Raw genomic sequence first — 144,179 nt, forward strand, 5'->3', positions numbered from 1 at the left:
GATGTTACACACGTGAAATTTTATTTTTGGAATCTGCTTTAAAAGTAAACAAACACGTACCTGTACTCTCGGAAAATCCAATGAAGGGGATTTGGAGTGTTAAAGGATAGAAAAAATTAATTGACTTAATTGTATGAGAATACATACATCTAATAAAAACTAAAGTTGTTACAGACGAGAAAATTGGTATTTTGATCTCCTTTAAAAACAAATAAAAGCGCGTTTTTGGGGGGAAACAATCTTGGGGGGGGGCGGGAGTGAAAAGGAGTTGAATTCCTTTCATGAGGACACATAAATCAAAAACTGAAGAGGTTAGAGTGGTGATAATTGGTATTTAGAAGATCCTTTACTATTAAAGGAACAAGTATTTTTTGCTTTAATATCAATTTGTGAGGGAGGGGGGGGGAGTGTGGAAGGAAGTTAAAAACATGAATTATTTTTAAGGGGATACTTATATCTCAAAACTGAAGGTAATAAACGTGAACAATGGTATTTGGAATCTCCTTTAAACATAAAGAAACACGCCTTCTTTTAATTTTTTGGAGGGTGGGGGTGAATAAACTTAACGGCGGTGGGGTGTAAAAGGAGGTGAGACCAATTGATTTTACTGTTCGTAATGTACTTATAAGGAGCCTCCGTTGCTCAGTCGGCAGCGCGCCGGCCTCTCACAGCTGGGTTCCGTGTTTCAAATCCCAGTCACTCCATGTGACATTCGTGCTGGACAAAATGGAGGCGGGACAGGTTTTTCTCCGGATACTCCGGCTTTCCCTGTCATCATTCATTCCAGCAACACTGTCCAATATTTCATTTCATTTGTCACTCATCGATCATTGCCCCAGAGGGGAGCTTCGGCAGCCGGCACAATTCCTATTGTCGCCGCTAGATGGGGCTTTATTCATTCCATCACTGATCCTGTCGAATGATAGGAAACAGGCTGTAGACTTGCGATGTACTTATTCTGATCATAAACCGATCATTTTTAATCGTTCCTGGGTTCTTTTTCAACAGCCATCTTTTCCTTCGGAGAACGTTCTTAGATTAGAGTAGATTCTCCTGGCATATAAATAAAAATTTAAACACATTTGAAATAAACGATAGGAATGAGATTGGCCGTCAAATTGTTCACCTCTATAATAAGGTCAATAATACACGGAGGTATGTCATTCGTATCGCCAGAAATTCCGCACACTTGCCTACGCGCAACAATGGTGCTGGTCACATTGTTAGCAATGACAATGGCAGCAGATGTTTTTTACCGCCAAGTAGCAGTCTTGCATATTGCTGTGGGGTCCAGAACATATATAATAATAATAATAATAATAATAATAATAATAATAATAATAATAATAATAATAATAATAATAATAATAATAATAATAATAATAATAATAATAATAATAATAATGACCGTCGTCAACATGTGCGGACCGTGCTGGAAACGGGTCCTGGACGGGTAATGACTACGATTGCAGTCCGGCTGCCGGTTTAGTACCGCCAAGGCACCTAAGAGGACACCACGCCGGATCTCCTCAAGGATTTGATCCACATTAAAAATGCTTATAGGAAAGCATGGCTAAGATTTAGGAACCCAACTGACCGGGTGGAATACCTGGACTTAGCTCGGGAAATACGAAATCGATTGCTGGAAAGAAAGATTGAAAAATGGGAGGAACGTTGCCGTAATCTCTCAGTAAACGAGTCAGATCACGAATATCGGCGGGTTGTATATAAAACGATAAGCATTCAATTATAAATTTCAGTATATTACCGTAGCGAAGCACGGGTATCTTGCTAGTATATATATATATATATATACAATAAATTAAACATCAAAAGGCAAGCGATAATTAATTAATACATAGTGAAATCAGATTGTAGAATTGAATCAATAATAGTAATAATAATAATAATAATAATAATAATAATAATAATAATTGTAATACAAATATAATAATAATACAGATGACTGCTTGTAACGGGGTATGAACCGTTACAATTCTTTCACTCGAGAGAAGTGGTTGGAGCCAATTTGGAGCTCAGATGGAACGGTTTTGATGTCCGTCATAAATTTTGTTTCTTCAAATGAAATTTGTAACCTCTTGGTGCTATTCGACAGGAGTAGGCTATGTGCCGGCACCGGGTTTCACCCTCTCCCTTCCTAGTATCATATATCACGTCATTCATTTCATCTCCTTAACTCCTCTGATGAGGCTGGCGTCAGGAAGAGCATCCGGTCATAAAAACCCGCCACGACAGATTGATCTCACCTCACCTCATACCCGACTCCGCAGAGAAACGAGACAAGGGTTTCACAAACAACAACAATATTATTATTAATATGATTATTATTATTATTATTATTATTATTATTATTATTATTATTATTATTATTATTATTATTATTATTACCGTCATCCCCTATTCAGACGTGCAGGACGCCCATGGGCATCGAATTGAAAGAACCACACCATACGAGTCTAACATGTCAACGGACACTCCTGGACTGGAAGTCATACCGTAAATAATTATTATTAGCAGTAATAGTAGTCATTCCTAGAACCAAGCAGATGTATCTTTAGCATGTTTGAAGGTTTCCTTAGTTCAGATGGGTAAAGGACTGACATAACAGAAAGGCTATTTGCGGATGATGTTATACTGGATAGCAGGGCCTCTCAGGATGCATGCGCCTGGTGCATGCACTATGCACGGTGCAAAAGACGACTTCGCTTGGTTGCCCAGAGTGCAGACCCCACTCCTCGATTTGGAACAATAGGGCTGTCTCTCTCTTTCCCCACGCCTGTCTCGCACGCTCCCCCTGTCTCCCTCTTCCTCACTTGCTCCGTAGCGCTCCAAATCAGAGCCGAGTAGCCCAAGACGAAGCGTTGGTCCAAGCCGAGCCGAGTGGAACCGATGCACAGTGCACGGAGCTCTTGCGCCTCGATTTTCACGCGTAAGAATTTGGGCGTTTGAGAGGCCTTGGTGTATAGAGTAGTAAATGAATTGGAGGTTTGTGAGCGACTGCAGGGGGACTGAAACAATGTTGTGAGATGGACAGCGGACGATGGTATGGTGGTAAATGGGATGAAATGTCAGATTGTAAATTTCACCAGGGAAAAGTCTCCTCAACTTTAATGACTGTGTTGATGGTATAATAGTACCGCATGGGGTACAACGTAAGTACCTAGGTGTTAATATAAGGAATGATCTTCATTGGGATAATCATATTAACGATGTTATTAAGAAAAGTTACATCCCTTCACGTGTTTATGCGAGTATTTAGGGATTGTACTAAGGGTGTAAAGGAGAGGGCGTGTAAGTCTCTGGTAAGACCCCAGTTAGAGTATGGTTCCAGTGTATGGGACCCTCACCAGGATTACTTGATTCGGAAACTGGAAAAGATCCAGACGAAAGCAGCACGATTTGTTCTGTATGAAAATGTTGCAAACTTTGGGCTGGGAAGACTTGGGAGTAAGGAGACGAGATGCTCGACTATGTGATATGTTTCGAGCTGTGAGTGAAGAGATGGCTTGGAATGACATAAGTAGACGAATAAGCTTAAGTGGAGCTTTTAAAATTAGGAATGATCATAATACGAAGATCAACTTGGAATTCAAGGGGACAATTTGGGTCAAATATTCATTTATAGGACAAGGAATTAGGCATTGGAATAAATTATCAAGGGAAATGCTCAATAAATTTCCAAGTTCTTCAAAAACCTTTAAGGAACAGTTAGGTGAACAATTAGTAGGGAATCTGCCACCTGGGAGACAGCTTTAAATGCAGATCATTGATCGTTGATTGATTGAACAAAGAACTCCACAAATACACTCTAATCCGCTATTATTCTGGGAGGCATAATGAAATTTAGCAGCGTTAGCTGTCCTCTCTAAGAATTAGAAAAAGAGGAGATGGTAAATTCTAGTTTACTGCAATAAACTCTCTTGCATGACTCTGGGTGCGTACTTTACAGCACGGCCATGTTGAATAACGAGCTATATGCAGCTCTACAAATGAATGTTGAAATATCACTCGTGTAATATCAGCGTGATATACGCTACGTAGTCTTGCACTCATTTACAAGGAGGAAACCTTTCGGATTATAATTCTCCAGCACCAAAATTCATATCCTCATTTATGGTGGAGGAAGTGGCCGAGGTAACACATAACTCAGAGTTGCGTGCTTGTTATCTACGTCTTAAACTGTTCTGTTTTGATATTTTAAGCGTGCGGGAAACACAATCCATAAAGCTGTGAATTATAAATTATCTTTAAATGTACCTGGAAGTTATAAAGGTGTCGAAAGTACCAAAATCAAAGTGTTCAGGAAGGTTGTTGTCAACTGATAACAGGAAAGCTTATGTCTGGCATAAAACGTAAACCATGGATTGTATTTGCTGCATACGGAGCCCGTAAAATATGAAGTCACCAATAGAGGGGTCGAAATACACAACTTTTGAACAGGAACGTAGAGTGTTTGGCGAAACCTTGCGCGAGGGCCTGCCTGTAAATTTCAATATGGGTGACATTCCGAATAATATCGTCGCTGGAAAGGTAAAAGGTTGTATTCCACAAAGCTCTTCCTATCAATTGTTCTCCTTAAGACTGGTCACGCCTCCCAGCCACGTATGGATATGCAGTCCATCAGAACAAATTTTGTTGTGTTTATTTTCCTATGCCCATGTGTAAAGGAAAATGAACCTTACAGTACCGTACTGTAGGAATGTACGTTTGCATTACGTCTTTACGCACTCCTAGTGTACAATGCATGTAAGGTTGATTTTCGTTTAATCGTCGACATAGGAAAACGAACACAACGGACATTGTTCTGATGGACTGCATATCCATATGTGGCTGGGAGGCGTGACCAGTCTTAAGGAGAATAATTGATAGGAAGAGCTTTGTGGAATACAACCTTTTACCTTTCCAGCGACGATATTCATTCATTCATTCATTCATTCATTTATTTATGTATGTATGTATTGATTGATTGATTGATTGATTGATTGATTGATTGATTGATTGATTGATTGATTGATTGATTGATTGATTGATTGATTGATTGATTGATTGATTGATTGATTGATTGATTGATTGATTGATTGATTGATTGATTGATTGATTGATTGATTGATTGATTGATTGATTGATTGATTGATTGATTGATTGATTGATTGATTGATTGATTGATTGATTGATTGATTGATTGATTGATTGATTGATTGATTGATTGATTGATTGATTACACATCGTTATGGCCTCATTTGACCACGTTTATTTAGGTTCCCAATCATGTGTACGTGTCCTTGCCCACATCTCCTTCATTCTCCTAACCGCAATTTTTCTGTCCTCTGACCTGGGAAGTCGTTTCGCTGGTTTGACTTCATCTTGAGGTAACCTCCATTCCTGGATTGTTTAACGTAGATTTAGGTTCCTCGACAACGGGTGCATGGAAAGAAAATGTTTAAGACCCATTTAGCGTTTGGGTAGAAGGCGTTTATCGCCGAGAGCATAACTTACGAGTACTTTAAAAGTCTCAATTGGCAGATATAAGAGGAGGCTACCTGCTGAAAAAAAAATATGAAACCTAGTTTTCATGAAATAGCGCTTCAAGTAAGGCAAAATGTGTGCTAAATATATGACGTCACACGCGTACTCTGTTATAAGATGGCGCTGTGTTGACTCGCGCTCTCAGTTTTAGATTAGCTGTTGTTGTGAATATATCGTGGTCAGATGTATATAATAACAACACCCAGAGAAATGAAACGGCATTTGATTTTCTCAAACATCACTTTAATTTGAATGTTGTGTTGAGCAACTATCCCAGCACATTGGGCAATTCATTTATTGATCTTACTTCTACTCGTAATATTACCCTAAATCATTTAAATTATATCTTATTTCTCATGGTAGAGAGGAAGAGGGTGGAAGCCTTTGAACAATGGTGCTATAGACAAATACTGAAAATTCCTTGGACAGATAGAGTTACTAATATTTTTCAGTGAGAAAACATTTTACTAAAAACTTTGCTTAGAGCATTGCAACCTACGCCTCAGAAACCTGGACTGTGTTGAAGAGGGACAAGGCAATAATAAGAGCTTTTAAAATGTGGTGTTGGCATCAAATCCTACGAATACCATGGACAAGTAAGGTAACAAATGATGAAGTTTTGAATACAGTATTTTATGGGTCTCCTTATGGTCTCTGCTAAATTTCATCGTCGATTTCGATATGACAGTATGGACAGTTTCCTTGTAAGTATTTGTATGCAAATTTAAGTTGTTGTTTTTATTTTCCTCAACAATATCGATTGTATATAACATACTTGTCCGCCAGGGTTGCCATAATCTCGAAATCTAAAACAGGACAAAACTTACGGTCAGCGTTATCGATCGAAGGAAATTGAAATATAAGGAATAAGGAGTCCTCATGCCCCTAAGCTAAGGGAAATATATATTTAATTAATCATCCAGAGTTGAGGAAGGACTGCTTCATTAAGAAAGCATTTATTACCAAAAATGAGAATATGCATTAAATTATTCAGTACACGAAGTTCCATTGTCATCATTTAAGCTTTTCTTATACCAATCGTATTTTTCAGAACCTTGAACAGATGAAAGGAACTTCATCTAGTTCTCAGTCAGTTTATGAAATTCGTTGCAACTTACATTTTTCATATTGTACTGTATTTGCAACATTGCATTAACTGATTTTACTGTTAACCTATTCCTTTCTTCTGTCCATTGAGAATTCATGACGGAGAAGACTCTCTCTCTCTCTCTCTCTCTCTCTTTCTCTACATTGACGTTATGACCTGCAACGGTGAAATAAAATTCCACAATTTTCAGCAACTCTGAATACTGCTCACTAGAAATACAATTATGAATGAAGAACACCCATTTCTTATGTGACATCAAATTCTCAAAACTTTCACCTTTGACCTCCCCCAAAACACACTTTAATTTCAGTACTTGGTCAAAGAGAAGGAACTCATTCAATTTACAGCTTGTGTTTTCATGCATCCACTTGAATGTCTTTTCAACATTTTCCCATGAAGGTACAGTCTTTAGCAAATGCCAGTCAAAATGTTTAATATCAGACAAGGGCTTACTCCATTTTATCAAGTAATCAATAATAGTTTGAAAGAAAAGAGAGACTTCCCCTAGAAATGTAGACTGCTGATATTGTGTAAGGTCAGACATTAATTCTTTAACTTTAGACGTAATGAAAACACACTGTTTTCTCTCTCCCAAAATTTGCAGTATATTTTCTACCTCAAATCTTACCTCATTCAGTGATATGTCTACCCTCTCAATACTGCTAACTGCCCTCTGGAAAGGATTCACAAAGCTCGATAGCTGCAGTCGCTTAAGTGCGGCCAGTATCCAGTATTCGGGAGATAGTAGGTTCGAACCCCACTGTCGGCAGCCCCGAAAATGGTTTTCCGTAGTTTCCCATTTTCACACCAGGCAAATGCTGGGGCTGTACCTTAATTAAGGTCACGGCCGCTTCCTTCCCACTCCTAGCCCTTCCCTCCCCCATCGTCGCCATAAGACCTATATGTGTCGGTGCGACATAAAGCAACTAACTAGGAAAGGATTCATTTGTGCATTCAAGAAGAGCAGATACATTTCACCAACAGAATCAGAAAAGAATTTCTTAATGGAAGGACACGTATCAAGTGAAAGAAAGTAAGACTTAAGTGCCTTAAACACGTGGATGAACCTGTCTATAGCAGGAAACATGGTGAGCAAGCTGATTCTTACATGTCTAAGTAGGTCCTCATGTGTCACATCAACAAATTCTGAAAATTCTTTTAGCGATGCTACACGAACAGTATATATGGAGAAATAATTATAAACCTTTATGATAATGCTCTCAATATCATGAGAGAGGACATCTGCACCAGTCTGAATTGCATTATGCAAAATATGAGCTGGACAACCTACTCCTAAAATTTCCCTATTCAGTTTATTCTGAAGTTTCTTGTACACATTGTTTTCTCTTCTTCTCGCAACACCCCCAAAGTTAGTATTTGTGTTATCTCCACCAAAAGCAGATACTTTATCACTAAGCCCATGTTCTAAAATGGCACTGTATACACACTCTGTTGTTGTACTAAAATTCTCACTGTCACATTCATTTAAATTTAACAATCTACTTTGGACACCTTCGTCATAATCGAAATACTGCACAAGAACAGGAAATATGTTCAAATATTTGTGGTCGCTAGCATCAGTGCTAATACCAACATAATTGGCCTTCGAAAGACTGTTTCTTGTTCTGTCTTCAATGAACGGTGATATCACCTTATCAACGATGGTTTCTGTTTTAGTTTTGGCGCTGGAAAAGTTGACTGCAACTTTCGAGTCACTAAAAACCTGAGATATAATTTTTGAAGTGCAAGAACTGGAGTTGTATGAATGATAGTGCTTGACACAGTGAAATGAAAATGTAGCTTCTGACTGTGTTTTGAAAAAGCTGGTGAGCTGTTTGGAAGATGATGAACCCACTGCCGTCTTATGCTTTTTCGATTGCACGCGGTCGTGAAAATCACGTCTACCTCCATTATTGATTGAAATGTAGGATTTGTGAAGAGGAAAAACGTATAATAGAATATTTTTTCTAGGAAAACACCTGCACAATTAACAATTTAAAAACGATTTCAATGGGTCTGTGTATAAACGTAATGTTACTCACCTGCAAATTTTGCAGAAAGCTTCATATTCAGTTCTTCCTCGTTTTATACTTGGAAACTGTTGAGTATATTCCTCCGTGAACTTAACCTTTCGTCTAGCCGACATTATTAAACCACCAGGCAAATAATAACAACTATTTAATACAATATAACACAACTAAATCGCAAGCACAACAAACCATGCGAACATTCAACAACCTAATCAAAGAAGATAATACTCTTCATTGCCAGAGATGACTGACCGCCCACTGTATCGACAACTCGCAATCTCGCAAATCAAAGAGGATGTATTGTATACCATCAGAGATGACTGACTCCCTGCCCACTGTTTCGATATCTCGAAAGCTGTTCTGTTCTCTTTGGATTTTATATAATGTGAAGGCAAAGAGACAACATATTGATGCTTCTTTGACAGCAATTTTTTTTAATTACCGCAAGTTGACTTCAAATCCAGCAAATATCGCGGACATTTGCCTTTTCGGCCTGGACGTTTTCATTTACCCTAAAATCGCGGACTGTCCGTGAAATCCGTAGCGTATGGTAACACTATTGTCCACCCCTGTGGTGTAGTGGTGTGATTAGCTGCCACTCCCGGAGGGCCGGGTTCCTTTCCGGGCTCTGCACAAAATTTGAAAAGTGGTACGAGGGCCGGAACGGGGTCTTCTCAGCCTCGAGAGATCAACTGAGTAGTGGGAAGTTCGATTTCCACCTCATACATCCTGGAAGTGCTTTTCCGTGGTTTCCCACTTCTGCTCCAGGCAAATGCCGGAACGGTACCTACCTTAAGGACACGGCCGATTCCTTCCCTCTTTCTTGTCTATCCCTTTTGATCTTCTATCTCCCTACAAGGTCCCTGTCCAGCATACCAGTTGCGGCCGCCTGGGCGAGGTACTGGTCCTCCTCCCTAGTTATATCCCTTCAAACCCAATGTCTCACTATCCAGGACACTACCCTTGAGGTGGTAGAGGTGGGACCCCTCACTAAGTCCGAGGGTAAAACCAACCCTGGAGGGTAAACGGATTAAGAAAGAAAGATATAACAAACTTATTGGCTGAATAAAATTCTATTCAATTCTATTTTAACTTTGCTTATATCGTCCGGAGACTGTTTATACTCCTAAACCTGAAATGCCCCAACTATTCTCCGCATGGCTTTACTTCTAAATTGACAGTTCGCAAACCACGTGACCAACGCCGTACCTACGGGGTCAGCGCTCTACTGCTGCGAGAAAAGCTTACGCAATACGACCGCGGCAAACAGTCCATGTAAAATGTAATACCGTGCACAGAAAAGCCAATTAATCACGGGTAAAAACGAATTCACAACAACTTAAAAGACGCTATATGCAGTTTCTAACAATTAAATGAGTTCCTAGCGTTTCGTCCCGCATTGGTGCAGGGTCCGCTTTTAAACATGTCATCCTCCACTTCCCGCAGTCAAAGGCGTCAGCTTCAGTGATGCCTACAAGACGCATGTCTTCCTTGATGCAGTCGAACCATCGCTTCTTGTGGGTGCCTCGGGATCGAGAACTTCCAGGATCAAATTGGAAGGCTGTATGTATCATTGGGACGGCAGGGCTTCGGACAACATCACCATTACGATGTAAGTCGTGCTTCTCGCGTCTTCTCTGGGATAGGTTCCACTCCCAATCGCCTTCGGACATCTTCATTTCTGCCATGGTCCACTCTTGTAAGACCCACTGACCAACGTAACATTTTCATCTCCGTATCATATATAACCTGCTCATGTTTCTTAGTTGTCGGCCAGCATTCCGACCCATAGAGTGCAACTGGTCGGACCATGGATTTGTAGACTTCTTTCAGGCGGGTGGGAATTTTATTGCCACATAGCACACCAGTGACCTGACACCACTTCACTAGTGCTCGGGCGTCTGGTAATGTGTTTCCGTCTGAGGTGATGAGTGATCTAAGGTATTTAAATTGGTTAGGTATGAGAGAGAATGAGAAATTAATCAATTACACAGCGATAACTGATGGCACAGGAAGGAGGCTATGAGCTATAAAGGGAACTTTCTGTGATATAGAGGCCATAAACAGAATTTGTATATACTGTAAGTGAACAATGTCTAGGAGGCACCAACTGAAAGATAAGGGGGCCGATGACCTTCGATGTTAGGCCCCTTAAAACAACAAGCATCATCAGCAACAAGCATGAAAGATAAGATGTCGTCAAAATCCCGGACTTGGTGATTATTGTTTTAAGAAGAAGTACAGCTGGCCAACCATCCTCTCTTATTAGTTCTCAGGGGGAGAAAGAATGAAGTTATCGGGGCAGGAAAGAGCAGTGCGCGAAAATAAAAGAAACCACTCTTCCCTTTGCGAAAATCAAATGATCATAAATATGTCTCCCGGTCATGGCCATCCATCAACGGCTTCTAATTTCAGATGGCAACGAGCGTACATAGCCTACACGGTTGCTAGGTAACACTGTCAGACCAGCCATCCATATTTGTACCTTACATCAGTGGTTTTCAAAGTGTGGTACTCGTACGTCGGGTCATCTCAAGGGGTACGCAAATTTATCGTAGCTCTAACTGTTTTCAGATAGGAGTTCAGAAAAGACTTGAGCTTGCTCATTTTCAATAAAATCTTGTTTTGATTTAGTGATTTTGTCTACCACTACACAGAGTTCCTTTTCCTAACTATTAATTCTAAAACATGTGTCAGTTTGTACCTTCCATTGACCAGGTATGTAAAAAATCTTGCTCATGAAGCATTACCCTTTTTTTCAATTTTTTGTTTCGGAACCCACTCATTCACATCATTTCTTCAGTGGCAGTGTATATGTATAGTACGAGAGTAATTTCACTCACGAAAAAACCACGTTTCTCTATCTGTCTTGTGAAGGCTTGCCGCGTTGTCTGAGAAGGGAGCAGAAGATTCCAATGTTCGAATAATTGGGCCATCATTGGGCAATCAAAATTCCAGGAACAGTTCCCTGGCCACTGCTGACCGCTCAGTTTTGGACTTCTTCTGTGAACTTTACTCCGAAGTTACGAGGTTTCCTTTGCCCAGCGACGATATATATACTAAACATTATCGTTATTAATGGGGTACAGGATGGTGTAGCGGTTCACCTGCTTGCCTGTCATTACGGCGACCGTGGTTTGATTCGTGGTGGCAAGAAACGCATGCGATCTGAAATCACCGGCCACAACTCTTTGATGTCTCAGTGCGGGCAGAGACCCTCATCAAGCCGGATAACCTGCGGTAGATGATGATGATGATGATTATTATTATTATTATTACCGGGCGAGTTGGCCATTCGGTTAGGGGCGCGCGGCTGTGAGCTTGCATCCGGGAGATAATAGGTTCGAATCCCACTGTCGGCAGCCCTGAAGATGGCTTTCCGTGGTTTCCCATTTTCACATCAGGCAAATGCTGGGGTTGTACCTTAATTAAGGCCACGGCCGCTCCCGTCCAACTTCTCGGCCTTTCCTATCTTATCGTTCCCATAAGACCTATAATGTCGGTGCGACGTAAAGCAACTAGCAAGAAAATTATTATTACTATTATTATTATTATTATTATTATTATTATTATTATTATTATTATTATTATTATTATTATTATTATTATTATTATTATTATTTGGCATCCAGTAACAATCACTTGTTATTTCTGGTATAATCGCAGTATACTAGTATTTCGGGGGTACGCGAACCAGAAAGATTGAATACCACTGCCTTACATCACTGCCTTCCGTCACATATTTTGTCACGTCATGTTACACAAATTTTCGGGAAAGCCCCAGCCATAATACATATTTATGTGGAAAGACTCGCCTAGCCTTAAACACCTTATTACTGTTAGGGTCGGAAAGGAACAAGAGTTGACCAACGGAGGTCAGATAGGAAAGATGAAAGGGGGGAGACTGGCAGAAGTAAGCGGAAGCAATGCCAGATTCAGCTAGGTTAACCTACACTCACTAGTTTTTTGTTTTGTTTTTAAAAATTTGTTTTACGTCGCTCCGACACAGATATATCTTATGGAGACGATGGGCTAGGAAAGGCCTAGTAGGGGGAAAGAAGCCGCCGTGGCCTTAATTGAGGTACAACCTCAGCATTTGCCTGGTGTGAAAATGGCGAACTACGGAAAAGCCATCTTCAGGGCTGCCGACAGTGGGCCTCGAACCCACTATCTCTCGGATGCAAGTTCATAGATGCGCGCCCCTAACCGCACGCCCGGTGCTCCCTGGTCTGACGTTTAGTGACCTACTATTGCAGATCTATTCCATCATCCCCAACAACCGGCCAAGATCAAACCTGCGATCTTGTACTCGGAAGTCAACATGCTAAGCATTCGATAACCAGTTTCAAGAGAAACATTCCAAGTGGAAAAAAATGTAACCATAAAAATTACATCTTACTTTGTTGTCCCCATATTCTGTACAAATTCCAGTAGGTATGTGTCTGAATTTTTTGCTGTGGAAAGTCTCTCGCATGCTTCCTTTGGAACATCTTGAAGTCAACCGCTTCACGGAACCGAAGTTCTCAAATGTCGACTCCATTGAACATGGAGCGTCTTTGTTGGCTTCCGTTCGTTTACGGAGAATTGACTGATCATAACTGACAGGATATACTCAGATTCTCAGATTCTGGTTGCATACGAGAGTCTGGATAATGTAATAAAACACTCCGAGACGAGAGAGATTCAAGACAAAATACACTCGCCAGATAAAATCATAATACAATAAGAAATATATCTCAAGAGATTTCAAGTTCTTCGGCTATCAGAGGAGAGCGGAGAATGATATCGGATGGCAGCATGAGATGGAAACGGTAGTAAAATGAGTCTTATAAGAAATGGTATTCGGGCTATGGTAGTATGGAGTGCAGTAGGATACAAGTAATGAAATAAGAAAGAAGAAAATTCGCAAAGGGTAGTTCAGAATATTACTGAGATGTTATAAATATCAATAACATTCTTGAGCAAACTTTGAATCATTTAGTTGATTAGTTAGTCCCTGTTTACAGACATTTTTAATTTTTACTTTGCTACAATCTCCTTCACGTCGCACCGATACAGATAGGTCTTATGGCGACGATGGGATAGGAAAGGGCTTAGTGTGGGAAGGAATTGGTCGCGGCCTTATTTAATGTACAGCCCCAGCATTTGCCTGGTGTGAAAATGGGGAAACGATGGACAACCATCTACAGGGCTGCCGATAGCGGGGTTTGAACCCACTATTTCCCGAACGCAAGCTGATGGCTACAAGACCCAAACCACACAGTCACTTGCTCGGTTTGACAGGTTTCAGTGCCCAAAATGTTTTCATATCATCAGTTACTTAAATAGGTTTGTTAATAAATCAATCAATTAAACAATCATTTGGCCAGTTTGTTAAATGATTATAGAGTATGAGAGTATTTTCGACATAATCCTCAAACACTTTATCATTTTGTACTAGGAGCAATAGCGTTCTTGGATCCGGTCACATTAAAAAACATTGTTACTTACTAATAAAACACTTGCAAGTTAACAGCTACAATAAAAAGCTATATTGATTTTTTCCAGAGCTGGAGTCTGATAGCTCAACCAGCGCCTCCTAGAGAACAAGGCCTGGCAATACGATTCGTGACGTCACGCGACTGGGCTCAGCCGTGACCACCACGGCTCAACGCGAGTGGATAGTAGATGAAGCTAATTCCTTACGAAAATTGAAAAATACGCTGGTTAAAGTGCATTCTACGAATATTATTTCTCGTAGACGCGCTTATCGGAAGCGAAATGAGTAATATACCGTAATAATTAGAAAGAACAATTAAAAATGCAAAGAAGATTTTTTTAAGAGTCTTAATACTGAACAACTTTAATAATATGTCTATGTGACACTTTCTTACGTATATTTAAGAGTCAAAAATAATCAATTCCTTTTACAAAACTCGCCATAAGACTTCTCTGTTCGGTGCGACGCAAAAAAAAGCAAGCTTTTACAAAACTGAACTTGCTGATGAAAGATAAAAAACAACATGTAAGTACAGAAAAAGCTATTAAATAAAAATAATAACGTATAAACTACCTTACTTACAGTATATTAGTAGCAGTCCAGGAACATACAAGCTGTAATGCTCAGTGTTGTCGGTCATGAAAACAGGTAAACATTTTTTTTACAATAGAAGCCTCACACAAATTAAGGGGGTGAAGAGCTCACACAATTTGGCTGTTATGCAAAGAGAATGATTACAGTACATGCCAACAATAGTTTGTTCATCAAATCATCAAAATTATATTCGCATTCCCTAGTGTAAATAAATGTACTTATATGATTTTGGACCCTGATTCAAATAACCAGAACAGGGAAAAAATTGAAATTCTTAAATTTGAAAAGTAGCATGCCAATTCTTATAACATTTGAACTGACCTTCACCCAACCATTTTCTGAAATTGTTTTCAATTTAACTTCACCAGGTTGCTTAAAATTGAAATGGACATGAGGTGAACATGATATAAGAAAATATAAAAGGATATCTCTATGAACATTAATTACTAAAATCCTAAGAAACCATATTAAGAACTTGCATCCCTGCCATTACATTAATAAAAAAGTAGCAGAACACACACTGAACTACTCATTTCATGCTTTATGAACCAGCTGCATTATATAGATATGACACACATGAGATCAATTAAGTAATTAATCCCCAATTTTTCACAGATGCATGTTAGATTCATTACATAACAAAAGCTGGAAGGAGTACTTTCTCCAAGAGGAAATTCATAACCACAGTGTGAATAGGCTATAATGCTGGAAGAGGAAATTCATAATTGAATTCACAATTACTCAAACAGGAATGTTTACTACTGAAGGAACTTACAGTGATTAGCCCTGAATTCATAGTTTACACATTCCCTTTGAATTGAATTCATAGAGGTTCATCAACTCAGTGATTAATAATAGTAATGTACTAAAAAAAAAATGAGAAAGCCTCAGCTTACCACAGACAAAAGGAAAGGATGGTTAATGATTTTGTAGGATATGTGCCACCAAGGTAATGAACCGTATTTGTTAAATGACAAAATACCTGTTTAACATAAAAGGTGCCCTCTCAAATGTAACATCACTCCCTGAAAACATAACACCTGGCAATAAATATGATAAAATAAAAGTGCTCTTGTATTATTACTGTGTTATCTTCTAAAGAAACTACTATGGAAAATAGAGCTACTAAATGTGTTCCTTTTCAGTGCAGTTCCAGTCTAGTTTTACAGATATTGAACTTAATTTATCTTTAAATTCCTGGAAGTTCTTGAAAGAAACAGTACTGACATGAGCTTCATAGGTCTCTAAACTTTGAGCAAGAGCCTTGGCCAAACTTTCGTTGTCTACTCGACAACGCCTATCGTCTGGAGCTTCTCGGTGGGCAGATGTGGTATCAGACAAGTACTCTGGGCAGTTTGGAAACTGAGAAGGAACAGCTCCTAAAACGTTTAGACCAAGTTAGAATGCATTCGCCTAGATATAAATGCGCTCGTCTATTAATTCACGGCACCACTTACTTCACAGGACCATGTCATGTTTTAGATATATATGGTTAATTTTAATATAAAATGAATAGCACACAAGGAGACAGAGAAAATCATTGAACTTATAATAATTATACAGTACCTAACATAATTGCAATAAACACAATAACATTGCTGTCTAGCCTGAACTAAAAATATTAACCCACACTAAGTGGTATTTTCCCTCATGCGATATAATAAACAGAACTGCCTCACTTTCAGTTAAGGGTCCAGCACAGAAGGAATACTTGAAAGCCAATGCCTTACATGCCTTCATAATTTAGGCCCTATAAGTTTTCCCAGAATATCACTATACCCACAACAGTAGTCCTATGAAGTAATGTGAATACTTAGCACATCCCAAACTAAATGTAATAACTGGTCAATTCAATACAGCAAATGCTTAAATCAGTAAGATATAAATCACCCTAAAAATCTACTATTTCATTCATAAATAGCAAAGATATAAGAGACCTATCCACAAACCTTTTACAAGCCTTGGATGAGATAAAGGTGCAGTCAATAATTTCCCATTTCTCTCATCATACATGCTGGTCGTCCTTTCAACCTCATGAGTTTTGAAATGAAACTCGCACACCTACAACAGAAGGCACCATTTCAAGGACCATTCCTCAACTTAAGTGATTGAATGATTGAAATCATATAAAATACACTAATAACTCAGACTAACCTTTGCATTTTTGGAAGGAACGAAATCATCTCGGCGAATAGCTCCTAACCACTTAGCTCTCTCCGAGTCGTCAGTTGGAAACGAGAAAACACTCACTTTAGGGCCAGTGCGATAATTGCCCTTACAATTTGGAACACTGCATTTCTGAGGCATCGTTATTCATAATTTGAAAAACAGTGATCGCAATTCACAACACACCATTAAAAATAAACTCAATTCTAACCTCACGTGGTGGCCATGCCGGCACTTTAAACACAATTTATCAATATCAACAATTTATAAGTACTATCACCTTTAACTGAACTTACACTAATAGGAATATTAAGCGAGTGTTAACACACAAGACTCGATTAACATTAATATAATCGATGAAAAACACACATAATAGGGAAACGCGTCCTCATTCACCAAGCAGCAACAAGCTAACTGAGTTACTGGCATGGGCCTCCTTCAACATACGTCATCAGTTACTCTCATTCGTATTGCCAGGCCTTGTTCTCTAGGAGGCGCTGGCTGAACTATAGTTGAGTGGCAAAGCGCTGAACTACAGAAAATAAACAAATATCTCCAAACAATGCTGCCAAGAGTACGCAGTGCCACGTCCCTCTCACGGACTCCTTGTTTTGAAAGTCATGATTTATTCTCTAAATATTCATATACTTATACACTACTTACACTAAAAGTACAGATAAAAATACGCACCATCCTATCCTATCTCAAACTAACCTAGCCTAAAGTATTTACACTAAATCAACGAGTGAAAACACACACGATCCTACCCTATCTCAAACTAACCTAGCCTAAAGTATTCACACTAAATCCACGGGTGAAAACACACACGATCCTCTCATATCTCAAACTAACCTAGCTTAAAGTATTCGCACTAAATCCACAGATGAAAACACACACGATCCTCTCATATCTCAAACTAACCTAGCTTAAAGTATTCACACTAAATCCACAGATGAAAACACACACGATCCTCTCATATCTCAAACTAACCTAGCCTAAAGTACTCACAATAAATCCACGGGTGAAAACACACACGATCCTCTCCAATCTCAAGCTAACCTAACCTAACGTAATCACACTAAATCAACGAGTGAAAACACACACGATCCTAACCTATCTTAAACTAACCTAACCTAAAGTACTCACAATAAATCCGCAGGTGAAAACACACACGTTCTCATCCTATCTCAAACTAGCCTAAAGTATTTACACTAAATCCACAGATGAAAACACACACGATCCTCTCTTATCTCAAACTAACCTAGCCTAAAGAATTCACACTAAATCCACAGATGAAAACACACACGATCCTCTCATATCTCAAACTAACCTAGCTTAAAGTATTCACACTAAATCCACAGATGAAAACACACACGATCCTCTCATATCTCAAACTAACCTAGCCTAAAGTATTTACACTCAATTCACAGGTGAAAACACACACGATCCTCTCATATCTCAAACTAACCTAGCCTAAAGTATTTACACTAAATTCACAGGTGAAAACGCACACGATCCTCTCATATCTCAAACTAACCTAGCCTAAAGTATTTACACTAAATCCACAGATGAAAACACACACGATCCTCTCATATCTCAAAATAACCTAGCCTGAAGTATTTACACTAAATTCACAGGTGAAAACACACACGATCCTCTCATATCTCAAACTAACCTAGCCTAAAGTATTTACACTAAATTCACAGGTGAAAACACACACGATCCTCTCATATCTCAAACTAACCTAGCCTAAAGTATTTACACTAAATCCACAGATGAGAACACACACGATCCTCTCATATCTCAAACTAACCTAGCCTAAAGTATTTACACTAAATTCACAGGTGAAAACACACACGTTCCTCTCATCTCTCAAACTAACCTAGCCTAAAGTATTTACACTAAATCCACAGATGAAAACACACATGATCCTCTCATATATCAAACTAACCTAGCCTAAAGTATTTACACTAAATCCACAGATGAAAACACACACGATTCTCTCATATCTCAAACTAACCTAGCCTAAAGTATTTACACTAAATTCACAGGTGAAAACACACACGATCCTCTCGTATCTCAAACTAACCTAGCCTAAAGTATTTACACTAAATCCACAGATGAAAACACACACGATCCTCTCATATCTCAAACTAACCTAGCCTAAAGTATTTACACTAAATTCACAGGTGAAAACACACACGTTCCTCTCATCTCTCAAACTAACCTAGCCTACAGTATTTACACTAAATCCACAGGTGAAAATACACACGATCCTCTCATATCTCAAATTAACCTAGCCTAAAGTATTTACACTAAATCCACAGATAATTTCGTGTGGCTATTTCTAGCCGAGTGCAGCCCTTGTAAGGCAGACCCTCAGATGAGGGTGGGCGGCATCTGCCATGTGTAGGTAACTGCGTGTTGTTGTGGTGGAGGATAGTGTTATGTGTGGTGTGTGAGTTGCAGGGATGTTGGGGGCAGCACAAACACCCAGCCCCCGGGCCTTTGGAATTAGGCCTAACCAATGAAGGTTAAAATCCGCGACCCGGCCGGGAATCGAACCCGGGACCTTCTGAACCGAAGGCCAATGCGCTGACCATTCAGCCAACGAGTCGGACAATCCACAGATGAAAACACACACGATCCTCTCATATCTCAAACTAACCTAGCCTAAAGTATTCACACTAAATCAACGGGTGAAAACACACACGATCCTCTCGTATCTCAAACTAACCTAGCCTAAAGTATTCACATTAAATCAACGGGTGAAAACACACACGATCTTCTCATATCTCAAACTAACCTAGCCTAAAGTATTCACACTAAATCAACGGGTGAAAACACACACGTCCCCATCCTATCTCAAACTAGCCTAAAGTATTCACACTAAATCCACAGTTGAAAACACACACGATCCTATCCTAACCTAAAAGTAAACTTCAACTAATGACTCTGAACCAACTAATAATGAACTAATTGGGAATATTAAAAGGAATAACGGGGAATGAAATAAAAACACTTTGACAATACAAATACTGTACGCACACACAATAATAATGTAACACAAAACGGGTAAAAAGCAGAATTAGCGGGGAAAGGACCCCCTGTGACAATGACAAATAAACACTCTGTTTAGCGCCATGAACATGTCGACGTTGTCTACGTTACCATGACAACAACACGCCATTTCTCGCAACACCAGCGCCAACGTCAAACACTCTTTAAGGAATATTAACCTGAAAATTTTGCCGACTCAACTGGGGCAGTTTAGCTCGAAATATTCGAGTTCATTGTTGCATTTATGGAAGGTTTTTGTAGATTAAGATATCGCTCTCGCCAGACGTGCTGGTGAGTCTTTATTTAGCCTCCGAGTGTGACTCAAAGGTTCTTTTCAGCCGTCCAGTGGAGGATCGTGTAAGAAAACTGATGTGAGCTGCACTTTCTTTAAAATCAACCGAAGCGAAAGACAAGTAAACATACAGAATAAAATATAACTAGAATATAGTACCATAAATAATGTACCGTTAACATAATACTCACTAACCTAGAGTAGGTCTAACCTACAGTTTTATTTTCATTTTTCACCGGAGTTCTAACAGAAAATGGCCTCATTGTCTGGCTTTCCACTAAGTTATTTTTATCGCGTTGTAACAGGCACGGACGCACCACGGAACACTTCACTAAAGTATTAAAGGATATAAACAGAATTTAAACATAAATATTTCTAAATTTCTAAACATTTTTATCCATTTGTGATTTTAAAATGTAGTGGTGGTGGTGGTGGTGGTGGTGGTAGTGGTAGTTGGTGATTATTGTTTTAAGAGAAAGTAAAACTGGGCGACTATCCTCTATGTAACACTAATCAGAGAGGAATAATGATCCGAGCCGGGCTGAGTGGTTCAGTACTCACGACTACAAACTAGTAGCTAAATCAACATTTTAATGAGTCCGGAGAGAAGGTACCTGCGATTATCGCAGGAGGGGTCAGCTCCGTGGTAACTGGCGCTGCCCTTCAACCCCTGTTTGACCACCCAGGTTTTGAATGGTATTTCCCATGTATTTTTAACAGGAATTATCACCCTACCACAGACCAAATTCTTCAAGTACAGCACTAATCTTTACTCAGTTAGTCTGATTGGTGTCATCCAGCACAACATGGAATTCACGACTTCGCAAAAGCGGAAGCCATATTTGGTGTATAGGTTTTATAAGCAGCGAGAAAACAAATCGGGCGAAACAGTATCGGTTTGTTTTCGACAGAAGGTAAGCGGATTAATGTATTTAGTACTGATTAGCAGTGTACTGGCGGGAGTCCCTCTGTCCCCACCTAAATGCTCGCCCGGCCACCTCGCCGCGTGCCCTTCATACTTCAAGGCTGAATAAATGTTCAATAAACCATTTTTAATTATTGGTTTCACGTCGCACTAACTAACTTTACTCTTTTCGAAGGTTATGGAATGATTTTAAGTGTCTGTGAATCTATGGGCACGAGCAGTTTCAAATACTACCGGACAGAACCGGGATCGAGCCTACCTTTGACTCAGAGCTCTACCGTCTGAGCCACACAGCCTGCTGATTTTTGTCTTGCTCAGAAGTTTTCCTAACTACTGTATTTGTCATAACCCAGTGATGCCATCTGTTGTGAAAAGGGCTTACACCTAAAGGTTATGTCTCAAAATTCTCGGGTCTCAAAACTCACGAGCTAAAATTCGTAGAAAATAGCGGACTGAGCCAGGGTCGAACCGGCCAAGTTGGGGTCAGAAGGCCAGCGCCTTAATTCAGACGGTTAGTCCGCTGCGGCTACCACTCCTCTGCTCGAATGATCAGTCGGAGTGCAGAACTGTTGGACCACGAACCATCCGTGGCCACTTCAGGGCCGAGACCCACTTTGCATCTACCGACCATCAAGAAGCCCTTCTTAACCGTGGCAATGTACCGTAATCTATATAATTTGAACGTGTAACACAATATTGTGAAAAAACACCCGCAAAAATAACGCCTATGTGCTACACATCAAGAGAAAGGTCTCCATCTCAAGATTGCTAGAAAAATAGTATTTATTTCATTAAAACCTTTATTTGTGCAAAGTGGACATTTATTCGATTAATACGATGCTTAGGTCGTTGCAGTTAAATGTACTCGCCGATAGATGGCTCTATAAAGTTGTTTCCGCTTATCTTTCTATGCCAGCCCAGTAGAGGGCTCTGTGAAAGTTCTCTATGGAGATTTTTCTATGTTAGTCCGATAGATAGCTCTGTAAAATCAAGTTATCGCCAGATTGCAAGTTGTTGTTCCAAGCTGGTTCTAATAAGCGATGTACTGTAAGACAAAATTATAAAATTAGAAGTCATTACAGTTGCTTCCAAGAATCAGGTAATTTATCTACCTAGGATTGATTTAGTGTCTACTGACAGTAAGTAACCTGCCTTTCAAATTTAAAAGGAAACAGTTTCTTTTTGTCTTGCTTTCTCAATGACCAGGGTCAAAGTGTTGAAAAAATAGGTATTTACTTCAGCCATGATCAGTTATGGCCGAGAGGATTTGTCGTGCTGACCACACGACACCTCATAATCTGCAGGCCTTCGGGCTGAGCAGCGGTCGCTTGGTAGGCCAAGGCCCTTCAAGGGCTGTAGTGCGATGGAGTTTGGTTTGGTTTTATGGTCAGTTATATGTGGCATTTAGTAGCTTCAGCTGCGAGAGGTGTCAAAACTAAAATTATAACTACACCATATCAGTGTCAGGATCCCGAAACTGAAGGGTATTTCACAAACAACGTAGTTTACAATGAAATACTAAAATCAGTCAATGACTAGGACAGTCAAATGTAATCATTTACAGTGAAATGTAGCCTACTTTATTGAAGTGATTAAAACATAAATGTTATTCAATTTTAGTTTTTGTTCGCAGCTATTGCTGCAACAGGAAACTAGTACAGTTATATACAGTAGTCAGCTTCTTTATCCGGCAATACAGACTTCTGAGAATGGTACGGTACCTTCAACAAAAGGGGAGCTTAGCGAAACTATATTACAGAACACGTTTAAATTAATTAACAGTAATAAACCATGCTTGCATAGTTTATGCTGCTCATTCTAGATTCATCCACCTAATGACCAGAACAAACTTTATAATGCTCCCTATACTTGGAGACCAGCAAAGTATGCAAATACGGATATTTAAATGTACATATTCTAAGAAACAGTATGGGGTTCCTCCGCTGGTTTGTCATTCCACATTCAAATTGCACATTAAAATTCGGGAACAAGACAACTAGCGCACGGGAGTTTATAAGTAACTTAGTAATTACATCTTGGATGGACGGAATTCTACCAGTCAAACTACACAACGTTAGACGTGTACTGTAAGAAGAAATCACTATTTTCCGTGAGTTAAACCAAGTTTCCGACTGTAAAGTTACAGTAGTGTTTGAAAGTACACACTGCTTCGGTTTCGTAAGTGGTTATGTTTTCTGTCCATCTCTATTTATTTATTTTTCAACTAGCAGTTGCCCGCGGTTTCGCTCCCGTGGATTTTGACATTTGACAAAAAGTAATCGTCCCTCGGTACTGCGCTAAGACATTATCTTAAAATCACTCAAGTATAAAACCTCACCGAAAAATAGAATTTCATTTACCCCAGAAAGTCTTTGTAAACCACGTTTTACGTTTGTAACATCTTCAGTTATTGAGTTAATATTATCCCCATAAAAGGAATTCAGTATTTGCACTTCCTTTCACCCTACCCCCCCCCCCTCTCGTAGGTGAATTTTCCTAAAACACAAAGTACGTGTTTCCTTATTTTAAAGGAGCTTCCAAATATTATCACATCTGTAACATACTCACCTTTTGAGATATATGTATCCTCATGAATATAATTCAGATATTATCCCCCTCAAGTCAATTTTCCCACGAAAAAGGGTGTCCTTTTCTTTTTAAAGGAGATTCACAATACCAGTTTTCACGTCTTTAACACCTTTAGTTTTTTAGACATAAGTATCCTCATAAAAAGAATTCAACTAATGTTCTTTCATTCCCCGTAAGTGGATTTCCCGTAAACTAAAGAATACTTGTTTCTTTATTTTTAAAGGACATCCTAAATACCAATTTTCACGTTTGTAACATGTTAAGTTTTTAGATAAGACTATACTGTATATATGCTCATTTTTAAATTTCACCCCAACCCCCTTTTCAGTGCTTTCTACGCCTCCCTTAATAGTTTTTCCCCGAAAACAAAATAATACATGTTTGTGTATTTTTAAAAAGATCAAACACACCATTTCACGTCTGTAACACGTTAAGCTTTTGTGATATACTTTAGGCATGTTCATTTTAAAAATTCACCCCATTTCGCAGTTTCCCTTAAGTGGAATTTTCGAAAACACATTATCTATGATTTTTTACTTTTTCAGGAGACTCCAAACACCAGTGTTCACGTCTGTAACATGTTACGTTTCTGAGATGTACTGTAGATACCCCTGTTCACTCCCATTAATTGGATTGTCCAAAAAAATCGCCTTTCTGTATTTCTAAAGGAGATTCCAAATACCATGTCTGTAAAATATTCAGTTTTGAGATTAAAGTATCCTCATAAAAGGTATTCAACCCCTTTTTCACCTCCCCCCCCCCCCCAATGGTATTTCTTTATTTATAAAAGATTCCAAATACCCATTTTTAGCTCTGTAAACTTCAAAGTTTCTGCGATATAGATATACTCATTTAAAAGATTCACCCAATTTTCACCCCCTTAACGAGGAAATATCCAAAAATTCTCCCTAAGTGAGCACCTACACTCTAATACAAATGTATCCCCAAAATTTTGTTTCTTTAAGTCCAGTAGTTTTGGCTCAGCGATGATGAATCAGTCGGTTAGTCAGTCAATACATGTTATTTTATATATATATATAGAGAGAGAGAGAGAGATTTGCCTTACGTCGCACCGACATAGGTAAGACTTATGACGACGATGAGATAGGAAAGGGCTAGGAATGGGAAGGAAACGGCCGTGGTCTTAATTAAGTTACAGCCCCAGCACTTGCCTGGTGTGAAAATGGAAAATCAAGGGAAACCATCTTCAGGGCTGTGCAGTTAGGAACGCGCGGCTGTGAGCTTGCATTCGGTAGATAGTGGGTTCGAACTCCACTGTCGGCAGCCCTGAAGATGGTTTTTCGTGGTTTCCCATTTTCACACCAGGCAAATGCTGGGATTTGACATTAATCAAGGCTACGGTCGCTTCCTTCCTTTCTTTCTTCCTTCCTTCCTTCCTTCCTTCCTTCCTTCCTTCCTCCCTCCCTTCCTTCCTTCCTTCCCTCCTTCCTCCTCCTAGCCCTTTCCTGTCCCATCTTCTCCATAAGACCTGTTTGTGTCGGTGCGAAGTAAAGCAATCGTAAAAAAAATCGAAAGTATTAGTAATTATTATTAGTGATGTTATAGTCCGATACATTTAATACTGCAGCATTTTCCCTTGGAAAAGTAAAGACTTTGTGACAATGATACAATGGTATTCCATCTTATGGACAACTAAGCAGCTTTCGCCCGAGGTACAATGAAATGAAATAGCGTATAGTTTGTGGTTTTTTTTTTACGTCGCACCGACACAGATATGTCTTATGGCGACGATGGGATAGGAAAGGCCTAGGAATTGGAAGGAAGCGGCCGTGGCCTTAATTAAGGTACAGCCCCGGCATTTGCCTGGTGTGAAAATGGGAAACCACGGAAAACCATCTTCAGGACTGCCGACAGTGGGGCTCGAACCCACTATCTCCCGATTACTGGATACTGGCCGTACTTAAGCGACTGCAGCTATCGAGCTCGGTATAGTTTTTAGTGCCGGGAGTGTCCGAGGACATGTTCGACAGGCCAGGTGCAGCTCTTTAGACTTTTTTTCCCCGTAGGCGACTTGTGCGTCGTGATGAGGATGGAAGACACACACACCCAGCCCCCGCGCCTTCGGAATTAACCAATGATGATTAAAATTCCAGACCCTGCCGGGAATCGAATTCGGGATCCCTGTGACCAAAGGCCAGCACGCTAACTATTTAGCCATAGGGCCGGACTAAGGTACAACAACAGTAGTGTATGCCTTCCGTATAGGTGTGAAGCAGATCTTCCGAGATGACGCGCTATAGGAGACCTGTGTGTTTGTAAGGATGGGGCCCGACGTAACATGAATTCTAATGTTGAAGACGGCAAAAAATACCCAGTTCTCGAGCCGGCCGGTCCCTCTTTGGATCCCTAACCATTTAGCTATGAAGCCGGACTCTTCCGAGGTCAACACTTCCACTCCAGTCAGCCCACTGCCGTGCTATCAATGCAAGTAAACCTGAATAACAGATTTGACTAATCAGCGGTCAGTATAATCAAAGAAACCTTTCACAGCTTTTTTTTCCAAATATCAGGCCATACCTTTGAATTCAATAATAATAATAATAATAATAATAATAATAATAATGGCTTTACGTCTCACTAACAATTTGACGGTTTTCGGAGACGCCGAGGTGCCGGAATTTTGTCCCGCACGAGTTATTTTACATGCCAGAAAATCTACCGACACGAAACTGGCGTATTTGAGCACCGGTCTGAGCCAGGATCGAACCTGCCAAATTGAGGGCAGAAGGCCAGCGCCTCAATCGTCGGAACCAATCAGGCCGGTTTTTGAATTCATCTTGTGAGAAAACCAAAAGTCTACCAATTGTTACACCAACCTTGCACTCGACTCATTTTTGAAGTATCTGGACATATATTTTTTTCAGGCACACTTAACGCATAAAACACGCCTATTCGTGTAAAGGTGTGTCATACTTTTTCCGCCTTTCATATCTTCTCTTTCTTTAGGCGATTCCTTCACTTTTCGTAGAAATGAACCTCTTCTTTTTTTGCGAGTGGCTTTACGTCTCACCGTCTTATGGCGACGATGGGATAGGAAAGGGCTAGGAGTGGGAAGGAAGCGGCTGTGGCCTTAATTCAGGTACAGCCCCAGCATTTGCCTGATGTGAAAATGGCAAACCACGGAAAACCATTTTCAGGGCTGCCGACAGTGGGATTCGAACCCACTATCTCCCGGATGCAACCTCACAGTCGCGCGCCCCTAACCGCACCACCAACTCGCCCGGTAATGAACCTCTTAACATTTCGCTGTGATTTCTATTAAAAGAGGGACTGGTAATTATGTTATATTGCACATTGACTGTCAGCAATGACTAGGTTCCGAACCGCAGGTCTAGTCGATTTACACAGTCGATCTCCAGACCATTGATCTTGTTCTTGAAATTTTGCTACAACTTCGCTCATTACACGCACTAAGAACATCCGGAGAAGGAGAATGTCAGGTAAGGAAGACGCCTAACTTGCAGTTCGTGGACCGAAACGTCGTCGTTCCGCCTCGGCGGAACTCAAGCAACGTCTTCGACTTATGGCTCCCATAAATCACAATCTGGAGACGGCGGAACGAAGAGTCGATATGCCACGACAAGCTTCACTTGCGCTCCTCGCGTGTTAACCTTTCTTCAAATGTTACTTGCCTCCAAACATCACACGGATTTTTGTAAGGTTGTAATATATCAACTCCGAAATGTTAACATGCAGTACTTTCCCCCTCTTCTGTCTGATGCAAGGAGAGAGAACATTCAGCGCATCATAGGCCAAGCTATACCACATAACTCAGCCATCGGTAGACTACGCGTAAGTGGTCACGGCTGGTCCGTGGTCCAACAGCTCTGCACTCTGACCGGCCAACCGAGCAGAGGAGGGGTGACCACGGCTCTACCGTGGCTCTACGCCTCTGTATTCGGGAGACGGGACAGAGATGGACTTCACGGCTGGCCCCAACCGTCGGCTATTCTGAGAATGGTTTTTCGTGGTTTTCCATTCTCCTGCACTAAGGCAAATGCCTTCTAGTATAGGGCACGGCCGCCAACCCCCTCACCTTCTCCGACTATCTCCCTTACCGCAACATATCCTCCGGCCTGAGAGACAGCGTCGCTGTCTAGGAGGCCCGCCTCCCCCTTCAGGGGAGGAATGAAAACATTTTAGTAGTAGCAGTAGATATAGTGGGTACTGGGAGTTGGGAATTTAGGCGTTAATAGGTTAGAAAGCAAACTTACTGAATAAAGTAAACAGTATACTCTAGCCTGCACTACGATTATGCTAAGATATTTGTATAAACGTTAGGGGCACTGCCTATCAGAACCCCTAGAATTTATGTTGCTCTCGCTACATTTTGGATGATCGGGCTGGACGACACTCCCTATTAAACAAGCCAATTAATTAATGAATGGCATGTGACCTCCGAAGAGGTCTGATGAAGGTCTTTCGAATTAACGCCGTTTAGGCGACCTGCGCATCTGTGTGGATAGGACCCTACCTATGATGAATTCTAATACTGAAGATGGCACACACGCCCAGCCCCCGATCCATCGGAATTAAAATCCCCGACCCGGCCGGAAATCGAACCCGGGACTCGCTAGACCAAAAGCCAGCACGCTAACATTTAGCCATGGAGCCGGACGCTAACCAAATTAGTTTGATTTCTAACCTATTTCTGCCTAAACATGCGAGGTTTGATCACAGCCGTGGGACGTCCGAACCACAGGGACCTGACTTCTTTCTGCTACCGGTTTTAACGTTGCACATACACATTGAAGGACTTCGGCGATGGAAAGACGCGACAAGGGCTAGGATGGAATAGGTAGCGGTCGTGACCTCGATTAAGTTACAGCTCCAGCATTTGCATGGTATGAAAATAGTAAACCACTGAAAACTATCTTCAAGGCTGCCGACGGTGGGATTCAAACCCACTATCTCCCGAATGCAAGCTCAAAGCTATGCGACCCTAATCATACGGCAAACCCATTCGGTATAGGAATAAGAGTTTTCATTTCAAAAAATCCCACTTAAGCCAGGATTCGAACTGTAGTCGCCTTGGTGTGAACCCAGTGACGATGTCACTCGGCTATCACATCACCGTAATTTGTTATATTCGAATATTTTTTGTGTACAACTTTTTTCGTCATCCCAATGGTTAGATAAATGGGGGAAAAAGTTTGCAATTGCGGCCATTTGGTTTTTCATGCACAGCGCACAATCGCACCATTTTCGAAATTGCGAACATCGAAATTATGTTTCTCCAATGTCAAATAAAGTGACTGAGACAATTATCACACTTGCATCATCAAACATCCCACGGATGTTCATTTGACAGGGGACTATATTTTCATAGCCAAGTCGTCGTGGCTCAAGATGGCGGTATAACCGCTTCACGTCAACTTATTCTTAAGATAGTCAATCAATCAATCAATCAATCTATCTATCTATCTATCTATCTATCTATCTACCTATCTATCTATCTACCTCTAATTTACTGATCTGCAGTTATGGCAGTCGCCCAGGTGGCAGATTCCCTATGTGTGGTTTTTCTAGCCTTTTCTTAAATTATTTCAAAGAAATTGGAAATTTATTGAACTTCTCCCTTGATAAGTTATTCCAGTCCCTAACTCCCCTTTCTATAAACGAATAATTGCCCCAATTTGTCCCCTTGAATTCCAACTTTATCTTCATATTGTGGTCTTTCGTACTTTTTAAGAAACCACTCAAACTTATTCGCCAAATAATGTCATTCCACGCCATGTCTCCACTGACAGTTCGGAACATACCACTTAGTCGAGCAGCACGTCTCCTTTCTCCCAAGTCTTCCCAGCCCAAACTGTGCAACATTTTTGTAACGCCACTCATTTGTAGGAAATCACCCATAACAAATCGAGCTGCTTTTCTTTGGATTTTTTCCAGTTCTTAAATCAAGAAATCCCGGTGAGGGTCCCATACACTGGAACCATACCTAGTTTGGGTCTTACCAGAGACTTATATGCCCTCTCTTTTACATCCTTACTACAACTCCTAAATACCCTCATAGCCATGTGCAGAGATCTACACCCCTCGGAAATACACTTTTACTTGACGCTATGTCAAGCTCTTGTCTCTTATTGACACTGTTATAAGGAGGTGGGAGGCGAATTAGAAAAGATGGTTGAAGTACTGTACCGCATGCTGAGTGTGGGAAATGTGTAGAAAGTCTTTGACGGGAAGAAATGCGGAGAGAGAAGAGTGGTAATGCCCATTTAAGATTCCGCGAAGGAAACTTAGACCAGCCGCCTGTCGCCTGACGTGCAGCGGTGACACATTTATTGCCCTTAATAACCTGATGGGTAGACAGATTTCTGAGCTTGAGATTTCTATTCCTTACAATTGCAGCAAAGAAGGACACTGCTCTGTCTAACTGGTTAATACTGGAGGGAAAGGCTGTTGTCCAAACCGAAGAGCAGTAATTCAAGAGAGTTTGAATGATCGTGAGGAAAAAGTAGGATCAGGAAGGTCTCTGAAACGATAGAGAATGCCTAGTAATTTAATGGCCTTGGTTCTGTATGTTTGCATGTGTTTCTTTAATTGTAATTTTGAGTCGAATATTACACCTAAGTCACACTGTTGCGTAACTATGGTAATGGGCTTGTCGAGTAGGTTTATTTATTTGTTTATTTCCTATGGCATATAAATGGCACAATAGTTTACAAGGGATGAGCATTGTAGTTCTGAAGGTACGGTATACTATTTTACAAGAGCATACTTGCTCCACTCACTTACATTCTAGGAGAAACAGCTCCAAAATTTACTAAAGTCCAGCCTCTCAGAGGCACAAGCTTCTTACAAAATTACGCCGTGCCTGTACTAAATGGCCTTAATGCAAAAATAAATGGTTTCAGACGATCGGCCATGAACAAAAGGCTAGGAGGCGAAACTCTTGCACTTCTTTTAGAAAAATACTTAAAATCCTAAATGGGCTTATGGCCAGAAGTTGCAGAGACTAAACCAATACAACAGAGGGGTGACTAGATGCTTTCTAATATCAGTTTAGTACTCACTATCTTCTATAACATTGCCTAAATAGGCTGTTTTCCTGGCTTTTATAATGTTTGCCACCACTCGCACTGCTCTAGCTCTCCTTTAACTCTTTAACTTATTATTGGTTACAAAATATCACCAACGTCTCCTGAGTATTCTTCTGTTTAACCACGTTTCAAAAGACTCTAATCTGTTCATGGAGGAAGCTTTAACAGTCCACGTCTCTGCTCACTCTATATGAACACTGCCGAGAATTTTGGATCCAGGCTTTTGGCACACTACCGGCTGAAAATAAATTGTAAACCACCACCTCTCATACCCGGTTGTCGGATATTTGCGGTCGCGGACATTTGCAGTCACAGGAGATTTGCGGTCACTGTAGCGGGGAGGTGGGCCTCATTAGATTAATCTCGGGGCATCCCCGCTAACCTGTCTGAGCTCCTGCTCGCTAGTTTTAGATCATCATTCTGGATAAAGTGCGATGGGAATCAGCATTTTAAGACATGTAATTTACTGTCGACCAAATTATTTACTATATGTACGCGAGTTTGGAGGTTGTTCATTAAACAACCAATGGGCCTACAGAAAATCCAATGGCGTCATCATTTTCCTCCCTTCATGTTTAGTTTCATTTTACGTTACGTTTTCAATTTGTAATTATATTAATACTTTTATAGCAGGTGGAACGCAAAAAGTACTCGGTTTTAAACGTGTTTCAACCATGTGTCAATTTTAAAACATTGTTATTCAAAACTACAAGGTGAAGCCTTCTCTGATTTCGGGAGATTTGTTACGGTAAAGGAGATGCTCGGAGAAGGTGAGGGGATTGGCGGCCGTGACCTATAACTGTCCCGGCATTCGCCTTAGTGCAGGAGAATGGAAAACCACGGAAAACAATTCCTAAGTCAGCCGACGGTTGGGGCCAGCCGTGAAGTCCAGCGTTGTCTCGTCTCCCGAATACAGAGGCGTAGAGCCACAGCCACTCCTCTTCTGTTCGGTAAGCCGGTCAGAGTGCAGAGCTGTTGGACCACGGACCAGCCTAGGCCACTTGTGGGCCGAGACCCACTCTTCATCCACCAACCCTTATTCAAAAACTCGTCATCTGATCTAATCCAACTTTGAACACAATATACATTGGAGTGTTTTACACTTTGTTTATAAATTGCAGAATTTTATGTTTCCAAAAACATGACATGACTTGTTCTTCTCCTTCAGACATCCCCAGATGACGATTACTTGTTGACTTTCCCTATACTTGTTGTACATACAACCATTGTAATGTGCACAATGATGGCTGAAGGTATCAGTCTCTAAATAATGTGCGCGAGAGAAAACTGTTGTTTACGAATTGAGTGAGCAGGAGCCCATGCAGGTTAGCGGGGATACCCCGAGATTAAGCTAGTGAGGCCCACCTCCTGCAGCATTGGCCGCAAATCTCCTGTGACTGCTGAGGAATGTATATGAGTGGCCACAAGTATATATCAATGACAGCAAATGTCCGTGATTTTGTGGTGACCGCAAATGTCCGGATACCTCCTTCCCAGCCAGCCAACATTATGACGGTGACTTTTTTTTTTAACTACCGGGACGGTCTCTTCAGCCATGTGCTAGTCCACATGCTGTGTTCCTATGAGCCTAAGCCGCTCTTGATAGGTGTCCAGCGACATCTGAACCTCACTGTCTGGAGAAGACAGAAATGTTGTTTATATGCTGGCAGTAATGAGCTTATTGCGTACGCGAAAACGAAGCGGCTTTCGAAGAGGTGAAACGCAATCTACAAGCAATGCGAATAGCGTAAAATGGCCCGTAGGCTGTGTTGTTTGATGGCGACTTATCTTTCATCGCTAATCCTGGTTTAATTAACTCAGTTTTAATGGGCAGTACACAGTGTTACATTCATCGTCTGTCAATGTGCGAGATGTAACACACTTCTGGAGTTTAATTGCGTTCCAGATACATTTGTTAGCACTCTTGGGGTATCCGACTTGATATATTACAGTCCTATCTGATTCTTTGCGCCTCTCTCCCTCGCTAACTGGCGTCTGAACGTGAAGATAATTAGAAAGCCCAATTTTGCAAATACATGAACAATGTAATGACATCAGAAAATCCTTTAATATTACTTTCACCTTGGACTATTCACTGACATACTATATCCCGGTCACCATCTACTAAATAATAATAATAATAATAATAATAATAATAATAATAATAATAATAATAATAATAATAATAATAATAATAATAATAATAATAATAATAATAGAATATGACCTCCATTAAGGCAAGATGGAAAGGACACGTGGAGATAGGCAGAAAAGACTATTTTGTGTGCGAAACCTCTGGCCGTGGTTCACATCCGCATTACGGCAACTCTACTACGGGAAGCAGGAAACAGTACCATCATAATAAGAAGAAGAATTTTTGAAGCAACCCACCGTACTGAAGTTTTGGCGCGCCCTTCTTTATGTGTAGAGCAGAGGTACTCACGCAGGATTTTCCGTCCCGCGGGCACACACCGTAAGTGGGCGAGCGAGCATACGGACAAGCGATCAGTGTGTGCGCTTCAGCGACAGCAACGTTGTGGTTACGTCACAGGCTGTGAAGGTCAATGGACAGTTAATGTTCATTTTAGTATTAATGGAATGTTGTTTTGTAGGGAGGGGGGTTTCAATAGATAGAAATGCAGGTATTTTCAGTACAACTTATGTTGTATGACGTTACGTATTTCTGTTATATTTACGTATATTTACCGGATACAATAAATAGTTTAAAGGTACCTCAAAATATTTTTCTATTTTACTCAATGAATTGCAATTTTCGCTATTATATTTTCAGAATGGTAAACCTTAGCAACATTCCATATATAATAAGTAGTAAAGCGGATAAGCTGTGTCTTTTCTGTTGCTTCAGTTTAAATGATCTCATAAACTCATCATCAATACAATCGTGTTTGCCAGGAATAGCATTGTATGTTGGGTATTCAGCCCTAAGGCTGGTTGGATCCTCAATAGCTGTCATAGATGACCTAGGCATCACTGAAGAGGCGTACTAGGGAAATGAGGAGTGAGGTAGTTTATTTGAAGACATGCCGCATATCTATTTGTAATTGGATTTACTGTGTTGTTCTTGGATAGTAAATTACTGCGTCTTCACCAGTGATGAAACTCACTCGCTGTTTAGAGGCTAGCTATTATCAACGGACGTCTGATGATAAGCTTTAAGTACCGTACTATTTTCAGAAACTCAGTGAACAGGGAAGGTTACATAGTATTACAACAATATGTAAAATCAAGCATTAAACGTATTGAAGTATTTAAATATATTACGTTTTCCTGAATGAATAACAGGAATTTTACTTTTCTTAGTGAAAATTCTGTCATTCCTACCCAAAAATTTGTAAATCATAGCTTGCATGCAACCCCGTATATTTGTACAATGTAAAAGGAAGCTTGCAACGTGTCAGTTTTCTTTTAATGTGAAAATATAGAAAAATAAAACCATGTCTTAATATCGAGCGCAATATAAATCAAACAGGAATATTTTAAACGGTTAGTTTTCTTGTAATTACAGTGTCCTTTTTTAACTGTACTCCATTCAGCATTTTGTTGGATGGTGAGAGGAGAGCTTCGTAGTCACAATCGAACGTCACTGATCCTGTCCCGTGCCAAGTGTTTTCACTCTCTCACTTGAGTGTGCCGTACGCTTGGTGTGTAAACTGCCCGTATTTCAGGGTGAGCGGACCCCTTGCGGGTGGGGGACGCACATGTAGAATACACCCGCAGTATCCCCTGCCTGTCCTAAGAGGCGACTAAAAGAGGCGACCTGGGCGCGGACATGGCTTGTGGTTTGGTATATTGTGTTGGACCTCCTGTGGATGGGAGGGGCTGCATACATTCACAGGTAATCCCTGCCTGTCGTAGAAGACGACTAAAAGGGTCATGTGGCCATGGCCCCTTTTTATTTTTTACAGCTTGTTAGGGTTAGTTGTAGACCACTTCATATTTTGTGGTGTGCGTGCTGCTCGGACATGAGCCTCTTACGTGCGAGGTTACGCCCAAAAGCCCGCATTTGACCACCCAGGAATCTTGCGGGTGGGAGTGCCATGTACCCTGGCAGTAGTATCCGCTTGACAACACAGGTCCTCGCACAGCCGAATGCCAGAAGGACATATTATTATTATTTATTTATTCTTTTTTCGCTATATTTAGATCTCTGTACACAATATGGGGTACATGCTATTGTGGGTGACTGGGGGAAGGGAGTCCTAGTACTCATTGCTTCAGCCATCCCGTATTAGGCATCATCCAACATCGGACCCCGGGCAGTACCGGGTATGACCAGGTGGGTATTGCCTTCGCTGCTTGGTTCGGCTACAAATACCCCTAATCGTAGTGGGTGGCATTCGGGGAGGATGATTTCGGGTATGGCTTCGAAACGAAGTCGCCCATCCCAAGGTGGTTCCCTACCGAAGTCTTTAACTTTTTCTTCCTTGAGAGGTTTCAACTCCCTGGGAACATGCGCAGCGTGAAGGAATGGGATCCAGTTTCCCTATATTTCCGGTCACTACCAGAACAGATCGGCACGATTTGAAACTGGTAAAGTCGATCCATTTTAGTAGACACATTGAAGGCGTCTACGGCGAACTTAAGGATCTCAAGAAAATTCGCAACGGTAGTTTGCTTTTGAAGACTCGTACAGCACTGCAAGCCGATCAGTTGCTTAAGTGCGACCACTTTGGCGAAATCCCCGTCAAAGAGGAGGAGCACAAATCCTTGAATCTGCTTCGCGGAGTCATATTTCACCGCGACCTTACTTTGAACACTGACAACGAGTTGATGGAAGACATGAAGAACCGTGGCGTGACACACGTCCGGCGCATTACGCGCAAGGTCAACGGTGAAGACGTAGCAACTGGTGCCTTCATTGTCTCGTTCAAGTTGTCAATGTTACCAGAGAAACAACTTATCGTTGCGATGTGAGGCCGTACATCCCGCCTCCTATGCAATGTTATCAATGCCAGCGATTCGGACATATGGCATCTCGTTGTTCGAATCCGTCTGTATGTGGTACATGTGGACGAGTAGCTCACGGCGCGGAGGAGTGCACAAATCCGTAGAAATGCACTGACTGCTCTGGTTTTCATCCTCCTCGGGATCGGAACTGTCCGACTTATCTGAGTGAGAGGAAGATCCAGGAGATCAAGACCATGGATGGTCTTTTCTACCAGGAAGCGCGCCGTAAGTTTAATTCCACGAATACACCTGCCCGTACACTCGACTATAGCTTGATATCTCAGAGTCGCACAAGTTCGTCTTTCACGACATCGTTACCCGTGACGATCGCTGCGCCCAAGGCGACTGTTGCTCCTAAGAGCCCCCCAAAAGCGTCTAAGTTCTGGGCATCATCCCCGCCGTCTGCCGACGATAGGATGAACGTCGCACTGTCATCTACATCTACGGATGAAGATGTTGATAATGTTTAGGCTTACGAGCACCTTGTCGCTCATAACCTAACACTCCTTTTATAGTCCACACTATGGCACTGTTACAATGGAATTGTAACGGTTATGACAAGCATCTTGCTGAGCTACGTCAGCTCATGAGTGAGTACGCTGAGAGTATAGTCTGTATTCAAGAGACAAACTTCAGACCAGGTCATCATACTGTCTTGATAAATTTCAGACTATACTCGACAGAACGATATTATGCCCACCGGGCGTCTGGTGGCGTGGGTATTTTTATACGTTCTGATACCTATAGCGAAGAGGTTCCTCTAAGGACCCCACTGGAAACAATTGCGGTGCGGGTACCGCTACCTGTCATATCAACAGTGTGTAACGTTTATTTTCCACCAGGCTCTTAACATAAATGATGTCACTGATCTTATACATCAGCTTCCAAATCCCTTCATCTTGCTGGGCGATTTTAACGCCCATAACCACATATGGGGCTCTGAGATACCTTGCCCCCGGGAAGAGAGCTGGAAAGATTAATAACAGAGCTAGATTTATGTATTTTGAACATAGGGAGAACCAGTTCACTTCAGTGTACGTTACGGCACATTTTCTCGCATAGGCGTAAGTCTATGCGGCCGAACGTTGGTTCCACTTTTCGGTGGAATACACACAATGATCTCTGTGACAGTGACCATTTTCCCATCATCCTCACTTTGTTGAAACAAAAATCCGTCGCGGCTCCCCCTCGATGGATTCTTAAACATGCTGGTTGGCCAAAGTACACATCACTAGCTGTCTTTAACGACGATATCAGGCGGACCGTCGGTGAGGAAATAACTTACATTACAGAAGTTATCCTTGCTGCTGCTGAGGAGTCCATCCCATCCTTCTCAGAGACTCCTCGCCGAAAACTCGTTCCTTGGTGGAACGAAGAAATAGCAACAGCTATCAAAGAACGCCGTCGCGCTCATAAACGTTATCGTAGACAGCCTACTGTGGCCAACTTGGTAACATTTAAACAACTCCGCACTAAGGCGCGAGTTCTTATTCGCCAAAGTAAGAAAGCTTCGTGGGAGAGATATGTGTCGTCTATGACGTCACAAACTCCATCATCTCAAGTATGGACTAAACTTCGACGTATTTCGGGTATCCAAGGAACATCTTCTGTACCGGGAATTTCCACTGCAGGCAGTATCGTCACGGACCACTCTCTATTGCTAACCATCTAGGTAGCCATTTCGCGGATGTGTCTAGCTCCGGGAATTACCATCGTGATTTCCTCGCTCTGAAGCGGGAGGCAGAACGTCATCACCTCAGTTTTGCCACTCAAGCTTCAGAGGACTATAACGTGCCTTTTACGGAGTGGGAACTCTGCAGTTCCTTAGCGCTTTGCAAGGACACGTCTCCTGGATCAGACAATATCTATAACCAGATGTTGAAACAACTTAGTGAGGGCAGTCTTCTATATCCCCTTCGTGTGTTCAACCGAATCTGGATGGAGGGTGATTTTCCTTCTCAGTGGCAAGAGGGCATAGTCATTCCTGTCCTCAAGCCTGACAAAGATCCTAAGAATACAGGAAGTTACAGACCTATTTGTCTTACAAACTGCCTGTGTAAGCTATTTGGGAAGATGGTAAATCGCCGACTTGTGTGGTGTCTGGAGAAACAAGGACTCTTGTCCGAGTACCAGTGTGGTTTCCGAGCCGCTCGCTCGACCACTGACCACTTGGTACGCCTGGAGAGCTCTATCCAGGATGCGTTTCTCCGCAAACAACATTTGGTAGCTATTTTCTTTGACTTAGAGAAGGCCTACGACAGCACATGGCGATATGGTATCCTTTCAGTCCTGCATCAATGGAGATTCCGAGGTAACTTGCCGGTATTTACTGCGAATTTTTTGTCCCTCCGTCTATTTCGTGTCCGAGTAGGGAGGACATATTCGCAATACCACGTTCATGTACCATAAAACATGCAATTTGTATTATCATGTTGAGACGATTCCGGGAAAGAAAGGTTAGTCCGACGGCCTCTCTGTGGGTCACCCGCTGCTAAATCGCAGCAATTCATTTGACATGTACGGGGAGATATATCTTAAAATAAGGTTTCGCTTTTCAAGAGACCTGTTTCTTGAGACTGAAAAATGGACAGTCCGGTAATTGTCAACTTGAATACAATTCTTGGCAACCGATATATTTTATTATATACATGGGGTAATTTCCATGGAATTATAGGTCACTGCGACTACATACACATCACAGTTACGCGTCCCGATCGTTAGAGGGCTGTTGCATACATCAACCGGAAGGGATTCACTTATATTTACCGCCACATAAACACACATAATAGTGGAAACTAAAAATTAGGTTGTATGTGGTTTTATATAGAATCATATAAGTTTTCGGCAACTATCAGATAGGAGAAGGCAAGTGGTGGTGATGGTGGTGATTATTATTTAAAGAGGAGGACTGGGGAAGAAGAGCCGTGACCATAATAACAGCCCTACTTGCCTCGTGTAAAAATAGGGAAACTACGGAAAACAATCTTCAGGGCTGCCGATGATGCGTTTCGAACCTACAATCTCCAGAATGCAAGCTACATCTATATGGCCCGTACAACACACTTGGTTACATACTACTATTGCTTCATCATCCCTTCGTCGAAGCTACCGTATTTATGAGCAGATTACACTCACTGTAACAACGCTATAATCAAAGCTACACTTCCCCGTACGGTGGCGAGTCGCATTAGTGTCGATAATATTATGAGATTTAATTTCCACCGAAAGCGATACTCTTATCTGTGAGGAAGTCATGCTCAGCCATATTTGAGTAATGTGTAGGAAGACAAACAAGTGACTGGCGCTCGGCGCGGGCACCAACGAATTTCATTGGTTGCGACAAGCAAAGAGTTGCATGAAAGATACTTCTATCTCCATTTTCAAACCAATACTGAAACTTCAAATGATGTCTAGTTAAACATCGACTGAACATTGTTTATGCAATTGAAGATCCTGCTCGATTTAGACGTTGTTTAGGTAGACGTTGTCTAAGGCTTAAAACTAGTCATCGTTTCTACAATCGGCCCAAAATATCTGGTACCATAGGAAGATAAATTAGATATTGGAATAATTGATTTCCAACTTCTTTGCAATGATTTAAGAAAAACTAGGTAAACGAGTGATAGGGAAACTGGCACCTGGTGACAGCCCAAAATGCATATCAGTGGCCTTTCCCTTTCTTCTGCCGATACCTTCATTTTTCCAAGTGTTGAATCTGTTCCGCTTTCTTCCATCTGATTAGCGTTAATAGAGGATGGTTACCTACTTGTACTTCCCCTTTAAAGTAGTAATCGCCATTACCACCACCACCACCACCACCACCAACTTTGGAGCGTGAGTTGGCGATCGAGGTTTCTCTAGCTGAGTCTGGCATTATTTCCAGTTACTGACGGGCATATTAGTCTACAGTATATGGTCTCGCACGATGGTTAGCCAGCTCGAGTCCCGTTGATCAAGAAAAGTGTTCACCATCAGAATGTTTTTCGGCAGGGTACGAGGGGTGGTGATGTACAATTTTTAATGATTGCATTGCGTGCCAAAATTCTGGATTCAATTCAAAACCCCTCCACGGTGTTCATATGGAGTGAGGGCAAAATGAAGCTGTTGACAGCGATTCGTTCGTCGGATGGCGACGTGTAGCATTGAACAGACACCTTGGTGCTATTTGACAGGAGTAGGCTATGTGCCGGCACCAGTTTTCTCTCTCTCTCTCTCTCTCTCTCTCCCTTCCTTCTATCATATATCACGTCATTCATTTCATCTCATTGATTCCTCTGATGAGGTTAACGTCAGGAAGGGCATCCGGTCGTAAAACGCACTACGAAGATACATCTCATTTCATACCCAACCTCGTTCAGAAATATGACAAGGACTGGACATGCACACTTGTGTCAGACTCATCGCTTTCAACTCTCCTATCCGACCTCTCTTGGTCAACTCTTGTTTTTTCCGGCCCGACGATATTAGGTTTTTGATGCCTAGGGAGTCTTATGTTCATGCCTTTCGTGGCCCTTGCCTTTATTTTGGCGATACTTTATCGTTTCGAAATGTCGAAACTCTTCCATTTTCCCCTGATTAGTATTAATTGAGGATGGTTGCCCAGTTGTACTTTCTCTTAAAACAATAATCACCACCACCACCAGCAGCACTACTAGGCGTTTCCTAGACAATCGTCGTCAAAAACCTATCTGCGTTAGTGTAATGTCAATCAGGTAGGGAAAACCTAAAACAGGTTAATACGAGTATAGTTAAGATAATTCTCCTTTATATGTTCACTGTATATTTTCCTTCCTTTGCCACTTGGGCAAGAAAATAAATACATTCTTCTTCTCTCGCCTTTTCTCATTTACCTTGAATCGGCACTTCATACGCATTTGGTCAGTTTTGTACCGAATTTCCTCCCTAGCGGCAACCCTGCGTGGATATGTGTATTTACAGCTTCTTGTTTCTGAGGTAGGTGCTGCTTCTTTTCTGATACTTATTAAACATCGCACTAACACATCGAAGATTTTCGGCGACGGACAGATGGGAAAGAGCTAGGATTGGAAAGGTAGCGGCCGTGGCCTTAATTAAAGTACAGTCCCAGCATTTGCCGGGTGTGAAAATAGGAAACAGAGGAAAACCGTATTCAGGGCTGCCGACGGTTGAGATACGAACCCACTATCTCCCGAATGCAAGCTCACAATTTCGCGGCCCCAACCGCATGGACAACTCACTCGATAGGTAGGTAGTAACGTACAGTGTTACGTATATGCAATTCCTGAGCTATAGGAATTAATCAGACACGACTAAAATAGCTGACCCCTCCCGAAATAGAACCCGGGACCCTCTGAACCGATAGCCATTACGCTCACCATTCATGATCCGAACTATATGGAGTCCAAATCACGGGTATTATCTTATTCATTTCGAAAATTTCACACGTATTGTCAGGAATTCGTCTCTGGTAGCGTTGATGCCGACGAGTTATCCAAGACCATGAATAATTATCACGGCATTATAAACCTACGATGCCATCAGAATTCAATGTCCCTGCAATTATTATCAGGGAGTCGTAAACCAAATCGTCTCACCAAATACTGTACTTCAAACCACGATACTCGTAGAATTCTGTTTTGCTCTTGATGAGCATTTCAGAGAGCACATATCAACAAATCATCAGAAACATGTCATTAACATCAAATGACCCGATTACGAAAAAGGACGAAAAATAAAGCCACTGGCTCAATCCATACAAAACGAGCGAGGTAAAGGAACGGAAGACCTTATTTCCAAACGGATATTCGAATTCATGATCCTGCAGTGTAGAGCATCAAGCCGTACTGTCTGTAAACCTAGAGTATCCAATAGCTTTCGGAATATGTAATCATCCGTAAAATATTGCCTTCAATGATATGCATGATAGTTAACTTCCCAATTGATTCCCGACATCAATACAGGATTTACGACGCCCCATCACAAGTTACGAGGAGTCCTGATTTGGCAGTGACACATTTGGATGTGTTATTTAATACCAGACAGAAAGAGACAGAGCGATGGGTGTGGCGACTATTTTAATTCTCCGGAAATGAGTTCCATCTATCTGCAAGTGTTCGTATGATTAATTGTTCCATGTTACACGGTATGAAGGCTTCGTGTTGCTCTGCAGTTAGCTAACTACCCTCGCTGACAAATATATTTCTTCCAGTCAAGTGTGAACTGATGTTCTGTTTTTCAAGACTTACATAATTCAGTAAAAGTAGAGCTTATATTGTATGATAAGCTGTATACATCGAAGATCTTAATAAGATATATTTTGTTTCGTTAAGGATAGAAGGCTTAAATAATTATTAATAATGTTATTGGTTTCTGTCCGCCTCCGTGGTGAAGTGGTTTGTGTGATTAACTGCCACCCCTGGAGGCCGGGTTCGATTCCCAGCTCTGCCACGAAATTTGCAAAGTGGTACGAGGGCTGGAACGGGGTCCATTCAGCCTCGGGAGGTTAACTGAGTAGAGGGGTGTTCGATTGCCTCCTCAGCCATCCTCGAAGTGGTATTCTGTGGTTTCCTACTTCTCCTCCAGGCAAATGTCGGGATGATACCTAACTTAAGGCCACGGCCGCTTCCTTCCCTCTTCCTTGTCTATCCCTTCCAATCTTCCCATCCCCCACAAGGCCCCTGTTCAGCATATCAGGTGAGGCCGCCTGGATGAGATACTCGTCCTCCTCCCCAGTTGTATTCCCCCGACCCAAAATCTCACGCTCCAGCACACTGTCCTTAACGCGGTAAATGTGGGATCGCTCGCTGAGTCCGAGGGAAAATCCAACCCTGGAGGGTAAATAGATAAAGCAAGAAAGAAAGTTATTAGTTTCTACATCCCGCTAACTACTTATACGACCGAGCGAGTTGGCCTTGCGTCTAGGGGCGCACAGCTGTGAGTTTGCATTCGGGAGATAGTGTGTTCGAACCTCATTGTCGGCAGCCCTGAAGATGGTTTTCCGTGTTTTCCTATTTTCACACCAGGCAAATGCTGGGATTGTATCTTAATTATGGCCACGGCGCTTCCTTCCCACTCCTAGTCCTTTCCTATCCCACCATCTCCATAAGACATGTGTGTGCTGGTGAGACGTAAAGCTAATTGTAAAAAAAATACTTGTATGGCTTTCGGAGACGCCGAGCTGCCAGAATTTAATCCCGCAGGAGTTCTTTCACGTGCCAGTAAATCTACCAATTGGAAGCTAACGTATTTGAGCACCGTGAAATACACCGGTCTGAGCCAGAATCGAACTTGCTAAGCTGGGGTCAGAAGGCCAGCGCCTAAACCGGCTGAGCGACTCATCCCGGCATATAATAATTATTATACAGGGTGTTTCCAAATTATACCGACAAACCTCGGGATCGGAAAACCTTCTTTCAAACACTTTTTGTTAAGCAACCCATCGGCAGCGGCGCTTCGTTTCAGTACAAAAAGAGTTTATGTCATTACTAGACCTCGGAATTTTAAGCAATAATCGGTCAGAATGCAAACTAATTTGGTTAGTAGGAACTATCTTCCAGCCCGCTCATCCATAATTTAGCGAGAGTAACATAAATTCTAGGGGTTCTGACAGGCCGAACCCCTAGTGTTTATGCAAACCTCACAGCATACTCTTAGCGCAGGATGGGGTATACCTGCCAATCGCTTCAGTAAGTTTCGGGTTCTAGTCATTACATTGAGCATATAGCAAGGGAGTTAATTTTTATACCGTTTTTCTTACAAGCTGCTTAATGTCGCGCCAACACAGATAGGTCTTATTGCGGCGATTGGACAGCAAAGGGCTAGGAGTGGGAAGGAGGCGGCCATGGCCTTATTTGAGGTACAGCCCCAGCATTTGTCTGGTGTGAAAATGGGAAAACACGGAAAACCATCTTCAGGGCTGCGGACAGTGGGGTTCGAGCCCACTATCTCCGGAATACGGGATACTGACTGCACTTCAACGACTGCAGCTGTCGAGCTCGGTAGAAGTGAGTAAAATAATAGTTATGTGAAAATTGAATACGTTTTACTGTTCTGTTAGCAAGAAAGAATTACACTGTACAGAAGGAGAGGAGTAGAAGTTAACAAAATAGTTGGAAGAAAGGGTCTACCCAGCGAGTGGCTACCCGGCTTGGGTTACCCAGTTGTTGTTGTCGGTGGTGGTGGTGATTATTGTTTTAAGAGGAAGTAGAACTAGGTAACCATCCTCTGTTAACACTAATCAGGGAGAAAATTGGAAGATATCCAACACTTCGATAAATGAAGGTATCGGCCAGAGAAAGACAAGGGCCACGATGGGTGTGAAAATGAAAGACTCCCTAGGCCTCGAATGTTCTAATACTGTCGGGATCAGAAAGCGTTGAACAAGGGAGGTCGGATAACATAGACGAAAGCGGAAGCAATGCCAGGACTCAGCTAAGGGCCCCGTTGTCACCAACCCACGCTCCTTAGTTCATAGACCCTGGACAAGGGATACCGTGGGCATTATTCTACCGCCCCCATCCACAGTGGGACAATTGTTTAGGGACCACCAAAGGATTGGAGTCCTAGCTGCCTGAGCATAAGTAGGGCACGATTTAGAATGTGTCCATAATCTGCAATCCTGTGTCATAGCAATTATTATCCAGATTCTCAGGACCTCTTACTAGCTCACTCAGCTGTCATCTATAGTTAACGAACTAGGATATGACAATATAACCCACACCACGAATTGCAATAATATCAAATAACTACAATTTCAGTTCTAGTCACAATATTTACTAACCCATGAGTTAATTTAACTTCATTTGCAGGGAATCAAATATCTTTCGCTTCTATTAGCATATATAAATAAAATAGCCGTTAATATTAATGAGCAACAGCTTCCCTTTGTGCATAGTTGAAAATCATGAAATATATATAACCCTTATAATGGGCCCATTCTGTTCTAATTAACCCATTTAATTAATAGGTAATTATATCTCGTGAATTCCAAAATTGAATTCCAAATTTCAATATGTAACTTCATACATCAATGTTATACAACGAGATCAACTTATCCCATATTTTTCTAATTCAGGTTTTATATTACGATATTGACTGCTGGGAAACATTGAATCAGAGGAGTAGAATTTACATTTATAGATATTACTGATATCATGAAACTGATTTAGGCTCTCTTTTATCACTCTGTTGGATCAAATTTTGCGAAGAATACCACACGTCACAAATATACTCATGGAAACTAAAAGGCTATTAATTTGTTTCAGACTCAGAGAGAGAAAGAGAGAGAGAGCAAAATGTGATTGTCACATTTTAAAGGGAATGTCAACAAAATGATCATATTCTCAACTTAATCACAAGAGACAGAAGTAGTTCAACATATCAGAGAAAGATTCGACCAAGAAAATGGAACAGCCACGAAAGGCATGAAAATGAAATAATCTCTTTGGTAGGTAAAACGAATAATGGTGACGCCGGAAGAGAACCGAAAAGGACTACGAGAGGTCGGACAGGAAAAGATTCAAGACAGGAGCCTGGCATAAGTAAGTGGAAGTAATGTCAGGCAGGTAATTTGTCCCGTTTCTCTGCGGGTCGGGTATGAGGTGAGATGAATCTGTCGTGGCGTGTTTTTATGACCGGATGCCCTTCCTGACGTCAACCTCATCAGAGGAGTTAATGAGATAAAATGAATGACGTGATATATGATAGTAGAAAGGGAGAGGGTGAAACCCGGTGCCGGCACTTCGCTTACTCCTGTCGAATAGCACCGAGGGGTCTGCTCAAGGCTTAACGTCGCCATCCGACGGACGAATCACCATCAATATCGTCACATGTCCTCACTCCATATGAGCACTGCGGAGAGATTTGGAATTTAATCAGACTCCCCCGCCCTTCCGGTCAACATTCTGATGGTGAATTTTTCCGACCAACGGGACTCGAACCGACTAACCACGATGCCATACCGTTTAGACTTCGCCTTAACGATGATGATTATTGTTTTCAGAGGAAGTACATACAGTCAACCGCCCCTTCTTCTCCTTCTTCTTCTTCTTCTCGTTGTTTTCTTCTTCTTAGCCCATTTCTTTCTCTGAGTATTGGGTTTTGGGGGGATTTGATCCATTTTTACGGCCGGATACCCTTTTTGGCACAAACTGATTTATTTATTTATTAATACATTCATAACAGGGTATATCCCCAATTACAATGGATGGTACAAAATACATTCAATATTCCTTATGTGGAGGGATGTATCCCTTAATGTGTGTTCCTGTGGTGCGTGGTACTGCGGTGTGATGTATGTAAATGAAGAGAAGTCCTCGATTTAGAAGAATTAAATGCAGTTAAAATCCCTTGCCCGCCTGGGGATCGAAACCTGGACCCGGTCGCAACCATCTATATATTAAAAAGTTTCCTAAGAACAGCTTTAAGGTCGATTCACACATCTCCGGCATGTGACGGCGCTCTCCGTGTCCGTATCCGTCCGTTCCGACATTAATATTTTACGTCTGTACTCACACTTCAGTTCCGTGCAGTTCCGTGCAGTTATATGTCGGCAATCAAGTGTTCCATGATGGGTTATTTTTAAGTGATGATGAACTGTTAATGATAGCTATAATCTTGGATGAAGAGGAGAAAGAGAGGAAGAATCAGTGGGTTCATCCTATATGGAAACGCAGGGTTAAGGAAGGAGAGTTTTCTACTGTATATAAGTGCTTGAAGGATGACGAAGTAAAAATTTCACGGATACACTACATTTGCTTTCAATTACTTAAAAAATTAAATAATAATTACTTAAAAAATTAAATAAAATGAAATTGAAATTGAAAATTACTTTGTAGGTTGAGGGCAGAAAGTGCCTTGCCGCGCCAAAGTCGGTGCCTGTGTACAGACAGACTGATTTTCTTAATCTTAAAAGTAAAATATGTTAGTTACCTACCTTCGGCTTACATTTTCTCGCCAATTGCGTCCCATACACGCTTCTTCAAACCACTATCCATATATTTCGAATCAGCTATATTACATAGAAAAGAGTGTGCCTTCACTAATGCAATCAGCAGTTCGTCCTTCATTTTGGGAGGTAAAGAACAGTTCAAACGTACACAGATAACCTCAGTACTCGAAGAAAGCAGAGAAGCAGGAAGGCGGGAAGAGAGAAATCACGTCCGTGAAAACAAGAAAATATCGTTGGCGAGAGAATACGTATTGCCGGCACGGATCACGGAGAAGCACTGAAGGTCACGGCGAATGACGTCAACGGAAGTGTTGGAACTCATCCCTTCGTTTTCATGGCGACGATATTTTATTTTCACGGAAGATGCCGTCACGTCACGGAAAGCGCCGTCACGTCCCGGAGATGTGTGAATCGACCTTCATCCAGTCTGTCCGGCCGTTCTACTGGACCGATTTGCTTTTTTTTTCTCCGGAATTACCTGCCGGTGAATCATGAGACATTGATATGTTTCTTAAGTTCAGTCAACATCTGCAACACCTGCATACACCCCAGCGGCAGTGGGTAGGGTCTGACACACCCCACTCTGATGAGTCTAGTGTCAGACCTAAGACGAAACGCTGGTTAATAGAGCAAACGCCTGAAAGACCTTACATCTGATATGTTTTTGACATTTTGACATGCTCTATTGGTGAAAAATATCTAATTCCCTCCGTGGGAATTTAGAATTTTCCATTTGGAGTTGCTAGGCGGGCAATAATTCCATTGTGGAGATTTATCTCCCGTATGTCCGACTCGTTGGCCGAATGGTCAGCGTACTGGCCTTCGGTTCAGAGGGTCCCGGGTTCGATTCCGGGCCTGGTCGGGGATTTTTAACCTTGATTGGTTAATTCCAATGGCCCGCGGGCTGGGTGTTTGTGCTGTCCCCAACATCCCTGCAACTCATACACCACACATAACACTATACTCCACCACAATAACACGCAGTTACCTACACATGGCAGATGTCGGCCACCCTCATCGCAGGGTCTGCCTTACAAGGGCTGCACTCGGCTAGAAATAGCCACACGAATTATTATTATTGTACCGGGTGGTACACCTCCACGCCGCTTATTTAAATGCGCGCCAGTTAAAACTCCTCTGCTGGAGGAAGTCTGAACTTTATTGACGGTATTAATTTTCTACCTTCTCAGAAGATGTCACTACCTGTAAATTTTGGAGTTTTAGAACTGTGTCACTTTTGATGTGTTTTTGTTTCGCTTGAAGTAAGAAGTGTGAACTTTCTCTTCTAGAGGACATTACTGAAGATCTACAATAGTGCAACCTAGTGCGGAGTCAAAGAACTATTTTTTTGGAGAAAATTTAATTTCAAGAGTTTGTTCTTTGTTAAATTTCTTTCTGTCATTGTTTAAGTTGGCAATATTTACCCCTTTCTTCCCCTTGTTATGAATGTATCCAATCCCGAATTTCTTCTATTAATTTCTGACCAATCTGGTGTATCTTCCCCCAACTTGAATCTGTTGCGGGGTCCTACCCAATAAAGAGTTTGTGGGAGGGTGTTTTCTTTCCCCTAACGCCTAGAACCTTCCGCGAGAGGATATAAACTGCTGATTTTCGGGTCTCCGGGCCACTTCTGTTCCATCTTTCAGTGTGTTAAGTACATAGCAGGGGGCGGGAAGCGCCTCTTTCTTCTCCAGCCGTTCAACACAAGGTAATGGCCGATTAATAACTTCTTTCTTTGCTAGCTCAGCAGTTTAACTTTCGGGGCGGGTTCTAAGCGTTCAACCATGTAACCTTTTCCTAAAATGTAACTTCTCGTTTCATCTATTCTCTTGTAAAACGACATATCGGGATAGAGAGTGCTTAACCCTCTCGAGCTCCCACTCACATCGTCCTGAGGTGAACTTATTTTTCTCAACCAATTCTTCCGTAATGTAATGTAAATTGCTATTAAGTCACCTCTGTAGTATGGGATTAGCCCTTGTATTAACGGCCTAGTGCCAAGTAGGTCTTAAGCAAAGTGTATTAGGAGTGCAAGTTCGCCTCCTCTCAAATTGTATTTTAGAGGTCATGTATTAATCTTCTTGTTATTTAACAGACCTCAGTAGGTTGGGTATTTTGCCCCTGTGTATATGTCCTTTGAGGACGGCTTAAAGGTGGAGTTCGGAGTGGCCTATGATAGGCTTGTACTTTAGGGGGAAGTTGCCCTTTTTGCAAATTGTGTTTCTGCCTCAAGGAGGCTTTTGGATGTAATTGGAAGCAGATGTTTCTGGCATGTTTGGGGGTTTTCGGCCCCTTTGTTGTATGGTGTTCATTGTAAGGTTGGGCTCATTGCTCAAGAATTATGTTTCTGACTTTTGAAGCCCCAAATGGGGTACCTATGTAAATGTATTTGTCAATCGTGTTTCGGCTACTAAGTACCTGTTCTATTTGTTGTTACCTAATTTTGAAAAGAAAATATAACCTTGTTAAATTTTAAAATTAATTTCACTTTAGTAGCTTGAGACCCGTTCACCACCCCGCACCTTCTTTCATGCATAACTACCACCAAAACACGGTAACAATTATCATCTCCCGTATGCAGTTATCCGACTGTGCCTCTTATAAGGGCTTCTGGTAAGTTCACCTGCATACACCCCAGCGTCAGTGGGTAAGGTCTGACACATCCCACTCTGATGAGTCTAGTGTCAGACCTAAGACGAAACGCTGGTTAATAGAGCAAACGCCTGAAAAACCTTACATCTGATATGTTTTTAACTCCATATATGTGATTTTCATCCTTAATAATGTGATTTCATGCAAACATGTTTAATTAGTACACGGATGCCAGTGACTATACACTTCGTCTGATCATTGAAGAATAATATTCTCTGCACCGGGCGAGTTGGCCGTGCGGTTAGGGCCACGCAGCTGTGAGCTCGCATTCGGGAGATAGTGGGTTCGAACCCCACTGTCGGTAGCCCTGAAAATGGTTTTCCGTGGTTTCCCATTTTCACACCAGGCAAATGATGGGTCTGTACCGTAATTAAGGACACGTTCGCTTCCTTCCCATCCCTAGGCCTTTCCTGTCCCATCATCGCCATAAGACCTATCTGTGTCGGTGTGACGTAAAGCAAATAGCAAATATATATATTCTCTTCTAGATACTCTTTGATTCTCCGACCTTCCTCAGCTTCTAAATATACTCTACAGATGGCAGAACGTTCCTAATAACTTACATTCTGTTAAGAGAAAAAGGTCGACGTACGCACAGACGGGAAGGTATCAAGTCGACTAGCTTTCTGTATGACCATTAATAAAGCGCAAGGACAAAGTCTCGAAAAAGTGGCTGTCTACTTACCCGAACAAGTATTCAGCTACGGCTAACTGCATGTTGCACTATCTCGGGCAATGTCGTTTGAAAATACACCCGAATGATCGAAGCACAGTGTCGTGACTTTTCGTTCCAATATCCCATATGCAATGGCGAGATTCGAATCGCGGACGCCTTGGATAGAGGCTAGTGACTAACCCACATGGTTGCTCTCTTCTTAATTCTGGTCAGAAGAGAAGAACATTCGAAGAATGATGTTATCGGAAAAAGAGAGGGCAGGCCACGAAGGGAATGAAAATGGAAGACTGGCTAGGATCTAGAAACCTAGTACCATCGGGATGGAAGAAAACAGAAGTTAACTAAGGGAGATCCAAAGAAAAAGAAAATGGAAGAGGCTACACTTAGGAGTAAGTCGAAACCATGCCAGACTCAATTGGACTTGATGGATGGCATGCTCGTATATACTGTAAGTTGTGCGTAACCCGGTTAATGAAGAAACAAGAATACAGTACAGTGCCGTAAGGCATAAGCCCGACAGATTTTTACGAGTTCATGACTGAATAAAGATATCTTTAATTCCTCGGCTGAGTCAATGACTCAATATATTTAGGCCATTTATTCACCTTCCTCCGAGAGACGTATGTAGTCCATGACATTTGATAGTACACATGACTTTTTTCGCGCTAATAAGGACTGCATTATTTCAGCTGGGTTTAGATCCTTGCCCACTGCTTCTTCATTCTTCTCTCCTCCGTCCACGTCTTTCCTGTCTTCAAATTTGGCCTTTCTTGAAAGCCCTGGTGGTCTTTTAGTTCCATCCTGAGATTGTTGCGTTCTTGTATATGTTCATAAGTGATCCCCATCTCTTGCAGGTCCCTTTTCACCTCCTTTAACCAAGTTGGCTGGGTCTTCTTATCTTTAAAATAGGTAAAGTTACAGCTTGATGATCGCGTTAGTTTCATTCTTAGCAAGTGGCCGTAAAATGCAATTCTCCTTCTCCGGATGACATCAGAGATCTTTTGGACTTGAGTGTACTGCTCATGGTTATGCCGACGTCTATATTCATACTTGTCTTTAATTGTGACATAAAAATTCCTCAAATTTTTCTTTCTTTAATATTCATTTTTTCTATCTGGCCTTTCTTGTTCATATCAAAGCATTCCGCAGCATACAAAGCCGCTGGTCTTATGACAGTGCAATAATGTCTGAGTTTTGCGTTCAAGGATATAGATATTTTGTTGTAGACGGCTTTGGTCAGTTGATAAGCCATTTCCATTTTATTCGTACGCGACGCGAAAGCTTCTTTTTCAGTGATGTTTGGTTCTATCCATTCACAAAGATATTTAAAATCTGTCCGTTTGATTTCCCCCTGGTTTACGTTTAGCTTTGAATTGCGTTTTCTTTAAAGAGATGTGGAGAAATGTTCCTTCCACCTGTGCCTTGAAGTGGTTTATTATTATTATTATTATTATTATTATTATTATTATTATTATTATTATTATTATTATTATTATTATTATTATTATTATTATTATTATTATTATTATTATTATTATTTTATGGATATAACAATCCTAAGATCATTACTATTTACAAGGGGGAGGGGGACTGTATGGTAACTGATGAGTCATTAAAGATTTCCTCCACCTCCCCACTCAGCGGGCTGGTACCCTTTAATGTTGGAGAATTCTAAACTTCCCTGGTAAATGAAGAATGATGTTACTCTGATGCTGTGAGAATGAGTAATGAAGGACCAGGTCGGAATCCTGACGAACTTGGAAGCTATAATGACGCCTTCCCTTGAGACAAACTTTTATAAAGTCGTGAGTCAACTTTACATCTTCCCATCTGTAATTAAAACATTCCAGTAATCTCATTAATCCTACGTAATGCGCTCTCTACCTCACATTCACATTATATATTGGTTTGGAAAGGCCGCCCATGATTTATCATCGTTTCTGTCGTCATAGCATCATCATCGTCAGAATCAGCAGCATTAGTATCAACAACAACATATGAAAATATATAATATAGTTTGCCCCATAAGCGTGGCATCTACGTTGCTAGTATTGCCGCCGGCAACATACTGTAAAATTAGGAATACTTCTTATTAAATGTACTTCGCATTTTCTATCACAATCTAAAGCCACCAGTAACATACGTCAGAAAAGATATGATTGCCGTCTAGCGCCCAAGAATTGAACTAATACGTAGTACATACACAACACTCTTCAATGTTTTCGATTAGCGCCACATGTTGCTTGCAACGTTTTAACGACAAACTCGCCCAGGCTGGGTGTCAGTGTCCTGCAGTGCCATGGTGAGGGTTTGTCGCATTTGGTGTCTTGCAATATTTTTGCTGGGTAGATACAAAGGCAAATGGTGTTTTCTTCCTTACCCTACACTCCACAAGAAAGGCGTCTAAATTGACTGGCGAAGTATTCTCCTACGATTGTTATAGAAACCTTTTACACTGTTCCTTAGGATAATTTAAATTTATTGAGAATAATATTATTTCGTATGGGAGATCGACTCCTGGCAACTTTACCATTTTTAATTTTGTGAATAATACACAAGAAGGATTTATCTCACAAATCAGACTATTTGCAGATGACTTAGTTGTATATAGAAAAGTGAACTCTTTAGGTAAGTGTAAGAGTATTGCGGGTGGATCGGTATATAATACTCGTCTAGACTCAGAAAAATGCGACGAAAATTAGTTAGTTTTGGGAACAAGACTGGAAGGGGTATACACATGGCATATACAGCAGAAAGTGCGTGAGAGAACATCGGAAAGAGATTGAAGACTGGAAGGGTAGACTTGATCGTGAGTGTAAACTAAGGTTAAGCCAATGGCAGAACAACTGGGGAAAATATTCATTTGTGAGAGGAGGGGGGTAAGAGAATAGAACAGCTTACAAGAGGACATTTTGAAACCTCCCCCAAAAGATGTTCATTCTTTCAAATATAGAATGAGAACGTGTCAGGATAAAATAAGAACTCAGCAAGAGACAATATTATGAGTAGTATTGTATGCGTAAATTCGTCCTCCATTCGGCTACTGAGTAACATTACACTACCATTCTTAAGAACAATCTAATCGCTGTTTAATGTCCGGAAGGAAACAGAAAACAATCCTCAGCTCCTTATTCATACAGCCAAATCAATTGCTCTCTCGAAAGGGAGATTAAGGCAAACTTCTTGGTGAACTGCAATTTCACTATATCAAATGCCTGTAAACAATAATGGCAACAGAAATTCCTGCTATCCCATCAGAGTGAGGACTGATCACAGCAGATATTGTGCGAGATACAGGAACGGAAGGAATCACCGCAGTGTGATGGCGAAGAAAGAAAGCAGGCGGTGGACCATATTGCTTTTGATTGCTTTCTCCGTGCATCTGAACCACGTAAGAGATGAAGATTCGCTTTCACACATTGATTTATAACTGTGACAGCGAACTTGAAACAAATGTAGCTTTAAGTTTATACATGTGTGTATAAGTAAGTATTCAAGTCAGTATATACCGAAACCGTACAGTGTCCTGTGCAGTTCATTGACAGCATCTGCATCTTTCCATCCCATTAAAATCACTTCAGAAATCGCGTTATTTGTAGGATGCTGGGCAAAAGGAACATCCCGGGACTCGATCAGAATGTGGTCAGAACCGGACCCACGAATGATAGCTCGGCAAGGAATGGGAAGGTGTGGCTGAAGCCAAGCCCGCGAGAAAAGCGCTCTCAAGTGTAAGACAGAGTAGGAGATAAGATGCGACGGCACGAACAGTCTCATACACCCAGAGGTGTGGCCTATTTTACAGGGTTTCACACTAACAGAAGGAACTTCCTGTCTTTCCTGCATGTTTCACTTGTGCCAACGTCGAATTTTGGCGCGCAAAATTATTTGATATTCTGATCCAGGCATAGGAGAAATATGTGAGACACATTAATGAATAGAGCAGAATTTTCTGTGTATCCCAGATTGAAAATATGGAATACTTTATTCACGGGGTGAATTGAGGTCACCAGATATCCAGCTGTAATGTATTGCTCCTCCTCTGCGAACCATGTGACCTTGCCGCGGTGGGGAGGCTTGCGTGTCCCAATGATGCAGATAGCCGAGCCGCAGGTGCAACCATATCGGATGGGTATCTGTTGAGAGACCAGACTAACGAATGGTTCATCGAAAGGGGGGTAGCAGCCTTTCGGTAGTTGCAAAGGCGGCAGTTTAGATGATTGACTGATACAGCCTTGTAATAATACTCAACATGGCTTAACTGTGTTGATACTGCTACACGGCTGAAAGAATCGGGAAACTACAGCCGTAATTACCTCCCGAGGACATGCAGATCTCTCTGTATGAATGATGTACTGATGATGGCTTCCTCCCGGGTAAAATATTCCGGAGGTAAACTAGTCCCCCATTCGGATCTCCGGGTGGGGACTACACGAGAGGGGGCGATCATCAGGAAGATGGATACGGACATTCTGCGAGTCGGAGCGTTGAATGTTAGAAGTTTGAATCGTTGTGGTAGGTTAGAGAATCTGAAAAGGGAGATGGATAGGCTAAAGTTAGATGTAGTTGGTATAAGTGAAGTACGTCGGCAGGAAGAACAGGATTTTTGGTCAGGCGACTACCGAATTATCAACACAAAATCAAACAGAGTAAATGCAGGAGTTGGTTTAATAATTAATAAGAAAATAGGGCAGCGGGTAAGCTACTACGACCAGCATAGTGAAAGAATTATTGTCGTCAAGATAGACACCAAACCAATGCCCACCACAATAGTGCAGGTTTATATGCCCACTAGTTCAGCGGATGATGATGAAGAAATCGAAAGAATATATGAGGAGATAGAAGATTTAATACAATATGTAAAAGGTGACGAGAATCTAATTGTGATAGGAGACTGGAATGCAGTGGTAGGCCAAGGAAGAGAAGGTAGTACAGTAGAAGAATTTGGATTGGGACAAAGGAACGAAAGAGGAAGTCGGCTGGTTGAATTCTGCACTGATCATAATTTAGTCCTTGGCAATACTTGGTTCAAACACCACAAACGACGGCTGTATACGTGGACGAGACCTGGAGACACTGGAAGGTATCAAATAGACTTCATTATGATAAGGCAGAGATTCAGAAACCAGGTGTTGGATTGCAAAACTTTCCCAGGAGCAGACGTGGACTCTGACCACAACTTGTTGGTCATGAAATGCCATCTGAAGTTGAAGAAATTGAAGAAAGTAAAGAATGCAAAAAGATGGGATCTAGACAAGTTGAAAGAAAAGAGTGTGAGGGATTGTTTCAAGGAACATGTTGCACAAGGACTAAATGAAAAGGCTGAAGGAAACAATATAGAGGAAGAGTGGAGAGTCATGAAAAATGAAGTCAGTAGGGCTGCTGAAGAAATGTTAGGAAAGAAGTAAAGATCAACTAAAAATCAGTGGATAACTCAGGAGATATTAGACCTGATTGATGAACGACGAAAATACAAGAATGCTAGAAATGAAGAGGGCAGAAAAGAATACAGGCGATTAAAGAATCAAGTGGATAGAAAGTGCAAGGTAGCTAAGGAAGAATGGCTGAAGCTCAGTACAAGGATGTCGAAGGCTGTATGGTCTTGGGAAAGGTAGATGCTGCATACAGGAAAATCAAGGAAACCTTTGGAGAAAGGAAATCTAGGTGTATGAATATTAAGAGCTCAGATGGAAAGCCACTTCTAGCGAAAGAAGACAAAGCAGAAAGATGGCAGGAGCATATCCAACAGTTGTATCAAGGTAAAGATGTAGACAATTTGGTTCTGGAACATGAAGAGGCTGTTGATGCTGATGAAATGGGAGACCCAATTTTGAGGTCATAGTTTGACAGAGCTGTGAGTGACCTCAATAGGAACAAAGCACCTGGAATTGATGACATTCCCTCTGAATTACTGACTGCCTTAGGACAAACCAGCATGGCAAAGTTATTTCATTTAGTGTGCAAGATGTATGAGACAGGAGAAGTCTCATCCGATTTTCGGCAGAATTTTGTTATACCTATTCCCAAGAAAGCCGGTGCTGACAGGTGTGAAAACTACCGCACCATTAGTTTAGTATCTCATGCCTGCAAAATTTTAACACGTATTATTTACAGAAGAATGGAAAAACAAGTTGAAGCTGAGTTGGGAGAAGATCAATTTGGGTTCAGAAGAAATGTAGGAACACGTGAAGCAATCCTGACTTTACGTCTGATCTTAGAGGATCGAATCAAGAAGGACAAGCCCACGTACATGGCATTCGTAGATCTAGAAAAGGCATTCGATAATGTTGATTGGACCAAGCTATTTATGATTCTGAAGATGATAGGGATCAGATACCGAGAACGAAGAATTATCTACAATCTGTATAAAAATCAGTCTGCAGTGATAAGAATCGTGGGCTTTGAAAAAGAAGCAGCAATCCAGAAAGGAGTGAGGCAAGGCTTCAGTTTGTCCCCTCTCCTTTCCAATGTTTACATAGAACAGGCAGTAAAGGACATCAAAGAGAAATTTGGAAAGGGAATCACAGTCCAAGGAGAGTAAATCAAAACTTTGAGATTTGCCGATGATATTGTTATTTTATCTGAGACTGCAGAAGATCTCGAGAAATTGCTGAATGGTATGGACGAAGTCTTGGGTAAGGAGTACAAGATGAAAATAAATAAGTCCAAAACAAAAGTAATGGAGTGCAGTCGAACGAAGGCAGGTGATGCAGGAAATATTAGATTAGAAAATGAAGTCTTAAAGGAAGTAGATGAATATTGTTACTTGGGTAGTAAAATAACTAACGATGGCAGAAGTAAGGAGGACATAAAATGCAGACTAGCACAAGCAAGGAAGAGCTTTCTTAAGAAAAGAAATTTGCTCGCTTCAAACATTGATATCGGAATTAGAAAGATGTTTTTGAAGACTTTCGTGTGGAGCGTGGCATTGTATGTAAGTGAAACATGGACGATAACTAGTTCAGAAAGAAAGAGAATAGAAGCTTTTGAAATGTGGTGTTACAGAAGAATGCTGAAGGTGAGATGGATAGATCGAATCACAAATGAAGAGATACTGAATCGAATTCTGAGAGGAGATCGATTTGGCTAAATTTGACGAGAAGAAGAGATAGAATGATAGGACACATCTTAAGACACCCAGGACTTGTTCAGTTGGTTTTTGAAGGAAGTGTAGGTGGTAAGAACGGTAGGGGTAGACTAAGGTATGAATATGACAAGCAGATTAGAATAGATGTAGGATGCAATAGTTACGTAGAAATTAAAAGGTTAGCACAGGATAGGGTGGCATGGAGGGCTGCATCGAACCAGTTTATGGACTGATGACTCAAACAACAATAACATGTATTGCTAACACTTGCGGATATAGCGCGTCTCCCAAGCTGAGAATTGTGCCCAAAGTTAGCTCCTCCGTCGAAGGAATGCAAGTACGCTAATTAATGGTGGGAGCTTGATTGCTTAAGAATTGCCGATCGGATTGCGATCACATTGGCTCGAGTGAAAGAGGGAATCGAGGTCTACAATACGCACCCTTTAAATATCTTGAACTTCAATTATTAACGGAACCAGTTTCCTTAATTCAGCGTGAAGGAGTTTCCCACCCAAAAGACCAGCGAGTTGACAATATAAGAACTGTCCTGGCCCTCGCTGAGCAGAGTCTACTGATCACTTACAAAGACGAAGTTATTGTGCACGTCGCGACCGTAAACTTTATAACTACCGGGCGAGTTGGCCGTGCGGTTAGAGGCGCGAGGCTGTGAGCTTGCATCCGGGAGATGGTTACCCATTTTCACATCAGGCAAATGCTGTGGCTGTACCTTAATTAAGGCCACGGCCGATTCCTTCCAACTCCTAGGCCTTTCCTATCCCATCGTCGCCATAAGACCTATCTGTGTCGGTGCGACGTAAAGCAAATAGCAAAAAATCTTAATAACCCGGAACGCATTTTGTGAATTGCGTGTTGGGAACTTGAACAATAGCCTATCGAACCTAGTCAAGTATCTCAGTTTTGCGCGTAATTAAGTAGGCCGCTAGAAAAATTTGAAATAAATAGCGGGAGTTGGCTAGAACAATGCCGGCATAAATTAGTACCCGCTGTCAGTAAATTAGTGGTAGCCGATTCGGAGCAGTAACATTCGGCGGTAAAATAGCGTCGACATGGACAATCCGCTATTCGGAGTAAATCTTTCTCAAGCCTTATGAATCACTCTACTCATGCCGCCCTTGATTCGAGTGACCTGTCTCCAGAAGGGAAACTCCTGTGTAAATTCTGTATGTGTGTGTCGTTGTAGACAAAGGGAACGTGTGACGAGTGCTGGAGCTGATACCAAGATTTGTAGCAGTCGAAAGAGCCAATTAGGATGATGGACTGTCGCAGACCAGGTTCGAAGTCTGATACTCCCGTCTACAGCGGCGAGAGGATGGACGAATAGAACTCTACCATGCGTTTCCCGTGGAAGGAAAAATGACCACCAAACAGATGAGTTGATGTAATTTTATTTCTTAGCACGATAAAGTATAACCGGGATGACATAATATAGGATTTTCTTTCTTTAATACATAAATTCCGTAAATAATGCATGTCCTAATATGGAATTTGAGTTTTCCTTTGTCATGTTAACGTAAAATTCAGAGAGCTAAACTTTCCGGACGAACCATATCTTTCTTTCTGATAAGTCCTTCGTGAGGGGTAGTTTTATTGTTAGTAATTAGGAATGTGCTAGCGAGTATGGAAAATAAGAATAGAATAGCATTTTTGAGTTCCTATTAAACGGGTTGGAATCAGTAGTGAGCGATGAATGAGGGACACCATGTCCAAGAAGTTGTTATTAATGTTTAATATGGTTGTCGTAGAAAATAGCCGGGGAGATCACGGATCATTTAGGCAATGCATGCCTAGCTGATACATACTATTAAGACATGAACATCAAGCGTGAAGAGTTCTGACTGGGAGAGGTATACAATATTGTTTTATTTAGGTAGATAATGTTAAGGAAAGTATGCAATTTTTTCCTTGATTGTCGATTTTTGCCAGAATTTGTCTGGAGTGTTCTTTTTATTGTGCGAAACCAGTGCTGTGGTACCGGGTTCTTAAAAGAGTGGTCTGAATTTTTACGGTGAGCGAAGAGAATTATGAAGAGTTGAGAAAGGAACAATGATAGCACTATGCTCAAGGAACAAGGATACGCGATATAAGAAGTAATGAGAACGCCGGAAATAGTCTACGATGAGGTGTGAAATGAGGAATTCGAATGTTATAATGCCCCAAGGTAATCGACGTGAAGGCTGGGAGAATAGAGAGTAATTGAATAATATTTCTTGGGATATCTGCGATGATATGAATTAAATAGAATAAAAAATTAATTTGGGCGATGATAAGTGTATCCTAGGAGGAAAAATATCCGCTGTAATTATGAAGGATTGTGGCCCATTGCAGCCAGTGAATAAGAGCGACCGTCGGACTGACCGAGTCGCGCACAACAGAAGAGAAACCTTTCCTTTCGTTTATGTGCAGAGCGACGAGCTGTGTATTGAAGTTAAAAGCCATGAACCCTTGGATTTCACACTGTGTTTCCTTTCAATAGTTCAGTTTAAGAACACTTGTGTTAAATGATAATATCATGATGATTTAGATGATAATTAATACATATATATCCCCCGCTCCCACGTACAGGAGTACAAGGAAACGGATAGCTAGGGATTTTCAGATATGTACCTCTCAGTCAGAAGGTGCCCGGTTTGAACCCAGATTATAGCCATAATGAGCCGGCATGCGCGAGCTAACATCAAGCTCGTTGGGGACACAAAAAAGTGATATCCATGTTTTTCTTACACAATGGCCCCATTTGTACATAAATTGTACATATTATTTTATTCAGGGTATTGTTTTATTTCTTTGAGTTCAAACTGAACCTATGTTCACCATTGCGTGTCTTGGTGTCAGGTGCTTCGCAGAGTCCGGAGAGTTTTGCTCATTGTTGTGTGTTTCTTTAATGTAAATATGTGATGACTATGTAGCGTAGGGAAGGGTTAATTACCTACTAAGAATAGAGTGTATTATGTAGGGGGCATCTTCTCAAATTATATGGTGGTGGTTGACCGAAAGAAAGTAAATTAAGGACAAAAAGATAGATGATGTTTAATTGCCAGACTTCGATTACACTTCATTATCAAATGAAGCCTGTGCTGAGTGAGATCATTGAACGCCCTTCAGGCGAGTCAATTTAATCTGCGTACATTTTTTCTTTCCTCCGTGTGCGGAAATTGTATTGTGATAGTGTTTATTTCTTATGTCACAATTCAGGAATAAATTGATATTCGTGACCCCATTACATGATTCTTGTCATTTCTTGCAGTGCTAAGCAGTATCCAGTAAATAGTTGAACCACATTAGATAAGACCCCATCTTGAGTATTATTTGTTTCGAATTTTACCACCCCCCAAGTGCTCGAGTTGCCGAGGCTAGCACAGAGAGGACGGTTCGAAGCCCGTATTGGCTATTCAAGCCACTCTTCGATATAGTCTCATCCTTGGTTGTTCGTCAGGTTACGCTCACGCATTATTATGCTTGGTCTCCTAGTTCAAGCCCAGGAAGGGTGTAATACTAAACAAATTAACTGGTGTGCTCATGTAACCACGGTACAGACTATAAATATGTTGGCTATCGCCATTGTATCAATAATCTTGTGTAAATGCTATGCTCACATAACAATGTGACCTGGTCTAGAACTAAGCTATAACGCGATTTTTCATATAAATATTTACCTAAATATTATATTTTTATCTATGTCTTTAAATAAAACTTAGTCATGTGACAAAATCCTCATATATTTGTGCGAAGTTTTATGAAATTCCGTCCAGTGGTTTAAATGCGACGCCGTTTCGGAATGCAGACAGACATCGACATTCTTATATATGCCTCCTTATCCTTATGCCTCATATTGGACCCCATAACACACATAAGTAAACTTGGAGCAGGCATTGGTGGTGAATGAGGAGAAGACAGCCATCTACTGCCCATGTGTACCACATTTAAATGAGAGCTATAACACAATTAGATACATATGGGAAGTAAGAGGACTTCTCTTTGGAGCCAGGGGAACTTCGTTTAAGGACACGAGTTCCGATCTCAAGAAGCTGGACCTCACATTGACAGATATACGACAACATAAATTAAATAATTTGAAGGATTCATTGGCAATATTAAAGCGTCATTTATATCCTTGCCATTAGATAACAATGACACTTTATGTTAAATTTATATTCTGCATTGCTGTCCGGATCCTTGTGGTCAAAATAAATAAAATATTAAATCCCTATTCCGTCGATTTCTCTCAGCGATATCGAGAAAATGAAACCGTTTCAACAGCTGAAATTAGCCCAAGACATAGGTTGTTATTTCTCCCTTACAAGAAAAATACAATCAAACTCCCTCAACCAAGAATGTTGTACATTCCAAGAAAATTAGGTTTCTTTTAGTGAAGTGATTGTGCCGTATTTGCCATGTTGACACGCACATATTTACCCATTGGCATGAGGTAGAGCTATGTCCATCCGCAGCTGATTTTTTAAGGGAAGTACATGGCCTTTTTTTCGTGCTTGTGGAACTCTAATCAAGTAGCCAAACAGAGATGGCGACACATACTGCAATGCATTCGCTCGCTGAAGCCAAGTTTTGTGGCCGTCAACATATCAGCAAAACCATCAACGCCAGTCAACGGGAACAGAGTAAGGTATACCTCATCACCTATGTGCTGCCAGAGTTGAAGCACATGGGCGCGCAGGGCCGCCATATTGCCATATTACTTTCTATTGTTGATCAATGTATAGCGGCCATCTTACCTAGTAGCCCTTACGGCAGTTCCCAAAGTTAGTCCCATAAGAGCAATGCATGCGCATTAGTCCCTGTGCCAGATTTCTTTTTCTTCATTTAGCAATTCAGAAAAGGTTAGACAATATAAATAAAATAGAAGAGCTTTGCAAAAAGTAAGTAGAAGTAATGTCAGACTCGGCTATAGACCTCTTTGTGCCAACCAGTGCTGTGGTCTTACAAAGCAGAGTGGTGTTCCAAGTCCGTAGTATATAGATTCGAAGTCCGGACGGATCAGAGATTTTATTCGTATTAACTATAACAGCATTCGATGTGATAATAATCAACTAACTCCCTTCCTCCCAAGGCTTTTATTACTAGCAGCTGTGTTTAAGATATGCTCACATCACAAGACCACGTAGCGTCTCCGTCTGTCCGTCTGCGTCAGCGGATTCCTGAAACCGCGTGGCCGTCAGTACCGCGTATCACGACGACCTTGCGAAGCAAGCGAGTATCCTCTTCACATGTTCTGATCTCTTAATAGGCTACTAACTGTATTAGTAATTCAGGCGGGCCAGCACCTCCTCACCATGGAACACTATACTCAAAAGAAGTGCCTAGTTACCGAGCACATTGTCTGTACGACAGGGTGGGCAGCACCTACTGTGTATGGGAACTGCGTGTTAATGCAGTAAAAGATAGTTCTCGAGTCAGAAGAATTAAAATCTACAATTCAACCGAACCCTCGTTTCTCTATTCCGAGAAAATTAAACAAATAAAATAATGCCTGACTCAGTTAGAGGCCCGGTAATCGCCAACCCAAGTCCCAAGAGGAAATCCCCCGAATTTCCCCCTCTAGTCACCTCTTACGGCAGTATTATACCACTCCCGGATACAGAGAAAAACAAGCCACAGTTATTACATCACTCCACCACGAGATGAGCTGGGGAAGTGCAGCCGGTTAGGAGGAGGCTGCCGAACAATCCAGTCTACCCTACTAACGTGCCCTTGACCATGCTGTACGTTGATGACGCCATGTTTGCTGCCACTTCAAGAGATGAACTGAAAAGGCAACTCTAGCCTTGGAATGACCACCTCAGTCATTTTGGACTCCTTCTCAACATCCAGAAAATTAAATATTGGAGTCTGTTACAACTCCTGGAACTTTTCACATCAATGGACAACACTTAGGAAAGGTAGGCAGTTTCCAATAACTTGTTTTTTTCGGCCATCTGCCTTGTTGCTCTGTATGGCAGCGAGTATTGGGGAACAACGAGAGATGCCGACAGTCGTCTCCATGCCACGGATATGTGAATGCTCCGATGGATACTGAGTGGCTCTATTTGTGACCATGAAGCCAACACCATTTGGAAGCCATATGGTATGTTATCTGCTACAGAAAATCTTGATAAAAGGCCGGCTTTGCTCGTTTGGACAAGCCCTGAGGAGAGAAACCTCCACAGTTTCCAAATCCACTTACCACCTGGAAATCGAAAATCATTCACGAAATGAGTGGCCAAAGTGGAACTGAAAGACGCCATTAAAAAGGATTTTCAGATCGCTGTACTGCATCCTGAAGATCATTTGATAGGACGAAGCAGCGTTTAAAGATCCGGAGAGCGAAGCCTGCACCTGAGGGAACAGGCTAGGATGATGATGATGATGATGATGATGATGATGATGATGATGATGATGATGATGATGATGATGATGATGAATTGCTATAGCCAGATAAGGGAAGGGGAAGAAGCGTTATAATATTCCATTACCGACATTAACCACTGTTGTTACATCGACAAGATTCCGTGCGCTCGACCAAACACAGGTGCAGGGCCAACACGTACATTACGTATGACTATTATTAATTTAAGGAGACAAACATCGAGTTTAGCTACCCCTAAAATTACTTATGAATTACGCGTGTATTCCGCAAGTATTTTAGTACATGTTATATTATTACACCCATGTGTACAGTATGTATTACAGAGTTCACATTCACGACAACTAATACCTGTACATACTGTAGTAAAATGAAGAACTGTGCATTTACTTTTCTAAAAATATGGATTAGTTCTTCTTGTGATTATAATCTACGAAAATCAGGAAAGAGCCCACAACATTCACTTCGACCCAATTTTACTACATGTAACCAAATTATGCTGTATATTTGTGGCTGAGGCAAACTACGTTTAACTAACAACAAGCTACGCTTCCTAATTATCTACTTTTCAGCATTTTTAAATCTTCACTAAAAACTGAGTAAGTGTACGAAAGAAAATATTCACTATTATGTAGACTAACAGTTAATTTCTGACGGAAATAATTACATTTTAATTAAAATATATATGAAGAGTATATTAATGAAACTCAGTACAAGATATCAATTAAAGTGTATTATTATTATTTATTATTATTTACATAGATTACGCCCACATTGGAGCACTTAAATCAAATCCAAATACATTTACGTTAACAAAGAATTAACTGAAGATTTAGCTTGCATCATCTTCTTCCTTTCCCAAAACCTCTTCATTCTGGCTGACCTGGCTGCCCTTTCTTCATCAGATATGGCATATTGTTTGTGTTGTACAGTTTTTAATGACAATCTTATTTGTTTGTTCTTGAGAATCCTTTTTTCTTCTCTATTTTCAATTTGCTTCATTGTAATATTCAGCTCTTCTAAATCATTCTGAACTTCTTTAAACCAATTATTTTTTGTTTTACATTTCCAAAAGTAATTAAATAGTTGCTTTATTATCCTATTATCATTTAATCTAGAAAGATGACAGAAAAAGGCAATTCTTCTTTTTCTCATCGTATCTATTATAGATTCACTGTCCCTATAAACCACTGCATTAGGCAATAATCTCCATTGTCCATCCACCTAATGTTTTTTATTAATGTTTGTTCTGAGTATCCTGCTGTCAATCTTTTGCAGTGTATCAGTTGTTGCTTTGGTGTTCAATTTAAATAGTGTTTCACAAGCATAAGTCGCTTCAGGTTTAATGACGGAACAGTAATGTTGAAGTTTAGCATTTATTGAAAGAGATTTTTTCTTGTACGTTGGCCATGTAATTCGTTGTGCTTTTTTTTTTTAACTAAAATGTTCTGCTTTCTATTGATGATTTTTCATTGGTGTTCCAAGTTATAATTTCACCAAGATATTTAAACTTATTCACAATTTTAATTTGTTTGGTATTGGCTAAGGTAATGGTTGGTGCTGTAAAAGGAAAGGTTGGCATTATTTGTGTTTTTTCATATGAAATTTGCAATCCAACTTTTCTTGCTATGTTATCAAGTTCTTCTATTTGCAATTTAGCTTCTTCCATATCATTAGCAAATATTATTATTATTATTATTATTATTATTATTATTATTATTATTATTATTATTATTATTATTATTATATTTTTAGTTTTTACAATTTTCTTTGCGTCGCACCGACACAGATAGGTCTTATGGCGACGATGGAATAGGAAAGGCCTGGGATTGGTAAAGAAGCGACCGTGGCCTTAATTAAGGTACGGCCCCATAATTTTTCTTGTGTAAATGGGAAACCACGGAAAACCATTTTCAGGGGTGCCGACAGTGCGATTTCAATACACTATCTCGCGAATGCAAGCTGATAGCTGCCTGACTGACACCGCGCGGTCACTTGCTCGGTCCATTTTCATTATAGCCCGTTATGCTTCTCAGTGCTCAGTCCGCAAGCCTCTGTGAATTTACTAAACGCCTCCAAAATCCTATATTTGTAAGTAGTTCTGTGGCGTCGTTTAGTTCCATACCTACCTCTTATCTTTAAATCATTAGAAACTGAGTCTAGCCATCATCGTCTTGGTCTCTCTCTACTTCTCTTACCCTCCAAAACAGAGTCCATTATTCTCCTAGGTAAACTATCCTCCTCCATTCACCTCACGTGGCCCCATCGCCGAAACCGGATTATGCGTACAGCTTCATCCATTGAGTTCATTCCTAACTTAGCCTATAATTCAGCGTTCCAAGTAGCCTCCCGCCATTGTTCCCACCAGTTTTACCGGCGATCATTCTCGATACCTTCGTCTTTGTTACTTCTAACTTATGAATATGATATCCTGAATCCACCTACATTTCACTCCCGTAAAGTATAGTTGATCTGAAAACACACTAGAGAGAATACAGTTTCGCCCGGAAGCTGACATCTTTCTTATAGGATACTCTTGAAAGCAACTGCGAGCTCACCTGTTAGCTTTCCTTCACCACCTTGATTCAGTCTCACTCCTGAGAGAATGCGCATGCTAAATACTTGAAATTATCTACCTGACCCAGTTTTGTATTCCCTACCTGGCAATCAATTTTCTAAGGTTTCTTACCGAATGGCATCACTTTAGTCTTGGAAACGCTAATTTTCACATCATACTCACTGCACCTAATTTCAAGTTCCAACACTCTGACGCTGAGGCAACATCGTCGGCATAGCCAAATTGCTTACTACATTTCCGCTTAACTGAACTCCTCCCAGCCATTTTATCCCTATCAGTAGAGGGTCCGTGTAAACTATAAAAATCAAAAGTAAAAGATTATAGCCTCGTTAACATCTGTAAATATCTCGAATCAGGAACTCATTCTACCATCACTTCCGTCCGCAGCCCAATTGCGAATTGTGAATTGATTGTTTTTAAGAATCTACCCTTAATCCCATAATCCCTCAGAACGACTAACATCTTTTCCCTTGGTACTCTAGAACTATGAAACATAAGTGTATATTCCTATCATAGCATTTTTCTATTACCTGCGCATACTGAAAATCTAATCCTGACAGCCTCTATGCGCTCTGAAACACACTGGTTTTAATTCAACTTATTCTCACCCTCCTTTCCAAACTGCCACTGAATACCTTGCCTAGTATACTGATCATTGATAGTTGTTGCAATCCTTCCTGTTTCCTCTCTTACAGACAGGTGCAATAACTGGTTTCTTCCAGTGAGAAGGTATCTTTTCCTTTTTTTTTTGCTAGGCTTTACGTCGCACCGACACACATAGGTCTTATGGCGACGATGGGATAGGAAAGGCCTAGGAGTTGGAAGGAAGCGGCCGTGGCCTTAATTAAGGTACAGCCCCAGCATTTGCCTGGTGTGAAAATGGGAAACCACGGAAAACCATCTTCAGGGCTGCCGATAGTGGGATTCGAACCTACTATCTCCAGGATGCAAGCTCACAGCCGCGCGCCTCTACGCGCACGGCCAACTCGCCCGGTAAGAAGGTATCTTTCCAACATTCCATAATACTCGAGGAATCAAATTCATCCTTGTCTCCTCACTATATATCACATTTCAGGTCTAACTCCATCTATTCCTGCTGCTGCACGACATTGGAGTTTATTTACCATCCCTTCCACATCCTCAAGCATAATTTCACTAACATAATTCTCCTCCTACGCATGCGTTGGGTTGTACACGACATCAAAAAGAAAAATTCCCTTGTTGCTTCTACTATAGCATCGCTATGTGTCACACATTCTCTTTCTATATCCTGAACCTGCTGAATGTCGATTGTCTGGAAATTTCGCTAATCATATCCGCGTACTTCTGTATTTCTTCGTCGTGGGGATTTTCTACCCTTAATCTTCTGCAGATAGATTTCACTTTGTGCTAGACCAAGAAATACTTAGTTAAATACAAATCAAATTTGTATCATCCAAAAATTCACGCACATTCGTAAAAGACCTCCCGAATACAATGTATGTTATAATATAGTCTATTATGGACCTGGTGCCCCTAGCGTCTCATGTGTAACGGTGAGTAGGCTGTCTCTTTCTCGTTATCTCCCCTTACCCGAATATCATTAACTCCTAGCATATCCAGACGTAACCACTTTACTGATTCAGCCAGTTCTATTTTCTTTCTCTCTTTCTTTCTTTCTTTCTTTCTTTCTTTCTTTCTGTCTTTCTTTCACAAGCCCCATTATTGATATCTCCCATCGATTCCATTTTGTTCGCCAAGTTATATCTAAGGAGTCTCTCACCTGTCAAATATGGAAGAGGGACGTCATTACTCCAATATTAAAATATTATGAGCTCGGTGAAGCAGGGTGCTACCCAACTTACAGGCATTGACTTATTATTATTATTATTATTATTATTATTATTATTATTATTATTATTATTATTATTATTATTATTATTATTATTATTATTATTATTATTATTATTATTATTATTATTATTATTATTATTATTATTATTATTGTTACGGAGATTTCCGTGGTAGGTAGAGGTGAAAGAAGGTGCGGGTGTGAATAGGTCTCCAACTACGGAATTAAAGTTAATGTAAAATTTAACAAGGTTATATTTTCTTTCCAAAATTCAGAAATAACAAGAATGGCAGGTACGGAGTAGCAAGGCAACAAAGTACAATTACAGTATTTACAGGATTTGGGCTTCGAGCCCTGAAAACACAATTCTTGAGCAACTAGCCCAACTTTACGATATACAAATTTCAACAACGGGGCAGAAGACCCCAATCAAACCCTGGAGCACTTGCTCCAAATTACACAGTAAAGCCTCCTCGAGGCATACAACACTCAGTTTTCAAAAAAAAAAACTACTCGCTCTCAACTTTAAGCCTCTCCCAGGCCACACCAAACTTACACCTTCAAGCTGTCCTCAACGGACATAAACCCAGGGGTAAAATACCCAATCAACTGAGGCCTATTAAGTGAGAAAAGGTTAATTATATGGCCTCTAAAATACCAACTTGAAAGGAGGCTCTCCGCACTCCTAATACACTTTATTTAAAACCTACTTGGCACTAGGCCGTTAATGCAAGGGCTAATCCCATACTACAGAGGTGACTTCAGAAAAGAACAATTTACATTATATTAACGAAGAATAGGTTGAGAAAAATAAGTTCACCTCAAAACAATATGATTGGGAGCTCGAGAGGGTTAAGCACTCTCTATCCCGATATGCAGTTTAAAAGATGAAATAGATACAAGTTTCTTTACATTTTAAGGAAGGTTACATAATGGAAAAAGCTTCGGACCCGCCCCGAGAGTTAAACTGCTGAGCTAGCAAAGAAAGAAGTTATTAATTGGCCATTACCTTGTTGTTGACCGCTGCCGAAGAAAGAGGCGCTTCCCGCCCCCTGCTATGTACTTTACACACTGAAAGATGGAACAGAAGTGGCCCAGAGACCCTAAAATCAGCAGTTTATATACCCTCGCGGAAGGTTCTAGGCGTTAGGGGAATGAGAACACCCGCCCACAATCACTTTATTGGAGAATAAAGAGAAACCCCTACACAAGATGAAGAAGAAACACATTATTGGTGGAAAATTAATTTCAGAAATTCGGGATTGGCTAGATTTAAAACAAGGGGAAAGAAAGGGGTAATATTGCCAACTTAACCAATGACTGAAAGAAATTTAACAAAGAACAAACTTTTGAAATAAAATTTTCTCCAAAGAACAGTTCTTTTTCTTCGCACTAGGGTGCACTATTGTAGTTCTTCAGTAGTGTCCTCTAGAAGAGAAAGTTCACACTTCTTACTTCAAGCAAAACAAAAACACATCAAAAATGACACAGTTCTAAAACTCCAAAATTTACAGGTAGTGACATCTTCTGAGAAAGTAGAAAATTAATACCGTCAATAAAGTTCAGACTTCCTCCAGCAGAGGAGTTTCAACTGGCGCACATTCTAAATTAGCGGCGTGGAGGTGTACCGCCCGGTACAGACCTCCCCCCCCCCCCAAAAGTTCCTCCAGGGGTGACACATGAAATTTGTTTGAAAACTAGGTCCAAGTTTTGATGTAGATGTGGAGATTAATTGCAGAAGTATATTTAAGATTTTCTTAATATGGTTTGATTCAGTTTCAAAATTTTTGTTGTTGCAGGTGAAGTAAAGTCTTTATGCTTGTAGAAGTTGAATTCAGAAGATAAACTTTAGTTTTTAAAGTTGGAAAAAAAATGTCCAAGTCCACCAGGTATTGCAGAAAAATCCAAGAGGAGGTAGTAATGTCGAACTGGAATGTCCATGTAGTTGATGTAGACTAAGTTGAATGGCCAGATCGGCCGTTGCCGCTTGCGTCCAGGAGAGGCCGCTCGGACCCCTCAAGTACCCTGAGATACCGCTCGCCCGCACCATGAGGGGGGCAGTGGTGTTGAAACACGCCGCGCCCGCGGTGAAGATATACAGGCTGCGGGCAAGTAGCAGGTCGTGCGCCGCACATCAGCCTTGGCCGGGAGGAGAGCTCCGGCTCGCCGTGCACATGTCATCCTCGCTGGGGTCGAGGGGGCCCATCCTCAAACCCAGTCGCGGCACAGCGCCGCGCGGCTGCGGGGGCACTGAAACATTAAAGCTAGGCGGCAGAATATTGTTGGACCATCATCTTTTTGAGGGCACAGAATTTGTGGAGAGGTTGAGGGGCCAGCGGCGTGCAGATATCCATGGCATTTAATATAAGCAAGCCACAGTGTGTATAGCAGGAGACGGGAGCGTGGTAATGGCCGTGGTAAGGACAGAATGGCAGTTTAACCGTGCGGGAGGGGTTTACAAAAACTTACATATGAAACAAAGTATTATAGAAGGGGCAGAATGCCTTAAAAGTGAAAACTCAAAAAAATATAACCTTCATATTCCTTTCAAATTATATGAAGCAAGTTAACACAAAATTTACACTGGTTTCACCTGTGACAGGTGAACCCTAAATATCCTCTCGGTGGCTGGATTACTTAATAACAACGTAACCGGCGTAAGGAAATCAAGAATGACACACGGCCCCTGGAATCTGGGGGCAAGCTTGCCCGCGGGAACGAAGTTCTTGACCATTACTTGGTCACCTACCTTCAAAGGGGTGGGTCTCCGTCCACGATCATACCTTTCCCTAACCTTTTCATGAGAGACTTTAAGATTGGCTTTAGCCTTCTTCCAAAGATCTTTGATGTTGTCCGGATCTATTGTCTCGGGTAGAATGTCACTCAGAGACCAGAGGTTAGAGAGCGGCGTGTTGGGAACAAACTTGAACATCAAAGAGGCTGGAGTAAACTTATGTGATTCATGAACCGCCGAATTCAAAGCAAAAGCTAACCAATGCAAGGACGTGTCCCACCTGGAATGATCTTCATGATGATAGGCAATAAGCACGGACCTGAGAATACGGTTAACCCGTTCAGCCAGCGATGGTTGAGGGTAATAAGCAGAAGTAGTTACATGAGAGATAGACAAGTCAACACAGAATTTACGAAAAAGGTTTGATGTGAACGCCTTAGCATTATCAGACACAACATATTGGCACGGACCAAAAGAAGCAAAAATAGAATTTAGGCAAGTAATGGTGGACTGAGCGGTAGCCAGCTTAGTCGGAAATAACCAGGAAAATCTTGTAAAACCATCTACGCACACAAAGATGAACTTGTTAGCATTTCCCTTTGACTGGGGCAAGGGTCCTACATAATCAATATACAGGCGTTCCATGGGGCGCGACGCTTGATGCGAAGACAGAAGGCCTACCTTGGTGGACATAGTGGGTTTACTAAGCAAACAGGATTTGCAAGCCTTCACTAGTTCACGGATTTCACCGTCCATACCCTTCCAGATGAACCTTTCACGAATATTTTCACGAGTTTTAAAGATTCCAAGATGCCCCCCTAATGGGGTCTCATGATAGTACTTGAAGATCATAGGTACAAGAACAGCTGGAACGACAACTTTCATCATCTTATCATGCCTCGAAGGGCAACATAAAACACCATTCCTCAGAACATAAGGGACAACGTGTTCCCCAGAAGAAAGGGTTTCCATTATCGGAGCCAGCGTCGGATCTTCACGTTGGTATTTCTCGATATCCCTAAAAAGCACGGGGGCATATGTTAAGATGGCATTAACATCAGATAACATGGACTCGGGAGGAGATGAACTATCGACCGGTTCATGGTTCTCAATGTCGTTGGAAAACATACGGCTGAGTCCATCAGCGACAACATTTTCGGTACCTCGGATATGCCTGACATCGAATTGGAAGGCAGAAATACGGATAGCCCAACGGGCTATACGACCAGTACGACGCGGCCTACCTAAGACCCAGCTTAAGGCTTGATTATCTGTCTCCAGGTCGAATTTGACATGTTCCAGATAGAGACGGAACTTCTCTAAGGCGAATAAGACTGCCAAACCTTCGAGCTCATATATGGAGTATTTTGCTTCTTGAGCCGACAGAGTCCTAGATGCATAGGCGATGGGTCACCTCCCTAGTTCAGTCTCTTGAAGAAGGACTGCAGCTTCTGCTGACGACGACGCGTCCGTTTGGACGATGAATTTCTTTGAGAAATCAGGCATAGCAAGGACAGGGGTTACAGAGAGCTAATTTCAGATCTTCAAAAGCGGCTTGTTGAGAAGGACCCCACTCGAATTTGATGCCTTTCCTACGAAGAAGGTTCAAGGGCGCCGCTCTATTAGCGAAGTTAGGAATAAACTTCCTGAAGAAATTCACCATACCAATGAACCTGGCGATACCTTTAATGTCCTTGGGAGGTTTAAAATCACGGATGGCCTGTGTTCTAGAATGATCGACTGCTACACCATCAGGTGACACAATATGCCCTAGGAATGACATAGAGGGCTTAGCAAAGGCGACCTTGGACAACTTGACAGTTAACCCAGCCTTACGAAGGCGATCGAGAACTTCTCGCAGATGATCTAGATGTTCTTCAAAAGTTTCCGAAAATACGACGACATCATCCAAGTAGTGATATAAGTACTCAAATTTGATGTCGGAGAAGACCCTATCTAGTAGCCTAGTGAGTACAGCTGCTCCCGTGGGGAGCCCGAAAGGCACGCGGTTGTATTCATACAAATTCCAATCCGTGGCAAACGCAGTAAGGTGTTTAGACTCTTCGGCAAGGGGAATTTGATTATAGGCCTGATTCAAGTCCAAGATAGTAAAGAACTTGGCCTTACGAAACCATGAAAAACAAGAATGAAGGTCAGGAAGGGGCACAGATTGCAACACCACCTTCCGATTGAGAGCCCTATAATCAATGACAGGCCTGAAGCCTCCCTGGGTTTTCGGGACTAGAAAGATAGGTGACGAATACGCCGACTTAGAGGGCCTAATAATACCGTCCTTCAACATCTGATCGATGATTTCTTTCAGAGCCTTCATTTTAGGTGGAGATAGCCTATAAGGTGGAAAACGGACAGGAATTGAATCCGTGACCTCAATTTTGTATTCAATAAGGTCAGTAACACCAAGAGTATCAGAGAACACCTCTGGAAATGACTGACATAATTTACGAATACTATCAGCCTGCTCCTCAGGTAGATGTCTAAGGTCTAACAACATCTCATCCTGGGTAGGCGAAATAGATGAGCATGATACAGAATTACACTTTAACAAGGGAATTTTACAATTGAACGCAAATTTGAATATGCACGACTTACTCTGAAGATCGAGCACAAGACCAGTGTGAGAAATAAAGTCCGCTCCCAGTATGATGGGGCAAGACAAATGCTTAGCCACAAACAGTTTGGTTTTCCATGTAAATTTAAAAATACGAATTTTGACCTGTACGGAACCTAGAATTTCTAATGGAGATGAATTAGCCGAAACATATTGAACAGGAGATGAGACATAGTCAGGTAGTTTACAAACAGATTTCAATTTAGAATACCATTCAGCCGAAATAATCGAACAAACACTGCCTGAATCTAAGAGAGCTGTTACAGGTTCATTATTTAACTCAATCTTAAGAAAAGGAACCGGTGCGGGGGTATCCGCCGCAATCCTAAGACACTCCTTGGGGTATTCAAGGGATGGATTTGAAGATTGAAATTTCCCTGATTTTTCGCTCTGTTTACCCGGGGCTGAGTCTCGGGAAGATGGATTAATCGACTCAGCCGAAGGCACTAGTCACTTTATATTGTCGTTGGAAGTTGCACCAGAAGTTGAGCAGGAGGGGGTGCTATTCGAATTGGGACAATTCTTGGCGATATGTGAGAAGGCCCCACATTTAAAACAGCCTTGTGATGAACCAGCTCCATTCCTTGTCACACTAGATTTGAGCAATGGGCACTTGTTCCGAAGGTGGTCGGGCGACCCGCAAGCATAGCATTTACGGGGTGTGACTGGTCGGCGAGGTGGAGGCCGATTATTACTAAAAGAAGGCGGGGGTTCTTTCGCGACACGCAATGAATCGGCGTATCTAACTCCTTCCGCTGAGACGGCCAATGCTTCAAGTTCAGAGAAGGTTTGTGGGCACGCCGCGAAACACAAATATGATCTGTAAGATGGTGAAATCCCTTCCACAATGGCTTCTACAATCTGATCCTCAGGGAAGTGAAGAGCAAACACCCTAGTATAAAACTTAATGTCCTGTATGAAATCAGCCAAGTTTTCATCCAAGCGTTGTACACGGTAATAGTACTTCTGAATCAGAGATGACCTCGCGCGAGCAGGAATAAAATTTGCAAGCAAATGTGCATGAAAATCTTCAATAGATGACTGTTCGGCTATGGCTCTTACTATTTTGTCTGAGAGAATACCAGTTGCATAAGGATAAATTATTTGCAAAATTTGACACGGAGAAAGAGAAAAAACAAGGGCATGATCCTGAAATTCAACTAAAAATCTTAAAAATGAAATTACTTCACTGGTGGTATTAACTGAAAACTTAGAGATACCCCTGAGCAACATTGCCAATGGATGGGGCAAACTACTGAACCCAGGTGACATATTCGGTAAAGGTTTAAGTGGCAAAGAAGTTAATTCAGAACGTACATTAGTCAATGAGTTACGACGTTCAGACTCGTTGTCTAATGGGGCAGAGATTGTTTGAGCAGCAACGGTTATCCTATTGACTTCTCCCTTAGGAGGCTCTTCCTCGCTCCCAGCATTCATCGTGGCGGGTTGATCAGTTTTGGGAGGAACTTCCCCAGTTAACAATTGAGTGACCTTGCTAGATAATTCAGAAATATTTTCAAGCAGCGTACTAGCTTCCTTCTTCTGAACGTCATTCAACTTTAGAGACAACAGATCGTTAACTCTATTTGAAAAATGAAACAGCCTAGCTTGCACACGCTTAATTTGATTAGGAGAAGGATCATTTTCATCAAAAAAAACTAACTACAGAAGCTAGCCCCGTAATATTCTCGACGATCGTGGAAAGAGAGTCGTCAATTTCTTTCTCTCCCAAAGTGGGGATGGAAATGGGCAAATCAAGGGACTCTCTAAGCTTGTTTGTGTCTACTGCAACCGTGCCTCCAGATTGCACATTTCTAATAGTTAATTCATAGATTAACTCCTCCTTGCGCAAATGCCCAAGATGGAGAACGTCGCGAGGGCCGGGCATGATGACAGAACAATTTTGAAACAGGAAAAATCAAAATTTCCAGCAACTGAGAAAATCGTTAGAGTTCGGAACAAAACGAGGTTTAGCCGTCAAAAGGGGCTAAATTGAGACCCATTCAACCACGATCTGCTACCACTTGTTACGGAGATTTCCGTGGTAGGTAGAGGTGAAAGAAGGTGCGGGTGTGAATAGGTCTCCAACTACGGAATTAAAGTTAATGTAAAATTTAACAAGGTTATATTTTCTTTCCAAAATTCAGAAATAACAAGAATGGCAGGTACGGAGTAGCAAGGCAACAAAGTACAATTACAGTATTTACAGGATTTGGGCTTCGAGCCCTGAAAACACAATTCTTGAGCAACTAGCCCAACTTTACGATATACAAATTTCAACAACGGGGCAGAAGACCCCAATCAAACCCTGGAGCACTTGCTCCAAATTACACAGTAAAGCCTCCTCGAGGCATACAACACTCAGTTTTCAAAAAAAAAAAAACTACTCGCTCTCAACTTTAAGCCTCTCCCAGGCCACACCAAACTTACACCTTCAAGCTGTCCTCAACGGACATAAACCCAGGGGTAAAATACCCAATCTACTGAGGCCTATTAAGTGAGAAAAGGTTAATTATATGGCCTCTAAAATACCAACTTGAAAGGAGGCTCTCCGCACTCCTAATACACTTTATTTAAAACCTACTTGGCACTAGGCCGTTAATGCAAGGGCTAATCCCATACTACAGAGGTGACTTCAGAAAAGAACAATTTACATTATATTAACGAAGAATAGGTTGAGAAAAATAAGTTCACCTCAAAACAATATGATTGGGAGCTCGAGAGGGTTAAGCACTCTCTATCCCGATATGCAGTTTAAAAGATGAAATAGATACAAGTTTCTTTACATTTTAAGGAAGGTTACATAATGGAAAAAGCTTCGGACCCGCCCCGAGAGTTAAACTGCTGAGCTAGCAAAGAAAGAAGTTATTAATTGGCCATTACCTTGTTGTTGACCGCTGCCGAAGAAAGAGGCGCTTCCCGCCCCCTGCTATGTACTTTACACACTGAAAGATGGAACAGAAGTGGCCCAGAGACCCTAAAATCAGCAGTTTATATACCCTCGCGGAAGGTTCTAGGCGTTAGGGGAATGAGAACACCCGCCCACAATCACTTTATTGGAGAATAAAGAGAAACCCCTACACAAGATGAAGAAGAAACACATTATTGGTGGAAAATTAATTTCAGAAATTCGGGATTGGCTAGATTTAAAACAAGGGGAAAGAAAGGGGTAATATTGCCAACTTAACCAATGACTGAAAGAAATTTAACAAAGAACAAACTTTTGAAATAAAATTTTCTCCAAAGAACAGTTCTTTTTCTTCGCACTAGGGTGCACTATTGTAGTTCTTCAGTAGTGTCCTCTAGAAGAGAAAGTTCACACTTCTTACTTCAAGCAAAACAAAAACACATCAAAAATGACACAGTTCTAAAACTCCAAAATTTACAGGTAGTGACATCTTCTGAGAAAGTAGAAAATTAATACCGTCAATAAAGTTCAGACTTCCTCCAGCAGAGGAGTTTCAACTGGCGCACATTCTATTTAGCGGCGTGGAGGTGTACCGCCCGGTACAATTATTATTATTATTATTATTATTATTATTATTATTATTATTATTATTATTATTATTATTATTATTATTATTATTATTATTATTTGACACACACTAGTACACGAAGCTGACGATAAGCTGTTGATTCATCAGCAGCAGCATGTTAGTATCGTACATGTGTTTTTTCTCTCTTATCTTCCATAAAAATAAGTCTTTCCTCAGAAAATCGGAATCCGATTAGGGTTATTCTGGGGAATTCAATGGCAGAGACACTGCAGGAAGGGCGAGCAGGTTAATGCTGTCTAATGGGAGAGTTAATCAGCTTGCTGTCAGCCTGCGCTCACTTGTTGCTTAACAGTATCTATCACCTGGACCCTGCCATATCACCTCGTTTGAAGGAGATAGGCCTCCTTCGATAAACTCTTACAACGTTAAATAGTAATTAAATCCACAGGATGGTATGCAATTAGGGTCACTTTAACATCAATCCAGAAATTAATGAAACTTGCGTTTCAGCTTTAATTAATTAATTTCCAAAACGCACTGGATTAATATTTTGGAGCCGAATTACTGTACTACCATAACTGAATAAAGTTGAGTCTCCTTCTTTAGCCATTTTCTTCCAAACCCTGATGGCAGTCACCAACAGGAACGCCAACTCTAAGGGGCCCAGGTCACTTCGGCCCTCCTGAAAAATATTTGAGTTCCATGCACACAATACAAAAGTAGGCAATTAAGTAGATTAAAAGCATGCTTCGAGAGTTACTGATGTTCCTTCTACTCGTACGAATGATCCACATACACTGACAAGCCAAACATAATGGAATAGGCCCTTCTCTAGCTCGACGAAGTATAGAAACTCGTCGTAGCATCGATTCCACAAGTTGAAGAAACACCTGTGAAGAGATTCTGACCCATCCGTTCGGATATATATCCACAGGCTCCTGCTATTTGTAGGGGCAGGGTCTTGGATGAGAATGTATCTCACCACCATGTTCCATTAATGAACGACAGGGTTATCAGGAGAGCGAGGTGGCTACAGCAGTCGTTAAAACTCTCCAGAACGCTCCTCGAACACATTCTGGAGAACTTGATCCCGATGGCATGGTTCATTATCTCATCGTTGTAGGGGTACGTGAAGTCCATGACGGGAGGCAAGTGTTCACCAATCACTTCAACGTAGCAGTCACCGGTTAATAGCAGATCCAGCTCATGCCACATGAACGCACCCCACACCATAATGAAGCTACCACCAGCCTGCACAGTGCCTTGTTGAAAACTGGGGTCCATTACTTCATGGAAACTGCGCCATATCCAAACTCTACAATCAGCTAGAAACAACCGGAACTGAGACTCATCCAACTTCTACATGTCAGCTGTCCTCCAGAGTCTAATTAACAACATCACACACCCGAGTTAGACGCTGTGTCCGGTGTCTTGGAGTTAACAATGGCATTCTTCTTCTGCCCCCATAATCCACTGACGTTAAAGAACGCTGCACTGGTCTATTCGATATTCGTCTGCTACCTCCTGCATTGAATGTGAATGTGATTTGAGCCAGTGTGAATTGTCTGTTTCCATACACATTTCTAGGCAGACGCCGCTAATCGCGATCATTAATCATCCGTGGTCGGCGACTGCTCTGTTCACTAGGGGGTGGTAATGCCTTCCATGAGATATTCCCGATACGCATGTGACACCGTCGATCGAGGTATGTTTAATGTCCACACAACTTCGGCAATGGAATGTCCCATTCATCTGGCCCCCACTATCATGCCCCGTTCGAAAGACGATAATTCAAGTCGCCTTGGCACGATCAGCACAGATGGTGTTTACACTCACCCTCAAGATGTCAGATCACATCTGATACAGGTCTGGACACCACTAAGACTTGCTTACAATGGCATTACTAACGATGAAACTCACATACATTAGAAGATTAAAGAAAGTACTAGTCGCTTAGCAACCCGCTAGCATCCGGGAGACAGTGGGTTCGAACCCCACTGTTGGCAGCTCTGAAGATGGTTTTCCGTGGTTTCCCATTTACACATCAGATAAATACTGGGGCTGTACCTTAATTAAAGCCACGGCCGCTTCCTTCCCATTCCTAGGTCTTTCCTGTGCCATCGTCACCATAAGACATATCTGTGTCGGTGCGACGTAAAGCAACTAGCAAAAAAAAAAAAAAATGCAACCTGCTAAGTGCAGAATGTATTGCGGGTTAGGTTAAGTCTTCGCCTGAAATTATTGGAGTGATCATTCAATGATTTCATTTTATGATTACTCAAAGTTGGCTGAACTTAGAGCCCTATCAATGTCTCCGTATTCATCGGCAGATAAATCCGGAGAGAGTAAAACAAAAATGAAGTAAATCGGTCCAGTAGAACGGACAGACGGATTTGCCAAAGCGGTTTTTAAGTAAATTATTTTAATGTATAGACATAATTATATAAACATTATTTTCAATTTCTGTTTTTCAGCCAGATACTGGCTACGTAATCTATTCAATTTTTTCATTTCCAAAACTGTGCATCCTTCTAGTAGAGTTTTTATCGCCTTCGCTATGTGTAATACACTTGCTGTCTTAAATGTCTGCTTTCATATTCCTGGTGCCTTGTGTTGTACAACATTCAGTACTCGGAAACAAGCAACATTCCTACTGAACTTACCATCCGCCATATTGGATTTAACAAGTCAAATCTTGTACAAAGGATAACACGATGCGCATACCTTTTATCAAATAAATTTTATAAAAGGAAATTTTATAAAATTTCCTCCCTTACACTATCATATATTTTATAAAATATATTTTACAAAAGATCTTTGACAAATTTCTTTTGTAAGCTATCTTGCCATCCGGAACGTTAATCGAGAGGAATGTAACTATTTGAACATGAATCCTATAGCTAATGATTTTATTACTAGAATAGACTGAACAGGTTAGCTCAGTCCGTTGCGGTACAGTTAGTTATGGCTGCTAGTTCTATATTCGTGGGTTCGAATTCCCCCTCGGCCGTAGTTTCCCATTTCATCTCCAGGCAGATGCCGGGATGAAAACCTTCTCAAGGCTGCGGCCGCATTTTTCCCTTTCTTAGCCCGTACAATAACATCAACACATTCAGATAACACCTCACGCAGGTGCACATGTAGTTCACCCCCATGGGGTGAACCGGGAAAAGCAGTTACATAACTGGTGAGCCGAATCTGACCTCGAACACTCCCTGCACGAAAAGCCATGCGCTAGAAAAAAGAAATTGTAAAGCAGAGGATGGGTACAGTATGTCAACTTTCGCTGTAAAAATGTGAACTGAATTTTATTTACGAGCAAAAGTACTTAATTGGAGAGCTCCCCTGAATAAGGGTGTAACCAACAAATTTTTGAAAAGTGAGATTTCAGTGGAAATAGTGTGTATCATCACGCCTCTGTGCTGTGGTGTCACCTTATGTCTTACATTTGAACTTCAAGCTGGTTTACAGCCAGCAGAACTTTGTTGTCAGTGGTGTGAGGATGGAACATCGCTCAAGATGATGGACAGTGCTTGTGTTGGTTCATCACCAGGTGTGATAGATGATTGAAATAAAGGCCATACACGAAATCAAATCTATATTTTCTTGACATCATTATTGATGTACTTTTTTATTATTACACTAATATTGCTTGCTATCATTTGTGTTCCAAGTGCATGTACAGGATTTACCTTCTGTTATATACAAAAGTAACACATACTTGCAGATCATGCTGCTTGCCAGTGGTGTATCGATACATCGCCAACATTACAAAGTCGAACCTTCTCGTGCTCCACCTCCACAGTCAATCAGATGTGAAAGATGCCTCCTCTATAACAATCACACAACGGCCCAGTGCAAAACAAATCATCCAATCTGTGGTCATTGCACTCAGCATCATGTCACTACCAAGCGCCCCAACACTCTACACCCCGCCCGCTGTAACACTTGCGGGGGCAGCAATCCAGTCTTTTCTCGCCGCTGTCGAGGACGTCCGACACCTCCCTCAAATCACCCAGAATTCATAGCCCCGATTCGCACTATCAATCAATCAATCAATACTGATCTGCATTTAAGGCAGTCGCCCAGGTGGCAGATTCCCTATCTGTTGCTTTCCTAGCCTTTTCCGAAATGATTTCAAAGAAATTTGAAATTTATTGAACGTCTCCCTTGGTAAGTTATTCCAATCACTAACTCCCCTTCCTATAAATGAATATTTGCCCCAGTTTGTCCTCTTGAATTCCAACTTTATCTTCATATTGTGATCTTTCCTACTTTTATAAACGCCATTCAAACCTATTCGTCTACTAATGTCATTCCACGCCAACTCTCCGCTGACAGCTCGGAACATACCACTTAGTCGAGCAGCTCTCCTTCTTTCTCTCAATTCTTCCCAACCCAAACATTGCAACATTTTTGTAACGCTACTCTGTTGTCGGAAATCACTCAGAAAAAATCGAGCTGCTTTTCTTTGGATTTTTTCCAGTTCTTGAATCAGGTAATCCTGGTGAGGGTCCCATACACTGGAACCATACTCTAGTTGGGGTCTTACCAGAGACTTATATGCACTCTCCTTTACATCCTTACAACAACCCCTAAACACCCTCATAACCTTGTGCAGAGATCTGTACCCTTTATTTACAATCCCATTTATGTGATTACCCCAGTGAAGATCTTTCCTTATATTAACACCTAGATACTTACAATGATCCCCAAAAGGAACTTTCACCCCATCAACGCAGTAATTAAAACTGAGAGGACTTTTCCTATTTGTAAAACTCACAACCTGACTTTTAGCCCCGCTTATCAACATACCATTGCCTCCTGTCCATCTCACAATATTTTCGAGGTCACGTTGCAGTTGCTCACAATCTTGTAACTTATTTATCACTCTATAGAGAATAACATCATCCGCAAAAAGCCTTACCTCCGATTCCACTCCTTTACTCATATCATTTATATATATAAGAAAACATAAAGGTCCGATAACACTGCCCTGAGGAACTCACCTCTCAACTATTACAGGGTCAGACAAAGCTTCACCTACTCTAACTCTCTGAGATCTATTTTCTAGAAATATAGCAACCCATTCAGTCACTCTTTTGTCTAGTCCAATTGCACTCATTTTTGCCAGTAGTCTCCCATGATCCACCCTATCAATTGCTTTAGACATGTCAGTCGCGATACAGTCCTTTTGACCTCCAGAATCCAAGATATCTGCTATATCTTGCTGGAATCCTACAAGTTGAGCTTCAGTGGAATAACCTTTCCTAAAACCGAATTGCCTTCTATCGAACCAGTTATTAATTTCACAAACATGTCTAATATAATCAGAAAGAATGCCTTCCCAAAGCTTACATACAATGCATGTCAAACTTACTGGCCTGTAATTTTCAGCTTTATGTCTATCACCCTTTCCTTTATACACAGGGGCTACTATAGCAACTCTCCATTCATCTGGTATAGCTCCTTCGGCCAAACAATAATCAAATAAGTACTTCAGATATGGTACTATATCCCAACCCATTGTCTTTAGTATATCCCCAGAAATCTGATCAATTCCAGCCGCTTTTCTAGTTTTCAACTTTTGTATCTTATTGTAAATGTCATTGTTATCATACGTAAATTTTATTACTTCTTTGGCCTTAGTCTCTTCCTCTATCTCGACATTATCCTTGTAATCAACAATCTTTACATACTGCTGACTGAATACTTCTGCCTTTTGAAGATCCTCACATACACACTCCCCTTGTTCATTAATTATTCCTGGAATGTCCTTCTTGGAACCTGTTTCTGCCTTAAAATACCTATACATACCCTACAATTTTTCACTAAAATTTGTATGACTGCCAATTATGCTTGCCATCATGTTATCCTTAGCTGCCTTCTTTGCTAGATTCAATTTTCTAGTAAGTTCCTTCAATTTCTCCTTACTTCTACAGCCATTTCTAACTCTATTTCTTTCCAGTCTGCACCTCCTTCTTAGTCTCTTTATTTCTCTATTATAATAAGGTGGGTCTTTACCATTCCTTACCACCCTTAAAGGTACAAACCTGTTTTCGCATTCCTCAACTATTTCTTTAAACCCATCCCAGAGTCTGTTTACATTTTTATTTACCGTTTTCCACCGATCATAGTTACTTTTTAGAAACTGCCTCATACCTGCTTTATCAGCCATATGGTACTGCCTAACAGTCCTACTTTTAAGACCTTCCTTTCTATCACATTTATTTTTAACTACCACAAAAACGATTGACTCACCAACCACGCCCACCCGTTCACTTTTCCCCCACCCTACAATTGAAGATCTTGTCAGATTTATTACAATCTCTTTGCTCAATATCCATCCATACAATAGGCACCTGGTTCTCACACACCTTCAGGCTGCAGCTAATCAGACCCTCAATCTCCATTTTCTCACTACCCACTCAGGCTTAAATACTCATTTTAACTTCACACCGTTAGAAACTCTCGTATAAATTCCCTCAACCTCCTCTCAGCATCAAGAAATGGACAATAGCATCACATCTTCATGACGCATTGTAAAGCACAAGATCCAGAATTACTTCAGAACGGCATGCTATTAGAACCACCGAATTCTTGTATTTCAAACGTCCTTATTCTTAGATGTATTTATAGCACAATGTTTTGTATAGCATCAGGCGTAGGATGAAAAAGGGAAAAAAGAAAAAAATAATTACAAAAATTAAAAAACACCCCTTATACTCTTTAAAATTATCTAATAATGAAAATATTGTTTATGTTTATAAATTCTTCTCTGTAACTTTTGGAAATGCACATTCAATAAAGCTCAGTAAAGAGGCCAAACCCCCTACCATCTCCTCTATTTCTCACATCCTCCTACCCACCTCCCTCATCCATCAAAACTCCCCAACCCGCCCGCAACTCTTGGCCAGAGCAAGGGCGTCACCCTCTAGGTGGTCCGCTCCAGCCCTTCAGGGTGGGGAATGAAAACGAGTAAAGTAAGCAGATCATGTCCCATTATATTACTTCCAATTCATACATAATTTTTAAAACCTTAAGTTATAACAATAAAACATTGTTTTTAATAGACGAACTCATTTGTACACTCATTTGTACACTCATTTGTAGGGGTAGCGTGCCTGCCTCTTACCCGGACGACCAGGGTTCGATTCCAGGAGAGGTCAGGGATTTTTACCTGGATCTAAGGGCTGGTTCGAGGTACACTCAGCCTACGTGATTAGAATTGAGGAGCTACCTGACGGTGAGATAGCGACCTCGGTCTATAAAGCCAAGAACAACGGCCGAGAGGATTCGTCGAGGTGACCTCACGACAGTTCATAATCTGCAGGCCCTCGGGTTGAGCAGTGGTCGCTTGGTAGGCCAAGGCCCTTCCAAGGGCTGTAGTACAATGGGGTTAGCGTCTGGTTGGTTAGTGTATATGAAATAAACCCCAAACATATTTTCCTATCTCCTGAAAAAATACTGATTTGTTGGCTACATCCTTATTCCGGGGAGGTGTTCAATCATACCAACATAATCCCGCGGTGTTGCAATGTCTATTAAATTGGTGCGTTTACATGCAGGATTCAAATCTAACTGAACACACTTTCAGTATTGAAAACGCCATCTAAACGGACTATCAAGGTAGATACGGTAAAATCAAGGTTCGTATCGTACTCAGTTCGGATAAAGTTCCACGTAAACGTGGATCGTACCGAGATCGTATTGAAAACGACTGTGCAAACACTCCATGTTTGTTTTGTCAATGATTTCCATAATCGAATCTGTGCTATTCATTTACGTTCATAATCGATAGCCGATTGTACATTTACAGGTAACAGAAAGAATCACGTAAAAGTGACAAATCGTCAGCCACAGAAGTACTTTTAATACATCCACAATTAACTTTCTAGGATAATTTACTTCTCTACGCTATTTAAAAAGGTATGTAGGCTTATGAAAATAGAAACGTAATCGATCACATCACAATACGTTACATCGATCAAGAAATGTAGGTAATATCGATATTGTATCGTTTATTTACGTCGAACAACAGAGGCGTTATCTGACGGTTAGGTGGTGGTCTCGATCTAGAAAGCCAAGAACAACGGTCGAGAGGATTCGTCGCTCTGGCCACGCATCACCTCCTTATCTGCAGCGATCACTTGGAAGGCCATAGGCCCTTCTGAGCCGATAGTGCTGGGTATTGTTCCTATTATTATTATTATTATTAGAGCCCGTATATTTTAACAGTGATAGATTAGATTGCAAAGTTACTGAAGTGAGTAACAAGTATTCTCTATCAAAAAATTAACTTCCCAGAAGGAACCATAATTTAATTTAAGAGATTTCAAGGCCTGAAGACCTTAATGTTTTTAAGGGCAATAGGTCTACGGAAAGGTTAAAATTATCAAAATCATCATATTTTATGCTTTTACATTTTACGAATCCCTGAAGTATGCCCTTTAAAATGAAATATATAATACATGATAGTTTAACTATTAGAAATTGTCATAAATTTAATTTAAGCATGCGCTAGCAATGAGAAAATTGCCAGCAATGCCAGTGAAAATGAGATAAATTACATTGCCGTAACTTGTGCAAATATATACAAGCGGAAGAAGAAAAAATTCCCTATGTCCTTTCCAACCACACACATCTTCCTCTAGCCTGTATGAAGGAAATGCAGCTCATTTTTAGAGATTTGTCCAGTCCCCGACTGTTGGACAGGTGTCTTCATAGCAAAAGTCAAAAACCCAATGAATAGGTAAACGATATTATATGGTCTCGCATTCCCAAAGGCAAATTTTGGACATAAAAACATTACGATTTGGATTCCTGAATGCAGTGTCCAATTTTAATAAAGGTCGAATTACCAAATGTCATGTATTGCACGGGTTAGGACTGAAAGTAGGAAGGAATTTTGTCAATGCCATGAAGGAGTTGGACCGAGAGAGAATACGACAAGCTGAAAGAATGGCTCAGAAAGTGCAAAGAAAGTGCTAGGGAATCCAGAAACAAGGCTAGACGAAAGCTGGAAGACTTGCATGAATCACATGAAGATCCAGATTCTCGTTCGTGTGGGACAGGGATGCACTGAGATACGAACACATGTGAGAAAATATTTCATTGCAGTTTCCTCAATTTCTTACTTTTTTAATGTACATTCCTTTTTTGTATGTGACTATTTACCAGAGAACTGTGTAAATTTCACCATCAAACTTTCTTATACTGATTCACGTGTTGACGGAGGGATTTCTTTATTTAAGCAGTACTCTTTCATATTTGGCTGCTTATCTTAAGAAAAAGTAATTAAAATTTGGCACTTTAAAAAACTATTTTCTGATTCACCCGAAGCCTAATCGAATAACGGCAGTGTTAATGTGTTAAGTTGGCTATGAAGAATATGTGGCAGAAATTACACTTATCATATATTTATTAGATCCTGAGGAAAAGGAACATGAACTTAACAAATTTAACATTAGCGAGATAGGCGGTTCCGTATTCCCTTCAGTATTCTTTAGTCTGCACAATGGTTATGCTATGAGCTTTGCATAAACATAAGGAGTTCGTCCCTCAGAACGCCTACAGTTCATGTTACCCTCTCTGTATTACAGAATAACAGGGTAGTCGACACCTCCTACCAACCAAATTAGTTTAATATTCTAACCTATTACTGCATAAAAATGCTAGGTATTATTATTATTATTATTATTATTATTATTATTATTATTATTATTATTATTATTATTATTATTATTATTATTATTATTATTATTATTATTGTACCGGGCGGTACACCTCTACGTCGCTAATTCAAACTTTGCGCCAGTTGAAACTCCCCTTCTGGAGGAAGTCTGAACTTTATCTACTGTGTTAATTTTCAAGTTTCTCAGAAGATGTCACTACTTGGAAATTTTGAAGTTTCTGAACTGGGCCGTTTTCGACGTATTTTTGTTTTGCCTGTAGTAAGAAGTGTGAACATTCTCTTCTAGAGGACACTACTGAAGAACTACAATGGTGCGCCCTAGTGCGAAGTGAAAGAACTGTTTTTTGGAGAAATTTTTATTTCAAAAGTTTGTTCCTTGTTAAATTTATTTCTGTTATTGTTTAAGTTTGCTGTATAACCCTTTCTTTCCCCTTGTTTTGAATTTAGCCAATCCCGAATTTCTTTAATTAATTTATGACCAATCAGGTGTATCTTCCTGAACAGGGATATGCTGCTTAACCCTAGCCAATAAAGTGCTTGTGGGAGGGTGTTCTCATTTCTGAAACGCCTCGAACTTTCCGCGAGAGTATATAAACTGCTGATTTTCGGGTCTCTGCGCCACTTCAGTAACATCTTTCAGTGTGTAAAATACGTAGCAGGGGGCGGGAAGCGCCTCTTTCTTCGGGCAGCAGTTCATCCATAAGGTAATGGCCTTTTAATAACTTCATTTCTTGCTAGCTCAGCAGTTTAACTCTCGGGGCGGGTCCGAAGCCTTTTCCATGTAACTTCCTTTTAAAAATGTAAAGACACTCGGTGTCAATTCTTTCTGTTTTAACTACATATTGGGATAGAGAGTGCTTAACCCTCTCGAGCTCTCACTCATATTGCATTGAGGTGAACTTATTTTTCACAACAGTTTCTTCCTTAACGTACTGTAAATTGTTTCCTTTTATAAGTCACCTCTTTAGTATGGGATTAGCCCTTGCAAGAACGGCCTAGTGCCAAGTAGGTTTTAAACAAAATGTTTTAGGAGGGCAGCTTCGCCTCCTCTCAATTTGATATTGTCGAGGCCATGTAATATTTCTGTTTCTTCACTTAATAGGCCTCTGTAGGTTGGGTATTTTTTTTTTACCCCTGTGTCTGTGTCCGTAGAGGACAGCTTGAAAGTAGAATTTAGTATGGCCTTGGATAGGCTTAAATTTTGAGAGCGGGTTGTTCTGTATTGAAAATTGAGTTGTTATATGCCTCGAGGAGGCTTTACCGTGTAAAGAGGAGTAAATGCTCCTGGGCATGATTGGGGTCTACTGCCCCTTGGTTGAATCTTGTATACCATAAGGTTGAGCTTATTGCTCAAGAATTATGTGTCTGGCTCTCGGAGCCCAAATCCTGTAATCTTTGTAATTGTACATTTTCAAGTTGTGTTTCGGCTACTGAGTACCTGTTCTATTTGTTATTTCTTGATCTTTCAAAGAAAATATAACCTTGTTAAATTTTACCTTAACTTTAATTTCGTATTTTGAGACCCGTTCACTCCCGCACCTTCTTTCACCTCTGCTGTTCCACAGATACCTCGGAACAATTATTATTATTATTATTATTATTATTATTATTATTATTATTATTATTATTATTATTATTATTATTATTGCTCAGAAAAAGAAAACAACAGTTGTATTGAGAGAGCTGGGCATGTCTTCTAAGCAACTCAAACTTATAATTTAGAACTAGAGTATTACGATATTTTGCGTTCTCCTTCAGTAATGCTGTCGAAGCATAGACGTTACCGAAGAGTATCATACACGAACAAATACAACATGTCTCCAACGAATCCTTGAAATAAACGAAATGAGGTCGTATAAGCAATAAAGAAGTGAGAAATAAAATACATTTTGAATATAATGAGAAATATTAACTACCGAGCGAGTTGGCCGTGCGGTTAGGGTCGCATAGCTGTGAGATTGCGTTCAGAAAATAGTGGATACGAACCCCACGGTTGGTTTCTCATTTTCACAATAGGAAAATTCTTCCCTATCCCATCGTCGCCATAAGACCTACAGTCGAACTTCGATATCTCGAACCTCCATTACTCGAATTTTTAGTATCTCGAAGTAACTTAAATTTCTCGGCCGATTGTTCTATTCTTCTATTTCTCTATTACTTGAAATTCGGTTACACGAATTTCTCGATTTCTCGAAGCAAACATTACTCTGTAACTCGAATTTTGTGCAACATTAACCGTGCAATACAGCATTTGTGGTTTGTGAAGAAGAGTTAACAAGTAAAGAAAGGGTCACAGTGATGCCGGGAGTTAATACGACGAGAAACGAAAAACTAAACCTGCCAGTGGTCGGAAAATCGGCGAAGCCTCGCTGTTTCTCGGGTGTGAATTAATTAACCGGTCACGTACGAAAGCAACCCCCCGAAGTCACGGAGGACAAGCTCCATTTACGAATCTCGGCTGCGTGGTATTGACGAAAAGTTTCAACGTGAAGGGAGGAATTCCTAACAGTAACAAACAGAAGAGACTAACGGATTTTTTCCAAAGGTGTTAACGGAGGTATGTTTCTTATTTCACCACTGTACGTACTGTATCCTGTCTTCTACAAAGTCGCTATAATAAGGGTTATAATTAAAGTGATGCCGTAAAATAGCGTTTATTTGTATATTTTAAGTACTTTTTGCTAAGGGCTTTACGTCGCACCGACACAGGTAGGTCTTATGGCGACGATGGGATAGGAAAGGCCTAGGAGTTGGAAGGAAGCGGCCGTGGCCTTAATTAAGGTACAGCCCCAGCATTTGCCTGGTGTGAAAATGGGAAACCACGGAAAACAATCTTCAGGGCTGCCGATAGTGGGATTCGAACCTACTATCTCCCGGATGCAAGCTAACAGCCGCGCGCCTCTACGCGCACGGCCAACTCGCCCGGTTTTTTTAAGTACTGTTGAAAGTAATGTATTCAGTATAAGCCCGTAGATACATACGATTAAATTATGTGCTATACATGCTCAAAAACGGTATTCTCTATATTTCGAAATTTTGATAACTGGAAATGAAATTTAGCTCCCCAGGTGATTCGAGATATCGAGGTTGCACTGTACAGTATCTGTGTCGGTGCGACGTAAAGCAGATTGTAGAAAAACATACATCACAATGAAAACTCCCTAACCCGGTCTTCACATGAGGAACGACGTATGGTGGCACCCCCGTCATGTTTCTGGGGTAACGCAAAGAGCGATTCACTTTCATAAAATCTTACTCGCAATGTGTACGCTACTCGACCTAGAGTTCTGTGCACAGCGCAGAATTTCGTAGCGAAGCACAGGTACATCAGCTAGTACAACTGATAAAAATCATTATACGGGGTGGTCGGAAACAACGTGAACTTTAGAGAGTTGGTCAGGTGTGTGTTAGGTCATCAGCCCAGAGGCTGATTGGATCCTAAAATAGCACCACCAAAGGTTATGCGGTTATAAGGAAACCCCCAAAACCAATGGCAGCACCAAAATGAGGCGTACTAGGCAAGATGAGGAGTGAGGTAGTTTGCCATTGCTTTCCTCAATGAGAAAGTACTATTGCAGCACGACTGGCCCTGTGAGCAGCACCTTTTATAACACTCAGATGCACTAGTCGTGCTCCGAATGTCATTACTCAGCACTACCCATACCCCAGCAGCTTCCATATTGTCACAGCCATGGATGTTGACTGGACTTCGGCGGAAGCTACACTTTACTCTGGCTTGTGCCGAGAGATGGATGCAAAAGTACTGCATCCATCAAGAAATGACAGCAGGCAACAGTTGGTCATACTGATAAATAATTCGGGAAAGATAATTAGATATTTCACGCCCTTGTCATTTTATCAACTGCTGAAGTTAGCGGACGAATTCAAATGGGCTTTGAGAGGCGATGTTGCTAAATCTGTGCATGGCTCAAGACCGCCTTGAGAGTCATGCCGAGAAATCAGCATAAAACAAAAACACACCGTGGGTTTCAGCCAGTGTCACGGTTCCACTCTTACTATGGCACGATCCTGACAGCTCAGAGGTCCGTGTTCTAATCCCCTCCCTGGCGAAAGTTTTTCGTTCAAATTATGCTCTTAAGCCTGTCCTAAGTAGCCATACCGCCTCGCAATGCGCATTTGAATTTCACCGCGAAGCGCTCTGATCGAATAACTCAAGCAGCTCATAAAATTACAACGGCGCTAGATACCGAATTGAGGGAAGTTTCACAAAACTTAACATCTACAAAATTATCAATGTTGAGATATTGGTGTATCTTTATATTTTAACATAAGCTGAATTCATTTGCGTAATCGAAATTTAGCTAATCGTAACATCTGGTGACGTAAAGGGTGGATGAAGTTACGGAGTTTTCACAAAACTTAACATCTACTGGCAACGCTTGCTTGTTGTTTAAAGGGGCCTAACATCTAAGGTCATCGGCCCACGGTTCTTACGAAAAAGGAACATCTTTATATTTAAAACGCAAGGCGTTTTTCATGTAAATCACCAGCAATCCCCCACTGGACCATTTTTATGAAATGTGATGTGATGTGATGTAGATATTTGATTTCAAATTAAATCTCAGGGAATTTTGAAGAAGAAGCCTCCATTCAAAATAACTGACATCCGTGTGTTGCAATATAAAAGGGACAGGTATCCGTGAAAACAACGTACGCTTGAAGTTCTTAAGCCGGGAATAAGTAATGGAAAGACCATTAATACAGCTGTGAAACTTCCATTCATAAATCACGTTAGTGAAAAAGAAAGAGTGCTGACAAAAATAAGTTTCTCAAGTACTTCGATGTGTCTTCACAAGAAGCGTTAATGTTTTATGAAGACGTGTGCCGGGATTGTCAAGAATGGTGAGGGTAAGGCAGCGTCTGTGTATTTTGTTGCAGAAACTTCATATTAGTTCATTATATTGTGTTTATTAGTGAAGTGTCCTGTTATTTTTGGGACATGGTTATTGAAAATATGTTTGAACAATTAATCAATAATTCATGTGAACAAAGGCATATAAATGCCTAGGAGTTATTATTCTTCCTTTTACTGCGCAATATGCTTTAAACAGGTTTTTTCCTTGAAAAACTTGATCAAGAAGTTTCGAAAATGATAATAGAAGTACATATGCGTTGACTTTTGTAAAAATGTGTTATTTTCGGGGTTAATTTAGAGACAGTATATAGATATAAAATTATGTAAAATATCCAGATATCCACTATCTATTTCATGTATATCCTTTTCTTCAAACTGATATTAACTGCAAAAATACTGTGTTTCATTTGTGAGTTAATTAAAATACATGTATATTTTTGTAGATGTCAAGTTTTTTGAAACCGCCCCTCAATTATTTACGGGGGTTACGGGCTGATGCTCAAACAATTTCTTATGAAGCGAGATTAGCACTAATTTTGTTGAGAAATTTTTAGTAGATAATTATTGTCTTATAAGATTTATAAGTCTCCAAGGGTACGTGTGATTTATGTTTTTAACTCTCCCCCTCATATTGGCATGATTTTCATCATGTTTAGCTGAAACTAATCGAACTCGATCAGTATGATCAGACCTCTTACACTCATATACCGTGTTCAAGTTGTTGCCGACCACTCTACATACCAACAATAAGGCATGCCGTACATTAGAATCGATGGGAAGTATTAGAGTTCATTATTAATGAAAAATTCATCATCAGAAAAAAACACAGATGGTGGGGTTCAAATAAGTGGCAAGATAATCTCCAACCTCCTCTAAGCTGTTGACTAGTTCGGAAAAGAGCTGACAGAACTTCTACAATGCACTGAGAGCTTCAGTGAAGAAGCAGGCCTTAATTAAACCAAACCAAGTGTTACTTGACGGTAGAGGTGTATTACTTCGTCCCTTCTAGTTTATACAGGATATATATCTCAAGGAAGAAATAGGCTACTTTTGCCTTGAAGTTCGCATTTCCAGTAAGGGAAATTTGAAGGAGAAATTATAAGAATAGATATGATTAAGAATGTACTGTCTAGTCAACAAAAAATAAGGAAAGCTCATCATATTACCAAGGAAACAAAAAAGGCGACTGGTTCAAGCTTTGGTATTGCCTATCGCGACATATGACTCCGAATACTGGACTATAAATGATGCATGCCGTAGGAGAATCGAAGCCTTCGAGATGACGTGCTATTGAAGATATCATGAGTAGTAAGAAGAACGACTAACTCCATTCTGATGGAGTTACGGATTGTTCCTAATGCACGCCGACTCCCAAACATCCAAAGGCAAATATTGATATTTGCATACACTTCATCCCGCGAGACGGCATTGAGAAGCATATCAACCATGGCAAAGTTGATGGAAAACGGCTGAAGGGACGTGCCGCGAACGGAATTTGACAAATCTGCCAGCTGAAAAATTAATACCCCCAACAAAAGTCCGCGGTACATGGCGCGGACTGTTCTTCACGGAATTGCATGAATGGTCACGACATTCGAAATAGAACCACGACCAAGAAGAAGAAGAAGAAGAAGAAGAAGAAGAAGTCTGAAGCAGGATGTGAATGATTATAGCAGTTATTATTTTAGTTCCGTGACTTTCCGTAATTGTCTTTCTTATAATAGTAGCACCTCTGAATTTTTTAATAATGTCGATTCTGATTTTTTTTGCTAGGGGCTTTACGTCGCTCCGACACAGATAGGTCTTATGGCGACGATGGGATAGGAAAGGCCTAGGAGTTGGAAGGAAGCGGCCGTGGCCTTAATTAAGGTACAGCCCCAGCATTTGCCTGGTGTGAAAATGAGAAACCACGGAAAACCATTTTCAGGGCTGCCGATAATGGGATTCGAACCTACTATCTCCCGGATGCAAGCTCACAGCCGCACGCCTCTACGCGCTCGGCCAACTCGCCCGATGATTCTGATTTTTGAGACATACATTTTATATTGAACCCGAGTGACTTAGGCCCATAGTCAGTCATGATTTGATCGGTAAAATAATATGGTACATTTATTGAAATACAGAAGGGACGTTGAAAATATTTCGTTTAGGTAATGTCGAAATCAGAGCGAAGGAAGGACGACAGACTGGAGCCTGACGGATTAGCTCAACACGACAACTTTTAGCTACTTCACAGCAGGGAATATCATTAGTTGGCGTACAAGGAAATACAGAGTCCACAAATAAGTCTTGGTCAGAAAGAGGAAGGGGGAGAGTCATACAAAGGAAACTCACAACATGAGTAATACCTTGGGATATTTTTGGCAGGACGGAAATTCCATGACCTCATGGAAAATTACAGCGGCTACGTGTACGTTCGCTAGCCTAAGTTCGAGCAGGTGGAGATTTAAATCACGTGACCGCTTGCCGGCCAATAGTAAAAATTTGATGGGAGACTCAGTGATACCATCTTAAGGAATGATGGATGAGATATTTTCGTAACTACAAAAGTAATCAGTAATAAATTATTATGAGTACACGGATGAATGTAATGAATTTATTAGAGGTCATGCATGGAAAAATAATCAATACTTATTGGCAAATTAAATAAATTGAAGGCTGGATTTCTTGGAAACCGGGCAGCTTGAATCGCATTGGCTGGAAGAAGACCACGTTGTCAGAGACGCTTACGAAGGCGCGAAATGTGAGGAGCGAAATCCATCCGTATCTCCTAAATCTGTGATCACCAGGAGTTCATATTTAATCCAGCAGATATGCTAGCGGAGTGGATTAATTTGAGGTAAATTTTAACTTCCAATTCGGAGTGCAAGTACCGATATTAAAAATCCACCCCCTCCCTCAGGGGTATGACGTCAACGAATCCGCGGGAAAAAGGCTTCATCCATATATACGGGGCATGGGATCCTCGCCGGCACACTTGTCTTGAATCGTTGGAGCTGAATTGTCGGTCGCCGTACACTTGAATTGAATATCGGGAGCTGAACTGTTGGTCGCCGCTAACTTAGAATTCTACGGACGTACAGTCATTTAAGGGCGCGAGCATCCGCCAGTGTTTGTAAAATGTGATCGCGCTCAAGCAACATGTTAAATCTGGAAATAGTTAACGTAGGATAGTGTTTGTTATTTATGAATATCAGTGATGTAAAGTAATTACCCTGCAAGGGAGTAGTATAAATTATATCACCATAAGTACGTGCATAACAGACTGTGTGACGAACAGTACTTTCAGGGAATAGTAGCCTGTACTTTGCTATATCGAACCGATATTATGAACACGTCAAGAATGCCGTATAAATCGGGCGTATCGCGACGGGCGTAATAGTTGACACCTCGTCGTACGTGTCCAGGTCCATTGTGCGGTAGTTGGACGAAGATTAAATAGTGTAAATATATTAAATTCTTGGGTCTAGGATAGAAATTTGTTGTATCCAAGTTAAAGTATACAGTGTTAACGTTGTAAATGGTGAAGGTTTGTGGTAATCAAGATATGAGTGTAAAATGATAATGTGCCAGGAAATCTTTTGTGAAACTACGCCATCAAGAATGGAGGAGTAAAACGCAGAGAGGGGCCGGATGGAGCCTCTCGTCTGCAAAGCTGTAATGGAATACCGATAACTAAGATGAGTACTAAACTGTAAATAATATTTGGGAAATGTTATCGTGATGGGAAAAATGGGAATAACTTGATTATACTTGGTTACCTTCTGTAACAAGATGGGTCGCTTAACGACCCCATCCTAAATTTGTAGCACGGACAGTAGTAAATCATAATAATGTAAATAATCGGGTCTTTTATGTATTCAGTTGGTTGGAGATGTAAATTTGTATATATAGTGTAGTACGTTAAGTCATGCATGCATTCATATTTTCTTTGTAGTCAAGAATTTTCTTTACATTTGATTTTGGTTATGCTAGTTAAATAAGACCCGATATGTGCTTTTATGTTTTGTCAATTTTAACGAGCCATGTAATGACATGGAAGGAAAATCCAGCTTCGCCATACCAGTGGTGTTTTGTTGTAATTAATATGGTCATATTTTCAAAGTGAAGTTGTTAAATTTGTGAGATGCGATTAATATAATAATATTCCAAGAAAATCATATCTGGAGTGTTTAGTGCCAGAATAAATCGACTTTGTGAAAAAGGGGTTATGCGTTAAACATATTACGAGTGGACTACCGTATTACAGGCGAAAATTATAATTTTGTTTTAATTAATAATAATAATAATAAATAATAATAATATAACTATTTTTTTAAAGAATATATTTTTTTAAATATGATTTGGAGATAATAATAAATTCATGTGATCAAGTGTTGAGTTTATTGGGAATCATTTAATGACGGGAGGTCGTTTTAATTCGGAATTAAAGTGCGTGATAATTTAATTTGGTCAATTAATAATATTGAAATGTAGATCGGTGCTAATAATCCGTACATGTTATGAACGTGTGGTTTAAATTACGGTCCAATATTTTTTTACGTATAAATGTCGTGTCTTAAAGTTGCGATTCATTAGCCGGAACATGTAGGGCTAATATTACGAGACCATGATTGTCAAAATTTGGTAAATATAATTTCAAGATGTTACGATTATTTGTGGAGAATGAACTAAAGCGTAGATCAAAATGAGATAGAAAATGTGAAAGAATCTGCAGTCAGATATTAAAAGGTCGTACGATGTCAGAAATGAATAAATAAGTCAGTTGATAATTCTGTGAGAAATAAATGAATCAAGGAATATTGAGATATAGAGGAAAATAAATTCCGTACGAGAGACACTTAGGATATTGATATGAGTGTAAAATGTACGGGCAGTGTCACAGAGAAATACTGAGTTACGCAGCGGGTAGAATTCGAACCCGTGACAGCATGTACGAAATAAATAGACTGCACAGCTATTCGTTGAGATACAACGGATCTAAGGATAATGAGAGTTCAGATTCCACATAAATGATCGTATATTGTATTCATTGTAATGACGAGCGAGGACAATCATGATGTCGTGATAATAATAATAATAAATATTGCAGATAAAGGATTGGACCGCCTTAATTAAATGAGCGTTGATAAAGATGTTAAACGGGAATCTAAATGATAATATGCAACCGATAATAATAATAATAATGTAAGGACGATGTTAAATCATCGCGATCAGATTAATAATAATTGTCATAATAATAACAGTAATGATGTCGTTGGTTGATCAGTGAAATGTTTGTAATTGCGACCGATATCCTAATCTATATGTTTTGGCGGAAATGACCGGTCCATTAATAATAATAACCTCTTAAGTGACATGAATAATAATAATAATAATATCTTGAGTCACCTATTCATTAATAATAATAATAATAATAATAATAATAACCACGAGAGGGATATAATAATAATAACAGTAATAACCATTTGCGTTTGCATCCCGCATAATAATGATGATATTAATCAAACGTGACAGTGCCAGGAACCGTTGAATAATAATAATAATAATAATAATAATAATAATAATAATAATAATAATAATAATTTCGAGGATGATAATTTCATGAATATTCCGTCGATGGTGGATTAAATTGTTTGGTGACGATATCCCTCTATTCGTATGTTGAATAATGTAAACAAATATTAGAGTCATTTGGTACCTCGTTATCGTACGGTTTCCATATGGGACGATGTTACAGTCATACTTGGCGTGTTTGTTTTCGCTCGCGATGCGAGGGGGGTCACTGGCACGGTATTTCCCACCGCTTCTCGTTATCTCATCTGTGGCAGTAGTCTACTGAGGCTAACTGGTGATAATTCAGATCACATGTAAATAATATATAATGCTAATTCAGTGGTATGGCATCAGCTGGATATCGTAAGATAGGAACTGTCCGTGGAATCCAGTTTTCGCAATTCACGAGAAACATTACCCAGTCCGAGTACCGGTCTCGGAAAAATGTATATAGCCGAAGTACGTCATCTTAGTTAAATCGGGAAGCCGACCGTAACATGGGTTATGCTCGGGCTCCCGATAGAAGGAAGCTATATCCTTGAGTAACGGTTCGATTCAAATGGAATCGATCCGTAAATTATACCTCCAAAATGTCATTTTATTTCAGAAGCAACACAGCAAGATATTGATACCACTTGCGGTATGGCAAGTGATTTATGTATGTAACATGTGTGGAAATTCAAATATTGTTGCCAAGTGTATCAAAGTTTCATACGTCAGATGGCGTAATAAACCGCTCCTTCTGGCAAATTATTTCAAAGAAAACCACTCTCATAATCTTTTTATTGTAGTTAGATGATGCCCTTTTTAAAGTAACAGTCACTTCCTAGTCCTATCATGGAGTCCTTAAATTCAAGTTACAATCGAGCCTTCCCCCTTTTAATTTTAAGTTGCTCCGTTCATCCCCGTGTTCTATTATGCCGTTATATTTATATTTGATGATTTAAATAATGAACCGACACCCCTGAGATAAATGCTAGTCTGGGACTCGGGAGGTGGACGGGTGCAAAATGGCGCCCAACGTGGGGCTTTAAGAACGGCAAAGTGTTGCTTTAAGAACGGCAGAGAGGGCCTAACAAAATAAGGGAAGAACTACGAGTCATGTTGGTTGACGTCAGTAAAATGATGACCAATTGTAGGACATGTTACAGTTGGGCCAGAAGCAATATAGCTTGCCCAACGTGTTGCTTTAAGAACGGCAGAGAGGCCAATTTTATTGCTAATCAATTGTAATATTTTTATATTTCTTTTCAAAGTTTATATTTTTAAAATTTTTGATTTTTATTAATTGATGACCGCATCACGGTCAGGTGTGTGTTCACTTGTAAAGTAATATCATGCTAGAGTAAGGTTAGTTTCGAACGGAGCTAGATTTGGCTAGTATATTAATATAATCCATTGCTAATCTCTTCAAGTTTGGCAATGATTCAAAATTCAATAAGCTCGAAGATTTGATGTTTCTCTTTTTCCCATATGGAATTTAATATTATTTTGATAATTCAGGACTCCATTTAAATGTCATTGGACATGAGATGAATATTATAAACAGTTGTTTAGGAAGGCTTGAAATGGTAAAAATATTACTGAGCACCAGTTCAAGTTATTATTTAAAAAGAGGTTGAGATGGTATAAATTAAAATTAACGTATTTCAGGGCAGGAGATTTCCAACTTTATCGTTGTTTGTAATGTTGTTGTTGTTGTTGTTATATTGGAGCGGTTTATTGTGAAATCTTAGGCGCAGGCCAGCATTCAAGTTGAATGACCTGCGAATGTAAACAAGTTTTATAGTCAAAATTTTTTTTTTGTTAAATGAAAGTTAGTGTAGGGGTATAATGTCATAGGATAGGGCCTAGACCCAATAGCGTATTCCTTCGTGTGCAGCAAGGTGAGAGGCCGATCGGCCCCTTTGCTTTCTCAAGAAAAGTTATAATGTCTGACGACGGTGGGGAGCGATCCCAGGACATAGTGGTAGAAGGACAGGGAGAGATGAAAGCTCTCACGTTAGAGGATTTAATGCGGAACTTAACTCTGAACATGGAACGTAGGTTCGATCAAATGCAGGCTGATAATGTTTCAACTAAACATGAACTTGCAGAACAAATGAAGGTTAATAGTGTTTCATTAGAAAACAAAATAGACCAAGTACAGGCTGCGTGCGAAGTTAATAAAACAGAACTCAAGGCACAAATAGATGCAGTTCAGGCCGCGAGCGTAGCGATGGGACAGGAACTTAGGGACAAATTAACTCAAGTCCAGGAAGCATGTCACTTCGCGAAAGATGAATTAAAAGTGCACATGGATGCGTACATTACCATCGTTAATGAAAAGGTTGACCGCGTTAGAGATGAGGCTCAAATGGAACGCGCAGAAATTAAGGAAAAATTGAACGCTAGTGTCAAGGAACTCGCCGCTCTGCGATTAACTGATAAACAAGACATAGAATCACACATAGAGGAAATTCGGGATGAATGTCGGAAGGAGAATGACATCGTCCGGGGACAAGTAGAAGAAAAATGCGCGCAGATAGCTGGCACCTTGGACAAGCATGACAAGGGCATGAACGAGTTACGTGGGGAAGCCGCACGTACACTTGTCATCGTAGCAGGACTGAAAAACAAAATCGAAGAACTAACTATAAATTTAGAAGACCGTAGCCAGAGAATAACTAAGTGCGAAGACGCAAACTTAGCGTTATTCCAGCGGACGGAAGATCTAATCGAACAGGGCCAATCATTCGCCGACACGGAAGTTCGCCTATTAGAACAATGCAAGGCGTATAATGGGCAAAATTCCGGCACAAAAGAAATAGCCAGTTGTAATCCCGACGGAATGGATGACATGCGAAAGGACTTGGAGATGTTGAAGGCTAGGTTGGAACCATCAGCGTCTAGCCAAGATTTTAACCTCCAATATCGCGAATACGAACCCCATGATAACCAGGGGATTCATAAGAAAGGAGGCCTATCCCATGCTGATACACACGGTTTCAAGTTTGAAAACAGAGATGGGTCGTCTACGTCATCAAATTTTATCCCGACATCGGTGGTACACGTCATTAAGATGTCTGATGACAAGCCCCCAAAGTTCGATGCCCGTGGGCATATCACCCCGAAAGGTTTCATCCGGGAAATCGCCGGTTATATAAATGAGAATAAGATACCAGTAGAGCGACAACTGCGAACGGTCGAGAAATTCTTGGACGGAGCACCAGCTGTGTGGTTCAGAGCTTTCTTGTATACTTTTGAAGATTTTGAAGGATTTCGGCGGGCTTTTCTCCAAAAGTTCTGGAGTATTCAGGAACAGCAGGAGTTAAGGCTGGAAGTATATTCCAGACGATATTCAACATCTTCACCCACGAAATTCTCTGATTACTTTGTGGCACAATTTCACAAGCTACGGGAGCTTGATAATCCAATGAGCGAAACAGAATTGATTAGCGCCATTGGAAAGCAATTGCCATTCGAGGTCCAACGAATGATGATAGCGTCAAATGTCCAGACAGCTGTCGAAGCAGAGGCTTTATTACGTCAATTAGACCTCACAACGCATCATTCGAACCCGAGACAAATTAGGAGCAGGGACCAACAGGTGAATAATATCGAACGGACAATCGAACCTAAGACCACGAGTACGAAGAACCAGGGAACTAGTACTGATCCGGAACCTCGTCGAGCATATAATACGGAGTGGAAGCCGCGACAATGGACGAGACCAAGGAATTTTGCGGAAGGCAACCGGCAAACCAACCAAGGGAACTTTCGAGCCGACAGGGGATACCGTGGATTACAGAGAAGTAATTATAGTCCGTATCCAGCTAGGAATCAAGGGAACCCGAGATATTACCAGGGAGGATCTCGTCAGGAGAAGGATGACAGATACCAAGAGTCTAGGCGGTATATAGAAGAGCTGAACAAGAGAAAATGGAAGGAGGCGATCCATGATCGAGGCCGTGATGAGGAAGCGACAGGAGCGGAGAGCTTGCAGTTCCAAAGAGCAAGGAAAGGGGGCAGCGACCTGAACCCGAATGCACCGACGTTCGAATCTGAAGAACGGCTCGGGGCGAAAAAAAAGAACGCCGATTTTTAACTGAAGAATGGATCATCGCAGAGGTCGATACATGGGTTGTGACCTCTGACGAATTAATTGACGATCCCGAAATCCAAATTTCAAAGGAAATTAAGAGACTACCCGTGATATACACTAGGATAAACCACGTGAGGGTTCGATCACTCATTGATACAGGCGCCAGCGTATCAGTAGTATCCCAAGTTCTGGTAAATGAACTACAATCCAAAGTAAACATCCCGATTATCCCAGTTTCAAATTTGAAGATTCGTGGAATTATCCCGGATAAATCCGTCATATGTAAGAACCAGGCATTATTGGACATCGAAATTGGAAATTCAAAATTTGCTCATACATTTATTATCATGAATAAAATCAACTATAACTTGATCCTAGGGGCTGATTTTATGACCGAGTACCAGGCTGTGATTGATATGGGAGATAACTCTGTCAGGTTTAAGCACAGGGAAGGTATTGAGGATACAACCATGAACCCTCAGTCGGAGATAGGAGAACATGAAGAAATTTGGAATACCGAAGTCGTGAATCCGCTTAGGACGGACGAAAGTGTCATGAGTGAGACGGATGATCATGTGACCTCTGATGATTATAAGCTATTTGCGGCAGAATTGCAGGAAGGCGAAGTCAACTGTGGGAAAGTTATAGCAGATAAAGTTAATGCAGCTGTAATAGGTCCCGAGGGGAAGGAAAATTTATTCAAAATTTTAACAAAGCATAGCGACACGTTTGGCTCAAAACCTGGAAAAATTTAAAATTTTGAATACGAATTAAACGTGAATGATTGGTCCCCGTATAAGAAAAAATTATATCCAATTGCCGAGAAATTCTACCCCCAAGTCCGCGAAGCTATTAGAGAAATGGAAGCAAGTGGATTGATATCGAAGTCACCGACGCCATTCTTAAGTCCTTTAGTGATAGTAAGGAAACCGGACGGATCAGTGCGCATTTGCCTTGATGCACGTGCTATCAACGAGAGATTAGTCCCAGAGTATGAGCAGGCCCCGCCTATTAAAGAGATCCTGAAGAGATTTAAAGATATGGAATATTTTACCACTTTTGACCTGACGTCATCATTTCATCATATACTGTTGGAAGCTAAATCTAAGTTGTTGACGGGATTCTTATTCGATCAACAGACTTATGTCTTTAATCGTCTCCCGTTTGGTATCAAGAATGCGGGTTCGGTTCTCATTCGAGCTCTTGACCGCAATCTAAGTCCAAAGGTCAAAGAGGCGACTATCATGTATGTGGATGATATCTTGGTAGCTACAAGAACACTTTCGGAACACTTGGAAAATATTAATGAAGTCCTCACCGATTTAGGAAGGCATAACTTCAAGGTCAACCTATCGAAATCACATTTTTGTCAGGAGGAGGTGTTATTTTTGGGTCACCTTGTAGATGGAGATGGTGTACGACCAAACCCAGTCAAAATTGAGGCCATTAGGATGTTTCCTAAGCCTACTAAAGTAAAACATGTTCGGCAGTTCCTTGGAATGTGTCAGTTCTTCGCTGATCATTGCCCTGATTACACAACCGTAGTAGCACCATTGCAGGACCTGCTTAAGAAAAATAATCGATGGAAGTGGGACCATACTTGTGATGAGGCGTTCGCTCAGACCAAGCAACGATTACTGCATAATGTTAAGCTCGGATACCCGGATTTTAGCCTCAAATTCATAATTCAAACAGATGCCTCAACCATAGGTATAGGAGCCGTATTACTGCAGGAAAACCCCGATGATCCAAGCATAAAAACCTATATTGCCTTCATGAGCCGGAAATTGCGGAAACATGAGATAAAGTACACTATCACGGAATTGGAAATGCTGTCTATCGTGAGCGCTTTGCAATATTGGAAGAAGATCGTGTATGGTTTTCAGATTGTTATTCGTACCGATCACAAAGCGCTGACGTTCATTATGAAAACCAATATGGCAAGCGAGAGGGTTAGCCGTTGGGCATTATTTATCCAGCAATTTGATCTAACAGTCGAACATTGCCCCGGGAAACTCAATATTTTGGCAGACACATTGAGTCGACATCCAAACCCGGAGGAAGTCGTAATCCACCAAATTGAGTTGATAGAAGAGGATCAGGAGGTCTTAAGGAATCTGAAGGATATCGGAGCGATACAGAAGAGAGATGGGTTCACTAACTTGATGATAGAGTTCTTTAACAAAACATTGCAGCCAGACAATCCACAGTATGACAGAGCTAGTAAATTATCAGCGAGCTACCATTATTTGAATGGGGTTCTTCATAAGTTTTTGGATGAGGAACACACGAAACTTCGCATAGTCATACCATCTGAAATGCAAGTACCGGTAGTCAACCATGTACACCGGGTCATTGGACACGGAGGTATAGGGAAGGTTTTGGCAACTATCCAAGAGACATTCGTGTGGGCCAAGATGAACCAAACAGTCCGAAATGTACTACGATCATGTGACGTCTGCCAAAGGATTAAACCTAATCCGTACTTACTTAAGCAGTCTCCGCGCCCACTGTTACCTACTGAACCCCGCGAGATATTCGCAATGGACCTGTACGGACCACTCCCCAAGGCCCGTAGGGGAAATCAATTCATCCTTGTTAGTTTAGATGTATTCTCTAAATTGGTAGCCTTGTATCCGCTACAAAAGGCAAATTCTAAAACTGTACTACGAGGAATTACTTCACATATCATTCCACAGATGGGGAAGCCTAAGAAGATCCTTACTGATCATGGTAGTCAGTTCACATCTGCTGCGTTTGCAAATCAATTACGACAACTAGACATTCAGCATGTACTTAGTTCGATTCGCCATCCCGAATCGAATCCATCAGAGAGGATTATGCGAGAGATTGCAAAATTTTGCAGGATCTATTGTTCCGAGGCACATTGGCGGTGGATTGACGTGGTGCCCATTATAACTAAATGTATTAACACCACGATCCACGAAGCAACAGGCCAGATACCGGAAGTAGTTCACTTTAACAGATATCCGGCCAGGCCATGGCATAATGCAGTAGCATGTCCTGCAGATCCACGAGTATCCAGCGAAATTTGTATCAGAAAGACACGGGAACATTTGGAGGCACAAGCAGAACGACGATTGAGAAGGCTGAGGAATAAGCGATTCCACCGTCCGTTAAGGGTTGGCGAGCTCGTTCTAGTAAAGAAGCCAAGTGTATCTAACCCAGAGCAGAAGGTGTACCACAAGTTTTGTAAATTGTTCGTGGGACCTTTCAAGATTATACAAACTTATGACAACAATGCTTATAAAGTTCAGAGCTTGGATGGAAGTTCAGAGAACATCTATAACGCTGCAAATTTGAAGCTTTACCACACGCCAGCAGACCAAAGGGAAGCAGAGGATGAACGAGAGGAAGCAGATGACGAGCCGGAAGAAGATGATGTCGAAGAAGAGGATGAAGAAGATGACGGAAGGGAAGAAGAAGTCCAAGTAATCCATACACCAATTGAAGCAAGGCCATGTCCAGAGTGTGGAGAGATAGACAGCGACGTGCAGGAATTTGTCAATACGATCCATCAAATCGAAAGACAGAACGAGGAGTTAAGGTTCAGGAACCAGATGTTGAGAGACGAAATCAATAGCCGTCGCAGAACAGAGGATCCGATGTCAAATCATGATAGTGATGATATGGACACATCATTAAAAAAAAAATCTCATGATGCTCACTAGATTTTTTTTACCTGGGCAAGAGGAAGATGAACCCGAGTGACTTAGGCCCATAGTCAGTCATGATTTGATCGGTAAAATAATATGGTACATTTATTGAAATACAGAAGGGACGTTGAAAATATTTCGTTTAGGTAATGTCGAAATCAGAGCGAAGGAAGGACGACAGACTGGAGCCTGACGGATTAGCTCAACACGACAACTTTTAGCTACTTCACAGCAGGGAATATCATTAGTTGGCGTACAAGGAAATACAGAGTCCACAAATAAGTCTTGGTCAGAAAGAGGAAGGGGGAGAGTCATACAAAGGAAACTCACAACATGAGTAATACCTTGGGATATTTTTGGCAGGACGGAAATTCCATGACCTCATGGAAAATTACAGCGGCTACGTGTACGTTCGCTAGCCTAAGTTCGAGCAGGTGGAGATTTAAATCACGTGACCGCTTGCCGGCCAATAGTAAAAATTTGATGGGAGACTCAGTGATACCATCTTAAGGAATGATGGATGAGATATTTTCGTAACTACAAAAGTAATCAGTAATAAATTATTATGAGTACACGGATGAATGTAATGAATTTATTAGAGGTCATGCATGGAAAAATAATCAATACTTATTGGCAAATTAAATAAATTGAAGGCTGGATTTCTTGGAAACCGGGCAGCTTGAATCTCATTGGCTGGAAGAAGACCACGTTGTCAGAGACGCTTACGAAGGCGCGAAATGTGAGGAGCGAAATCCATCCGTATCTCCTAAATCTGTGATCACCAGGAGTTCATATTTAATCCAGCAGATATGCTAGCGGAGTGGATTAATTTGAGGTAAATTTTAACTTCCAATTCGGAGTGCAAGTACCGATATTAAAAATCCACCCCCTCCCTCAGGGGTATGACGTCAACGAATCCGCGGGAAAAAGGCTTCATCCATATATACGGGGCATGGGATCCTCGCCGGCACACTTGTCTTGAATCGTTGGAGCTGAATTGTCGGTCGCCGTACACTTGAATTGAATATCGGGAGCTGAACTGTTGGTCGCCGCTAACTTAGAATTCTACGGACGTACAGTCATTTAAGGGCGCGAGCATCCGCCAGTGTTTGTAAAATGTGATCGCGCTCAAGCAACATGTTAAATCTGGAAATAGTTAACGTAGGATAGTGTTTGTTATTTATGAATATCAGTGATGTAAAGTAATTACCCTGCAAGGGAGTAGTATAAATTATATCACCATAAGTACGTGCATAACAGACTGTGTGACGAACAGTACTTTCAGGGAATAGTAGCCTGTACTTTGCTATATCGAACCGATATTATGAACACGTCAAGAATGCCGTATAAATCGGGCGTATCGCGACGGGCGTAATAGTTGACACCTCGTCGTACGTGTCCAGGTCCATTGTGCGGTAGTTGGACGAAGATTAAATAGTGTAAATATATTAAATTCTTGGGTCTAGGATAGAAATTTGTTGTATCCAAGTTAAAGTATACAGTGTTAACGTTGTAAATGGTGAAGGTTTGTGGTAATCAAGATATGAGTGTAAAATGATAATGTGCCAGGAAATCTTTTGTGAAACTACGCCATCAAGAATGGAGGAGTAAAACGCAGAGAGGGGCCGGATGGAGCCTCTCGTCTGCAAAGCTGTAATGGAATACCGATAACTAAGATGAGTACTAAACTGTAAATAATATTTGGGAAATGTTATCGTGATGGGAAAAATGGGAATAACTTGATTATACTTGGTTACCTTCTGTAACAAGATGGGTCGCTTAACGACCCCATCCTAAATTTGTAGCACGGACAGTAGTAAATCATAATAATGTAAATAATCGGGTCTTTTATGTATTCAGTTGGTTGGAGATGTAAATTTGTATATATAGTGTAGTACGTTAAGTCATGCATGCATTCATATTTTCTTTGTAGTCAAGAATTTTCTTTACATTTGATTTTGGTTATGCTAGTTAAATAAGACCCGATATGTGCTTTTATGTTTTGTCAATTTTAACGAGCCATGTAATGACATGGAAGGAAAATCCAGCTTCGCCATACCAGTGGTGTTTTGTTGTAATTAATATGGTCATATTTTCAAAGTGAAGTTGTTAAATTTGTGAGATGCGATTAATATAATAATATTCCAAGTAAATCATATCTGGAGTGTTTAGTGCCAGAATAAATCGACTTTGTGAAAAAGGGGTTATGCGTTAAACATATTACGAGTGGACTACCGTATTACAGGCGAAAATTATAATTTTGTTTTAATTAATAATAATAATAATAAATAATAATAATATAACTATTTTTTTAAAGAATATATTTTTTTTAAATATGATTTGGAGATAATAATAAATTCATGTGATCAAGTGTTGAGTTTATTGGGAATCATTTAATGACGGGAGGTCGTTTTAATTCGGAATTAAAGTGCGTGATAATTTAATTTGGTCAATTAATAATATTGAAATGTAGATCGGTGCTAATAATCCGTACATGTTATGAACGTGTGGTTTAAATTACGGTCCAATATTTTTTTACGTATAAATGTCGTGTCTTAAAGTTGCGATTCATTAGCCGGAACATGTAGGGCTAATATTACGAGACCATGATTGTCAAAATTTGGTAAATATAATTTCAAGATGTTACGATTATTTGTGGAGAATGAACTAAAGCGTAGATCAAAATGAGATAGAAAATGTGAAAGAATCTGCAGTCAGATATTAAAAGGTCGTACGATGTCAGAAATGAATAAATAAGTCAGTTGATAATTCTGTGAGAAATAAATGAATCAAGGAATATTGAGATATAGAGGAAAATAAATTCCGTACGAGAGACACTTAGGATATTGATATGAGTGTAAAATGTACGGGCAGTGTCACAGAGAAATACTGAGTTACGCAGCGGGTAGAATTCGAACCCGTGACAGCATGTACGAAATAAATAGACTGCACAGCTATTCGTTGAGATACAACGGATCTAAGGATAATGAGAGTTCAGATTCCACATAAATGATCGTATATTGTATTCATTGTAATGACGAGCGAGGACAATCATGATGTCGTGATAATAATAATAATAAATATTGCAGATAAAGGATTGGACCGCCTTAATTAAATGAGCGTTGATAAAGATGTTAAACGGGAATCTAAATGATAATATGCAACCGATAATAATAATAATAATGTAAGGACGATGTTAAATCATCGCGATCAGATTAATAATAATTGTCATAATAATAACAGTAATGATGTCGTTGGTTGATCAGTGAAATGTTTGTAATTGCGACCGATATCCTAATCTATATGTTTTGGCGGAAATGACCGGTCCATTAATAATAATAACCTCTTAAGTGACATGAATAATAATAATAATAATATCTTGAGTCACCTATTCATTAATAATAATAATAATAATAATAATAATAATAATAATAATAACCACGAGAGGGATATAATAATAATAACAGTAATAACCATTTGCGTTTGCATCCCGCATAATAATGATGATATTAATCAAACGTGACAGTGCCAGGAACCGTTGAATAATAATAATAATAATAATAATAATAATAATAATAATAATAATAATAATAATAATAATAATAATAATTTCGAGGATGATAATTTCATGAATATTCCGTCGATGGTGGATTAAATTGTTTGGTGACGATATCCCTCTATTCGTATGTTGAATAATGTAAACAAATATTAGAGTCATTTGGTACCTCGTTATCGTACGGTTTCCATATGGGACGATGTTACAGTCATACTTGGCGTGTTTGTTTTCGCTCGCGATGCGAGGGGGGTCACTGGCACGGTATTTCCCACCGCTTCTCGTTATCTCATCTGTGGCAGTAGTCTACTGAGGCTAACTGGTGATAATTCAGATCACATGTAAATAATATATAATGCTAATTCAGTGGTATGGCATCAGCTGGATATCGTAAGATAGGAACTGTCCGTGGAATCCAGTTTTCGCAATTCACGAGAAACATTACCCAGTCCGAGTACCGGTCTCGGAAAAAATGTATATAGCCGGAGTACGTCATCTTAGTTAAATCGGGAAGCCGACCGTAACATGGGTTATGCTCGGGCTCCCGATAGAAGGAAGCTATATCCTTGAGTAACGGTTCGATTCAAATGGAATCGATCCGTAAATTATACCTCCAAAATGTCATTTTATTTCAGAAGCAACACAGCAAGATATTGATACCACTTGCGGTATGGCAAGTGATTTATGTATGTAACATGTGTGGAAATTCAAATATTGTTGCCAAGTGTATCAAAGTTTCATACGTCAGATGGCGTGCTCCTTCTGGCAAATTATTTCAAAGGAAACCACTCTCATAATCTTTTTATTGTAGTTAGATGATGCCCTTTTTAAAGTAACAGTCACTTCCTAGTCCTATCATGGAGTCCTTAAATTCAAGTTACAATCGAGCCTTCCCCCTTTTAATTTTAAGTTGCTCCGTTCATCCCCGTGTTCTATTATGCCGTTATATTTATATTTGATGATTTAAATAATGAACCGACACCCCTGAGATAAATGCTAGTCTGGGACTCGGGAGGTGGACGGGTGCAAAATGGCGCCCAACGTGGGGCTTTAAGAACGGCAAAGTGTTGCTTTAAGAACGGCAGAGAGGGCCTAACAAAATAAGGGAAGAACTACGAGTCATGTTGGTTGACGTCAGTAAAATGATGACCAATTGTAGGACATGTTACAGTTGGGCCAGAAGCAATATAGCTTGCCCAACGTGTTGCTTTAAGAACGGCAGAGAGGCCAATTTTATTGCTAATCAATTGTAATATTTTTATATTTCTTTTCAAAGTTTATATTTTTAAAATTTTTGATTTTTATTAATTGATGACCGCATCACGGTCAGGTGTGTGTTCACTTGTAAAGTAATATCATGCTAGAGTAAGGTTAGTTTCGAACGGAGCTAGATTTGGCTAGTATATTAATATAATCCATTGCTAATCTCTTCAAGTTTGGCAATGATTCAAAATTCAATAAGCTCGAAGATTTGATGTTTCTCTTTTTCCCATATGGAATTTAATATTATTTTGATAATTCAGGACTCCATTTAAATGTCATTGGACATGAGATGAATATTATAAACAGTTGTTTAGGAAGGCTTGAAATGGTAAAAATATTACTGAGCACCAGTTCAAGTTATTATTTAAAAAGAGGTTGAGATGGTATAAATTAAAATTAACGTATTTCAGGGCAGGAGATTTCCAACTTTATCGTTGTTTGTAATGTTGTTGTTGTTGTTGTTATATTGGAGCGGTTTATTGTGAAATCTTAGGCGCAGGCCAGCATTCAAGTTGAATGACCTGCGAATGTAAACAAGTTTTATAGTCAAAATTTTTTTTTGTTAAATGAAAGTTAGTGTAGGGGTATAATGTCATAGGATAGGGCCTAGACCCAATAGCGTATTCCTTCGTGTGCAGCAAGGTGAGAGGCCGATCGGCCCCTTTGCTTTCTCAAGAAAAGTTATAATGTCTGACGACGGTGGGGAGCGATCCCAGGACATAGTGGTAGAAGGACAGGGAGAGATGAAAGCTCTCACGTTAGAGGATTTAATGCGGAACTTAACTCTGAACATGGAACGTAGGTTCGATCAAATGCAGGCTGATAATGTTTCAACTAAACATGAACTTGCAGAACAAATGAAGGTTAATAGTGTTTCATTAGAAAACAAAATAGACCAAGTACAGGCTGCGTGCGAAGTTAATAAAACAGAACTCAAGGCACAAATAGATGCAGTTCAGGCCGCGAGCGTAGCGATGGGACAGGAACTTAGGGACAAATTAACTCAAGTCCAGGAAGCATGTCACTTCGCGAAAGATGAATTAAAAGTGCACATGGATGCGTACATTACCATCGTTAATGAAAAGGTTGACCGCGTTAGAGATGAGGCTCAAATGGAACGCGCAGAAATTAAGGAAAAATTGAACGCTAGTGTCAAGGAACTCGCCGCTCTGCGATTAACTGATAAACAAGACATAGAATCACACATAGAGGAAATTCGGGATGAATGTCGGAAGGAGAATGACATCGTCCGGGGACAAGTAGAAGAAAAATGCGCGCAGATAGCTGGCACCTTGGACAAGCATGACAAGGGCATGAACGAGTTACGTGGGGAAGCCGCACGTACACTTGTCATCGTAGCAGGACTGAAAAACAAAATCGAAGAACTAACTATAAATTTAGAAGACCGTAGCCAGAGAATAACTAAGTGCGAAGACGCAAACTTAGCGTTATTCCAGCGGACGGAAGATCTAATCGAACAGGGCCAATCATTCGCCGACACGGAAGTTCGCCTATTAGAACAATGCAAGGCGTATAATGGGCAAAATTCCGGCACAAAAGAAATAGCCAGTTGTAATCCCGACGGAATGGATGACATGCGAAAGGACTTGGAGATGTTGAAGGCTAGGTTGGAACCATCAGCGTCTAGCCAAGATTTTAACCTCCAATATCGCGAATACGAACCCCATGATAACCAGGGGATTCATAAGAAAGGAGGCCTATCCCATGCTGATACACACGGTTTCAAGTTTGAAAACAGAGATGGGTCGTCTACGTCATCAAATTTTATCCCGACATCGGTGGTACACGTCATTAAGATGTCTGATGACAAGCCCCCAAAGTTCGATGCCCGTGGGCATATCACCCCGAAAGGTTTCATCCGGGAAATCGCCGGTTATATAAATGAGAATAAGATACCAGTAGAGCGACAACTGCGAACGGTCGAGAAATTCTTGGACGGAGCACCAGCTGTGTGGTTCAGAGCTTTCTTGTATACTTTTGAAGATTTTGAAGGATTTCGGCGGGCTTTTCTCCAAAAGTTCTGGAGTATTCAGGAACAGCAGGAGTTAAGGCTGGAAGTATATTCCAGACGATATTCAACATCTTCACCCACGAAATTCTCTGATTACTTTGTGGCACAATTTCACAAGCTACGGGAGCTTGATAATCCAATGAGCGAAACAGAATTGATTAGCGCCATTGGAAAGCAATTGCCATTCGAGGTCCAACGAATGATGATAGCGTCAAATGTCCAGACAGCTGTCGAAGCAGAGGCTTTATTACGTCAATTAGACCTCACAACGCATCATTCGAACCCGAGACAAATTAGGAGCAGGGACCAACAGGTGAATAATATCGAACGGACAATCGAACCTAAGACCACGAGTACGAAGAACCAGGGAACTAGTACTGATCCGGAACCTCGTCGAGCATATAATACGGAGTGGAAGCCGCGACAATGGACGAGACCAAGGAATTTTGCGGAAGGCAACCGGCAAACCAACCAAGGGAACTTTCGAGCCGACAGGGGATACCGTGGATTACAGAGAAGTAATTATAGTCCGTATCCAGCTAGGAATCAAGGGAACCCGAGATATTACCAGGGAGGATCTCGTCAGGAGAAGGATGACAGATACCAAGAGTCTAGGCGGTATATAGAAGAGCTGAACAAGAGAAAATGGAAGGAGGCGATCCATGATCGAGGCCGTGATGAGGAAGCGACAGGAGCGGAGAGCTTGCAGTTCCAAAGAGCAAGGAAAGGGGGCAGCGACCTGAACCCGAATGCACCGACGTTCGAATCTGAAGAACGGCTCGGGGCGAAAAAAAAAACGCCGATTTTTAACTGAAGAATGGATCATCGCAGAGGTCGATACATGGGTTGTGACCTCTGACGAATTAATTGACGATCCCGAAATCCAAATTTCAAAGGAAATTAAGAGACTACCCGTGATATACACTAGGATAAACCACGTGAGGGTTCGATCACTCATTGATACAGGCGCCAGCGTATCAGTAGTATCCCAAGTTCTGGTAAATGAACTACAATCCAAAGTAAACATCCCGATTATCCCAGTTTCAAATTTGAAGATTCGTGGAATTATCCCGGATAAATCCGTCATATGTAAGAACCAGGCATTATTGGACATCGAAATTGGAAATTCAAAATTTGCTCATACATTTATTATCATGAATAAAATCAACTATAACTTGATCCTAGGGGCTGATTTTATGACCGAGTACCAGGCTGTGATTGATATGGGAGATAACTCTGTCAGGTTTAAGCACAGGGAAGGTATTGAGGATACAACCATGAACCCTCAGTCGGAGATAGGAGAACATGAAGAAATTTGGAATACCGAAGTCGTGAATCCGCTTAGGACGGACGAAAGTGTCATGAGTGAGACGGATGATCATGTGACCTCTGATGATTATAAGCTATTTGCGGCAGAATTGCAGGAAGGCGAAGTCAACTGTGGGAAAGTTATAGCAGATAAAGTTAATGCAGCTGTAATAGGTCCCGAGGGGAAGGAAAATTTATTCAAAATTTTAACAAAGCATAGCGACACGTTTGGCTCAAAACCTGGAAAAATTTAAAATTTTGAATACGAATTAAACGTGAATGATTGGTCCCCGTATAAGAAAAAATTATATCCAATTGCCGAGAAATTCTACCCCCAAGTCCGCGAAGCTATTAGAGAAATGGAAGCAAGTGGATTGATATCGAAGTCACCGACGCCATTCTTAAGTCCTTTAGTGATAGTAAGGAAACCGGACGGATCAGTGCGCATTTGCCTTGATGCACGTGCTATCAACGAGAGATTAGTCCCAGAGTATGAGCAGGCCCCGCCTATTAAAGAGATCCTGAAGAGATTTAAAGATATGGAATATTTTACCACTTTTGACCTGACGTCATCATTTCATCATATACTGTTGGAAGCTAAATCTAAGTTGTTGACGGGATTCTTATTCGATCAACAGACTTATGTCTTTAATCGTCTCCCGTTTGGTATCAAGAATGCGGGTTCGGTTCTCATTCGAGCTCTTGACCGCAATCTAAGTCCAAAGGTCAAAGAGGCGACTATCATGTATGTGGATGATATCTTGGTAGCTACAAGAACACTTTCGGAACACTTGGAAAATATTAATGAAGTCCTCACCGATTTAGGAAGGCATAACTTCAAGGTCAACCTATCGAAATCACATTTTTGTCAGGAGGAGGTGTTATTTTTGGGTCACCTTGTAGATGGAGATGGTGTACGACCAAACCCAGTCAAAATTGAGGCCATTAGGATGTTTCCTAAGCCTACTAAAGTAAAACATGTTCGGCAGTTCCTTGGAATGTGTCAGTTCTTCGCTGATCATTGCCCTGATTACACAACCGTAGTAGCACCATTGCAGGACCTGCTTAAGAAAAATAATCGATGGAAGTGGGACCATACTTGTGATGAGGCGTTCGCTCAGACCAAGCAACGATTACTGCATAATGTTAAGCTCGGATACCCGGATTTTAGCCTCAAATTCATAATTCAAACAGATGCCTCAACCATAGGTATAGGAGCCGTATTACTGCAGGAAAACCCCGATGATCCAAGCATAAAAACCTATATTGCCTTCATGAGCCGGAAATTGCGGAAACATGAGATAAAGTACACTATCACGGAATTGGAAATGCTGTCTATCGTGAGCGCTTTGCAATATTGGAAGAAGATCGTGTATGGTTTTCAGATTGTTATTCGTACCGATCACAAAGCGCTGACGTTCATTATGAAAACCAATATGGCAAGCGAGAGGGTTAGCCGTTGGGCATTATTTATCCAGCAATTTGATCTAACAGTCGAACATTGCCCCGGGAAACTCAATATTTTGGCAGACACATTGAGTCGACATCCAAACCCGGAGGAAGTCGTAATCCACCAAATTGAGTTGATAGAAGAGGATCAGGAGGTCTTAAGGAATCTGAAGGATATCGGAGCGATACAGAAGAGAGATGGGTTCACTAACTTGATGATAGAGTTCTTTAACAAAACATTGCAGCCAGACAATCCACAGTATGACAGAGCTAGTAAATTATCAGCGAGCTACCATTATTTGAATGGGGTTCTTCATAAGTTTTTGGATGAGGAACACACGAAACTTCGCATAGTCATACCATCTGAAATGCAAGTACCGGTAGTCAACCATGTACACCGGGTCATTGGACGCGGAGGTATAGGGAAGGTTTTGGCAACTATCCAAGAGACATTCGTGTGGGCCAAGATGAACCAAACAGTCCGAAATGTACTACGATCATGTGACGTCTGCCAAAGGATTAAACCTAATCCGTACTTACTTAAGCAGTCTCCGCGCCCACTGTTACCTACTGAACCCCGCGAGATATTCGCAATGGACCTGTACGGACCACTCCCCAAGGCCCGTAGGGGAAATCAATTCATCCTTGTTAGTTTAGATGTATTCTCTAAATTGGTAGCCTTGTATCCGCTACAAAAGGCAAATTCTAAAACTGTACTACGAGGAATTACTTCACATATCATTCCACAGATGGGGAAGCCTAAGAAGATCCTTACTGATCATGGTAGTCAGTTCACATCTGCTGCGTTTGCAAATCGAAATGGTTAACGGTCTCTCTAACTAACTAACTAACGAACGAACGAACGAACTAACTAACTAACTAACTAACTAACTAACTAACTAACGAACTAACTAACTAACTAACTAACTTCGTTATACATAGTCATACATAGTTAGTTAGTTGGTTGGTTGGTTGGTTGGTTGGTTGGTTGGTTGGTTGGTTGGTTGGTTGGTTGGTTGGTTGGTTGGTTGGTTGGTTGGTTGGTTGGTTGGTTGGTTGGTTGGTTGGTTGGTTGGTTGGTTGGTTGGTTGGTTGGTTGGTTGGTTGGTTGGTTGGTTGGTTGGTTGGTTGGTTGCTTGGTTGGTTGGTTGGTTGGTTGGTTGGTTGGTTGGTTGGTTGGTTGGTTGGTTGGTTGGTTGGTTGGTTGGTTGGTTGGTTGGTTGGTTGGTTGGTTGGTTGGTTGGTTGGTTGGTTGGTTCGTTCGTTCGTTCGTTCGTTCGTTCGTTCGTTCGTTCGTTCGTTCGTTCGTTCGTTCGTTCGTTCGTTCGTTCGTTCGTTGGTTGGTTCTTCGTTCATTCGTTCGTTCGTTCGTAATTTTACAATTTGCTTTACGTCGCACCGACACAGATAGGTCCTATGGCTACAATGGGATAGGAAAGGCCTAGGAATGGGAAGGAAGCGGCTAAGACCATGCCAGGTTAGCAGCAGAAATAGATCGTGCATTGGTGAGAAGTCGTTTTTAAGAAATCGTAGGTTATTTGAGAACCTGCCAGAGCACTCATTTCTCTAAGTAAGGAGAGTGTTCGTTTGTCTCCTAACTACTTCCGTAAGTAACTTTTTTGGCTTGAGGTTCTCTGACTTTTCGATTTCTGCGATACGACGTGATTTCAAGTCCTTACACAGTGTAGTCGACACAGGTTTGGTTATGTAGTCGGATACTAATTTTGCAGTTTCACTGTCTAGAGATTCTAAAATATAATGATATTTTGTTAACTAATTTTTGTTATATTTGCGGTGACAAACTGGGATTCAACTTGTAAAAGCCAAACTTTGACGTTTTTACACCAAAACGGTGGTATTTTTACCGCTACCCGCGAAACTTCCATTCCGGCGCTTGTTCCGTTGTTTACTGTTCGATTGGACATGCATGAATACAATTGCGGCCGTTGTAATTGATTACGTACTCACATTACTGTCGTTCGATCACGTCGGCGTCACCAGATGTTAGCAAGATTACAACAAAAATTAATAGAATAATAGAATATATAACTCAAGAAAATATGGAACAACCAACACTTGTCAAGGAGTTTAATAGTTCATTAATCACTGGCCGCCACACGAGCATTTGCCTGGTGTGAAAATTGGAAACCACGGAAAACCATACTCATTTATTTATTTATTTATTTATTTATTTATTTATTTATTTATTTATTTATTTATTTATTTATTTATTTATTTATTTATTTATTTATTTATTTATTTATTTATTTATTTATTTATTTATTTATTTATTTATTTATTTATTTATTTATTTTCAGTATAGACAGATGATAAGTATTTTTGTAAACTGTTTTCTCATAATGTTACATCTAGCCTTTGAATTCACACCGGCCATTAAAACACAGGAGACCCACATTAATCATGCCGTCCACTTTGTGGGGCTCTTTTGTCATTTGAGAACATTATTCTCCATTCTCTGAAAAAAGTGACAACACTTCCAGAGTTCTTTGAACGTCAGGGTTAGGGATCAAGCAAAGGATTTCTCCTGCTAAAGCCATTATTTTCACAGGTGTTTACTGCCGAGAAGAAAATATTAAATCAGCATTCCATCACAGCCTGTTGCCAGGTTTCGACAACAAGATGTATTTGTATGCATAACCTGCAGCTCGTAGGTACCAATAAAGAAAGCCAGCTTCACATAAACTGGTATGAAAATACGTTACAAGGGCGGTGAGAAAGAATGACGGGTTACGTCTCGTGGAAGGAAGTGAAGAAACAAAGTTACAAGAAGCAAAAAGAGCATTCGTTAACTTTATCAGGTTCACAAAACTCAACTCAATACAGAGGAAAATACTGTTATCTTGAAACTGCTGCAGTTACAAGTAATTTATTGTAGTAAATGTAATGATATTTTCGCTTATAAGGTGAGTAAGTAGGGGAAGTCCGTGTGATATCGCCACTTAATATTAAACGTCCGTAACTCATTTGTACGTATTGAAAATTTCTCAAATTTTACACATGATAATTAGTACAATATATCAAATGATTTGGTGAAAATAAATGTTAATATGATCTTTAGGATTTGTTAAAAATAATGAAATGAAAATCCACAGCCTGTTTCCAGTCATCTGACCGGGTCAGGAATGGAGTGAATGAAGCCCCATCTAGCGGCGAGCATAGGAAATGTGCCGGCTGCCGAAGCCTGTCGCACTCCTCCGGGGCAATGATAAATGACTGACAGATGAAATGAAATGTTAATGGAGAGTGTTGCTGGAATGAAAGATGACAGGGAAAACCGGAGTACCCGGAGAAAAACCTGCCCTGCCTCCGCTTTGTCCAGCACAAATCTCACGTGGAGTGACCGGGATCTGAACCACGGTTTCCAGTGGTGAGAGGCCGGCGCGCTGCCGCCTGAGCCGCGGAGGCTTTTTGTTCAAAATAATATTTATTCAAAAATGTGTTATCGTGTAATTTGGAGCGATAGAGTGTAACTTGGACTGGTAAAAATAAACTCTTAGAAGTCATTCAATGTATTTATTACGAAATCCTAAGCAATAAGATACGGCACTATGAACTGTGTTCGTCAGTTTTATCATGTAGGACAATAATAAAACAATTCATCCTGAATTATGGCGCATATTTCATGCACCCACTTTTTGCAATTATTACACTAAATCCAATCGTCATCATAATACTTGTCACATAGAATTCAATTTGTTTTCAATTTTTTCTTGCGTCTGTAGCGAACAATTTCTCGACAGCTGCTCAGCCCGAAGGCCTGCAGATTATGAGGTGTCGTGTGGTCAGCACGACGAATCCTCTCGGCCGTTATTCTTGGCTTCCTAGACTGGGGTCGCCATTTCACCATCAAATAGCTCCTCAAATGTAATCGCGTAGGCTGAGTGGACCTCGAACCAGCCTTCAGATCCAGGTAAAAATCCCTAATCTGCCCGATAATCGAACTCGGGGACTCCGTGTAAGAGGCAAGCACGCTATCCCTTCACCGCAGGGCCGGCCTCAAACTATAAAATAAGTTATTTTAGAACAACCAGTAAAACTACAAAGAAACGTAATTATTGCAATTGTTTCAACGGCCCAAATTACACTCGCTCGGGCAGTCCAAAATACACGACATGCAAAGATTTAATCAAAAACTAAATAATACGTTAGTATTTAAAATTTATGAATGAAACTACGTTAAATCCTACCTAGATTTTTCATCAGTACTTGTAAAAGCTACTCACTCTCTTGTCTGAAATAAGTACATCACAGTACACTTACTTGTCACCGTAAAAGCTTACAAGGAATGTGACTATTAAGATCGTTTTCCTCTGTCAACCTTAAGTCCATCAGCAAAACAACGTTCAGAAATAAAGCTACCGTGAGCTGTCTGTCTGATATTGCCTCAGACAGGGGGTGACCAAACGTGCAAATGCTAAAAATATTATCGGCCGAAATTACACGCAGGTCCAAATTACGTGGACTTCCCCTACTAGAGAAAATTATAATTATGGCTCTAACATTATGAATTATGATTAAATTAAGCAATTGAATTCCAAATTATTTTGTCATATGTTTAGCGTACATAAATGCATACACGCACACATACACGTATACAAAGGCTTGCTCAAAGGTCCGATTCCCTGTGTAACGGTTCAAATCCCGTTACAAGATGATATCTCTATTTTTATTATTGTATGATTTTATATGTATTTTATTATTATTATTATTATTATTATTATTATTATTATTATTATTATTATTATGTCAGTATTATTATTAGGTTATCTGTGATATTGTTACTATTATTGTAATTATCCGTTTTATTCAATTCGATTTTGCAATTGCCTGTTGCTTGCAAGATTGTACTTAGATGTATGCATATATACGTATGTGTAGAATAACACTCAATACCTGTACAGTGAGAATTGTTGTATATATCAGAGATTGGATGTGACGTTGGCGCATTGTGCAATATTGTTGGCGATTCTGCTAAGTCATCGCCGCGCCATGGCTACGTCATCGTATTTATTTAGCAATGCGCTCACGGACTCAGCCGAGCCGGCGGCGGTTTCACCACTGTCTGTAATATCTGTCGCGTAGGTGGGAGTATGTCATGGTTATTTCTGGAGATTACGTAGCTGTGTCAACCAACGTCTATATAAGGTGGGTCCATATTGTAGCGTCAGTCATTAGTTATACGGATGCAGTACAGTGAAGTAGTCTACTAGATCAAGAGGCCTTAGTTGGTCAGTCAACCAGTGTGAACGAGAGATGGTGAAGACTCAGTGAGCCATTATTGGTCATTGAGAGAGTGATACCAAATGGTTGGTCCGTCACTTAGTGGAAGACGCGGACGCAAGGCTTACCAAGGAGTCAGAGAGGGCAACCCTGGACCTGCCAAGAGGTCATACCATATTGACTTACAAAGAAGTCAGATGATATGGAGAAGAAGCAGTCGCAAGGATGTATCACCACGTTAGGCGTGACACATCTCCAGTAAACACCAGAGCAATGGATTACGTCGTAATTACACTCAAAGTGTTGAAGGTACAGTCAAGTGAATCAGTGAGGGAAATATTTCGTATAAACTGTTAAATGTCCGGTCAAGAAGAATTCAAATTCATGCCTAGTTTCTTTCAGTTGCAATGTCATAATTTCATATTCTCATCTGTTTTATCGCAACAAGACTCACTATTTTTTGATATATTATTTAAAGAATATATATTGTTCTATCAAACGAATTCATAGTTTCATTTCTTTGACAGTAAAATATCTTAACCTCAAAATTAATGGGGAAACCGAACGCCAATCTCCTTTTCCCATAACTTATATGGTATGTTGTCAAAAGTAAGCTTATTACCCCACACCCTAGAGATGGTCAAGAGTCTCATTCTATTATTGCTGTACTGAGTGACAGCTGGCGCCCTTCAAATAACGTATGTGTAAGTAAGCAGGTAACAAGTAAGTGTGAGTACAAGGTCCGACGAGTGTGTTTTTTTAAATTAATGAATATTAATTTTCAGAATTTCCATTTTAAATGCAGATAATCAGATTTATCAAGTTAAATGCAGTTATATATATAAATATCAATATTTGTAAAATTAGTCAGCGAGTCAGGAACATCTTACAATGTGGCTCCGCAACGTGGTGCACGAAGAAATTCAGAATCTGTTCTGAATGACAGCATATCATAGGTTCATTTGGGAAGAGTATGCACATTTAAGCCAACGGAATTATTACCGGTAAATTTCAGGACTATAATTTTGTGATATATATTTGTATTTTGGGGATATGTCAAGGGATTTGAAGAGGGAAATTAATTTGAGATCGCGTACTATCACTAGTGAACCAAAGATGGACAAGGAAGACAATAACAAGTCATGCGAGGACAAGGTCATTGCTTCTGCGGGCATCCAAGGTGAAATTCAGAGTAGGGAGCAGGTGAAAACGATGGAAGCTTCTGAGATAATTCAGGAAAGTGCAGAAATTGAGAAGCACACTGAAACTCAAAAGGAGATCGCGGGGGGGGGGGATGAGCCAGGATCTTTTTAATTTGCTGATGGCCAAAATGGACGAGTTCAAGGAAGAAATGAATAGGAGTTTCGAAAAGTGGAAGAAAAAGATTGATACTAGTAATGAAAATAATAATAAACAGATGGAAGAAGTGATTGGTAGCTGTAGCAAAATGGAAGAACAGATTGATACTAGTAGTGAAAATAATAATAATAAAGAAATGGAACAAATAATTAATAGTACTGAAAGCAGTCATAAACGGAAGGAGGAAAAGATTGATACTAGTAGTGAAAATAATAAGAAAGAGATGATAGAGATGAAAGAATTATTTAGTAGTAGTAGTAGTGAAAATAGTAATAAACGAATGGAAAATATGAGTGAAAATAATAAGAAAGAGATGAAAGAATTAATTGATAGTAGTAATGAAAATTTTAATAAACTGAGTAACTCTCTATGTAGCAAAATGGATCAGTTTATTAGCAGTAATAACGAAAATTGTAATGCGATCATTAGTAAAATAGATTCTAAGATATTAGAGATAAATAATCAAACATCTAAGTCAACATGTAAGTTAGATAGTAAGTCAAATGAAGAATGTGTTGAAATTGAAGGTGAAATGAAGTTGAATCGGAGCGATTTTCATACTCAAATTGAGCATGTCAAAGGAACATGTACAAACAAGATCGTACTGTTAAGTAATAAAATTTCGAGTAATCGGGAAGAAATTCATGACCTAGTCGAGAAAAGATTGGACAAGAGTTACAATGCAGTTGGGGAAGATACGAGGGAACAGATTAGTAGAAATGAGCAAGTTGAAAGCAAACTTGTGGAGGTCACTGAACTACGGAACGAACAGGAAACGCTATCACAGCAGGTAAGAGAAAGAGAGGAAGAATTGAAGGAAGAAGTGAGAATAGTGGAAGAGAATTCTGAGAGAGCAGCAGAAGAAGAAGAAGAAGAAGTTGTAAACTGCCAGGAAGTGATACGGCAGGAATTTGAATTTGCAGGTGAGTCGGCTGGTGAGGTGATAATAGCGAGTGGTTTGTTCAGTAGGGATCGTGATTTAACCAAGTTTTCTGGAAAACAGTTCAGTACTACAGAATTTGTAAAAGTAGTCGAGAAAAGATTTGCAAGTAAGTTGAGGAATAATGTTATTGAATGGGAATATGTGTTGGAGATTTTGTCTAATGTTTTTGTCGGTGAAAGTAGAATATGGTTTCGAGTATACTGGAATAATATGTCTAATTTAGGAGAGTTTAAAGTGTTCATTGATAGGCTTTGGAAAGAATGTGTGCAAGGGCGCGCGCGCGCGCGAGAGAGAGAGCGCATGAAGTCTAGGGAAAGTAATATTGTAGAGAGAAGGGGGAAAATGTTAGCCGTGTATCAGAGGAGAGGGGGTGATCATGATCCGCAGAGGATTAATAGTTGTGTTGATGGGGATAGGGGTCAGAGGAGTAACCATAGAGAATCGGAAGATGGGAGGCGTATGTATTTGAGTTATGAGAGAGAAGGTCAGAAGAGTAATCAGAGAGAATCGAAAGATGGGAGGCGTATGTATTTGAGTTATGAGAGAGAAGGTCAGAGGAGTAATCAGAGAGAATCGGAAGATGGGAGGCGTACGGGTTTGAGTTATCAGAGAGACTATGTTAGTCTTAATATGAATGTTATCAAGGTGTCGTTATCGAGTCAGAGTATTTCAGATTCACAGGGAATCGGGTAAGTTACCGGTAAGTGGACAGGCTGAAGGTAGTAGATGAACTGGTATTTAGTATAAGTAGTTATGTAGTGAAAGTAAATTTAAGAATAGTGTGATTGTGACCTAAGTAATGTTAAGTGAGATATTTAAGTAATGACGTAGTCGTAGATAATGAAGTAATTAATGGTAGCAGTAAGTTAGACGTAAGAAGTGTTCTGGTAAGTGATGTAAGTACTTGTAATGCTGAGAATATGATGTAAGTAGTGAGATAGTAACTCCGATGATGGAAATTGTGAAGGTAAGCAAAGGTACTATTAGATATTATTACAGCCGTTGGGTAAGTCAAAGTGAGGAAATAAAATGAATGCGGTACCAATCATAATTGAAGATAATTGTAAGTTTCAGCTGTGCCTTGTACCAAAACGTGTGTATTCAGTTAGTTTAGGAGCTGACTTGGTTGCAAATTATGGAAGTAGAGTAGACTTTAATTTAGGTAGTGTGTGTTTGTTCTGGGAGTAAACTAGCAAAGAAGTACGTGTTAATTATGATGGTCTGAGGTAAGTGTTTGGGTAACGTGTGTTCTTTGAAGATATATGAGAGGTAAGATGAAGGTGTTCCTAGTGAGAGGAAATGTGTTGGGTGTGTTACGTGCCTGTACGACCAGTATCTGAGGGATCGTCGGTATGAGGCAGTGACGTGAGGTAATTTGAGTGAATTACAGGAGGGGTAATTGTGTTCGATGTTAGGTAAGCATCGAGAGGTATTTAGTGGTAAGTGAGGAAGAACACGTATATGAACATAAATTTGTAGTAAATGACCATAGAACGTTTGTGGGAGGTAAGTACCCCATTCAACTTTAAAATGCTAGTGAAGTCTAAGAACAAAAAAAAACCATTATGCTGGATTACGGTATAACTGAACCATCTTGTAGCCATAGTATTGATTCTTTAATTATTGTTGACAAGGGGGATGTGATTTATTGAGAGATGTAAGTTAATAAGGGCAAAATTGATTCAGTTTGAGTGACAGAGTGCTACTCAAAGTTCCATTTCATCATCTGCAGAGGCGGGAAATATGTTGAAGTTATTCTTTTGTATCAGGGGTATGTCACTATTGTGAACCGTATCAGGGAGTGTGCATATTCTTATAAATTCAGGAAGGGGACATTGTCGGTATTTATAGTATTATATATTTAATGAAGTATTTCACGTGAGATTTGTTGAGATAAGAGTAAGATGATTAAATTTTGTGAGAAACTGGCAAAATAAAACTAACACCTGCGATATGCGTGTGAACCAAGTGTCGTATTGGTGTATTGGAAGAATAAGTGCTACATTGTCATGTACTGTGTGACAAAAAAACGGAGAACAGGACATTGGACAGTTATCTGCGATAACAATATGCGAGAACAGTTCTCATATAAGTGATATTTCACAAAAAGTTTTGATATGATAAAAAAAAGAAGAATGTAGTGTAATCATTTAAAATTATTTGTATGTGTTAAATTGAGGGCTGTACTCTTGTGATTTGTATGAGAGAAAAAGAGAATGGGACACTGAACAGTTTACTACGATGGCAATGTGCGAGAAAAATTCTCATACCTTTGATATTTTATAAAATGTATGGATGTTGAAAAAGAAAATTATTGTTGTATACTCATTTAAAGTGTTTATATGTGTCAGTGTTATATATATATATATATATATATATATCAATTTGTTCATAAATCAATCGATTCTTTGTTCTTCGATTTATTTATGAGGGAGGCGAATTGTAACGGTTCAAATCCCGTTACAAGATGATATCTGTATTTTTATTATTGTATGATTTTATCTGTATTTTATTATTATTATTATTATTATTATTATTATTATTATTATTATTATTATTATGTCAGTATTATTATTAGGTTATCTGTGATATTGTTACTATTATTGTAATTATCCGTTTTATTCAATTCGATTTTGCAATTGCCTGTTGCTTGCAAGATTGTACTTAGATGTATGCATATATACGTATGTGTAGAATAACACTCAATACCTGTACAGTGAGAATTGTTGTATATATCAGAGATTGGATGTGACGTTGGCGCATTGTGCAATATTGTTGGCGATTCTGCTAAGTCATCGCCGCGCCATGGCTACGTCATCGTATTTATTTAGCAATGCGCTCACGGACTCAGCCGAGCCGGCGGCGGTTTCACCACTGTCTGTAATATCTGTCGCGTAGGTGGGAGTATGTCATGGTTATTTCTGGAGATTACGTAGCTGTGTCAACCAACGTCTATATAAGGTGGGTCCATATTGTAGCGTCAGCCATTAGTTATACGGATGCAGTACAGTGAAGTAGTCTACTAGATCAAGAGGCCTTAGTTGGTCAGTCAACCAGTGTGAACGAGAGATGGTGAAGACTCAGTGAGCCATTATTGGTCATTGAGAGAGTGAGACCAAATGGTTGGTCCGTCACTTAGTGGAAGACGCGGACGCAAGGCTTACCAAGGAGTCAGAGAGGGCAACCCTGGACCTGCCAAGAGGTCATACCATATTGACTTACAAAGAAGTCAGATGATATGGAGAAGAAGCAGTCGCAAGGATGTATCACCACGTTAGGCGTGACACATCTCCAGTAAACACCAGAGCAATGGATTACGTCGTAATTACACTCAAAGTGTTGAAGGTACAGTCAAGTGAATCAGTGAGGGAAATATTTCGTATAAACTGTTAAATGACCGGTCAAGAAGAATTCAAATTCATGCCTAGTTTCTTTCAGTTGCAATGTCATAATTTCATATTCTCATCTGTTTTATCGCAACAAGACTCACTATTTTTTTATATATTATTTAAAGAATATATATTGTTCTATCAAACGAATTCATAGTTTCATTTCTTTGACAGTAAAATATCTTAACCTCAAAATTAATGGGGAAACCGAACGCCAATCTCCTTTTCCCATAACTTATATGGTATGTTGTCAAAAGTAAGCTTATTACCCCACACCCTAGAGATGGTCAAGAGTCTCATTCTATTATTGCTGTACTGAGTGACAGCTGGCGCCCTTCAAATAACGTATGTGTAAGTAAGCAGGTAACAAGTAAGTGTGAGTACAAGGTCCGACGAGTGTGTTTTTTTAAATTAATGAATATTAATTTTCAGAATTTCCATTTTAAATGCAGATAATCAGATTTATCAAGTTAAATGCAGTTATATATATAAATATCAATATTTGTAAAATTAGTCAGCGAGTCAGGAACATGTTCACACCTGGAGGAGCTCTCCGTATCTGGCAAATAAACACTGAATTTATCAGCACATGAAAATGTGAAATATTTCACAAGATCCTTACAGCACATCGAGGAGATGTCGCATTGCAGATTCTAGATTGCAGAAGACGCATGCGGGCAGTGCAGAACAGCTTCAAACACATGGTTAAATCCCTGGATATCGCATGGTAGGTACTACTTCTCATGAACGGTACGGCACAGCTACGTATGTCACTCATTACTTAACACCCAACTCATTGCAATACGCTCTCACAGTGACTCCTCAGCGATATCACTTAGAATGGGCAAATTTAACGTTGTAAACATCTACAAGCCACTTAACGCATCATGTTTCTCTGCCAGCTGCCACACAGCAAGTGATCGTTACCGCCTATTTCGGTAGTCAACGTACAAACTGGGGATACAGACAAGTGGGCCATGTAAGATCCTGATGATGAATGTGCGTTCCTTTCAGTCACATGGAAAAGTTTTCTTTTTTGCTAGTGGCTTTACGTCGCACCGACAGAGATAGGTCTTATGGCGACTATGGGATAGGAAAGGCCTAGAAGTTGGAAGGTACAGCCCCAGAATTTGCCTAGTGTAAAAATGGGAAACCACGGTAAACCATCTTCAGGGCTGCCGGCAATGTGATTCGAACCCACTATCTCCCGGATGCAAGCTCACAGCCGCGCGCCCCTCATACTCGTCCGGTAGACGGAAAAGTGAAAAGAGTCCAGACGTAAGCTTTGTCTCTTCTGATGATATAAGTTTACCTCTACCAGCCATCAGATTCAAAGCTGATAAACTTCTACACAGCTAGGACCGCCCCTTCATCCTAGAAGTAGGAATGCAAGAATGTAGGAAAATTCACTGTATCCGTGATGGAATTTTTCTCACGGTAACTGGGACCAATCTTCTCAAAGTTTTGATATCAATATCCGGTGGATTACTCCCACCCCTGACAACTACCAAAATTTCATCAGGACGGTAATCGCAACTGCCAAAAAAAAAATACATACCCAGGAGCGTTCGAAAACACTACGTACAATGCTGGAGCGATACCAGTGAGCTTCTCCACCAAGATTTTTAACTGAATGTTCGGAGATAAGTAGACTCAATAGCAGTCTAGATAAGGACAGAAACGGTTGAGAAACTAGATTTCAAGCATTTGAGTACAAAGGACGGGAGCCTTCTAAAAAGCTAGCAGGCCATTCCCACAAACAACAGGCACTTCAAGAAGTCACCCAAATATAATAGCAGATCGAATCGTAGAGATTTCCAGGGCTAAATCAGACAAATCACATTCCAAAGTAATCAGAATACACCTGCAAAACCCAAGAAAATCATGCTCTTCTATACCGTATCTAGCATCGCCAGTCACCGCAGATGAAGGTTCAAGGCTGCAAAATCGGTAAAGCGCCAGGCTTCGACAACATTTAGAACGGGTTTCTTGTTCTCTGCGGTAAAACGCCAGAAAATGTCTTGCCAACTTCCTTTCATCCATCCAACGCAAAGAATAACTGTTACCAGAGTTCAAGAGATAAAGATCACGGCTTTATTGAAACGTGGAAAATGGTCCAATGATTCCGAAATCTATAGACCCATAACAATATTAACCTCATTCTGAAAAGAGTGAACTTCAACATAATCAGTCCAGCCATTTTCAAGATTATCCCTGCAAAACAAGCGGGCTCTAGACCGGGACGAAGTTGTGAAGGCCAAATACATGCCCTGATAACGTTATTGAAGCTGTGTTTGAAGATAATCTAAAAATCGGTGCAGTACTCATAAAACTTGCCTCTGCTTTTGACACTCTATGGAGAGATGTTAATGTATAAACTCCTAAAAACCTTACAGAGCAAAGATACTACAGTAATCAATTGCATGCTTTCAAATAGAATAATTCAAGTGATCATGAACAATATCCTCAGCGAACCAAGAAGACTACACAACTGACTCCCACAAGATCCCACATTAGCCCCTCTGTTATTCTGTATTTATCTCGTAAACATCTCAGAAACAGTGTCAAGACAATTTAGTTATGTCAATGACTTCTGCATATCCACCCAACATACAAAATTTAACATCCTTGATGATACGCTAATAAAATACCTCTGCTTACTGACCAATTTCTTTCAAAAGTGACGTATGACACCTAGCACAACCAAAACAGACACATCTTGCTTTCATCTGAGCATAATACTGTTCCAGAGTACCTTGAATGTTATTCTCCTTCACAACATTTTACCGCATAACTCAAACCCAGAATATCTTGGTCTAACACTGGACCGGAAATTGCCATACAGTAAACATCCCTCCAGCCTTGTATCCAAACAAAGTACAAGAAACAACGTATTATTTAAGTTCTCCGGGCAGTACATGGGGGTCCACAGCCAGCATTTTACGAACTTCTGCGCTATGTCTGGTGAGTACAGCAGTTGAATACTCCTCTTTCGTCTCGCTTAACAGCAGAGGGACAGGGAACTGTTGCTGAGATGTGTGGAAGTAGGAGGAAGGGAAAAGGTAGGAAAGGGAAATGTAGAGTAGAGGATAGGAAAAGACAGGTGGAACAGGGTCATGGGAAGGAGAAAAGGGAGGAGGAAGTAGCTTCTGCAGCTATCAGGAAAGATAGGGCTGACCAGGAGGGAAGGGGATCAAATGAGGTGGGTAGGGTTGGGGCTCTTGTCATGGGGGATTCCATCGTTAGACACGTGGGGAAAGTGTGTGGAGGAAAGGGAACCATGGTAGAATGTTATCCAGGAATTAGGTTGAGGCAGATGTTGAGGAAAGTAGAAGAGAGGGAGGAGGGGAAGGAGAAGGTGGTAGTGTTTCACGTTGGTACCAACAACGTAAGGCAAGCTGATATAAGTACCAACATAGTTGGAGATGTGTGGGATCTGGTAAATGCAGCACGGGTGAAGTTTAAGAAAGCGGAGATTGTTATTAGTGGAATACTGTGTAGGAGGGATACTGACTGGAGGGTGATTGTGGATTTAAATGAGACTATGGAGTGGGTATGTGGGAAACTGGGAGTGAAATTTCTAGATCCTAATGGGTCGGTAGGAGATAGGGATCTGCGCTCGGATGGCCTTCATTTAAACCGCAGTGGTATGTATAAGTTAGGAAATTTGTTTGGAAGGGTAATAGGGAGGTACATTCAGGGAAACGGGATGGCCTAGGGAGCGGTGATAAGGGAACAGGGAAATGGAAATCAAGTAGGGATGACATAAAATTGTTAGTGTTGAACTGTAGAAGTATTGTAAAGAAAGGAATAGAATTAAGTAATTTAATAGATATATATTTACCAGATATTGTAATAGGAGTTGAATCATGGCTGAGAAATGTGCAGAAATTTTCTCAAGGCACTGGAGTGTGTATCGTAGAGATAGGATAGGAATGGTGGGAGGGTGAGTGTTCATTCTGGTGAAAGAAGAATTTATAAGCTACGAAAAAGTTAAAGATGAGACACATGAAATTCTAGGTGTAAGGCTCATTTCTAAAGATAATAGGCAACTTGATATATTTGGAGTGTACAGATCGGGAAAGGGTAGCACTGACGTGGATTCGGAATTATTTGATAGGATAGTCAGCTATGTGGGAAACGACATGGAAAGAAATGTGATTGTAGCGGGAGATCTGAATTTGCCAGATGTCAATTGGGAAGGAAATGCGAACGACAGGAAGCATGACCAACAAATGGCAACTAAGTTAATATGGGAAGGAGCGCTGATTCAGAAACCAACCAGAGGGAAAAATATCCTGGATAACGTGCTGATAAAACCAGATGAGCTCTATAGGGAAACTGAAGTAATAGATGGTATTAGTGATCATGAACCTGTTTTTGTCGTAGTTCAAAATGAATGTGATAGAAAGGAAGGTCTTAAAAGTAGGACTGTTAGGCAGTACCATATGGCTGATAAAGCAGGCATGAGGCAGTTTCTAAAAAGTAACTATGATCGGTGGAAAACGGTAAATAAAAATGTAAACAGACTCTGGGATGGGTTTAAAGAAATAGTTGAGGAATGCGAAAACAGGTTTGTACCTTTAAGGGTGGTAAGGAATGGTAAAGACCCACCTTATTATAATAGAGAAATAAAGAGACTAAGAAGGAGGTGCAGACTGGAAAGAAATAGAGTTAGAAATGGCTGTGGAAGTAAGGAGAAATTGAAGGAACTTACTAGAAAATTGAATCTAGCAAAGAAGGCAGCTAAGGATAACATGATGGCAAGCATAATTGGCAGTCATACAAATTTTAGTGAAAAATTGTAGGGTATGTATAGGTATTTTAACGCAGAAACAGGTTCCAAGAAGGACATTCCAGGAATAATTAATGAACAAGGGGAGTGTGTATGTGAGGATCTTCAAAAGGCAGAAGCATTCAGTCAGCAGTATGTAAAGATTGTTGGTTACAAGGATGATGTCGAGACAAAGGAGGAGACTAAGGCCAAAGAAGTAATAAAATTTACATTTGATAACAATGACATTTACAATAAGATACAAAAGTTGAAAACTAGAAAAGCGGCTGGAATTGATAAGATTTCTGGGGATATACTAAAGACTGTGGGTTGGGATATAGTACCATATCTGAAGTACTTATTTGATTATTGTTTGGTCGGAGGAGCTATACCAGATGAATGGAGAGTTGCTATAGTAGCCCCTGTGTATAAAGGAAAGGGTGATAGACATAAAGCTGAAAATTACAGGCCAGTAAGTTTGACATGCATTGTATGTAAGCTTTGGCAAAGCATTCTTTCTGATTATATTAGACATGTTTGTGAAATTAATAACTGGTTCGATACAAGGCAATTCGGTTTTAGGAAAGGTTATTCCACTGAAACTCAACTTGTAGGATTAGAGCAAGATATAGCAAATATCTTGGATTCTGGAGGTCAAATGGACTGTATCGCGATTGACCTGTCTAAAGCATTTGATAGGGTGGATCGTAGGAGACTACTGGCAAAAATGAGTGCAATTGGACTAGATAAAAGAGTGACTGAATGGGTTGCTATATTTCTATAAAATAGATCTCAGAGAATTAGAGTAGGTGAAGCTTTATCTGACCCTGTAATAATTAAGAGGGGAATTCCTCAAGGCAGTATTATCGGACCTTTATGTTTTCTTATATATATAAATGATATGAGTAAAGGAGTGGAATCGGAGGTAAGGCTTTTTGCGGATGACATTATTCTCTATAGAGTGATAAATAAGTTACAAGATTGTGAGCAAGTGCAACGTGACCTCGAAAATGTTGTGAGATGGACAGCAGGAAATGGTATGTTGATAAACGGGGTTAAAAGTCAGGTTGTGAGTTTCACAAATAGGAAAAGTCCTCTCAGTTTTAATTACTGCGTTGATGGGGTGAAAGTTCCTTTTGGGGATCATTGTAAGTATCTAGGTGTTAATATAAGGAAAGATCTTCATTGGGGTAATCACATAAATGGGATTGTAAATAAAGGGTACAGATCTCTGCACATGGTTATGAGGGTGTTTAGGGGTTGTAGTAAGGATGTAAAGGAGAGTGCATATAAGTCTCTGGCAAGACCCCAACTAGAGTATGGTTCCAGTGTATGGGACCCTCACCAGGATTACCTGATTCAAGAAATGGAAAAATCCAAAGAAAAGCAGCTCGATTTGTTCTGGGTGATTTCCGACAAAAGAGTAGCGTTACGAAAATGTTGCAATGTTTGGGTTGGGAAGAATTGAGAGAAAGAAGAAGAACTGCTCGACTAAGTGGTATGTTCAGAGCTGTCAGCGGAGAGATGGCGTGGAATGACATTAGTAGACGAATAAGTTTCAATGGCGTTTATAAAAGTAGGAAATATCACAATATGAAGATAAAGTTGGAATTCAAGAGAACAAACTGGGGCAAATATTCATTTATAGAAAGGGGAGTTAGTGATTGGAATAACTTACCAAGGGAGATGTTCAATAAATTTCCAATTTCTTTGAAATCATTTAGGAAAAGGCTAGGAAAGCAACAGATAGGGAATCTGCCACCTGGGCGACTGCCCTAAATGCAGATTAGTATTGACTGATTGATTGACTGAAGCAAAGCGGTACCCACACCAAGAAAACTGACACCGCCTGGATGAAATAATACAGACAATCAGCTCTGTCATATAAATAACCCCACCAAGACATCCACAGACACGCGTTTCAATGATCTGCATTTAGGGCTGTTTCTCAGGTGGCAGACTCCCTATCAATTGTTTACCTAGCTTTTTTCTTAAATATTTTAGATGAACTTTGAAATTTATCGAACATTTCCCTTGACAATTTATTCCATTCCCTTACTCGTAGGTAAATTTCAGTATTTAGCCAGTTTTAGTCACCTCCTCTATCTGGACATTATATCCAACTACTTTTACGTCGCACCGACACAGATAGGTCATATGACGACGATGAGATAGGAAAGGCCTAGGAGTTGGAAGGAAGCGGCCGTGGCCTTAATTATGGTACAGTCCCAGTATTTTCCTGGTGTGAAAATGAAAAACCACGGAAAACTATCTTCAGGGCTGCTGACAGTGGGATTCGAACCTACTATCTCCCGGATGCAAGCACACAGACGCGCGCCCGTGATATCTTCACAAACACAGCGTAGTCAATGTGCAATACATGTCACATAGCTGAGGGTGGGGTACATGCCCTTCAGTTGTTGGGAAGCAGAAAACATGTAGCGTGATTGATCAGTCACCACATGCCTGACTTTTTCGTATTGTATGTTTCCTGGCCACAGGTTCATACATGAGTCATTGAGTGATTGAATTATTGTGCAAGCATTTACCTTCTCCAGTTGATACATTTGAAAAAAACATAGGTTTCTCCCATTCACCAAATAATGGAAATGCCAAAACATTAAAAATATTTGCAGGTCAAGATTAATTTAATCTAAAATGAACTGACGCTTCCTTTATTTTCTCAAAGACGTTCTTATAAAGTGACTGTATGCAAGTGTTCTTATCCAGTATTGACCTTTGCGAATACTTCTCAAGGAATGATTTGAATGCAAGATTGTTTACCTTTTGGACTGGAATTCCTGACTGTATTAATGCCAAGGCAAAATCCACACTGAACTCATGCAACGATCACTGCTTTTCGGATCCTGAAGCCAAGGCGTGTATTAGAGTAGTTTGTTTAAGTTTCGACTTGCGAAGTTCCATGCTCTTTACATGTCTGCTTACTGGATGTTCTGGTTTGTTCTGTTTATGGATGCTTGTCATCGATTGCAATATTTACTTCACAAACGACGCATCGAAGAATGATGCCATTAGTTTCGATAAATTGTGTATTGAATTCTTCTGAAAGTGCACACAACTTCTTCTTAACATTCGGCATGATTTTGTGTTGTGAAAAATACGTTCTGATTCGGACTGACAATAAACTAACAACGGCCAACAAGATAGTAGACAGTCGAAGGTTGGAACCATTAAATGCATGCCAGTACTAATTGAACCTTGTTTAAACTGTTGCAGCATCATTAATTAAATTTTAATGTGATTTCACAGCTGCAGGTTGGCCATTCTTGCTAGGATATGAAATAATTGTGGTTTTCATAAATTAAATTTTAAGATTTATTTATTGCCTGAAGTTGCCTTCTGATTAAACAAAGTTTTAAAAATATGCTCAAGAAGAGAAAAAAAGGTCCTATCCAATCTTTTAAAAACGCAGATAAACGTGGGGGAATGGGGAAATGCGCTAAAGCTTGAAATAGAAGGGAAAAGGTGGCTAAATAGTAGTATCACCAAAAAAACAAAAGGGGTGCAAAAGGTGCAAAAAATTGTATTCATTTCGCTTCATTTCATGTTCCCAAATACATATATTGCTCTACATGTACGAGAATAGCTGTATTTTTGTAAAAGTGCTGAATGTTAAAATCCTTTCACTATTGATAACTCAAGAAGAATTAGGCGAAGAACAATAGCTAGATTACTACTTCCTCTTAATTCTAATCAGAAACGAAATTAATTTAAGGCCCAACACTACAAACATTCAAGGAATCTGCAAAAGAAGAATGGAGGACACAAACCTAATACCATCGAGGTCAGAAGAGAACAAAAGTTGACAAGGGGAGGTCGGAAAGGAAAAGTAAAAGTGAGGAGCCTGGTACAAGTAAGTGCATGCAATATCGGACTGCGCTAAAAATCCCGCAATTTCCTAATAATTCGTCCCCTTTAGGTGCCTCTTACGACAGGCAGGGGACTCTCTAAACGTATTATACACTCACACGTACATGCAGGATCGTTGCCAAAGCGTGTTCTGTAAAACTACGAATATCTTCTTGAAATTCCCTTTAAAGGAATATTTAAAAAGTGTGTATAGGGTTACACATTAACGTAGACTTGTTCTGGGCAGAAGACTGACAAGTAACATTAGTTTAATTTCTAGTTCACCGTTTGTTTACACTACTCTACAAGGTTTTCATAACATGGACAAGAATAACTATTTTTAGGTCATTTGTATGTCCTGATTATGAATATGGCCTTGGAAAATTGCCTACATGTCACATTTTTTATAAACTCTCATTTTTCAGTTAGCGAATCGTATAAAACTTGTTAAAACCTACCCACTTTAAAAGAGGTTATGTTCTTTAACAAACGTAGATCTTTTACACAAATACGTAGGCCTATAATTTCCGTTCTTTTAAAGTAGCATTTCAAACATACTTTCTCTTTTGTGGTTTGAATGAATGTTACCCTTCGCGGTGGTTTATTGTTATATTACCCTTATTATGCGTCTGCACGGAGAGTACGCACATCCGGTTATAACTGACTAATGGAAAGAAAAAATGGATACCGGTACTTGCTGTTATATTGTGAAAATACGGTTGCTTGCTGTTGTATTGTGAGACAAGAAACGTTTAGTTCTGATTGTGGAAGTGCTCTGAGTGGTACCGGTACTAGTTATTCTGCAATAGTGTTAGGAACCACACTCGTCGTTCGTGTAAAAATGCTCCAAATAGTTTCTGCTATGTTTGTGGAGAATTTACTTTGAAATCATCTCGTCGATCAATTACAGAAAATGTAAAAAATCATATTACTTGTATTTTGGCTGTAAAGTAGGTGATCAAGATAAAAATTGGTCAACACACGTGTGTTGTGTAACATGTTATTTGAAGTTAACAGAGTGGTTGCTGGGGAAAAAATAACAATATGCCTTTTGCTGTTCCAATGATTTGGTGACAATCTACCAGTCATCTGGAAAATTGTTACTTCTGTATTACCAAAACAGAGGGAGTTTCAAGGAAAACTAAAGGTAACATTGTGTATCCTAATCTGCCATCAGCCACAAGACCCGTGCTACGTTGTCCAGAGCTTCTCGTCCCTATCCCTCTCCCCAGTAGGGAAGATTATGTCATTCCAGAGGAACACGAACAATCAGAATCCTCAGACTACCCTTCAACTTCCACAGATCCTACCTACATTTCCGAACATCATAAAACACCTCATCTGATACGACAGTCATAACTTAACGATCTAGTTAGGGATTTAGGTCTTTCCAAGCAAGATGCTGAACTATTAGGTTCTAGATTACAAGAATGGAACTTATTAGCAATAGACACCAAACGACACAAAGTTCACAACGTTCACAAAACGACATGATAAGCTGACTAATTTTGGAATGGAAAATTCTGTTTGTGCGTGTAAAAATGTGATCGGGCTGATGGATGAATTAGATATTGAATAAAATCCAGAGGAATGGAGACTGTTCGATTCATCAAAACTAAGCTTAAAAGCAGTTTTATTACACAACGGCAATACAAAACCTTCCGTTCCAGTGGCTCATTCAGTCACTATGAAAGAAACTTTTGAAAACATGTCACTATTTTCGAATGCAGTAAATTATAATGAACATCGCTGGGCAATTTGTGGCGATTTGAAAGTAAAAGCTTTGTTGCTTGGGTTACAAGGAGGGTTTACTAACTTTTGTTGTTTTTTACGTTTGTGGGACAGTCCAGCAACAGCGCAGCATTATGTGGTGAAGGACTGGCCTATCAGAAAAGGTTATATTCCTGGTGAACATAATATTAAATATCCTCCACTAGTGCAACGTGATAACGTACTTCTTCCGCCTCTGCATATAAAACTAGGGCTAATTAAAAATTTTGTGAAAGCTCTAGATAAGAGTGGGGAAGCCTTTCAATACTTAAAGACTCTGTTCCCTAATATCAATGAAATTAAAAGAAGGCATATTTGTCGGTCCACAAATTAGGAAACTTTTGAGGTATAGCATTTTTTAGTACAAACTTACCCTTAAGTAATTACGAGCATTGAAATCTTTCGCATCTGTTGTCAAACGATTTTTAAGGAATCACAAGGAGGAAAATTATCGCCAATTAATAGAGACGTTCCTAAGAAACTACAAAGAAATGAGCTGTCGTATGTCACTGAAGATCCACTTCTTATATTCACATTTGGTCTTCTCTCCTGAGAACTTGGGGGCTATAAGTGATGAGTGGGGAGAGCGATTTCATCAATACATTGCTACAATGGAGCAACAGTTTGAAGGAAGATGGGATCCTCCGATGATGGACCATTATTGCTGGTTTCTACAAAGGGAAGATTGCGGTCGATAGAAGAGGGAAAGAAAATTTTCATACAAAAATGAAAAAGTAATTTTTAATAGATCAAAATCCTAATTTATTCAATGTATCGATTAAATTCTATAATACAAAAACGTGACGTGTAACGAACTTTTCACGGTCATTTTCGTGTTCAGCGCATGCAAATTAGGTAATTTCATCATATTTGATTAATGTTACGGGGAAATGTTCAAATTTGTTGAGTAGTGTTGTCAAAAAACTGCATTAATAATGATTTCTTTTGTAGTGCATCGATATCGAAAGCATCCATATTTTACATCCAATATAACTACAGTATTTTCATAAAGGATTGTGATCTGAGGAAAATAGCCAAGATGAAACTGTCCAGAAACTTTATTAGCTAGAAAGCAGTGTTAATGCGCTGGCCCGTTAACTTAGAAATCTCTCCCTTTATCTACCTTAGCAGGATATGTCTGGATGCATTCCCTTTAACGGTATTTTCGGTGCCGCAATTAACATAATTGCTGCCACACTCTCCCTCGTATTCCCTTACGGACTCAGCCATGACTAAAGAGTTAGTTCGAGTTTGGTTTTATGCGATTATAAAGGACCGCCTTCTCTATTCATGGTTACTCTTTTCTCTTTCCCCTCCTCTTCCCATGATACTCCAGATGAGTAACATGATCTTGCTGCTGGAGGAAACATGGCGACTGTAATTATTGTCAGATCCTCACTTCTGGGAATTTACTTGGTCCGTATTAGAGGGCTGTCCAAAACTGGCATATGAGTTATGTTAGAAAGCACGCAGATTCCTGTTCCGCTACTACACCAATTAGAAAACGATTAGAATGAGGGGACGCTTCACTCGACTTACTTAATAGGTTGATTTGTTTATTAAATGATTATTTAATAATAATAATAATAATAATAATAATAATAATAATAATAATAATAATAATAATAATAATAATAACTTACTTTCAAATTCTAAATCATTTAGAGACACCTAAGTGCCATAATTTCGCCCTTTCAGTGGGATCTGCAATTCGCCAGTAAATGCATTGATACTGAGGTTTACTTAAAAAGGTTCTAAAGTTCAAGAAACAGACACAAAATGTTAAAAAAAATATATTAAGTAAGCAGCTTGAAACAGAATTCTATATTTCTCTTCCAGTCCACTTACATTACTCCATACAATAAGTTGTGTTAAAATGAATTATCACATATTTCTCAAGATTTTTTGGAGTGAAACCTCTTTCATTGTCATGCAGAATATATTTATACCGAGAGAAACTTAATTCCTACTTCACGTGAAATAATGGGGCAAAACTTAATTCATTATACAATCCACGAATTACTTGTGCTGAAGTTTCTGGATTACCCTCTAAATTACTTACAATCAATGCAACGGTAATTAATCCATCCTGTATTACGACGAAGCACGTGCTACAGTTTGCCATTCACTGCTTGGCCTATGCTACCGGTAATGCCACATAGATTTTGGAAATCTCCTAAACGATATCGAGAGTTTCTACTAAAGGCTTGTTTTCTTGTTTCAGGCTTGAGACTGATGGCGACTGGGATTCCATACAAGTGGTATTTAAGACAACTGAGTAAGAGTAATCGAATTACGATTACAATCTTAGTAATTTTTACTTGTAATCATTACATTTTACAAAATGTAATAATTTGTACTTGTAATTTACTGTAGGAATAAGCTGAAGACTTGAATAATATCAATTATTTTCAACTGTGTTGTGTGTGTGTAGAATATCTTTGGATTGAGTGTTGTTGTTGTTATTCGCAAGATGTCTTCCAGTGTGTGTGTTAAAATAAATGGGTTCGATTATTGAGGAATTATACCCGTGTTTTATCGTTTTTGAAGTGCATTCCCAACATTTGGCGAGCGCGATAGAATATTACACAGTTATATAATCATAGAAACATAGCCCGCCTGGTGGCCATGATCGTTAAGGCGCTGAAGTCTAAACGGTCTAACACCGAGGTTAGCCGGTTCGAGTCCCGTTGGTCGAAAAAATTTTCACCATCAGAATGTTGGCCGGCAGGGTAGGGGAGGTGGTGGTATACAATTTCTAATCACTAGATTGCGTGCCAAAAGCCTGGATTAAATTCCAAACCTCTCCGCAGTGCTCATATGGAGTGAGGGCATATGACGCTGTTGATGGTGATTCGTCCGTCGGATGGGGACGTTAAGCCTTGAGCAGACCCCTTGGTGCTATTCGACAGGAGTAGGCTATGTGCCGGCACCGGGTTTCACCCTCTCCCTACTATCATATATCACGTCATTCATTTCATCTCTCATTAACTCCTCTGATGAGGTTGACGTCAGGAAGGGCATCCGGTCATTAAAAAAAACGCCACGACAAATTCATCTCACCTCATACCCGACCCCGTAGGGAAACGGGACAAGGGCTGGACAAACATATAATCATAGAAACAGTTTCATAAGTAGTATCTCAGGCATGGAAGTGAGTATAGGTGTGACAAAGAAATCAAGGGCGGTATTACGGCGATCAATAACCAAGATCTACAATGAGATCGACGCGTTACCACAGATGCCTGTGAAAGATACGGAAAGTAGGCCTATTAGTGCTCATATGGATCTATTAGAAACGAAATATCATGAATTAACGGGTATGGATACTCTTATCTTCACTAATATGTTTGAGAACGTGGAGGTTAAGACTGTTGTTACGAAATTATTAAATGAAGAAGCTACTGCATTATCAATTAATTCTAACTTGTCACTCCGAGTTAAGCGTTCATACAAACTACCTTTGTTGGAATTGAAGAAGTTCGGAGATGAACTAAAAGATTGGCTTCCTTTCTGGTCACAATTTAAGAAAATTGACGAGGGCCCTCTTTTAGACCCTAGTGATAAATTCCAGTACCTGATACAGGCCACCATTTCTGGATCCAGAGCAAGAGATTTAGTTGAGAGCTTTCCTGCAACCAGAGAAAATTATTGTAAAGCAATATCCAGTCTCAAAGCACGCTATGGAAAGCATGATTTGCTGGTAGAAGTGTACATTAGGAAGTTGTTAAGTTTAGTCTTACAGAATGCTGTGAGCCCTAATAAGGTGTGATTATCACGCCTCTATGATAAGCTTTCAGAGCCACATAGGAGCCCTTGGAACATTAGGTATCACAACGGACAAGTGTAATTCAATGCTTTTACCACCGGCTTGAAGCAGAGTAAGAAGGCCTAGAATGGACTGGCAATAAGAAAAGAGGAGGTGAAATGGGGTGAAGCGGTGCTGGTAGCAGCAGTGTTATCAGTTCTTCTGGTCATTGGGAGGGGGAGGTGGAATTAAACCCAGGCCCAAATACCAGTGGCAAATTCAGCATGGAAGATTTGACAGCACTTAAGGTGGTAGTGAAGGAAGTGATACAAGAACATTGTCAATGGGATAAGGTGCAAGAAATAAAGGACATGATGGAAGAGCAGAGACAGGAGATAAGGAACATGAAGAAATGGTTAGAAACGAAGTTTGAGAAATCGAACAATAGAGCGTGCAACAATGAGAAAGAAATAGTGTTATTAAGAGGGAAGGTTAAACATCTAGAAGAGGAGGTGATGATGATGAAGAAGGAAGCAGAGAATGAAGAAAGCCATATTTATATATGGTGTGGAAGAAGGTGACAAGGAAGGAAAGATTGATTTAACCTATAAGGTGGTAGAGGTCATACGGGATAGGATGAAGATAAATTTCAGTGAAATGGACATAGACGATAAGGAGAGAGTGGGCAAAGCGGAAGGTCGAAGACCAATTAGGGTACAGTTTTTCTCTACCCTAATGGCAGAAATTGTACTGAGAAACGGCAGTAACATGCAGGGTCAGAAAGTATGGATGAGGAGGGACATTTGAAAAGAAGGTGTGGAAAACATGAAGATTCTGAATAGGCATCTTTGGAGAGCGAGACAGCAAGGGCTAAAAGCCCGCATAAGAGGTCAGAGACTAGTGGTGACGAATGGAAGATGGGTTAGGGAGCACCCAGTGGCGAAGCTGAAAGAGATGGACGAACACGTCAGTTCCGAGTGGGGAGTAATGGCAGTGCAAGATGAAAGGAGGAAGCAGAAACAACTAGGGGTGAAGTGAAGGAATGAGTGAAGATCAACCCATGTGGAAGTGGACAATGCAATGTGGATACAGAAGAACAGAGCAGTGAAGGGGCGAGTGAGGGTCAGCCGCAAGAACCGGCGGGTGCAGTGTGTAGTGGTTTAGAGAGCAAGAAAGAACATGAGAAGAGTGATCGACAAAAAGGTAAAGATGTTATGAACAGAGGGAGAAGTAGGAGCCTAAACGACTTATGGGGTAACCTGTACAAGGGGGTGGAGGATACGGAGGGCATGGAACGGCAAAGAATGTTAAGAAAAGGATGTATCGAAACAGGGTATGAAGGGGTGAAAGCTTCAAGGAGTAAGAATAACAGAGGCAATTTAGAAGGGAGGGAGGATAAATTATAACTATATTGGAAAATAGGATGTGCGAATATCGAGGGGCTATGAAACAAAATACGAAATAAAAAGGTTAGGGAAGTCGTAAAAAGTTTTGATGTTGTGGCACTCTTAGAGACGTGGTTGGAAGCACGGAAAAAGACTTCATGGAAGGGGTTTGTGATTAAATATAAATATAGAAGAAAGGAGAGGAATAAGGGACGCGCCCCAGGAGGAATGGTAGTACAAATTAAAGAAGAGATTAGTGAACTAGTAGAAGATATCGAGACAGATATGCAGGAAGTTATATTGGTGAGATTTAATATGGGATGGGTAGAGGGAAGGATGAACAGAATAAGCCTAGCGTTCGTATATTGCCATCCTAGTAGTTCCGTATACACAAATAAGCATCTTTTTGAAGAGCTATTGGTGGAGATTAGTATAATAATGGAGAAGTTTACAGAAGAAGAGGACATGCTGCTATTTGGAGATTGGAACGCGAGAATAGGGGGACAGAGTCCAGTATATAGTAGGGAAGACGGGAGTTGTATGTTGAGAAGTAGAAGAAGTGAGGATACAGTTATGGGGAGAAGCTCTTAGAGTTGTGTGCAACGGGGAATTTATACATTCTGAATGGATGGAAGGAGGGTGACAGTACGAGGAACTTGACCTATGTTTCAGAGCAAGGGGTAGTGTGATAGATACAGCTTTAAGCTCGGAGGGAGTGTTAGAGGATATTATAAGGATGGAAGTAGGAGACTTGATTGAATCATACCATTTTCCAGTGTGGGTTCTTTTAAAAGGAGGAAGGAGAAGAATATAAGGAAAGAAGTTAAGATGAAGGACGAACTAGAGAGAGGGTATAATAAGTACAAATGGATAGAGAAAGTGGAACGGGATTGAGACAGGGTAGCAAAAGAAGAAATACACTTACTGAAATTTGGATGGGAAAGGGCGTTAGAGGAGAATAATATAGATAAATCCTTGGAATTGCTGCTACATCCAATAAAGATGATAGCTCAGATAGATAATAGTGGAAGAAGAAAAAAGAAAAAGGGTGAAGAATGGTTTAATAAAGAGTGTGAAGATATGCGAAAGAGGGTGCTGGGAGCGTTAGGGGAGTATAGGAAAAACAGGTGGGAGCTTAGAAAGAGCGGTTTTTGTAAGTTAAGGAAAGATTAAAAAAGAAAATGTTTGAGGTAAAAAAGTGGTTAGAGGAACAGACTGAAGTCATAAATAAAGAATTTTGGGGAAGGACAAACAGAATAATTAAGGGTGGAAGGAGTCTAGATAAAACGAGTATTGAGGATGTATAGTGGGTTAGCTACATTAGGGAATTACTCGGGGGGAAGGGGGAGGTATGGTTGAATGAGACGAGGGACGAAGCAATTTGGATGAAAAGAAGAGTAGCAATTCACTATATAGACAAGAAAATCACAAGAGAAGAAACTTTAGGAGTGATAAGAAGAATTAGGGGCAGGGCGGCTGGGGGTTGCAGTGGTATCAATAATGTTTTGGAGAGAAATTAGCAAAAATGGGACAATGATAGAGGGCATAGTTAAACTATTCAATAAGATTTTTGATGGGGGAAGTACCCTCGGGAGTGGGAGTCTTGAATATATGTCCAATATATAAGGGAAAGGGTAGCAAAGACAGTATGATCAGTTATAGGGGAACTTGTCTGTTAGATTCCTTAAGTAAAATTTATATGGGAGTATTAGCGAACAGGTTAAGTGAATGGGCCGAAAGAAACTAAGTATTGTCAGATTTCCAAGGGGGATTTAGAAAAAAAGGAAAGAACAGTGGACAATATAATGAAATGAAGACGGTTTTGGATAAATATATCAGCTCTTCAAGAGGTAGGGTGCATGTAGCGGCAATTGACTTTGAAAAGGCGTTCGATAAGGTCAATAGAGGGGCTCTATTAGAGAAATTGGGTAGGGTGGGGGTGTCGGAAAAGACGCTAAGAGCAGTGGAGGCGATATATAAGGTGGTTAGGTGTTGTGTAAAATTGGGTGACGATAGGTTGAGCAGACCACTAGAATCTAGCGTGGGTTTAAAGCAAGGGTGTAAATTATCGCCAATATTGTTTATTTTATTTATTATCGATACCTTGGATGGACATGGGGGAGATAATTGGGCCGTACCGGTGATTAATGGGATGGAGATACCGGGTTTGATTTTGCTGATGATGTGGTATTGATGACTCTAACTTCAACAGGGATGAAAAGCTTAAATGTAGTGTCGTATTTCGCAAAGGAATGGGCCTTGAAAATTAACGGGAATAAATCGAAAGTGCTAGTAGCCAAGGTACACAAAGGAAGGAAGGAGGATGGAAAATAGGTCGTGCAGGGAGAAAGGTTGGAACAAGTCAGTAAGATGGAATATTTAGGAGTCATTATTAACATAAAAGGGATTTGGGACGATCAGATAAGGCGTGCCAGAAGCAAAGGTATGGCTGCCCTAGCCTCAGTCAAAAACTTGCAGGCTAAATTTCCGGGTATCAGTTATAAAACTTTGAGGTTAGCTTTAAGATCTGTGGTTTTTGGTAGGGTAATGTATAGGGCTGAAATTTGGGAGGTGGATGAGAAAAGAGAAGAATAAAGTCGAATTATTAGTAATTTCGGTAAGTCGGTGATGCGGCTCCCGCAGTGCACAACTAATGCAGGGCTGGAATTACTATGTGGGGAAGACTTGGAATTTGAATGTGTGAAATATTGGATGATTTTAAAAAGACAAGAAGGCGGGAGGGTGCTACAAGCCGCGTACGACCAACAACTGAAGAGTGTGTATAAGGCATGCTGGTTAGTCAAAATTAAAAGATATTTGGAGATGATAGGATTAGGGCACATGTGGGGGGAGGTGTGGTCGAAGACAGAAGCCAGAGGGTTGAGGGAGCTTTCGAGGAGGATTAGAGATAATCATAGGCAGAAATAATTGGAAGAGAGTAGACTAAGAAGTTCGCTTAATATGTTTATTAAAGTAGAGGAAGTAACGTTGACAGGTTATTTAGGGGTGGGTTGGTTTGGTGGCTGATGGGAGTACATAAGAATAAGGGTTAGTTAAAAGGGAGGGATAAGACAGTTTGTATACTATGTGGGGCAGTGAATGACGATTTTCACTTATTAGGTGACTGTGAAAAAACAAGTAATATAAGAAATAGATTATTGAGTGCCGAACATCGGAAACTATTGGGAAAATGGGATGAGCAGTCTATTTTAAGGTGGATTATCAAGCAGTGGGAAGATAGGGGCGAGTTGAACAGGTATCTATGTGCGGTAAAAAGTCCTGTGAGAGCAAGATGAAAGAGGGAGAGTAATAGGGTGGATACGGGGGTATGTGTTTGGAACGGGGATGTGTGTTTAGGGGAAGCTTGTTTAATAATTCGATGATATTCAGTGT

Source organism: Anabrus simplex, chromosome 7, assembly GCF_040414725.1.
Source record: "Anabrus simplex isolate iqAnaSimp1 chromosome 7, ASM4041472v1, whole genome shotgun sequence".
Taxonomy (NCBI): Eukaryota; Metazoa; Arthropoda; class Insecta; order Orthoptera; family Tettigoniidae; genus Anabrus; species Anabrus simplex.